The 135561-nt window shown below is 34.4% G+C and overlaps 2 protein-coding genes across 2 annotated transcripts in view; one reads left to right on the forward strand and one right to left on the reverse strand.

Moving 5' to 3' along the window:
• LOC111050219 overlaps positions 1 to 38282 on the reverse strand; it is a 112114-nt gene extending 73832 nt beyond the window's left edge. The window contains 12 exon segments of the mRNA XM_039435273.1: positions 2606 to 2760; positions 3748 to 3838; positions 4913 to 5239; positions 7751 to 7965; positions 10109 to 10355; positions 15036 to 16085; positions 20201 to 20395; positions 23166 to 23282; positions 32224 to 32373; positions 33901 to 34011; positions 36053 to 36169; positions 38062 to 38282. Of these exon segments, the coding sequence (XP_039291207.1) occupies positions 2606 to 2760; positions 3748 to 3838; positions 4913 to 5239; positions 7751 to 7965; positions 10109 to 10355; positions 15036 to 16085; positions 20201 to 20395; positions 23166 to 23282; positions 32224 to 32373; positions 33901 to 34011; positions 36053 to 36112 (2718 nt within the window). The 5' untranslated portion in view covers positions 36113 to 36169; positions 38062 to 38282.
• Positions 38283 to 52501: 14219 nt separating this feature from the next.
• LOC120352930 (sodium channel protein Nach-like) lies at positions 52502 to 113580 on the forward strand. Its single transcript, XM_039435274.1, has 12 exons — positions 52502 to 52552; positions 53517 to 53593; positions 54064 to 54270; positions 59925 to 60078; positions 63050 to 63186; positions 63700 to 63823; positions 86121 to 86277; positions 87944 to 88066; positions 96669 to 96722; positions 100209 to 100404; positions 112616 to 112722; positions 112917 to 113580. The coding sequence occupies exons 1-12, from the start codon at positions 52502 to 52504 to the stop codon at positions 113069 to 113071; spliced, it is 1542 nt and encodes a 513-aa protein (XP_039291208.1). The 3' UTR covers positions 113072 to 113580.
• The last annotated feature ends 21981 nt before the right edge of the window (positions 113581 to 135561 follow it).

Here is a 135561-nt window from a genome sequence, read left to right on the forward strand (position 1 = left end):
GAGAAGCCTAGCAATGGTTTACAAAACATCCCACGGCGTGGGTTGCTTTTCGTGGATTAGCGCGGGCCATAGTCTCTCATACTTTGTTGTTCCTACACTCTCATCCAGCCAAATCAGCTAAAAATTTGAAACATAAACGATCTATGCCATGAGATACCAAAGTTATTAGACAGTTTACCAACATTGATGAGATACCATTTATGCCATCTTTTCTCTATGCTACAACTATTATATAATTGGATAGTATAGCCTATAGCCTATTTTAATATAATAGAATATAGTATAAAAATAACGCCCGATTTGAGAATCAATATGGCCAAAATCAATATTAGTGTCGAGACATCCATGTTATGACTCCACAATGTTATTACTGTAATGCTTTCCCCAGGCAGGATGACTCGCTCAAAATGTCACCAATAATCAGTCAGCTGTTCTATTGGAAGCAGTGAGAGGTCAATACGAATAAAAATAGTGAGTTCCAATTTATAATGACAGTGGAGAAAGATAGGAGAACAACATTGTCGATTTTCTGCCATGCCAATGTCTTCTCTAGAGAATAGCTGATACCGTAATATTGTAGTTCTTTTAGAATAGTATATTTTCAATTATACTGTATTGTATGTGTGCCATTTATTGTATATTGTGCCGAACGTAAATGCTTCTGAGGACCTAAGAAGCGGTTACAATAAAACTTATTCTATTCTATTTTATGAAATATTACCTTTTTTATTCTTGTTTAATAGTTATTTGTATATCTAGAGTGAAAAGTGCTGTTTTTTCTCCCTGAGGGAGAAAAAACATTTTTCACTCGTGATATACACAACATTTTTCCTCCACCTATATTTTTATAAAAACTGCAAATAAAATAATTTTTAAAAACGTACGTGACCAAACAATGTATTACAACATAATCTAAAAAGTAAACAGAAACAGCTGGCTTGTAATCACAGTTCTCCGCCGACAGCGCTATTTGTCGGAAAAAGTTGTTACAACAATGGCCGCCACAACTACTGCTATGATGAAGTTCCCGTTTCAAATTCGATTAGTTAATAAGGAATATTCGTTGGCTGGTATTTTGAATAGCATGGAATATAAAAAATATTTATACATTTTTTAGTATAGTGATATTAAGTTTGTAAACAATGAAGACATCGTGCGGTCGATAAAAGCTGGCAGAATAAGATGGATGAGGCATATGTTGAGAATGGGAGATGGAAGAGTGGTGAAATGTATATGGAAGGAGATAATATATAACAGAAGAAGAAAAGGTCGACCAAGAAATAGATGGACGGATGATGTGGAACGCGATCTAAGGACGCTTGGAGTTCGTAACTGGAGGAGGCAGGCCGAGGATCGAGACAGATGGAGAGGCTATGTGAGAGAGGCCAAGGGTTTTAAAGACCTGTAGAGCTGAGGAGTAAGTAAGTATATGAAGTTTGTAATAATTTTAGCATAGAAACATATATTTCATATGTTGATCAAATCTGGTTGAGGTATTGAATTTAGTTGGCTCAATGAATGACTACTCTATATGCTTCCTCATCTGAGCTTAGACCTTCTTACCTATTACAATGTAAGTTTTTAAAATAGAGATGCTTCCCATGTTACTTAAATGGAGTCACTTTTCCTCCCTAGGGAGTTTTTCTGTTTTTTACTACCGAGAGCGAAAAAGTGACACTTTAGTATTATGTTTCAGGGAGTAAAGTAAGTACTTTAGACAATAGGTGGAGGGAAAAATTATATTTCAGGTGACAAGAGAAAATATTTTCAAAGTTTTAATTTATACATTCTCATAATTGAGAATTTATATTTTTCAACTAGTTATACTTTTACATTGTTAGAAAACAATCTAGCAACAGGTTCCTTCTTGTCAAAAATAATCAATTGTATACTTTTCACCATGAAATATTTTTTCGAAGATATAACATGAAATTTCACAATATGAATATTTTGTAAATTAATATTCCTACATTGTTGAAAACAATCTGACAACGTTGTAGAGCTAGAGTGGGATAGCGCTATCTGCTTTGTTGAATTATATATAAATACAAAGATGGAAACTCTATTGTTAATCAAATACTGCCATTATAACGTGGACCTTACTATAGTTCTAATTGCAATGAGTTTGTAATCCGGACTATTATCTTTTAGAACAAGCATCAATGTTTAACGTTTGTTATAAAGATAATAGCAAGGATTGAGAACTCATTTAATGTTTGTTATAAAGATAATAGACTGGATTAGAAAATCATTGCAACTTGAACTATCAAGAGTTCCACGTTATAACTGCGGTATTTGATAAAAAAATAGTGTTGCTTCCTTGTCTGTAATTCAACAAAGCAAATATCAGATGTTTATATTTTCATTTATTTGATTTTCAATTTTGTTAGAATTATAGAGAAGCTAAAAACGATACACAAAATACTTTTAAAAAGTCTAAATTATTGTCTAAAATCTTGAAGAATTTGAGTCTAAACATCCAGGGCCCTAATATTATAGTAATTTCCTATACTAATATCCAGCAGATACAAATACAGTATTATTAGTTTGTATTTCCTCATGCAATAGGACCCACATGTTGCATGGCAACATCCATCATACTTACAATGTTGGCAATGGGCTCAGACGTAGTCTGCGCATGCGCAGGAGACCCATTCACCGACTGAATGCCAGAGTCAGGTGACACCTGACAGTATCCCCCTCCTCCACCTCCTCCTTCTTCTCCGCCACCCCCCTCCATCTCAACAACATCCGTACCTCCTGTCAATGAAACACAACAATTATTATTAATATCAATAATAATTCTGATAAATCTATCTCAATCTATTACTAGTAGTTCTGTGAACAGTAGACCTCGAGCAGTTATAAACTACAGCCTCCTCTTATACTGTCATCAGAGTGCATCCTGTCTGTATGTCGTGTCGGCGAGATATGAAAACGGCTAATGGCTGTTGGGATTAGTGTATCAAGAATGCTAACATTAAAGGCTGAACTCCTTTAAGACAAACTGGCAACAGGTCAGCCCGAGTTGAAAGCAGAGAAATGTCGAGAGAAAATACTATAGCTGCGTTTACACCAAAGTTATTAACAAAATGATTAAAACATTGGATAGAATCTATACAATAAGAGAGAATAGGGTTGTATTTCGTTTGTTCGCATCGAAACATGTCAACTTGTGGATTGCATACCGGAAAAACGGGAATGGTTTAGATCTCCAATTTTTTCACATAGATTCTAAAATTATCAATCTCGTCATTCATCGGATATGAATATCATAATTGAAATGTGCATGCCATATGTTAATATAGAACTCTAAAGAGACTACCTCTTCGTAACAGATGGTTAAAATTGGCGACTAAATTAATCGCCAGTCCAATTTTGTCAGGTTGGCATTAAGTTGAGGAAGGTTTCTAAACAAGATTTGAGTTTTGTCACTTTACTAGGTTAGCACCAAGTTGAAGAACTTTTCTATACTACAATGAAGGAAAGAACTGGCTTATACACGTACGGAATAAGAAAGCTTGACGCATCATCACGTCTAAACTACTGGGCTGAAATTAACTTGAAATTTTTAGATAGATTCTTGATTAACCGAGGATGGTTCTAGGCCTACTTCAAACTCTTCACGATTCCACTCGGTCAAGTTACTAATACAACAGAGGATTTCCATTCAGAAAACACAGGTACATTCTAGTGGGGATCAATAGAGAAGTTACAAAGAAGAAGAAAAAATCAAATATTTTTTACCTCTCCTAGTTGTCAGGTCGGCATTGATAGAGCTCAGCTGCTCAGTCTGTTGGTTGAAACGCTGCAACAGCTTGGAAGAATAGCCACCCACCTGAAACAAGTTCCATTAAGGGGCGTGTACATTAGTCAAGTTTACTTGAATCAAGTTTTATATAAAATGAATTAAATTAATTTTTTCTTGCAACTCTGTATCGAAATCATATATCAAATTTGAAAAATGAATTTGTAAAACTATAATTTACAGTACCATATTATGTTTTGGTATTATGATATGTTATTAATGTTTTATTCAGCTATCAAGTTGGTGAAATGTAACTATTTCTGTACTAGAAAATCATGCAGGCCATTCAAGGCCATAAATTGATAAAACGCAATAGATCTAGAACCAGTGGGTAACCTGGAACTCACCCCTACACACAGACGTATAGTCTTGTAGGGGTATTCTAGTAATAATAATACTATCAATTTTATTGTATAGTGCATTTTAAAGAATAAAGAATTTTGATTGATTGATTCATTCATATGATGGACAAAGCAACAGAGTCATTTTTAAGAGTAATTTTTCATTTCAAATGTGATCCCCAAAAAAATCTACTGACAAAATACTATTGTCTAAGGAATATTTAGCTGTTTCCATAATTTTCATTAACTCTGTATAATTAGAAGTTACATGTTACAAAGATTAATATACAACAGATCATGAGCGAGTTCTCAATAACACAGGAGGTCACTATAGTGAGATCCACGTTATAATGGCAGTGTTTGATTAGCAATGGTATTGCTATCCTTGTCTATCATTCAATAAAGGGGATATCGATATCTCTTTCTCGCTTTGCTCTGTTGCCAAATCATCTTTCAACAATGTAGAATCAATAATTAACCATCAAAATATTTCATCTTAATCGTGAAATCAATGAAAATCAAAATAAATTTTCATATATAAGATGAAATATTTTTCTAACAAATTATTAATTCTACCTTGTTAAAAGACGATCTGGCAACAGAGAAAAGCAAGAAAGAGATAGCGCTATCCGCTTTGTTAAATGATAGACAAGGATAGGAATACCATTGCTAATCAAACACTGCCATTATAACGTGGACCTCACTGTAGTTCATACGGTATTCATATTTTAAATGTAAAACTATAGAAGGATAGTGGACTTACCTCATCCACTTCACTGTCGGCGTCATCGTCAGCATGATCATCATCATCATCTCCATCATCAGCCGCCATCTTGCTGACGTCATGATCCGACTGATCCGACGTGATCTGATTGATGACGTCAGACACGTCCGGAAGCGTCTCATTGTCGGACGATGATGTCGACGAATCTCCTCCTCCACCGCTCTCCACCGCTCTCCCTCCCCCTTCTCCTTTGCTTCTCCTTCTTCCCCCTCCACCTACTCCTCCTCCTCCTGACGCCCCCTTCCCCAAAAACTCATTGCCGCCAACGTCCGGCAAAATGGCCGCCAAATCTTCTTGGTTGATCACCTGCACACAAAATGACAGCAACTTTCAATTTCGAAAAAATAACACACAACTGGGTCATTTTCTTCCCTTCCCTTAATTTTCTGCGGGTTGTCACAGGACTCAATACTGGTATTTAGGATGCAGAAGAGTTGTTTGGATAATTTTGAAGAAATCTCCAAGAAACTCTTGTAGGGGTTCATTTAATAGTTACAGGGTCGGTTTCCGAGCTCGGGATTCGGCTAAGTTCTAGACTTCAAACAGTCAGAAAATTGTCTCTCCGAAACGAGGCGTAGTAGACGTTTAGTCCACGTTTAAATTAAATTTCGAAAAACTAGAAAATTGAACACTAAATAAAATGAAGAGAAAAAAGTGTGAAGTTTAAGCTATTTTGAATTATTCAGGAATGTTTAATTTCGTCAAGGATAACAGTTTCCAATTATACAATATGCAGGATCGCAAAAGAATTGGCAATACATGTCTATAAAACTTTTTAATACTCTCCCTAATGAGATAAAGAGTAAATGACTATGAGAGTTTTAAACGGGTTTTGGAGAATTTGCTCGTTGGAAAATGTTTATATAAGGTAGATGAGTTTTTCGAAATTCAATTTTTAAAGTTGTGAACACATTTGTGTGAATGTTTGTTTTTGACTTGAGAGTGCAATTGATTTTGAAAATAAAATAGATTAAAATAATGAAAATAAAATGTGATATTTAATGTGATATTGCTGTAAGCTGATGACGTTGTTATGAAATTTTTATGTTTTTGACAATAAATTATTTATTTATTTTTATTTATTATAGAAATGATAAAATAAAGATTATCATAAAAAGTGTGACTATGCCCCATTTCGGAGAATCAATTTCTGACTACAGCTGTTTAAAGTCTAGATCTTAGAGCCTGTTCACATGACAGTGATTTACGCCACTACCTCCGTAAACAAAGCTGTAGTGCATTCGTGTGACGTCAGCACAGATAGGGCTCCTACACCAATAAAAATTCGTTGATTTCAGCTGATCAATATCAGTGTTTTTATTGGTGTAGGAGCCCTACCTGTGCTGACGTTACACGAATGCACTACAGCTTTGTTTACGGATGTAGTGTTTACGCTTGGTTGTCGCGCGGTTGACCAACCGAGCGGTTGCCAGGTATAGGGAAACACATGGTGCCGTACACATCCATCGCTCGGTTTTAGTAGTCGCCGGCGAATCGCGGCGGTTGTAGTCTCCAGTCCAACCGCTCGGTTGTCGGGCGGCTCGATATACTAGAGCAGGCATGAGCATGAGAGCGTACACATGTATTCAGTCAACCGAGCGGTTTCGAGCAGAGCAGTCCAAATAGTGCACATTCTATTACAATTTCAGTTCAATTGAAATTTATTCTATTAAAATTTTCAGTTTAGTTAGTTAGTTCATTTTAAGACATCCCTTGCCCAGATTGGGATATTGAATTAGAAATAAGCAAATCGTTATTTTTGTTAATTTATTAAAAACATATTTGAACTTACATTATAAAAATTAATAGTATAAATACTTATTTTCATTACTTGTGTTTATTATACAAGAATCAAAACATTACTAATAATATAATCATATTGACATTTGAAAGTATAAACTCAATCTTCCCCATTAAAGCATAATTTAACATAATCTTTTATGTTATTTAGGTACATAATGAGTTCTTTTTGGTCATTTTTAGTAAATTGAATAGCTTTCTCAAAAATTGATATTTTCAGAAATTTTTTGTTTCATTCAATCAACAATACCATGAATGATTTATCTTTCAAATCTCATGGATTTATCTCTTACCGTATTTGAAATGTTCTGTTCCAAATATTTAAACTTTAGGCGCTTATATCTCAAAAAGTAATGATCGGAAAAGTGTTTTTCTGAGAAAACTTATCCACATTGATAGCTTGATGATATACAAATCTAAAAACTTAGAAGAATATCACCAGTGTTTGGGAATATGTTGTATGAATTGAGTGATTAAATTTTTGACCGAGCGAAGTGAGGTCTAAGATTCAAGTCGACGGTTTGGAATTTCTCTTAATGTTTAAATGTTTATATGTTTTTATGTTGCGCATTTACGGCGAAACGCGGTAATAGATTTTCATGAAATTTTACAAGTATGCTCCTTTTTTAATTGCGCGTCCTCGTATATACAAGGTTTTTGGAAATTTTGCATTTGAAGGATAATATAAAAGGAAAAAGGAGCCTCCTTTATACGTCAATATTTGAGTAAAAATCAGACTATGGAATTATTCATCATAAGTCAGCTGACAAGTGATTACACAGATGTGTGGAAAAGCCAGTCTATTGCTGTATTTCCGAAAGGTTCTATAGTTTCAATCAGGTACTTGTGCATGAGAATACTGCGTGAGGTTTACTATTCACAGAACTACTAGTAATTTGAAGTTTACATTGATCTTTTAGAACCACAATTTTTAATATGGTCAACTGCTTCTGCTCACATAACAATTCTCAATTCATTAAAATGTAACAAAATAAATTGAATTTTTATTTTTTTTACCTGGAGATGTTCAGATATGGACAATGTTGATGATGGTCTATCAAGTTGTGTCATTTCATCCTTTTCCAATTCTCTGTCCGATTTCTCTTTCTCTTCTTCCTGATCCTCCTCCTCTTCTTCTTCTACGTCATCACCCTCCTCATCATTTGAAGACGATTCTGTTACTTGTGTTGCAACAGACGCCGCCTGTACACAAAAAACATCATAAATTAAAACTCATTTATTTTTAAAACTTCAACTGAGTTGTGGTCGATGTTGTAGAAACGTTCCATGATGAAATAAAAACACATAGATGTTGTCAGTTTTCTACACTTTAATTTGGTACACGACCATGGTTTCGTCAGCTTGAAAATGTGACCTGTGTGGTCACGAAACCATGGTCGTGTACCAAATTAAAGTGTAGAAAACTGACAACATCTATGTGTTTTTATTTCATCATTCATTTTTCTAAGGGCCGGTTTCCGAGCTCGAGATTTATCCAAGTTCTAGACTTTATGCAGCTGGAGTCAGAAAATTTGCTTTCCGAAACGGGCGTAGTCCTAGGCCACGTTCAAATTGAATTTCGTAAAAGTAGAAAATTGAACACACAAAATAAGAGAAAATAATGTAAAGTTTCAACTATTTTTAATTATTTAGGAATGTTTCATTTCGTCAAGAGAAAAACGTTTTCAATTATAGAAATGAGAAAATGAAGATTTATTTTGCTGCAACTATTTACTGCGACTACGCCCCCGTTTTGGAGAGCCAATTTTCTGAATCCAGCTGTTTGAAGTGTAGATCTTAGAGCCTGTTCACATGACAGTGATTTACGCCACTACCTCCGTAAACAAAGCTGTAGTGCATTCGTGTGACGTCAGCACAGATAGGGCTCCTACACCAATAAAAATTCGTTGATTTCAGCTGATCAATATCAGTGTTTTTATTGGTGTAGGAGCCCTACCTGTGCTGACGTTACACGAATGCACTACAGCTTTGTTTACGGATGTAGTGTTTACGCTTGGTTGTCGCGCGGTTGACCAACCGAGCGGTTGCCAGGTATAGGGAAACACATGGTGCCGTACACATCCATCGCTCGGTTTTAGTAGTCGCCGGCGAATCGCGGCGGTTGTAGTCTCCAGTCCAACCGCTCGGTTGTCGGGCGGCTCGATATACTAGAGCAGGCATGAGCATGAGAGCGTACACATGTATTCAGTCAACCGAGCGGTTTCGAGCAGAGCAGTCCAAATAGTGCACATTCTATTACAATTTCAGTTCAATTGAAATTTATTCTATTAAAATTTTCAGTTTAGTTAGTTAGTTCATTTTAAGACATCCCTTGCCCAGATTGGGATATTGAATTAGAAATAAGCAAATCGTTATTTTTGTTAATTTATTAAAAACATATTTGAACTTACATTATAAAAATTAATAGTATAAATACTTATTTTCATTACTTGTGTTTATTATACAAGAATCAAAACATTACTAATAATATAATCATATTGACATTTGAAAGTATAAACTCAATCTTCCCCATTAAAGCATAATTTAACATAATCTTTTATGTTATTTAGGTACATAATGAGTTCTTTTTGGTCATTTTTAGTAAATTGAATAGCTTTCTCAAAAATTGATATTTTCAGAAATTTTTTGTTTCATTCAATCAACAATACCATGAATGATTTATCTTTCAAATCTCATGGATTTATCTCTTACCGTATTTGAAATGTTCTGTTCCAAATATTTAAACTTTAGGCGCTTATATCTCAAAAAGTAATGATCGGAAAAGTGTTTTTCTGAGAAAACTTATCCACATTGATAGCTTGATGATATACAAATCTAAAAACTTAGAAGAATATCACCAGTGTTTGGGAATATGTTGTATGAATTGAGTGATTAAATTTTTGACCGAGCGAAGTGAGGTCTAAGATTCAAGTCGACGGTTTGGAATTTCTCTTAATGTTTAAATGTTTATATGTTTTTATGTTGCGCATTTACGGCGAAACGCGGTAATAGATTTTCATGAAATTTTACAAGTATGCTCCTTTTTTAATTGCGCGTCCTCGTATATACAAGGTTTTTGGAAATTTTGCATTTGAAGGATAATATAAAAGGAAAAAGGAGCCTCCTTTATACGTCAATATTTGAGTAAAAATCAGACTATGGAATTATTCATCATAAGTCAGCTGACAAGTGATTACACAGATGTGTGGAAAAGCCAGTCTATTGCTGTATTTCCGAAAGGTTCTATAGTTTCAATCAGGTACTTGTGCATGAGAATACTGCGTGAGGTTTACTATTCACAGAACTACTAGTAATTTGAAGTTTACATTGATCTTTTAGAACCACAATTTTTAATATGGTCAACTGCTTCTGCTCACATAACAATTCTCAATTCATTAAAATGTAACAAAATAAATTGAATTTTTATTTTTTTTACCTGGAGATGTTCAGATATGGACAATGTTGATGATGGTCTATCAAGTTGTGTCATTTCATCCTTTTCCAATTCTCTGTCCGATTTCTCTTTCTCTTCTTCCTGATCCTCCTCCTCTTCTTCTTCTACGTCATCACCCTCCTCATCATTTGAAGACGATTCTGTTACTTGTGTTGCAACAGACGCCGCCTGTACACAAAAAACATCATAAATTAAAACTCATTTATTTTTAAAACTTCAACTGAGTTGTGGTCGATGTTGTAGAAACGTTCCATGATGAAATCAAAGAAGTTCAGAAACGTATCACTGCAGCCAACCACACATTTTTCTCTCTTATACGCATATTTAAAGCTAGGAATGTACACCGTGAATGCAAGATAAAACTATAATATCGGGGCACCGAGCTTCGCTCGTTATTTTCATCTATTGATAAACAGAGCACAATTCTCTGAAATGATCGTGTTTATATTTCACAGCTGGCTATAATATGTCATCTTATGAATTTCGGGGATGAGATATTTTGATTTTTCACGTACTCACTCACTTTTTTACTATACACAGCTGTTTCAGCCAAGGATGAATTATCCTTTTAATTTCGTTCAGCGAGTTTTCCCAAGGATGAGACCTAGTGCAATCGAATTTTTATATCATAAACCTACTATGTTCCAAATTTCGTGAAAATCGTTAGAGCCGTTTTCGAGATCCGTTGAACATAAATAATAACCAGATATAAAAATATATAAATACAGAAATTGCTCACTTAATATAATAGGATAAAAGCATTATAAGGACAGTTGTGTGCTACGGGATAAGGACAGTTGTGTGCTACGGAAGTGAGACATGGACAATGACAGCCAGAACAGCCTTGAATGTATTTGAGAGAAAGATGCTGCGAAGAATATATAGACCGGTGTGTGAGGCAGGACAGTGGCGTATCCGTACTAATGCAGAGTTAAGTTAGGCGCACACAGATCGTCATCGGACGGACGGCACGCATCGGACGATTAGATTTAATGCATTGTTTTCAATTGGATCGGACGATGCGGACGTATAGGTATTGAAAACCGTATATGCCAATTGAAAACAATGCATTAAATCTAATCGTCCGATCCGTCCGATGCGTGCAGTCCGTCCGATGACGATCTGTGTGCGCCTACTTTTAGCAACACTCTATAGAGAGAGAACCCCCACTATCGGCCCACATAAGATTGATGCGGCTCCGATGAGCAGGACATTTGCAACGGATGCCAAGGAAGGTATTCGTGGGACAGCCTGGAGGAAGGAGACCTGTTGGAAGACCAAGAGAGCGATGGGAGGATAGAGTGGCAAATGACCCTAGGGGAATGCTACGTGTGAGGAGATGGAAAGGTGCAGTAATGGATAAAGATGGCTGGAGGCAAATTTTAATTGAGGCCAAAGCCCGATTTGGGCTGTAGTGCCATTGGAGAGAGAGAGAGAGAGAGAGAGAGAGAGAGAGAGAGGAGAGAGAGAGAGAGAGATCATAAAAACTACTACTACGCACCGTAACGGAAAGCCAATTTTCTGACTCCGGCTGTCTTGGCTAAATCCCGACCTCGGAAACCGGCTCTAAATTTACAATATTATGAAAACGTTGATGAAATATGATTCTTAGATAATATCTCACATGCTGCTTACATAAATTTGTGAAAATGATAAGACGGCATAGTTGTCACGTTTCTTATTCTACCGTCTTCTAGAGCAGATAGCGGTGATACAAGTTATCAAGGTATGTATATCTGATGTGATATTGATTGTAGATTTTTGTTGATGATAATCAATTCTCAAATCTCAAATATACTTTAATCGTTAAAGAAATCTATTTTTTCATGATTTAATAATAGCTTTTTCATAATAAGTTATTGATGTTGAATGTTTTTTTAGATAAAAAACAGATTTTTTAATGTTTTTATTACAAGAATATAATTAATTGTGGATTTAAGTGAAATTTTCAATATTTTTGACGATTGTGAAAGAAGATAATTGTTTGGATTTGTATTTTGAAATTAATTAATCTGATAAATTCAAAATTGTAGTAGATACATTTTTTGGACTCAAAATAGTGTGTGAATTAAGTTATCATTTTTACATAACCTCTAGACTGTGCATTCAAAATTAAGGTTTAGAGCAGTTTTGGGCGAATGCCTGTTGTTTTTACCTGGATTGTATTTGTATATGAGAGAATAAATAATAAGAAATGTTTACACAGTCTACAGACGAACTGGCAACGGAGCGGAGTTGGAGAAGGTTATCTATCCAACGTTGACTAATTCTATTAGGCTAACGATTTGGGATTAGCCAGCTTAGAGCCAATTTAAACCGAGCTGGTGCATTTGGGCCTAGAATTATTATTATTTTTATTATTATTATATTTTTGTTGTGTGAAGCCACAAATTCTGAGCGGTGCTCAAGTGGCATACAACATGTCATTTTTAGAATGGAGTCACATGAATGCTCTAAAACACTCCTCAATGGTATAAGGACAAGCCTCTACCAGTGTCCTAATTATCTTTGAAAACAAATAACTTATAGCTGCTACACAGCCTTATATCCTCGGGAATGCAATTAAAACACTTGAGTCCTGAATAATACGGTCCCTTTACGAGAAGAGTCAGTCTATGGATAGGGAACTGGAGTAATCCTGTATTTTTACCTCGTGTTTCATAAGTATGACAAATTCGGTTAGCATTAAAAATATTTTTGTTTTTGAACACAAACGAAACAACTTCAAGGAAGTATATCGCTGGAACTGTAAGTAGTCGGAGTGCCTTGAATATGGTCTTACAGGAGAAAGATGGACCCACTCCCCCAAAATCCGAAGTGCTTTTTTCTGCATTTTTAAGTTTGTGTTCAAATGAATTCTTCCAGCCCCCCAAAACAAAATACTAAATCTGAGAAAAGATAATATAAAAGATAATATATATTTAACACCTACTAACCTTTCCCTCTACCTATGAGGTGATTATGCATGTTAAAAGAAATACTAGAAATGCTGATTCGCATGGATACAATACAAGAAATAGAGGAGACTATGCTTCACTGTATCACAGAACAGCTCTTTTTGAGAAAAAAAACAACATATATGGGCCATTAATTTTTTAGAAGGCTTCCTACTCATTTGAAAAATTGTGAAGATATGAACGTTTTTGAGGTTGACAAATTCTCTACACTTTTTGTTCAGTGGAATTTTGTGATATTCCCAACAGTTCCCGAGATATTCGCTCTTGAATGTGTGTAATTGTTAAAATAACAGGTTTTTATCCAATGTTTTGCTCTTTAAGGGCTTTTAACTCTTCAACAATGCATCGTGAAAATAATTACTCATCGTAGGTTTGTAACATTGAATTCTCTTTGAAATGATGTATTATTTTACTATTCCAAGTTTTCCTTTGATTGTTATTGAAGCTTCAATGCAGGGGGTGAAAATTTTTATTGCTGCAACAAGTGTCAGTCAACTCAGCGGTTCCACACCTTCAACAGAGGAGATAAAGATGCGCATTTTTTCTATGTTCACCTAGTAACTAGTCCAAATCTAGCTGCAGAGTAAAAAATTGTGTCACAGACACCCCATTCAAATGTCATTGTCAAACGATCAATTGTTGCAGCAATTAAAATTTCACCCCCTGCATTGAAGCTTCTATAACAAAGGAAGGAAAACTTGGAATAGTAAAATAATACATCATTTCAAAGAGAATTCAATGCTCTACAAACCTACGATGAGTAATTATTTTCACGATGCATTGTTGAAGAGTAAAAAGCCCTGAAAGAGCAAAACATTGGATAAAAACCTGTTATTTTAACAATTACACACCTTCTAGAGCGAATATATCGGGAAGTGTTGGGAATATCACAAAATTCGACTGAACAAAAAGTGTAGAGAATTTATCAAGCTTCATTTTTGAATCGTTAGTTATGTCGGTTGAACGCATTGTTCTCAAGATATTAGCGTGGGAGCAAAACGCTGAAAAATGAAACTTTCAAACCACCCTCATCCCCCTAGCACATGAGTTAGGAATGAGGACTTTTGGTATGTTCTCCTCCCAACTAGTAAAGCTGCAACAAAGCTGCAAAGTCAAAAATTCTGTTTAAAACATTCCCTCTAAATTCCTTTGTCAATTGGTCTATTGTTGCAATAATGGAGATTTCACACTCAACACTAAAGCTGCTGCAAAAGGTGTAGGAAAATTCGTAAAGGTGTGAAATTATACATGAAATATAAGAGAATTCAATGCTCTATAAGCTCATAATCGATATTGATTTTTCCCATCGATTTTTAAAAAGTTATGAGAGCAAAAATAGAAGAAAATTGGTGGCAAACGTGTTTTTTTTCAAAAATTTCACACCTTCAAGAGCGGATATCTCGAAAACTAGAGGATATATATAAAAAGTTGTAGATTGAATATTGTAGTAAATTATGTAAGCTTTAATTTGTTATATGACAGTCAAGTTCTTAAGATTCATGGTTTTTGAGTTTAATGCGAGAAACCAAAAAATGGTACCTTCAAGCCAATGTACCTTAGCACATGGGGTAGGGGGTGGGAACTTTTGATATGTTTACCTCCTTACTACCCTAAACAGAACTGCGGGGTCAAAAATTGTCTTCTCAGCTTTTCCCTCTATAACCTTTCCTTGACTGGACTATTAGTATTGTTGTATGTATGTTTGAATAGCTTATGCTTGTAAACTACAGCAGTGGAAAGTCAACTTTTTCTTTCTTGTATTGTGTCTATTGTTGTAATGACTCCTCTAAACACGGACTTGTTCCATATTAGAGGGAGTAATTTTCAGGGAATATATTGTAAAATGTACTTTGTGGAAATAAAATGAATTTGAATATTGAAGAGTACTCACATTACGCTGCTTGGCTCCAGAAATTGTCGATGTGAGCGTTTCAGTAGGCTGTCTACGGGAGCTGCGCAGTCTTATACTAGACGAAATAGTTTCCTTCCTTGTCGGCGTCACAGTTCTGCCATTCGTCTCTCTCTCTCCCTCTGCCTCTCTCACAATCTTGCGTCTCACTGCCCGCGTCGAATCAGTACCGTTCATGTTCTTAAATACTCCTCCACAATCATCATATTTACTCCTGGATCTCGAAGTAACCGTTCTCGAGTCACCGTTACTACCACACTTATCCTCTACTTTCCTTGCGAAATCTAGGTGAGAACTGGTTCTTGAAGTAACAGTTCTCGAGTCACTGTTACTAACCTTCCTAATATTCATATCTTGGGGGGAATCACGATTTGATCTAGATGTAACAGTTCTCGAGTCACTGTTACTACTACACTTTGCACTGTTCAACGAATTTAACCCTTCCATTTTGCTCGGTGAATCACGGTGAGAACTGGTTCTAGATGTAACAGTTCTCAAGTCACTGTTACTAACCTTTCCACTATTCATATCATTGGGGGAATCACGGTGAGAACTGGTTCTGGAAGTAACAGTTCTCGAGTCACTGTTACTAATCTTTCTACTATTCATATCTTGGGGGGAATCACGGTGAGAACTTGTTCTGGAAGTAACAGTTCTCGAGTCACTGTTACTACTACACTTTGCACTGTTCAACAACTTTAACTCTTCCATTTTGCTCGGTGAATCACGGTGAGAACTGGTTCTAGAAGTAACAGTTCTCGAGTCACCGCTACCAGATGTAACAGTTCTCGAATCACCGCTACTACAACTTGAAACTTCTTCAGTTCTATTGAAGCCACAGGCAGTCCTAGTTTTGAATGGTGATTCACGACGACGGGAGGTAACAGTTCTACCAGAAACACTATTACTGCTGCCTTGGTAACTGTTCCGGTTACTGCGATGGAACGCAGCCGCTGCCGAGCGGAGCGAGTCCCTGTCGCTTTGCAGTGTGTCTATGGCACTGGATAGTCTAACGGGTGACACATTTTCCAACTGCAAAGCAAACGAGATTCTATCAATTCCGGAAGATTAGTTAAAACATATTCAAATATTTATAAAATAGAAATATAGTACCCTTTATTTTGAAATTGATAAAATAATAGATTAGAAATACGAATTATATTATTATTTTATTAACTTCCGGACGTCGCGCTGTTGTAAAAAGTACAACAGTGTCAGTTTTTTGCTGCCAAAACTATTGAATGGGGTGGTGTCAGTGAATGAGTCACCTATGCATTCCAAAACTTTCCCCCATCACTCCACTGAGTTGCAGTATCAACTGAGCAATGGTTCAGTCTTTAGGTGCCATTTAGTCGCGACAGTGCATAAGATAGGGAAAGACTGTATACGGGGACTGTAAACTAACCAATAACACAGAATTGATGGGTTTGCTTGGTGTAACTTATTGGGCTATGAAATGGTAATCATTCAAATGTTCATAGGCGTGAAATAATCCAAGAAGATGGAAAAAGTAATTACACAATTAATAAATATGTTTTGACAGTAAACAGAGTACATACAGTAACACTTGGAAAATTGGATTACAAAACATCCCACGGCGTGGATTGCTATTCGTGGATTAGCGTGGGTCTACTTTGCGGCGGGCCTTAAGGCGTTGCACCCTTCATTCTGCTAGTGCTACCTGGTCGCATCGAATAGGCATGAACGTTTGATCATCTCATAATTCACCCTCGCACTTCCCATTGCCCACGCACAAGCAAAAAGCTCATGTGGGCATCATCCTCAATAAAGAATAGTAATGAAAAATAAATGACTGCAGTGAATGTAACCCATTGAAATGAAAAAATATGTTTTTAATACATCTCAGTTCAAAATGGATCAGGACATCATCGTTGCTAAAATGTATTTGAATTCAATGAAAATGTACTGATAAACTAAGCTGTCTCAACATTGATGAACGTTAAATTAAATCAATCATTAATTAACCTTCCGGGACGTGCACCGTTGTAAAAAGTACAACAGTCAGAAAGTTTTTCGTTTTAATTGAGAAATTCACATCCGTGAGGTGAATACCTTCAAGTATTCCTCCGCGACATCTAGCTCCGCCCATAGACAGAAATATTGTATTACAATCAATCACTGGTCATACCCTATTCAGTGTTGAAGAGACCGGTGTCAGAAGTGTTGTACTTTTTACATCGCGCGCGTCCTAGCTTAGTGTAAAGTTTGAAGTCTAGTGGTCCATTTTTCGAAAGTGAGTGTGATTCTACCGTTAGTTTCAGATGAGTTATTATTAATTTTGTTAATTATAAACAGTTTTGACAATTTTCGCGATGTCAAATGTTCTAAGATGGAATAGACCGACTCCTCAATAAAAGTAGTTCAGAAGATGAGCAAAACATTGACTTTTCAGATGACAGTGAGGAAGTGATAGAATACAACGAATTTTCGGATGATAGTGAATTAGAAGGTGACAATGGAAGTGAATGAGAAAACAGTAATTTTGTTGATGAAAATTCTCCCGAACATGATGATACTGTATTGAGTTTATTCTTGGGAAGGATAACCATTTGGTGTACGTCTGAAGTAGCAACAACCAGCAAGACTGAGAATAAAAATATTATAAAAACTCTCCCTGGTACAAAGAAGGTGGCTAAGAATGCAAAAGATAAAGAGTTGAAGCATTTTTATCAGTTATCAGCCTTGATATAATTGATGAGATTTTATATTGCACTAACCAGCATATTGTATCTTTAGTACCTCAATTCAAAAGAGAGCGAGATTGTTTACAATCGAATAGAACTGAAGTGGCCTGAACAAACAAAAATTGAGAAATAAAAAAGAAATTCAAACATTGAATGAAAGGTATGTTTCTGTACGGAGTTTTTACTATGTGTATTAAAAGTTTTCTAACATAACCATTATTTCTTTACAGTTCCCTCTAATAATTATTAAAAATCCAAAACATACTGAAAATATCATACTAACATTCAAAAATAGTCTTGTAATGAAAATAATGGTAAAAGTTGCACATATAAATTGATATAGTAGCTATTTTAATGAAGGACCCAAGTGTTGTATAAAGTACAACGCGCGCGTCCCGGAAGGTTAAAAAATAACTATGGGTCGGATAAAAATGATTCAAATTATGAAATAGGAGTAAGGTGCCAGCATAATACCGGGTGATTTGTTATTCTCTGTATTAAACTTGTATGTGTGTGAAAAAATAAAATTTGAAATTGAAATTGATTCAAAAAGGACTTTACAACTTTGAACATTCATATAAATTTTATCAAACAGAGCTGGATTTGGTGTTGTTTTAAAGGAAATCACTCCAAGTTTTGACTCTTGTAGTCCGCTAGTGCCTGGTCGCGCCACACAAGCGCTAGCGGCAGTTACGTCAAAGATGGCTGCCTTCACTGGACCCGAGCGTGCTTGCTGTGTGTTTTGGTTTGAGGAATCGAAGTTTGCGACAACAGTTCACCGTAATTTTCGTATAAACTACACTAAAGATCCTCCTAGTCAAATTCAAATTCATTTATTTGCCATAAAATAATACAGATTGATAAAATAAATATTCTAACTTACAAAATGGCACTACCGGCAAAGAAAACTTGTGCGCCGGCAGTGAGTTCGAACAACTAGGTACAGCAAACATGTCAATAGAAAGAAAAAGAGCTTATTCAAACCACTAGAATAACACAAATTATGGAAACCAGGTCACATCTCAAAACTTACAAACGATAAGATAAGATAAAGTAACAAAATCACAAGCAAATGACAAACTTGAAAAGACCAATTCAAGGAAGCCATGACAATTTTTTGTTTTAATTTATAACACAAGAATGAAACACTACATAATGGATATAGATAATTTAAAATAAACATTTATCCTAATCCAATCCAGTATAAGATTCATTATGGATTTTTTAATTCTATTAATAATGAATTCAGTTGGGACTTTATTTATAAACAAGTAACACTGATATTCAAACTGACTTCTACATACACGTAAGCTGGTAAAGTCAATATCAAATTGTAATCGATTGGAGGGACGCAAATTATATGGATTATTCCTTAAGTTGAATGTGTCACTATTTTTATTAATGAATAAAATGATTCTTTTAACATATGTTTGCCTCACTGTGAGCACCTGGAATTCTTGAAAAAGCAGTCTACTAGGGTACAATCTTGGCCTGCATAATGCAGCTCTGATAAGGTGTTTCTGTAATGTGAATAATTTGTTCATATGGATATCATAAGCAGCCCCCCATATCTCAATTCCATATTGGAAAAGTGATTGCGCATAAGCATAATAAATCTTTTTCATTATTACCAAATCAGCTATTTGATTTAGTTTATAAAACTTATAAATTCGATATTTAAGCCGTCTGCACATATATTCAATATGGTAGACAATGTATAGTTCAATATAGTAGGCCTACAATTTATGAGTGGCAAAAATGTTTTGTAGAAACAGGGTGTTCAGTAAAACATACAAAATCCTCATAAGAAGTCGTTGAGTGAAATCGACTGTCGATGAGATGTCTGCAGGATAACCAACGGGAGTCACATAGAACATCTTTAGTTAAAGGTGAAGAAACTTGAAGTGTTTTTCTTTGAAACAACACCAAAACCAGCTCTGTACCTTGTTTAATAAGATTTAAATGAATTTTCAAAGTTGTAAAGTCCTTTTTCAATCACCCGGTATATTATGGGAGAAGATAGAGTGTATAAATAACATGAGATAGAAGTTAATAGAAATGTACAAACAGCGTTGATTACAAAAAGATGACAACTTGGAAATTAGAAATTGCATTTGTTTAAATTCTAATTAATTAATTAATAATAATTATTATTAAACGAAAATCCTAATTAAATTCTGTACTTCAGATACTGTTGCTGATGAGATGTTGTTATATTTATCCATAATGAATACTATATCTAACACTAATGAAAAAATATCAATAATTATTTTATAATGACAACAGCCCAGTGTTTTCATCAAATGCTGTAAATCACCCAGAAGACTTCTGCTACTTATTACCTACCTCTGCAAGCAGTAGACGAAGTCTTCGAGTAATTTACAGCATTTAATTAGAATTTTCATTTAATGATAGATTAGTGATTATTGGGACACCACTTACAGAGCAACTGGGCTTTTGTGCAGATCTCTTTCTCTCTTTTTGACACTCCTCCTCCTCCACTTCTCTCGAGCTCTCTTCGTCGGATGAGTGTGATGATGCTTTGCGATCAGTAGACTTGTGCTTCATGGCCGATATTTTCACCTTCATTGGATTGGAGGGATCCGGTTGCCGAGATCGGTAGTAGTTTTCACTAACCTACAACCATAATAAACGTTGAATTTGAATCTATTTTTAATTTCCTTGCCCTATTACCATAGGTAAGGAGAGTATTTCTCTCCGAAAAAATTAAGGTACCCCAATTTCTACATTTCTATACGTTTCAAGGTCCCCTGAGTCCAAAAAAGTGGTTTTTGGGTATTGGTCTGTATGTATATGTGTGTGTGTGTGTGTATATATATATATATGTATGTGCGTCTGTGTACACGATATCTCATCTCCCAATCAACGGAATGACTTGAAATTTGGAACGTAAGGTCCTTTCACTATAAGGATCCGACACGAACAATTTCGATCAAATGCAATTCAAGATGGCGGCTAAAATGTTGTCAAAAACAGGATTTTTCGCGATTTTCTCGGAAACGGCTCTAACGATTTCGATCAAATTTATACCTAAAATAGACATTGATAAGCTCTATCAACTGTCACAAGCCTCATATCTGTTGAAATTACAGGAGCTATACCCCATCTATGCAAAGTTCGATTTTGGGTTCCCAATTATCAGACTTCAAATACAATTTAAACAAAAAAATTTAAATGGAAAAGATTGATCATGCAAATCTCTACAATTAATGTTCAGTAACATGTTCACCTAAAATTGAAAATAAGCTTGAAATTAGAGAAAATGTTATTATTTCAATTGCAAACTGGTGGCAACAGAACTGTTAATTCTATTAAATCATTCACTATGAAGAGATAGCAGACTTCGTGTGTCTGCAGCGCTATTGTTCTGTCACCAGCTGTCTCAGATCTTAGAATAGTAGATTTGATATGCGCGGGAACACTAGCGTCAGGTGATCAATTTTCATAACGGCAAGGAAAGTTGTGTGAGTGCGCCACACCAGATTTTTTTTAAATAACACAGCTGACCCTCGAATGACAGATAAACAAGAACAAGAGATGAGCTAATAGTTCCGTGAATGCTTTAGCTTACTATAGTGAGGTCCACGTTATAAAATGGGAGTGTTTCATTAGCAATTGTATTGCTATCCTTGTCTATCATTCAAGAAAGCGGATAGCGCTATCTCTTCCTCGCTTTTTTCTGTTGCCAGATCATCTTTTAACAATGTAGAAATATAATTAATTAACAAAATATTCAATCTTGATTATGAAATTATTGAAAAATATAATTTCTTGCTTAATAGAATATAATGGATTATTTTAAACGATAATGAACAGTTAATATTACATCGATAAACCGGTATCAGCTACCCTCCATAGAAGGGTTTTCTAGCTTTAAACAGCTGGAGTCAGAAAATTGGCTTTCCAAAACGGGTGTAGTCGTAGTTTTTATGATAATTTTCATTTTATCATTTATACAGGGACCGGCATATTAATCTGACGATTTTGTAGTAATTGTTATGTTGGTACCACTGTCACTGAAAAGGCGGGAATGTTGTACATCGACAGGTCTATTCGTGCCATTTCAGTAGCCAGTATGTCGTGGTCAAGTGAACATCGAGCGTTTGTGATGGAAACTTAATTCAAGAGAAGTTCGGTTATTTTAACACAGCGTTCATTTCGCAGACAATTAAATTTAAATCGACACGCGCCTGTTCCCAGCAGGAATACGATCTTGTTGTGAGTAAAGAATTTTAGAAACTCGTCTGCTCAAGAAACGAAACCAACAGGACGAAAATGGACTGTGAGACCACCTTAAAACATAAACGCGGTGAGAGTAGCTGTTACACGGTCTCCACGACGTTCAGCAGCGAAACATGCTGTTGCGCTAGCCATTTCTGATCGAAGTGTACGACGAATTCTTCATTCCGACCTGAAATTCCATCCGTATAAGATAATGTTAGTGCAACAACTTAATGCAAATGATTGGGAACATCGCACAGCCGCTTACGAGATAATTCTCGAAAATGTCCACCAGGATGCCGTTATTCTTTCGAGTGACGAGGCACATTTTCATTTGTCGAGATTTGTGAACAAACAAAATTACTTTATTGGGCAGCCAATAAAGAAAATACAGAACTAAAGGAAGTCATTCAAAGAGAAATTTAAGTAATTCCACAAGTGATGATTGAGCGAGCAATGGCAAATTTTAGAATTGGGTTGAGTGAGTGTGTGAAAAGTAACGGAAAACATTTGGATGACATAATCTTCAAATGAAAATACATTGTGAGTAATCTATGTAATTCACTGTAAATTGCAAAATTTGATCTTTAATTTGATATATTACATGTTTCAATTGAACGAAACATACTTTAATTATTATCCATCAAAAATCTTCAGGTTTTTATTTCGGACTCTGTATAACTGGAAACGTTTTTCATGGACGAAATGAAACATTCCTAAATAATTAAAATAGCTGTGACTTTACACTATTTTCTCTTCATTTTATTTTGTGTTCAATTTTCTAGTTTTTCGAAATTTAATTTAAACTTTGACTACGACTACGCCCCGTTTTGGAAAGCCAATTTTCTGACTCCAGCTGTTCAAAGTCTAGAACTTGGCTAGATCCCGATCTCGGAAACCGGCCCTAAACTGTTTGAGATGAAATTTTAACTCAGAACCGACGTTAACTACAGTTCCACCTAGCACGTCAGGCGTACCAACTTCATAATGAGGATCTTAAAATAGTCAGGCGTACTAACTTTATAATGAGGATCTTAAAATAGTCAGTCAGGCGTGCCAACTTTATAATGAGGATCTTAAAATAGTCAGGCGTACCAACTTTATAATGAGGATATTAAAATAGTGTGCGATTTACCAGATCGCTTCGCCACTTCATTGCTCCTACCTTCTTCTCCTCTTCCTCTGAGGAGGAGCTGCTTCTCCTCCTCCTCGTCCCCGCCCCATCCTCCTCCTCACTGGCTGACTCCGATTCGCTCTCACTCCACGTGTCTCGAGATCCCTCCTCAAACGAAAATAAATCACAGTTTCAATTCAATTTATTCACAACACACAAAAATACAATAATTAGAAAAAAACAATCTATACTATAATAGAGGAAAGAACTGGCTTATACGGACATACACAACTAGCGCCCAGCGGTCAAATGGGAGTGATACATGGCTCCGATACACACTTACACTGTTTACGTCGTGACGTCATCACTGCCAGTCACATCTCACTCACTCTCTCTCTCTCTTCAACTCTCTCTGGAAGTGATAACGGTATATAAACTTTCCGACAACCATCTGCTTTATAACGACCATTCGACTCCAAAAGTGTTCCATTAATTTATCTCGACTTGTGACGAATTTTGAAATCATGAATACATCGAATTTCCAGCTCTGACAGTATGTTGAAAAAGTTGACGACCGGGAATCCCCCGGTTTGTCAAAACCACACCACCCCATCAACTTTTAGATAATTAGCACAAATTGACTCTTACAGGCTGTCACCATGAGTGAGAAAATGAACAGTGTTTATATGTTTGCTACGCTGAGTGACAAAGGTTCGAAGTTATTGGTGTTTGAAGGTTTCAAGTATTCAAAAAATATATCTTTATCTATCACCCACATTGTCTTTGTCATTAAAACAAAATTCAGAAATGAAAAGTGAAAACATTAGAATAAATGATTGAGACGATGTGTCTGCTAGAACCAATTTGACGGAGATTATTTATTCAAGATGACTATCTTAATGAATGATTGTTCGTACAATCATGGTTCTAGCCCAATCTTTCAATATCAATTAGAATGTAATTATAAGATAGAAATATGTATCTCATTAACTAGGCAAATATGTTGTCATAATACAGTAGTGTTTTGCTTGAAGCTTCCTTAGGATACTGTAGTGAATTTGAATTTCGCTCCTTCAGTCGGGGAACGTAATGTCGGCTGCTAGTGAGAGCGAAATGGCATCACTCGTGATGACGTCACGGACGTTCACTTTGCTACGTTCAATCTGTGAGTGCCCAAGCACATTCTGACCGCTGAGCACAAGTTGCAGATTCCCGCTTATATACGTAAGGGATAGGAAAATTATGTTTGACGCATCATCACGTCTCAACTACTCAACTGATTAACTTGAAATTTTGCATATAGACTCTTAATTAACCGAGGATGGTTATAGGTCTATTTTCAACTCTTCAAGAATCCATCACGTCAAGTTGTAAAATAGACCCTTGCAAAGCAAGCTGTACCTGCTACAGTGAGGTTCACGTTATAATGGCAGTGAAGAATGATACCAGAACAACGTTGCCGATCCTCGGTCTTGTCAATGCCTTCTATAGACTGTAGCTGATACAGGTTTATTGATATAATATTAACTGTTCATTCTCGTTTAAAATAATCAATTATATTTTATTAAGCAGGAAATTATATATTTCAATCATAACAACACAAAACAACAGTCAACGTTCTCGTAAAAAGTCGATAGTCGAGGTCGAACCTGTCGACAACGAACTGTCATCGACGGGTACTAATCGAGTTGACTCAGTCGACAGTGAGCTTCAAAAACAGTCGAACTCTGAAGATGGCGGGAGTGTTTCGGATTTGAACTTGCAGCATGGTTTTGAAACAAAGACAGAACTACACAACACCTGGTCTAGTATTGTAAAAAAATCGAAAAAACTCCAGTTAGAGATCATGCCAAAAATAATTTTACTGCTTTGAATGACATTCATGGTAATAAATGCACATCATACAGTGGGGTGGCTTCTGCTAATGATGTTGTGAGCGGGCGATCTGTGAAGACTTTCTTGAGGACGGTGGAAAAGAGAAAGTCATTATTCGTTTCTCGTCCCCATCCAGAAGTTTGTGAGGTGGACTTGGTGTCTTATCTAAATGCTTCGGGTATTGACATGTCAGACTTTGAATGTGTGAAGCTGAAATCCAGGTATGACTCATACTCTTCTTTTAAAATTGTTATTGCTGAACGTTATCATGCATGTATTTTGAACTCTGATTTCTGGAATGATGGTGTACTGGTGAAGAACTTTGTCCCTGATAGAGAAGTAATGATACTAAATATCCTAAAACAACAAGGCCTTTTTTAGGCAAGCCGAAACGGTTGACTTAAATGCATGTGATTTAGATAGCATGAACAACCGGAGTAGGCCTCTTAAAATGTGGATACAAATTCTTTTCTACAACATTCCGTGCTTGAGCAACAAGATTTATGAGATTGAAGCGATAGACAATTTTGATGAATATAATATTTTGTGCTTCTGTGAACACTGGCAGAGGAGTGAGAACCTGCAACAAATAAGTATAAAAGGTTTTGAACTTGTGGCTGAATTTTCACGTAAAGAGCACCGTAATGGTGGTGTGGCAATCTTTGTTAATGACAAGGTAATCTTTATAGATGTTGGCAGATTTTGCTTAGAGGGTAAGCATGAGTTTGCATGCATTGCATTGCTACATGAACAGGTTTTCATTATTGTGGTATATCGACCTCCTCATAGTGAATTGGACAGTTTCTTCCAGGTGCTTGAGGTTTTGCTTGACCGCCTTGAATCCCTGCACCCAGGCTTTGCATGTGTGTTGGGTGGAGATTTCAACATTAATGTACTTGTTGATGATAACAAAACTAAGATCTTTGTTAACCTGTTGAAGTCCTGAAATTTGTATTCGACAGTTTATCAACCTACAAGACTGGAAGCTTGCCTAGATAATGTTGCTACAAGTATGAGGCTGAATGTTGATGTTTGGTCTGATGTCATGCACTATTCACTCAGTGATCATGAGGTCATAAGATGTAGAGTGGTCCCCCCTCCAGTGGTGGGCTCCTGCAAGGTGGACAGTTACCACTTGAACAGTCTGTGACCAGGGTTATTTCGAGGAGTGCTCTTGAGAGGTTTTGCTGCGCTATTGTTCATGTGAACTGGATCTTCCTGCTCCATCATCGCGATGCCCGGATTGTGTTCTCAGCTTTCTTTAACTATCTCCTGTTTGAATTTAACAAAGCATTCCCACTAAGGACTCTGAAACACACTGTGAAGAGTCATTCATCACCCTGGATTAGCCATGACTTGCTAAATCTGAGGGACCTGGTTTTAATAGCTTATGAAAGATTTCGGCAAGATGGTTCTGGTGACTCAAAGGCAGTTTACTTGAGACTGAGAGATGATTACCGTCATGAGGTTGCAAGGGCACGGCTTGCATACAATGCTGGCATTATCGGTGGGGCACCAAACAAGTGTTTGGCAGCATGGAAGGTGATTCGGAGTGAAACAAGATCATCTGCTCCTGCACGTGTTCCACTATCATTGGAGGAGCTGAACAATCACTGGGTGGACTCCATCCAGCAGATTCGATAGCAGATTGCGGCATCACCAGAGGCATCAAAAACACCAATGGAGCTGCTGGAAGACATCAGGCGACCACCAGCGGCAGCCTTTGCTTGGCGTGGAGTGACCTGTGAAGACATCCTCAGGATCTCAAGCAGAATGAAGACCTCAACCAGCAAGGACTTTTACTTTATGTCGAGTGGTTTCTTAAAAAGTATAATTGAGCTCATAATTGTCCCACTCACATATTGTATTAACGTCTATCTGTCTATGTGAGTCTATCTGTCTATCGTCTATATGTCTGTCTCAATCTATATTTCCAGACCAGCTTAAATTGGCAAAAGTAATACCTGTGTTCAAGAAGGGTGATAGGGGTGACCCCAATAATTATAGGCCCATTTCAATTTTGCCTATTTTGTCCAAAATATTTGAAATGGTGATAGCTGAGCAACTCTATGAATTTTGTGAGTTGAATAATCTGTTTTCAGGTACACAGTTTGGCTTCAGAGTGGGGAAGTCGACAGTGGAGGCTGTTGAACATATTGTTCTCAAGGTCCATGCAAGTTTTGAGAAGGGAGGCCTTGCTGGGCTCACACTGTATGACCTTAGCAAGGCATTTGACACCCTGGACCATGCAAGCTCGCTTCCTATGGAATTGGTGACAGCCCTCTGATACTTCTCCGTTCCTACCTGGAAGGACGTGGGCAGATAGTGCTGGCGAATGGTGTGAGGTCTCAAGTCAGATCAGTGAGCTGTGGGGTCCCCCAGGGCTCTGTACTGGGGCCTTTCCTGTTTCTCATCATGATTAATGATGTTGCCCTTTTCAGAGACAGGACTGTGGTGTGTTATGCTGATGACACCTCAATGCTGGATGACACCTCATGTCACCACTGGATATCAGTGGTGACATGACTGACCTGGGCAGAAAGATGTGTGCTTCTGAGAGGGCTGTTGCGGACTGGTTTCGGGCAAATCTCTTCCTTCTCAATAGTGAGAAGACCCAGAGAATTGTGTTTGGCCTCAGGAATGGAGTACTATATGATTTCCCTCCAGTGAAGCTCCTTGGCTTCACTCTGGACCGTAAGCTTTCATGGAGCGGGCACATTCAGGTAGTCTGTGGCAGGTTGAGCAGGGTGCTGTTTTTGCTCAGGAGCCAGAAAAGATGTGTACCAGAGGCCCATCTCCGCATGTGTTACTTTGCCTTCTTCCAGAGTGTGATGGCATATGGCATCACCTTGTGGGATGGTGCCTCTGAGGTAAAAGATATACTGCTGGTGCAGAAGAAGGCCATCCGGATTCTTTGTGGGGCTGAATTTTCAACGCATTGTAAGCCTCTTTTTGTGAGTGAAAAGATTCTCACTGTATTCAATTTTTACATTTACAGGTCAGCTATAAAGGCATTCCACAGTGTCCGTACTTTGCCTACCAGGGGTGATGTGCATGATCATGACACCAGAGGCAGGCTGAGGCTGGACCTGCCATATTGTAGATTGGGGAGGACCCAGAGAGCAGCCTCATCTACCAGCCAGCTAAAATTTTGAACAAGCTGCCAGTTTCAGCCAGGACTCTGCCAGAGACAGTCTTGAAGAGGAGACTTATTATTATTATTATTATTATTATTATTATTATCATTTCATAAAGAATTTTCATGATTAAGATGAAATATTTTGTTAATTGATTATCAATTCTATTATATATTAAATATTTCTATTGAATATTTCAATAAACATAGAAGTTCATTTTCAAGAATCAATGTAACTCATAGAACAAGATACAATCTACATAGATATGTTACTTATGATTCTAATTTAACGGTCATTCGGAAGCAGCTGGTATACATCGCTCCAAAGATTGTGAACTGCATCCCGAACGAGCTCATCGGTGTACCTATTAAGTTTGTTCCAACAAATATTAAAAACTGGATACTTCACAACTATTACTTCCATCTTAATATTTTATGAGTTTTTATTTTAAATTATTAGTTTAAAATTTAGAAACAGTTAAGTCTCTACACCTACTGGCGAACAAATGTTTCACTTATGCCAGTAGTTCTTCACCTCCAGCCGTATTTTTCAGATAGTTGATATAGATATTTAGAATGATAATTATTGTTCTTTTTTTCTCTGATTGTCACATCTTTGTACTGTTTTCTGTTTTGGTGAAATAAATTGAATTGAATTGAATTCTACATTGTTAGAAGACGATCTGGCAAAAGAGCAAAGCAAGAAAGAGATAGATTTGTTGAATGATAGACAAGGATAGCAATACCATTGCTAATCAAACACTGTTATTATAACTTGGACCTCACTATAGTATAAAATAAAGCAATTACAATGACAGTAACAATGAATATGAGACAATAAGAAATACCAGACAATATTGCTGAATATATGTGGTAGTGTGCTGGAAGAAAGAGTGGGAAAATACTTTGCCAACTATGGTTTCCCATGTAATAGGCAGGTAAGGTTCAAGTGAAAACGCTTTTCTCTCGTATTGAGGGTATTAACATGACTTGAATAAACTGGCTCGAATCTATGGTATTAATTAGCATAATTGACCGAGCGAAGTGAGGTCTAAGATTCAAGTCGACGGTTTGGCATTTCTCTTAATGTTTAAATGTTTAAATGTTTGAATGTTTGAATGTTTATATGTTTATATGTTGCGCATTTACAGCGAAACGCGGTAATAGATTTTCATGAAATTTGACAGGTATGTTCCTTTTTAAATTGCGCGTCGACGTATATCATAGCCACCTCTAATACAAGGCCCCGGCTTACGATATTGCAACGCCGCAGTGTAGGCCTAGAATCTAATACATGATTGGTGACAAAAATCAGCTGATATTATTTTTAAATCTTTTTCACCAATCATGTATTAGATTCTAGGCCTACACTGCGACGTTGCAATATCGTAGGCCGGGGCCTTGTATTAGAGGTGGCTTTGCGTATATACAAGGTTTTTGGAAATTTTGCATTTCAAGGATGATATAAAAGGAAAAAGGAGCCTCCTCCATACGTCAATATTAGAGTGAAAATCAGACTATAGAATTATTCATAATAAATCAGCTGTCGTGTTGACTATAAATTGCATGCCATGACACATGCAATTCAATATCTCAATGTAACTTGATGAAAAATCCACAGCTGTGTAGACTATAAATTGCATGCCTCATTGAATGCAATTTTTATGCACTATCAAATAGGATGCAAAGAACTTATAACAGCTTGTCTGGGCGCCTAGATGTTTTCTGGTTCTCTGGCGCTAAATTCCGGAGAGCGTTATTATGATAATAATTAAATCAAAATAATAAAAAATCTGGTGTGGCGCACTCACACAACTTTCCTTGCCGTTATGAAAATTGATCACCTGACGCTAGTGTTCCCGCGCATCTCAAGTCTACTATTCAAAGATTTGAGCCAGCTGGTGACAGGGAAATAACGCTGGAGACATACATGAGGTCTGCTATCTCTTCATAGTGAATGATTCAATAGAATCAACAATAATTTGCAATTGAATAATCACATTTTCTCGAATTTAAAGCTTATTTTCAATTTTAGGTGAAAATATGTCTGAACATAAATTGTAGAGATTTTCATGCTTGATCTATTCCACTTGATTTTTTTTGTATAAATTGTATCTAAAGCCTGATAATTGGGAATCTAAAATCGAACTTTGCATTGATGGGGCAGAGCTCCTGAAATTTTTACAGATATGGGACTTGTGGCAGTTGATAGAGCTTATCGATTACTATTCTAGGTATGAATTTGATCAAAATCGTTGGAGCCGTTTTCGAGAAAATCACGATAAACCCTGTTTTTGACAACATTTTCGCCATTTTAGCCGCCATTTTGAATTGCATCAGATCGAAATTGTTCGTGTCGGATACTTATATCGTAAGGACCTCAAGTTCCAAATTTCAAGTCATTCCGTTAATTGGGAGATACGATATCATGTACACAGACGCACATACACTCATACACACACACACACACACACACACATACAGACCAATACCCAAAAAACATTTTTTTGGACTCAGGGGACCATGAAACGTATAGAAATTTAGAAATTGGGGTACCTTAATTTTTTCGGAAAGCAATACTTTCCTTACGTATGGTAATAGGGCAAGGAAAGTAAAAATTAGCAGCTGTGTAGACTATAAATTGCATGCCTCATTGAATGCAATTTTTATGCACTATTAAATAGGATGCAAAGAACTTAAAACAGCTCGTCTGGGCGCCTAGATGTCTTCTGGTTTCCTCGCGCTAAATTCCGGAAAGTGTTATATGATAATTAAATCTTGTGTAAGCATGATCTGATCAAATAAATAGTGTATCAGTGTGGATGTTCTTATGGTTTAGGACGTCGTTATAACTGCTCGAGGTCTACTTTTCACAGAACTACTAGTTATTTAGATATAAGAAAATTTTGTAGGGATGTATGTATATCACACAGATTCGGTGACCCACTTTTCAAAGTAACAATGAATGGAAGAATATCAGAATGAGCTGGCTTTATTAGTGATAGACACTGGGAAAAAACAGAGACTGAAGATTACGATGAGACAATAAGGATGAATGAGAGGTAGTAAAAGGTTTTCAACGTATCAAATGGCAGGTGAGGAAGAGGGAAAAGGTGTAAAAGTTAAAGAAGGTTGATTAGATAGGCAGGGTTGAGGAACCACGCACCGCAAGGGTCTGTGGAAAACACAAATGAATTGAATTATATATATATATATATTACATTTATATAATATATAAATATTATAATATTATATTATATAATGTCTATTATATATTATATATATAAATATAATTATATTTATATATATATTATATATAGATACTCACCTTGAGACACAATATAACTTGTCTGTAGTGAGGTCCACGTTATAATGGCAATGTTTGATTAGCAATGGTATTGCTATCCTTGTCTATCGTTCAACAAAGCGGTTAGCGCTATCTCTTTCTCGCTTTTCTCTGTTGCCAGATCGTCTTTAACAATTTAAAATTTATTTATTTATTAGTTTAGCACAAACAATACAATGATCGGAAAAGAAAAAACAGGCTATTGCCCAAAACTTTTTCAATTTCCTAATTTAGTTTCAAATTGTCCAAATATTATTCATAGGTTATGTCCATTTCAATTTCTACACCAAATCTTCAATCTGAGAATAGGCTATAGATTAGAATAAAACAAAAAAATTTTAATGTGGATAGATTAATAATTTAGAATTGAATAAAAATTAAATTTAAAATTATTTTTTTAGAATTAGTAATTAACAAAATGTTTCATATTAATTATGAAATTATTGAAAAATAAAATTTATTGCTCAATAAAATATACTTGATTATTTTAAACGAGAATAAACAGTTGATATTACATCAATAAACCTGTATTAGCTACGGTATATAGGAGGCATTGACAAAACAGAGGATCAGCAACGTTGTTCTCCTATCTTTCTCCACTGCCATTATAACGTGGACCTCACTATAGTACCCTATCTCACTGAATTTTAGTTTTACAGTTCCAAAGCTGATGTATTATATGACTGACTTAAAAACAATGGAAAACTAAATGAATCCATTGCATTGAGAACTCGCTTCGCTCGCTGACTCACCTCTTCCCCCTCTTCTTCGCTGTCAGTGTCCGACTCAGAGTCCGAGTCCGGATCATCCGAGGTCGATTCAGAATCCGGATCATCCGAGACATCGTAGTTCTCATTGGTGCCGCCAGGGGTGCAAGGGGCTGGCAGAGGGGTGGCCGGCTCCTGAAATCAATCATTATTTATTGCTGTCTTACATGCATTTAAAAGTTGAAAATAGATATTAACTAATACTAAAAAAATCTGGTGTGGTACACTCACACAACTTTCCTTGCTCATTGAACTGTAAGCCTCATTCTTAAACGAGAATATTTAGGGGAATAACATAATGACGATTGGCGTTAACATATTTGAAACTAGAATGCGGTTACCTTATAGCTGCCATTTTGATTTTTCACTTAGGAATTTCTATCTCAAGAACGAAATGTTGTATTGATCTGAAATTTGGCATGAATATTTATGCTATAAAGACTCAACTTCAAAAGATAAAATGAAGAATTTTCTATGTAAATTTTCAAAATGACGGCCATTTTAAATTGTTGATGGCATATTCCACAAAAACCGTTTACTTTACAGCAAATTAACAAGAGACAAAGAAGTTAGCAAATTTTATCAAGATTTCAATTATACTTTATTTATTAAGATTGATTAGAGAATAACAGAAAAATCAATTATTTTCGTACAACATGCATAACCATGTACAGACAAGATCATCTGAAAAACATTGTAAAATCAGCTGGATGGCCATATGGAGCAAAACCGAGTTTCAAAGCTTCATCTTTAAATACAATTGGAATTAAAAATGTAATATTGATGTTTAGATGGTGAAAAGTGGTCATGCATGCAGTAGGTACGATAAGAATTGATTTCTCTGTTATTCTCCAATCAATCTTAATAAATAAGGTAAGGGTGTGACTAGACTGGTCCATATTCGATACACGCATGTTCGGGGCAGTTTCCGGGAGGCACCAATCATATGACAAGGAAAGTACTTGATATGGAGGCAGACCTCCTCTCACATGGCTAGGTTTAGTTCATAAAAATACTAGTAGTTCTGTGAACAGTAGACCTCATGCAGTATTCTCATCCACAAGTACCTGATTGTAACTATAGACCTTATGGAAATACAGCAATGGACTGGCTTCTCCACACATCTGTGTAATCACTTGTCAGCTGATTTATGATGAATAATTCTATAGTCTGATTTTTACTCTAATATTGGCGTATGAAGGAGGCTCCTTTTTCCTTTTATATTATCCTTGAAATGCAAAATTTTCAAAAACCTTTAATATACGTCGACGCGCAATTAAAAAAGGAACATACCTGTCAAATTTCATGAAAATCTATTACCGCGTTTCGCCATAAATGCGCAACATATAAACATTCAAACATTAAGAGAAATGCCAAACCGTCGACTTGAATCTTAGACCACACTTCACTCGGTTAATGAAGCAGTTGGACCTGACAAATCAGACGACCCAGGATCGTTCCAACTGGAGATTTAGATCAAGGAGAGCCGACCCCAAATGATGGGAAAAAGGCAAAGAGGAAGAAGATTGTTGAAAGACGATCTGGCAACAGAGCTAAGCGAGAAAGAGATAGCGCTATCCGCTTTTTTGAATGATAGACAAGGATAGCAATACCATTGCTAATCAAACACTGCCATTATAACGTGGACCTCACTATAGTTACCTTGATGGCGTCAATGTCAACCGTGGAAGGCAGCTCATCTGGCTCAGAGTCTTCAGCCGGGTGATGGATCACGGCACTCCAAGCGGCACTCGACAGAATGTCACTCTTGTACTGCAACAATCAATCAATCAATCAATCAATCAATCAATCAAAATTATACTATCAATACGTATAACAATAGCATAAAATCTGGTGTGGTACACTCACACAACTTTCCTTGCTCATTGATCTATAAGCCTCATTCTTAAACGAGAATAATTTTGGGGAATAACATAATGCCGATTGGCGGCTGAATATTATTTGAAACTACGATCATAGGCCTACTATTGTATTTATATTATTGTTCTCAGAGTACATTTTCCTTTGAGTAAATAATTGTGAAATTTGATGATTTTTTAAAAGTCGTCAAAACAGCTGTTCTATCAATCAAACTAAACTTTCCAGATTTCGTTCTCTTTCCAGATTATAAAACGGTTTCCAATATATTATTGGAACTTCTCTTAAAAATTCAATAAATGTATCTTTCTAAACTAAAACATTTTATTCCCCATATCGGCATATCGTTCATAAATAAAAAAGTAACATTTTTTGTAATTAGATAACTTGTTTATTTTGGCATTAATTGCGAAAAAAACGCATATTAGAACAAAGCCATTGATATTCTGAATGTAGGCTATTAAGAAAAACTCCAATTGAAAATTCTAAACCGTTTATGATCTGGGAAGAAAACCACTTGAAAATTTTAGTTGCCACTTTTTCTCACTCTCATAATGATCTTAACAATTATACGGTATTGAAAAAGATTATCCAATTTAAATAAAACTAAAAAGGTGTACCGAACCGCCTTAAGAGGATAGGCCTAGCACACATTTTCTTGTGGTATAAATTTGACAAATCCATACACCCCTATTGTAGGAGGTCAGCAGATGAAATGAAATTAAAAAGTGACTAGCTTGTCATTAGTTCTAGGTATTCTGATAACATTACTCAGCTCACTCATTTGCTTGAAAATGAATTATTAGCATTTTGTAGCTTACATTTAATCAACCTAACGGCTGCACCGTCATGCTGAACAAGATGAACAAGTGTCCTTTTACTTTCAGCATGACGGTGAACCAGCTCATTCGAAAAGTTTGTGATTTTCTGGACAATTGCTTTCAACTTCGCTGGATTTACCATGCAGTGCAAATTACATGGCCACCTCGCTCACCGGATTTAACACCGATGGATTTCCTCCAGTGGGGTTTCATTAAGGATAAGGTTCATGTTCCGCGTCTACCAGACAATCTTGATGTCCTCCGAAATCGGATCACATTCAGATCGCTGCGGTTGCACAAGTTACGCCTGATATGCTGGTACGAGTGTGGCAAGAAATCGACTGTCGGTGGAATGTATGTCGCATTACCAACGCCTGTCACATCGAATCAAAATAACACTCACACCTTAGACTTTAAGTGTTATGTAACAAAATGATACCTTTCTCAATTCTGTATGTAATTTCAATAAATATTTACATGCTTTCAAAGTTGTAAAGTCCTTTTATAATCATCCTGTATATACGTCGACGCGCAATTCAAGAAGGAACATACCTGTCAAATTTCAAATAAATCTATTGCAGTGTTTCGCCGTAAATATGAACATAAATACATAGAGAGAAATGCAAAACCGTCGACTTGAATCTTGGACCTCTCTTCGCTCGGTTGATTAATAAGCTGTCGAGTGGATTACTAATAGTTCTGTAAACAGTAGACCTCGCGTAGTCCATCACAGTAAAATCAATTCTTTCCAGAAGGCGAGATATCGAAAGCTTTCTCTACATGACTATGTTTGTCAAGTTTTCCAATAGCCTACTCTAAAATAATAATAATGAGGGTGATGCTCACACAAGCTCTTAGGCTTGTGCGTGGGTAATGAGTGAGATGGATGAAGACTACTATTTAGGTAGTCGGGACCGAAGATTTATCGTCTCCACCGCAAGACTCTAACTGCAATAATATGTGAATGTGTAAACAACAAATAGCTGAATGCTTAGTATAAATTAGAATTGGAACCGTTTTGGGCGTAAGCCTGTGGTACTTTTCTGTAAGTTGTGTAATTCTGAATGACTAAGAGATTATTATTCGCGTTAATATTATGTTGTGCTTGCACTCACCTGAGTGACATCACTGAGCTCTGATTGGTCGAGCAGATGAACACGAGGAGACGCCGGCATGCTATTGTACAAATCCATCTGCGCATGCGCAGTGATCCACACATTTGCTCATCGCCCCTGTTCAATTGAATCAAATCAAAATCTTTATTATAGGAAGCAATGAACAATTTTATATTGAGCGAGGTCCACGTTATAATGGCAGTGGAGAAAGTTAGGAGAACAACGTTGCGTATACTCTGTCTTGGCAATGCCTTTTATAACGCTGTAGGTAGATATATATATTAGACCAATAGATATATATACCTTCAGGTATGTGATACTGGTTTATTTCTGTAGCCTAATATTAACGGTTCATTCTCGTTTAAAATAATAAATTATATTTTATTAAGCAATAAATTATATTTTTCAATAATTTCATAATGAATTTTCATAATTAGGATGAAATATTTTGTTAATTATTGATTATACATTGTTAAAAGACGATCTGGCAACAGAGCAAAGCGAGAAAGAGATAGAGCTATCCGCTTTGTTGAATGATAGACAAGAATACCATTGCTGATCAATCACTGCCATTATAACGTGGACCTCACTACAGTGAGGTTCACGTTATGAAGGCAGTATTTGATTATACCATTGGTGTTGCTATCCTTGTTCAGGATAACTGAATGGATCGCTTTTTAGTCCTCAAATATTATAATACATAAATAATATGTATCATTCATTATAATCAATTATCATAAATAATGACAAAGCATATGGTATATAAACTGTTTACCTAATAAAGTAGATCTCTTCTATTCTATATTTCAACAAAGAAAATAGCGCAATCCTTTTCTAGCTACACAACGTTGCCAGATCGTTTTTTAGAAATAGAATAAATTTAATCAACAATATATTTAGTATCAATGATGAAAATATATTATTTAACCGTTGAAAAATATATTTTCCTGACGAATAAAATCTAATAAACAAAATATAACGGTATCAGCTGGCCTCTATAGAAGGCAGTGGCAAGGCAGAGAACAATGTTGATACTGTTCTCCTATCTTTCTGTTAGGCAATTATAACGTGAGCCTAACTGTAGCAAAGTCAAAAACTATTAAATACAAGCTAAAGCATTCAAATACTTCAAATCAAAGTGGAACCGTTATACAATTTGTCACACTGGAACGTACACAAGCATACATTTATATCTATTAGAATGATGTTGCTATCTTTGTCTGGTATTAGACAAGCAGACAGCTACTTCTTCATTGATAATCTAGCATTTCATGGTAGTTCAAATCTATCAATTTTATGGTGTTTTGATAAATGGGAGTAACTATAATAAACTTTATCCTTTTTATAATTAAGTGTGTTTGATGATGAATAAATGCATAAAAACATAAAACAACTAATAAATTCGAAATCAAGAAGTTGGATTATTAACCATAACCTACCTTACCAATGTTGAACAAAAATAATAAATCAGTTAGGCTAGACCTACAGGTTATAACTCAACATTCAAAATAATATCTTACTCAAAATTTCTTACGTTCCAAAAAAACAAACTAATATTATGTTAATTGCAGAAAAAATACAATGATGATTGACAACAAGAATTACAAAAATTCTAATGAATAAAGAAGTTGAGTTCAAGAACAAGACATCTGCTAACAGATTTCCCACAAAAAATAAATCCTTGAATCAATCAGAATTTTTAGAATGAGAAATTTGAAGAATAGATTGATAAGGACATAAACATATAATAATTATACAGAGACATCAAGTAAGGAAAATATTGTTGGAAGAGTACAAAGAATATTATTTCTTTGAAGGTTTGAAGTACCGTAGGCTACCTATGGTATGCTTAATTTGTTGTTCTGTTCTACGTTCAATTTTTTTAAATCCTGCCTTAGATAACAGTCAACCTTATAAATGACATGTGTATTTTGAAATAATAATAAATAATTTTAAAAATCATGTGCAATTTTAATTGAAAGTATTAATTAAAAAGTAACATTGTTTACCTGTGCACTCGGCTATCTATAAACACTGAGCTGATTAAACAAAATGGCGTTGGCGAATGATGTTAAAATTTTTACATTAATAACTTCATTTATCACAAATAAGTTGAATAAAAAGATGTAGAACAGAAGCACATTTAAGTAGTTTAGAGGCACGACAAATTTTAAAAACAAATCTCACTAAAATTATCTCATAAAGCGAGTAAAAATGCGTGCTGAACAAAATCGAATTCACTGAGCGCAGAACTAGCTTATCTTGGACTCCAGATACTATGATCAGTCAATGCCACGTGAATGCATCTCACACTTTGGTGCAGAACAAGCTTTATGGACATACGATACTTCTGCACTGTGAATTCAACGGTATATGTGGAATATTCTTGAGATCAGTATAAGCTTTCTGGACATAAGATAGTTCTTCTCCAATCGAAATGAGAATGTGGACTTGAGCTTGTACTGTTTCAATGGAATTAAAGGGATTTGGGTAACGTTGGACTTACAATACTTCTGCACCAGGGAAATGAACCAAACTACAATCGATTCCACCAATAACCCAAAAAATGAAAAAAATGGACTTAAGATAGTTCTGCTCCAAGCCAGCGAAGTGTCCTTTTACTTTCAGCATGACGGTGAACCAGCTCATTCGAAAAGTTTGTGATTTTCTAGACAATTGCATCCAACTTCGCTGGATTTACCAAGCAGTGCAAATTACATGGCCACCTCGCTCACCGGATTTAACACCGATGGATTTCCTCCAGTGGGGTTTCATTAAGGATAAGGTTTATGTTCCGCCTCTACCAGACAATCTTGATGTCCTCCGAAATCGGATCACATTCGGATCGCTGCGGTGGTACAAGTTATGCCTGATATGCTGGTACGAGTGTGGCAAGAAATCGACTGTCGGTGGGATGTATGTCGCATTACCAACAGCTGTCACATCCAAGCAAAATAACACTCACACCTTAGACTTGAAGAGTTATGTAACAAAATGACACCTTTCTCAATTCTGTAAGTAATTTCAATAAATATTTACATGCTTTCAAAGTTGTAAAGTCCTTTTATAATCATCCTGTATATACGTCGACGCGCAATTCAAGAAGGAACATACCTGTCAAATTTCAAATAAATCTATTGCAGTGTTTCACCGTAAATATAAACATTAATACATAGAGAGAAATGCAAAACCGACGACTTGGATCTTGGACCTCACTTCGCTCGGTTAATTAATAAGCTGTCGAGTGGATTACTAATAGTTCTGTAAACAGTAGACCTAGCCTAGTCCATCAGAGTAAAATCCGTTTTTTCCAGAAGGCGAGAAATCGAAAGCTTTCTCTACATGGCTCTATGTTTTTCAAGTTTTCCAATAGCCTACTCTAAAATAATAATAATGAGGGTGATGCCCACACAAGCTCTTAACCTAGCTCCGCAGTGCAGGCTGCATGCTTGTCTGACTCGGACTAGGCGCTGAGACAGCAAATAATAGCAGCGTTGGTGGGAATGCGAGCGGCCGCAGTAACATCTTCCACCCAGCAATGGTCGTCGTAGTTCCGCCTAGCGGACAGACGAAAGATCAATCCTGTCGGTTATTTGATCCCTCCAGCCAGGCTCAGCCAAGCAGCCGAGACAATAGAACAATGAAGTGGCGGTCTTATTCGCGTTCATCAGCAGTTTTCTTTCTCACGATTATTTTGATTTTTGTGTTACCTATAATCAATAATAACTCCAGTCACCAGTAAAAAGTTTCCAGAAACGTGGTGTACTACCATATTAATGACTTTTCATGATGATTTTTAATTATTTAAAAACATTGTTGACATTCTGAGCCTTCAGGCTAAACTTGGGGTCGCTGAGAACGAATCTGCATTCAGAATTTCTCTATCACGAAAAATAACGAAAAAAGCCCAGCTGTTGATCTTCCGGCAACCGTTAACAGTCATCCTGCAATGCGGCCGAAACACTTCCAAGCCAGACACCCATCTCAAATGACAACAACGCCAAGCTGTGAGAAACCATCCTGCACTGCGGCGCTAAGTTTAGGCTTGTGCGTGAGTAATGAGTGAGGTGGATGAAGACTACTATTTAGGTAGTCGGGACCGACGGTTTATCGTCTCCTCCGCAAGACTCTAACTGCAATAATATGTGAATGTGTAAACAACAAATAGCTGAATGCTTAGTATAAATTTGAATTGGAACCGTTTTGGGCGAGAGACTGTGGTACTTTTCTGTAAGTTGTGTAATTCTGAATGACTAAGAGATTATTATTCGCGTTAATATTATGTTGTGCTTGCACTCACCTGAGTGACATCACTGAGCTCTGATTGGTCGAGCAGATGAACACGAGGAGACGCCGGCATGCTATTGTACAAATCCATCTGCGCATGCGCAGTGCTCCACACATTTGCTCATCGCCCCTGTTCAATTGAATCAAATCAAAATCTTTATTATAGGAAGCATTCAACAATGATATATTAAGCGAGGTCCACGTTACAATGGCAGTGGAGAATGATAGGAGAACAACGTTGCCGATACTCTGTCTTGGCAATGCCTTTTATAACGCTATATATATATATATATATATATATATATATATATATATATATATATATATATATATATATATATATAGCTACCTTCAGGTATGTGATACTGGTTTATTGATGTAATATTAACGGTTCATTCTCGTTTAAAATAATAAATTATATTTTTCAATAATTTCATAATGAATTTTCAAATTAGGATGAAATATTTTGTTAATTATTAATTATACATTGTTAAAAGACGATCTGGCAACAGAGCAAAGCGAGAAAGAGATAGAGCTATCCGCTTTGTTGAATGATAGACAAGAATAGCATTGCTGATCAATCACTGCCATTATAACGTGGACCTCACTACAGTGAGGTTCACGTAATGAAGGCAGTATTTGATTATAACATTGGTGTTGCTATCCTTGTCCAGGATAACTGAATGGATCGCTTTTTAGTCCTCAAATATTATAATACATAAATAATATGTATCATTCATTATAATCAATTATCATAAATAATGACAAAGCATATGGTGTATAAACTGTTTACCTAATAAAGTAGATCTCTTCTATTCTATATTTCAACAAAGAAAATAGCGCAATCCTTTTCTAGCTACACAACGTTGCCAGATCGTTTTTTAGAAATAGAATAAATTTAATCAACAATATATTTAGTATCAATGATGAAAATATATTATTTAACCGTTGAAAAATATATTTTCCTGACGAATAAAATCTAATAAACAAAATATAACGGTATCAGCTGGCCTCTATAGAAGGCAGTGGCAAGGCAGAGAACAATGTTGATACTGTTCTCCTATCTTTCTGTTAGGCAATTATAACGTGAGCCTAACTGTAGCAAAGTCAAAAACTATTAAATACAAGCTAAAGCATTCAAATACTTCAAATCAAAGTGGAACCGTTATACAATTTGTCACACTGGAACGTACACAAGCATACATTTATATCTATTAGAATGATGTTGCTATCTTTGTCTGGTATTAGACAAGCAGACAGCTACTTCTTCATTGATAATCTAGCATTTCATGGTAGTTCAAATCTATCAATTTTATGGTGTTTTGATAAATGGGAGTAACTATAATAAACTTTATCCTTTTTATAATTAAGTGTGTTTGATGATGAATAAATGCATAAAAACATAAAACAACTAATAAATTCGAAATCAAGAAGTTGGTTTATTAACCATAACCTACCTTACCAATGTTGAACAAAAATAATAAATCAGTTAGGCTAGACCTTACAGGTTATAACCCAACATTCAAAATAATATCTTACTCAAAATTTATCTTACGTTCCAAAAAAACAAACTAATATTATGTTAATTGCAGAAAAAATACAAGGATGATTGACAACAAGAATTACAAAAATTCTAATGAATAAAGAAGTTGAGTTCAAGAACAAGACATCTGCTAACAGATTTCCCACAAAAAATAAATCCTTGAATCAATCAGAATTTTTAGAATGAGAAATTTGAAGAATAGATTGATAAGGACATAAACATATAATAATTATACAGAGACATCAAGTAAGGAAAATATTGTTGGAAGAGTACAAAGAATATTATTTCTTTGAAGGTTTGAAGTACCGTAGGCTACCTATGGTATGCTTAATTTGTTGTTCTGTTCTACGTTCAATTTTTTTAAATCCTGCCTTAGATAACAGTCAACCTTATAAATGACATGTGTATTTTGAAATAATAATAAATAATTTTAAAAATCATGTGCAATTTTAATTGAAAGTATTAATTAAAAAGTAACATTGTTTACCTGTGCACTCGGCTATCTATAAACACTGAGCTGATTAAACAAAATGGCGTTGGCGAATGATGTTAAAATTTTTACATTAATAACTTCATTTATCACAAATAAGTTGAATAAAAAGATGTAGAACAGAAGCACATTTAAGTAGTTTAGAGGCACGACAAATTTTAAAAACAAATCTCACTAAAATTATCTCATAAAGCGAGTAAAAATGCGTGCTGAACAAACACAACACCACACAACAGACGGGAGGTTCGTTAATTTCCTAACGGCGAAAAGTGGAACTAAAAAGCCAGGTGTTCAGTACAGTCCGGTCAACAGACATTGGCGGCAACATTTTTGAAAATGCTAATTAGGTACTGTACAGCATGGTATATTAATAGATAAGACGACGGTAGGTGTCACTGTTCAGATTTTTCATCTAAATATCGTGCTGTACAGCAATTATTATTACTATTCAGTACTGTAATCTATATAAATCTATTCTTCTATAATAATAATAAAGGAATTAATATCACAGATAAGAAAATTACGAAGTAAAGCCACAATATACGTATTTGTTGATTTTAAGAAAGCCTACGATTCAATCCACAGACCAACACTATTTAAAATTCTTGAAGAGAAAGGCCTGGATCAGAAAACTCGAAAAATCATAGAACAAACATTGACAAACACAACATCAAAAATAAAATTTATGGGAGAACTTTCGAAGCCTTTTGAGATAAAGACTGGTGTTAGGCAAGGTGATGGATTATCACCACTGCTCTTCAACATAGTTCTTGATAGAGTAATGGAAGAATGGGAAAAGAAACTGAAGGAGGTGAACCACTGGAAGCCAATCTCGCTGGGAACCAAGAAAAATAATCTTCAAATTCCATACTTAGCTTTTGCAGACGACCTTGCTATAATGTCAGATTCATTGGAAAGTGCAATAAAACAAATAGAAATTTTAAAAGAATGTGCTGAACAAGTAGGCTTACAAATATCATTTGAAAAAACTGTTTTCACAACATCAAATATAGAAGTTACTAAATTACAAACAAAATATGGAACAATTAAGAAGGTACCATACTTTAAATATCTTGGGGAAATTATATCAGAAAAACATGCACAAAATGAAAGGATACAGAAAGCTCGTAAAGGCCTAGGGCTAGTGCAATATATTTATAATAAGAGATGTATGTCTATCAATACCAAAATCAAACATTATAACGCAGTAATCAAGCCAACAATGTTGTATGCCAGCGAGACCCTAACACTTAGCAGAAAAACAGATACTGAAAATTTGAAAAAAGAAGAAAGGAAGATAATTAGAAAAATACTTGGACCAAGAAAGACCGAAGATGGTTATAGACTACAGAAAACAGCCAAAGTTGAAGAATACTCTAACATAGAAGCAGACATCAGGAAAAGGCGCCTTAAATTTTATGGTCACATAATGAGGCTTCCAGATCACAGACTTACAAAAAGAATAGTAACATATGTAGCAACCCTTAGTAATGGAGGTGCATGGATGAAAAACGTCAAGAAGGACTTAATACTTGCTAACATTAACAATGATGAAATATACAACAGGAACAGTTTCAGAGAAAGGGTTGAAAAATGGGAAGTTAAACCAGAGATGACTGTGCCAAGAGTGGGAACAAAATGGAGTGAAGCAAGGAAAGCGGAGTTCTCACTGAAAATGAAAAACTGGTGGATTGATAAAAAGAACAAGAAAAACAAAAAATGAACCAAATTTTGCTCAGCGTCTTCCATCTGGGAGCTTGACGGCTAATAATAATAATAATAATAAAGGAATTAATTGGCTTTTACATGCTTTTTAGGACTTGTTAAGAGGTGAACTTATTGAAAATCACCATCCCTTCTCCTGGTGCTACAGGGACTGACATGACTAACTATTTGAAAATGAAGCTTGATAAATTTCCTACAAGTTTTGTTTAGTAGAGTTGAGTGATAATAGATGAAGATATTATCTTCAATGGTTTTCGCGATATATGCTTATTAAAGTGTGAAATTATCAAAGTTTCCGGTTTTCATCCATCGTTTTGGAGCTACAGGGCTTATCACTCTGCAACAATGCATTGACATAATAAACACTAATCGTAGGATTCAAGTGCATTAAATTCTCTTCAATTTGATGCATCATTTCTTCATTTCATGCTTCCCCCAATTTTTATAGCAGCTTTTGTGTCGGGGGTAAAATCTTCAATTCAGCAACAATAATAGAACATTAATTTTATCAAAAAAAATTAAGAGTGTCTGACAGTACTGAATAAGAGTGTCTGGAACCCAAAATTTTGACTCTACAGTTCAATTGGGACTGGTTTTATGCATCAATGTTTGCATCATCTCTTTATTTCATGCTTCCCCCAATGTTTATAGCAGCTTTTGTGTCGGGGGTAAAATCTTCAATTCAGCAACAATAATAGATCATTAATTTTATCAAAAAAGAGTGTCTGGAACCCAAAATTTTGACTCTACAGTTCAATTGGGACTGGTTTTACGCATCAATTTTATGCATCATTTCTTTATTTCATGCTTCCCCCAATGTTTATAGCAGCTTTTGTGTCGGGGGTAAAATCTTCAATTATTCAGCAACAATAATAGATCATTAATTTTATAAAAAAAAAATTAAGAGTGTCTGGAACCCAAAATTTTGACTCTACAGTTCAATTGGGACTGGTTGAGGGGTGAACTTGTCAAAAATGCCAATCTCTAACCTCACTACTAAAGGAGTTAGTGATACCTCTAAGTTGACATTTAATTTGTTGCAAAATTGAAGAATTCATCCCCGACATTGGAGCTGCTATAATAATAATAATATATTATAGGAGGCAGTGGCGGATCTAGAATTTTATTTTGGGGGGGGCTGAACAGGGGAAAATTTTGTGAAAGGGCTTACATTTAATGAAGTTAATTGTTGAAGTTTTATGGAGTAAAAACGTGTGTTTCACAGTAAAAGTTTTCAGGATGTTTTGTTTATTTATTTAATAATGAAATACATTAAAGTTAATAAAAGACAGATTAAAAATATGAAAAGGATTTATTTTTAAGTACATAGTACATTTAATATTTCGAAATAGTTCTACTGCCTGGAGATGAATAAATAATGATGGGGACACAGTTGGAACTTTTGTTTGGAGACTTGAAGTGATGGTCTGAGAATTAATACTGTCATTCATCGCTAGTCGCTGTACAGGAACTGTAAACGCCTTGTGTGCTTTTGAGCAAACTTTTCAAATACCTGTGGAAAGCATACGCCAGTTAATCACTCGATCAAGGACTGGATGATAAAAAACAAAAAAAAAGATCCAAACTGGAGGGGAAGGATGATAGGACTCCAAAGTCCTATCCTTCTTCCCTCCCTACCGCTTGCAATAAATCTATGATAAACATTGCAAAAATCTCATAATAACAAAAAAAAAAATCTTCTGCGTTGATATTTAAAAGCTTCATCACATGTACTAATGGTGAATAAATTAAAATATTGATACGAGCATAAGGAACTTTGAATTATTTACATTATAGAAAAAAAGAAAAGCCAAAAAAAGAGCAAATATTCTATGACTGTGAGTTTATGCTTAAACATTAAACTCAAATAAAAATTAATATTCATATGGTTCAAATCAATTTGTTTAAAAATGTAAGTTTACATTCAGCTTAAAATTCACATTAAAATGGATGTACAGTTTAATTTAAATTTAAGAAAATAGAGCTATATTTGTATAAAATTTACATTCTTACAAAAAAAAAATTTAGGCGTTTTGGGGGGGGCTTGAGCCCGAAAGCCCCCCCGTAGATCCGCCACTGATAGGAGGGAAGTAGAGAATAATACATCAAATCGGAGAGAATTCACTGCTCTCACAATTCACTATTAGTATTCAATTTCTCGTTCCATTGTTGGAGAGTTAAAAAGCCCTGGGTCAAAGATTGACTCCAAACTTTCCTCTCTATAAGCTGGGTTTACACGCTCAAGCCATTTGCGCAAACTGGCTTGCGCAAGCGAAATTTGCGCAAACGAGCGAAATAAAATTCTTCTGTTCACACGCTCAGTTCAGTTTGTGCAATTTGGCTTGTGAATTTCACTGATACTAACCTAAAAACCAGCTAAACTGCTATCAGTAGCAGTTATCTATGGAAGCAGTAGCTATCCAAATCAGTTTTGATCTATATCAGATTGTTATCCAGACCACTTATAGTATCCATATATCACTCCACAGTCTCCCTGTCAGCTTCTTGGTCGAATGATCGCATTTTTTCTATTAGGGAATCATAAGCATGAGATTTAGCCTAGCGATCACTGAATTCTTTAGACTAAATTTGCCATAGACAAGGTAAAGGTTTATAAACTTCTATTAAATCACTCTGGAAATCTTTTTAATTTGCCATATTTATTCATTATTATGATATACTAATATTATAGACACTATTAATTATGAAACACTTGAGAACTAAACACTAATATATTTAGCATGAAAACTTGAATAGGTAATAATTAATAAAAATTACGAGACAGACAAACTAGAGGTTCAGTTGTGGTTAGGATTCGCATGCGCATGCGCGAAAACGTACTTTTGGCCTGCCAGTTTGCGCAAATGGCTTGAGCAGTGTTTAAACGCTCATTCCAATACTCCAACCGCAAGCCGATTTTCTGTCAGAACTGAATTTGCTCAAGCCAGATTTTTTGGCTTGCGCAAGCCTCAAGCCACCGTTCACACGCACAAATGGCTTGAGCGTCTAAACCCGGCTTAACACTCTTACTGGAGTAGCCTATATTATATAGTGCCGGTTGCACAAAAGCCGGTTAAATTTTATCCGTGATTAATATCAGGAGAAGTAATCAGAGAAGACGTCATTTCTTAAAGGCTTTCTTGATTGGTTCTCGTGAAATTAATCACGGTTAAAATTTAACCGGCTTTTGTGCAACCGGATCTAAGCTTGATAAAACGCAATAGTTTTGAGCTTAGCAGCAAAGAATTAAGAATCCCTTTCACTTCTGTAGCTTAGTCTACTTTTTGTGAAATTGCTTGATTCATTTAGCCATTTACTTTTAGCAAAAAAGTATACAAAATATTGTCCTTTTTACTTTCCTTGCCCTATTACCATAGGTAAGGAAAGTATTGCTTTCCGAAAAAATTAAGGTACCTCAATTTCTTAATTTCTATACGTTTCAAGGTCCCCTGAGTCCAAAAAAGTGGTTTTTGGGTATTGGTCTGTATGTGTGTGTGTGTGTGTGTGTGTGTGTTGTGTGTGTTGTGTGTGTGTGTGTGGTGTGTGGTGTGGTGTGTGTGTGTGTGTGTGTGTGTGTGGTGTGTGTGTGTGTGTGTGGTGTGTGGGTGTGTGTGTGTGTGGTGTGTGTGTGTGTGTGTGGTGTGTGTGTGTGTGTGTGTGTGTGTGTGTGTGTGTGTGTGTGTGTGTGGGTGTGTTGTGTGTGTGTGGTGTGTGTGGTGTGTGGTGTGTGTGGTGTGTGTGTGTTGTGTGTGTGTGTGTGTGTGTGTGTGTGTGTGTGTGTGTGTGTGTGTGTGTGTGGTGTGTGTGTGTGTGTGTGTGTGTGTGTGTGTGTTGTGTGTGTGTGTGTGTGTGTGTGTGTGTGTTGTGTGTGTGTGGTGTGTGGTGTGTGTGTGTGTGTGTGTGTGGTGTGTGTGTGTGTGTGTGTGGTGTGTGTGTGTGTGTGTGTGTGTGTGTGTGTGTGTGTGTGTGTGTTGTGTGTGTGTGGTGTGTGTGTGTGTGTGTGTGTGTGTGTGTGTGTTGTGTGTGTGGTGTGTGTGGTGTGTGTGGTGTGTGTGTGTGTGTGTGTGTGTGTGGTGTGTGTGTGTGTGTGTGTGTGTGTGTGTGTGTGTGTGTGTGTGTGTGTGGTGTGTGTGTGTGTGTGTATGAGTGTATGTGTGTCTGTGTACACGATATCTCATGTCTCAATTAACGGAATGACTTGAAATTATGAACTTAAGGTCCTTACAGTATAAGGATCCGACACTAACGATTTCGATCGAATGCAATTCAAGATGGCGGCTAAAATGGCAAAAATGTTGTCAAAAACAGGGTTTTTCGCGATTTTCTCAAAAAAAGCTCAAACGATTTTGATCAAATTTATACCTAAAATAGGCATTGATAAGCTCTATCAACTGCCACAAGTCCCATACCTGTAAACATTTCAGGAGCTCCGTCTCATCTATGCAAAGTTTGATTTTAGATTCTCAATTATCAGGCTTCAGATACATTTGAAACAAGAAATTTCAGGTGGAAAAGATTGAGCATAAGAATCTCTACAATTAATGTTCAGTAACATTTTCACCTAAAATTGAAAATAAGCTCGAAATTCGAGAAAATGTGATTATCCAATATTGCAAACTGTTGGCAACTGTTGATTCTATTAAATGATCCACTATGAAGAGATAGCAGACCTTGTGTGTCTCCAGAGTTATTGCCCTGTCACCAGCTGGCTCAAATCTTTGAATAGTAGACTTGTGATGCGCGGGAACACTAGCGTAACGTGATCAATTTTCATAACAGCAAGGAAAGTTGTGTGAGTGCGCCACACCAGATTTTTTCTTTATGATTTGAAACTAATCCGATTTCATTGTAAACATCAATAATTGATTAATTATTCCTTGTACCAGGAATGAGCGCAATTCAAAGAAAAATGTAGGTACACAGGAACTTGGAGATTTTTGTTCGATTTTCTGTGTTGTAAAGATGAAATTCTGGGGAATATCCATATTAAATGAATACGACTTGATGTCAAAAAATGTTTTCAAACATAATGGTTCATTAAAACAAGACCTTATTCAATAGTTGTTCAAATGATCAAGTGATGATTTTGACATATAAAATCATTTCATTTTATGTTTATCAGATTGATGTTGTTTCCCATCACGGAACACTCTATTTTTGAAAAGTGTTCATAAAAAACTCATTTCTCAACAAAAATTGTAATTGAGTGTATTTTGAATAGGGTATCTACTTTTTGAAACACAGTGTTACTACGAAAGGGTTTATTGGATGTTGGAGATTGAAATGACCTTGATTTTTTAAACGTGTACGATTTTTTAAATAGACTATAGTGAGGTCCACGTTATAATGACAGTGTTTGATTAGCAATGGTATTGCTATCCTTGTCTATCATTCAACAAAGCTGGTAGCGCTATCTCTTTCTCGCTTTGCTCTGTTGCCAGATCATCTTTTAACAATGTAGGTAGTATTAATAATTGATTAACAAAATATTTCATCTCAATAATTATGAAATTATTGAAAATTATAATTTTTTGTTTCATGAAATAAAATTTATCATTTGAAACTAGAATGAACAGTATTGATATTACATCAATAAACCTATATCAGCTACCGTCTATAGAAGGCATTGACAAGACAGAGGATCGGCAACGTTGTTCTCCTATCTTCCTCTACTGCCATTATAACGTGGACCTCACTATAGTCTATTGATTATAATCTTAGAGAAACAATAACTTATGCCATCGTTCCTCTATGTTATAATATAATTATTTGAAACTAGCTTATCCAGCGAACTTCGTACCGCCAAAAAGTCAATGTATCTCATGTCACACTTGACTTTATTTGGTGAATCATGAAATTTATCTGACAATCAATATTTTCATTCACATCTCAATACGGACTTCCTATGTGCTTAGTCATGCAGCATTTATAATCCCGAAAACATATTCTTCTCAATCAATTGGTAGTGATATATCTATCAGTAAAGTGTTGAATTGAAAAAAAATGATAGGTTAAATCAGTGTTTCAAAGGTGAATTTAATGTTTTTCATAGTAGTTGATTGTCAATAGATGATCCAGGAATTATGCGATGTACGATGAATCACACAGAATTTAATATTCTTTTTCCATCATTTTAGGATGAGTATAGACTAAGCTAAGCTAAATTAAAAAAAGTAAATTATTCTGTCATTCTCCAGTAATTAATGAATGCAATATGAACAACTCCATAAATTTCATGATTCACCAAATGAAGTCAAGTGTGACATGAGATACATTGACTTTTTGGGGTACGAAGTTCGCCGGGTAAGCTAGTTTCAAAAAAATATATTATAGTCAATAGACTATGATGAGGTCCACGTTATAGTGGCAGTGGAGGAAGATAGGAGAACAACGTTGCTGATGAATAATTATTATTAGCCCCCCTATTACAATTTATGTTCATAAACCATCCCCAATATTCACACAACATATTCCCAAAGTTTCATGCCTTTCTGTCAAGTAGTTCTCAAGTCTATAGGGAACAAACAAACATACAAACACACAAACATACATTCATTTTTATATACAGAGTGTTTCAGATGTGGTTTCGAACATTTTAGGATATTGTTCCTGGATGATAGGAGACTACAAATGTCGTATTTCAAGTAGTGTCCAAAACTCAGCGGTTATCCTTATAGCTGCCATTTTGTTTTTTCACATAGGAATTCTTATCTCAAGAACGGAATGTTGTATTGGTATGAAATTTGGCATGAATATTTATGCTATAAAGACTCAATTAAAAAAAAAATGAAAAATTTTCTATGTAAATTTTTAAAATGGTGGTCATTTTTAAGGCAAATTTCTCGAAAACCGTTCTCTTTACAAAAAATTTACAGGAGACAAAAAAGTTAGCAAATCTTATCAAGATTTCTAGGATATCTCATTTATTGAGATTGGTCGAAGAATAACAGAGTAATTAATTCTCGCGTGCATGACCACTTTTTACAATTATTTAAACATCAATATTGAATGTTCAATTTCAATTGTATTTGAGATGAAGCTTTGAAACTCGGTAAGGCTCCATATGGCCGTCCAGCTGATTTAACAATGTTTTTCAGATGATCTGTTTTGTTCATGCATGCAGTACGAAAATAATATTAATTTCTCTGTTATTCTCCAATCAATCTTGATGAATAAGATCCTTGAAATCTTGATAAAATTTGCTAACTTTTTTGTCTCTTGTAAATTTTCTGTAAAGTTAACGGTTTTTGTGAAATTCGCCATCAAAAATTTAAAATGGCCGTCATTTTGAAAATGTACAACGAAATTTTTTTTAATTCTATTTTTTAAAGTTGAGTCTTTATATCATAAATTTTCATGCTAAATTTCAGATTATACAACATTCCGTTCATAAGATAAAAATTCCCAAGTGAAAAAAACAAAATGGCAGCTATAACCGCTGTGTTTTGGACACTTATTAAAATACGACATTTGTAATCTCCTATCTTCCAGGAACAATACCCTAAAATGTTCGCCACTATTTCTGGAGCATTCTGTATATAGATTGTGGATTGATATCTCAGGTTTCAAACTATTTCTAAGGATATGCTACTGTCCAGCTGGGTCAATATTGATAAGGTCTTACAGTATATTGATTTGAATATTTTTGCCACTTCTAATAATGCAGCGTACAAAACTCCCCCTCCAAAGAAAAACACGTATGTATTGAATAAGGGAGTGTACCCTACTTGGAAAGATAACATTCTGTGTTAAAGACTGAATATTGATTTTGAGAAACTTCTCCATAATTGAAGGGACTTGAGATGTTGTCAAAATAAAATGGACCTATTTTAATTTAAGATATTTGACAATATCTTCAATTCTGTCTCTTCAATTATGTTTTATACTTGTATACTGACATGCTCACAATCAAGTAATCTTTATCACTGATCAAGTAGGCTAATCTTGATTAGATTAATACAATCAAGATTGTATTATACTTCATAAAGTCAAGTAATCTTGAAACGATTGAAAATAACTCATGAATTTTATGAAGTAGGTAGCCTATGAGGCTTCACATTCATATTCTTGTGTATTAACATAGGAGAGATATTTGAACACCCCACACAATTTTTGGCCACATATTCATATTACAGTTACAATGGTGAACTTATTTGGGGACTATAGCATTCAATTACAAACATTCAAATTAAAAATCATTTATTTGACATAAAAATAATGTGCAAATTGATACAATAAATATGTCGATATGATATAATTTTATAATATAATATTAATTTATAACAATAAATGGATATCAACAGGTACACGTTGACTAAAGACTTAAATTAATCATATCCGTTAATTTCCGAATAAATACCTGGTAACTGACTGATAGAATCAGCACCAATTTATTTAGGTCACAATGGCTTCTGGAAAAAAGAGAACTTCGAAAAAAAACAAATTTAATGTCAGTGTGAGTATATTAGTGATATTAGTACATAATTATAAATTATGGTTTTTTAATAAATAACTTACTTTTTAAAAACAGTTTTATTTACTACAAAACATTACAAAGTATTTTATGAGGTCCGTTCGCTATGTACGCTAGCGAGGAACTGAGCTCTGAATACAATATTGTCTACCACTACGACTATGCTGACTAAACAAGTTAACAGTGATTGTATGCCGTTTTCACTCATATAAACTAGTTGTTCTGTGAACAGTAGACCTCACGCGGTATTCTCATCCACAAGTACCTGATTAAAACTATATAGACCTTATGGAAATACAGCAATAGACTGGCTTCTCCACACATCTGTGTAATCACTTGTCAGCTGATTTATGATGAATAATTCTATAGTCTGATTTTTACTCTAATATTGACGTATGAAGGAGGCTCCTTTTTCCTTTTATATTATCATTGAAATGCAAAATTTCCAAAAACCTTGTATATACGTCGACGCGCAATTTAAAAAGGAACATACCTGTCAAATTTCATGAAAATCTATTACCGCGTTTCGCCGTAAATGCGCAACATATAAACATATGAACATTTAAACATTATTTTAAACATTTATAAACATTCAAACATTCAAACATTAAGAGAAATGCCAAACTGTCGACTTGAATCTTAGACCTCACTTCGCTCGGTCAATTATTATATACATACGGTATTATTCGATATGTTTATACTGTATAGTAATTATCTAAAAAATCCAATTAAGTTGAATCTATTTAAATATAACCAAGAACTTCTGCTACTGCCAATATTCACCAAAGAACTGAATAGCAGAAGGAATAAATTTGATGAATGTGTTACTATTCATAGGTACTTTACTATACTTGTCTGTCATTCAAGATTTTATAAAATATGAAGTTAACTTTAATCATACATCACAGCATTTTAGAATTCAATTTTTGAATATATTTGTTTGCAGTTACAAGAATTCAGTCGATACACATCTATACCTTGGCTCAAATTCTTTTTTGATACAAGATTATCCAATATTGAAAGGTAATTAGAGTATTACTATAATAATAATGACTAGTGGTAGTAAGAGTAGCAGAGTATTGTTAAACTTGAATTTTAAAAAAACACTTTTGAAGTGAAAATACACTTACTTTTGTAGTGACGATCGTTTCGACCTGTTGTTGGTCATCATCAGACTGTGAGTCAAGTTTAATTTTAACAGTGAAAAAGTATGGATATACAACAGGGAGTAGTGTTGTACATTTCGATGATGATTATTATAATTATTTCACTCTTGAATCTTTCAGCCTCATACAGCACCAACCTATTGTAATGAAAAAATTGATTTATCTTATTTTTATAGTTGAAATTACTTTCGTTCATTTCATGTTGATTTTTTAGGCTATGGTACTAATGGTAAGTTCATTTTATACTACATGAGTGTTTTAGAATTCATTTTTATCAACAGTATGAATATGCAACAAATTATTCATATTTTGTCATTAAATTGACAGGACACTCATCGCAGCAGTATTGACAGTGGCATCAGTCTACATGTTTTCAATGGTGTATGCGGTCTGCAGAAATGTATTCAGTTACCCACTCATAACAAACATAGAGTCTCTGCAGTTTCCCGCCTGGTATCAACCGTTTCCATCTATTCTCATCTGTCCCCGGAATAGATTCAGTAAAGATGGTATTGTTAAACAGGTGGACAAGTGGTTTGTACAATTCTTCAATTACTCAGTTTTCTTATCTATTTTATTCCCTGAATAGAGATTATTTAAAATGGAAATTACTAAGATATTGCATTTATTCTCAAATGCTATGAGTTCATGCATCCCCGCAACGTAGACTAGTGGGATGCTAGACGATAGTTCAAGGAAAATAATCCAAGTATAAAGGACTATCTATCATATATTGCCAATGTTTTTCATGTTTAATAAATACATCTGACATGGATTACCATAAATGACAGAGAAAATCCTATAACATCAAGCGAGCAATCTCTGTACGTCTGTTTATATTTTTATATCTGGTTATTTATGTTCAAGGGATCTCGAAAACGGCTTCAACGATTTTCTCGAAATTTGGATCATAGTAGGTTTATGATAAATGAAAGTTCGATTGCACTAGGTCTCATCCCTGGGAAAACTCGCTGAAGGACAATAAAAGTATAAAAATTATTCATCCTTGGAAAAACAGATGATAATTTCGTCGTCTGTCGAAACAGAAGATGTGTGTGTGGGAGAGAAACAGATTTATTTCCAGCTGTGTAATCAATCAGCGAGAAATATTATCTAGCTGGTCAATTTAATCGACATGATCAAATTAATCTGATTTGTTGACATGACATGATAATTATTCTGAACTAGAGTATATCATAATTTTCAAAGTTGATCATTATTTGACAATTCGAAGTGGTTAGTGAGTGTTATTTTGTCATTCAATTTGGTGTGTAAATAATCTAAATTAGAACTTTTTTGTTTTCAAATTTTTGAACTGGAAATTGAACCTGAATTCAAGTGTATCGAACATAACCTACTTTCTGGACTATTTATAGTGTTATATCGGGGGACCGAGCTTCGCTCTGGAGTGTAAATCATAGAGAATTTGTAACAATAAAAGATTGAATTTATAGTTTATATTCATTTATTCACTTTCTCAGTCCTACTATTATTTTCACAGTTAAATATGAGGAGGCACAACTGGCTTATGCCCAAAACTGTCCCTTTTCAAATCCAAAATACAGTTTAATTAAAAATCTAGGTTAAGCTACTATCGCTCATCAAACTAACAATTTATTCACACTTCAAAAAACAAACACATCATCAATTATTACAAATAGATAGACTATGCATTCGATTTATAATGATATACTATGTTTGCTACAATATTTGTTAATATACCATGTACTATTCCACACTAACAGAATCTAGTTACTATCTTGAACTTTCTAGAGTAAACATGTTTTCTAAAAAAAAGTAAAATAAACGAAAATAAGTTTTTCTTGCTGAATTTTTCTTCTCGTGAGATCAGCTGAATGATCCCACACATGCACTCATTCACTCAATATTCCATTACGGTATCGTCAGACGACAAAATTTCCAGCTGTTTTTCCAAGGACGTATTTATCCTTTTAATGTCCTTCAGCAAGTTATCCCGGGGTTGAGACCTAGAGTGCAATCAAATTTCATATCATAAACCTACTTTTGTTCCAAATTTCGTAAGAATCCTTAAAGACATACAGATTTATAAACATATAAACATCTGAAAATCTAAACATATAAACAGAAATTGATGGTTTAATAGTATAGGATAAATCAAAATTTGGGGAAGAAACAGTTCTGGGCTGTGCCTGTTAGTCCTTCCCCAATCATTTTTGAGTATTGTGTTGAGTTTATCAATAGTCAATAAATAAAAAACGAGCGAAGCTCGGTGCCCTGATATTTATCATATTATATTAAGCGAGCAATTTCTGTATGTCTGTTTATATTTTTATATCTGGTTATTTTTATATCTGACTATTTTTATATCTGGCTATTATTATATCTGGCTATTTTTATATCTGGTTATTTATGATCAACGGATCTCGAAAATGACTCTTACCATTTTTCACGAAATTTGGAACATAGTAGGTTTATGATATAAAAATTCGATTGCACTATGTCTCATCCCTGGGAAAACTCTCTGAAGGACATTAGAAGGATAATTCATCCTTGGAAGAACAGATGTCTGTCTTGGACTGAAAATTTGACTTAAATTCATAATTTTATGCAACATAACCAACAGTTTTGGGCTGTGCCTGTTAGTCCTTCCCCAATCATTTAAAAGAATTGTGTTCTGTGTATCAATAAATAAATAAATATAAACCATGCTGTATTCCAGAGTGAAGCTCGGTGCCCCTATATTTATTATTCATTTATCTATTTATCTATTCCATTGGAATTACAGATCATAATTATAATAAATATAATATGATTGGGAGAAGACAACAGGCATAGCCCAAAACTGTCTTCTCCCAAATTTTTACAAATAAAAGTTTCAAAAAAAGAATAAGGTTAAGATTTCACTTTCACTTTAAAAAGTCCAATTTCCACTTCAAAACTAATGACTAAACCAAAAATTTTGAATTTTGATTTTTAAAAACTGATTAAAAACAAAATATTTCACTAAAATCTCTACAGATTGGAAATTTTTGAGTAATTTTGCAAAATTTTGAGCCAGAAAAGAAACACAACACTTCACTATTAGCACAGCTGATATATCCAACTCCAAAAAAATGAAAAAAAATATATTATTAAAAAAATAGAAAAAATTATATTAACCTATTTCTTGCTGATTGATTACACAGCTGAAAATAATTCTGCTTCTCTCCCATACATGCATATCTTCTGTTTTGACAAACAACAAAATTATCGTCTGTTTTTCCAAGGATGAATAATTTTTATACTTTTCATGTCCTTCAGCGAGTTTTCCCAGGGATGAGACCTAGTGCAATCGAATTTTTATATCATAAACCCACTATGATCCAAATTTCGAGAAAATCGTTGAAGCCGTTTTCGAGATCCCTTGAACATAAATAACCAGATATAAATAAATAATATCTGGGCACCGAGCTTCACTCTGGAGTAAAGCATGTTTTATATTTATTTATTTATTGATACACAGAACATAATTCTTTTAAATGATTGAGGAAGGACTAACAGGCACAGCCCAAAACTGTTGGCTATGATGCATAAAATTACGAATTTAAGTCAGTTCTCAGTCAAAACATTTTTAAACAGAAAAGTTCAAATTGAGATTCTTTACAAACCACTCACTAATCATTCAAAACTGTGAAATAATTATCAACTTTAAACATTTTGATATACTGTAGGTAATTTGATGTAGGATGATATATTATGTTTGCTACAATATTTGTTAATATAAATAAATTAAAAACAATTGTTCTTGAATAAAATCATGTCTTTGCGCATGTCAACAAATCAGATAATATGTTGATCAAGTCGATTATTTTCTTTCCAGACTTCTTGTGAGATCAACAGCTGAACATGATAATTCTGTCTCACTCTCACACAGGCACTTGCATCTTCAATTATCGACATACAAAGAAATTATCATCTGCTTTTCCAAGGATGAATAATTATTTCCATGTCCTTCTGTGAGTTATCCCAGGGAATTTGCATTCGAATTTTTATATCAAGAGCCTACTATATTGCAAATTTCATCAAAATCTTAAGAGCCGTCTATACGAGATCTGTTTGACATACATAAATACATGAACAAATACACAAATATATATATATAAATTAATACATACATCAATACATAAATACAGAAATTGCTCACTCAATCAAAAATAGATAACCAAATAGAAAGAATATAAACAGATGATTTACAGAAATTGCTCACTTAATATGTTAATATGATAGGATAATTATTATATTTCCACCAAGTAGCTACTACAATATTATTATTACCATATGTGTGGCCAATGGAACTACGTTTCCTGCCGCCACCATTAAGATTCCCTCTGTTTAAATTTTATAATGGAGCATAGGCTATGATATAGATCATGAGATTAGTCAAGTTATTTAAGTTTATGAGATTAAGTGGAACCGCTCGAGCGGTTCCTCAATAAACTTGATGTCTATTAGTCCAGGCGATGAATGCTCAGTAATAGGTACAGAGGGAAAAGTTTGGAATACAAATTTTGACCCCGCAGCTCTCTTGAGGATAGTAAGGGGATAAACATATCAAAAGGCCTCACTCCTACCTACTATGCTAAGGGGGTAGGGGTGGTTTGGAAGTACCATATTTTGTTTTTTTGCACATATCTCGAACAATATGCGCCTTTCGAAAATTTTATTAAAATACAAAATTTAAGCTCATGAATAAGCCGACAAGTTTTATCCGTAACATTTCTCCATATCCCTCATAGTTTTCTAAATATAAGCTCTCGAAGGTGTCAAATTTTTTAAGAAAACCATTCCGGCTCCGATTTTTTCAGTTTCTGAGTAATAAACCCTTAAAGTGCAAAAAGTTGGAAGAGAAACTGTTTTTTTTTCAAAGATTTCACATATTTAAGTTTGTCAGGTCCCTGAAATGCATTGTTCTCAAGATACATGCGTGAGCCAGAATTGAAAAAACAGAACTTTCAAACCTCCCTCAAACCACATGATGGAAATATCTCAGTTACTATTTCTCAAACATTGGTCTAGATACAATGTCACATCAGTAAACACTTATCTGCACTATAAAAGAGTACACCATGACAGTATACGATTGACAATACTGTTGCTGTCCTTTTCTATCATACAACAAAACAGATAGCACTATCTCTCTCTAGCTTTGCAATGTTGTCCATTTGCCAGAATATTATATTTTTACTTTTGACAGTGACTGTACAAAAGTACGGTAGACAGACAATTCTCAGCCGCCATTTTTTTCATCATTCTATCAAAATACTTTAGTACACAAGTTGTACAATTGATTTAAAATGTATTTTTTTTGAAATAATGAATCAAATTTCAGACATTAACGTATGTGGAAAACAAATTAAAATAACTGAAATGACATTCTAAAATTTGATAACTAACCATCCCACACTTCATCCATGCTTCAGTTAGCCTACATGTATAGGTTAGACCTACTTGTACCGGTATAAATAATATTGAAAGGTTATTTCAGAATTATTTCCATTGAAATTACTTATTTTAAATGAGATTTCTATTTTTCTATTATTTTTAAAAGAAATTGGAATAGAATACCTACCAAATAACTTAATTTCTGTTGTTTTGAAATCAAGATTAGTGTACTGTAACACAGCTTTTTAGATTAGCCACCATTTCAGGTTTGTATAAAAATAAAAATCTGATATAAATCTTCCATAGAAGCAATTTTTTCAATCAAATTGGAAAAAATAGATTTTCTTGATTAATTTGACATTAAATTGATTATTTTATCAAGGAAATTATTATTATTATTGGATCAAATTTAATGGAATGAATATTGAGTAACAGCTGTGTGCACTCAGTGGAAAAATGGAGAGACTTGGCAACGTTTTCTCCTATCTTTCTTTACTGCCATTATAACGTGGACCTCACTATAGCTACAAAATATTGTTCAGATTACTGTACTTATATTTCTATATTATGTTCATTATTTCGGGGAGTGGGGGAATCGCGGGCTACCTACCACCGCCCCCCCCTTATACTCACCACAGATAAAGTTTACAACAGAACAGCATGTAACAACGTGTCAACTGACTTATGGGTAACTCTGTATTAATATCCTAACAATTTGTATACTTCAATTATTTCTAATGAATCTTCCATTATCAATCATTGTATATTATCAAAAATGCTGTCAGGATCCTTCCCAAGAATATCAGCAAGAAGGAAATGCTGGACAAATTGAGGTCACTACCCAGTGCGGCTTATAAATTGAAGTTAATCGATGATCATGAAATTATCGAGGAGGTGATGACAATTAACAAAGTATCTATGAATCACCTACTCGAACAGGTAAATGTTATACAACAAGAAGTGTTTCTTGTTGTTGTTGTTGTTGTTGTTGTTGTTGTTGTTCTTCTTCTTCTTCTTCTTCTTCTTCTTCTCCTTCTTCTTCTTCTCCTTCTTCTTCTTCTACTACTACTACTACTAGAGCCACCACCACGCAGCCACCGATTGACTCATCACTCCAGTTCACTCATGAGTCATGATCAGTTGAAGAATGGACGTGGAAGAAGCAGGACTATTGGCATTATGTTGAATAATAGAATGAATAATGCTCAAGAAAAGTGGTTATATAACTCACCAAATTCATTTTGTTCATTTTCTGTGAGGCTATATTTTTCAATTAAAAGATTTACCAGCTCCCTTCAAGAATTTTTCTTCACATCCTGGTCATATAATTTTGAAGACATGTTCCATACAGCTGGTCTGCTTTCAACTTCAAGAATGCACCTTTCTGTATCAAATTGTTCACTATTCATTACGACTACTGAACTGGATATGATTTTCTGGTGGCTGGTAGCTGGTGGCTCTAGAAGTGTCCATTGACAGATAATACTCAATGGTATGATGTGGTGGCGCGACAGTCTGGTGGCGACACAAAATTGGCGGCTCGAGCAACCACATTCCTGGAAGCTCGGCTGGTGGCTGGTGGCTTTACTGTGCAGTGACATAAGAGTCAATGCTACCACATGGTGGCGCTTCCGTGGAAGCGCTTTCATGGTGGCCAAGTGTGCAAAGGGCTAGTGTGCAGTGACAGATAAGAGACCATGATACCACATGGTGGCGCTTCTGTGGAAGTGCTTCCATGGTGGCCCAGTGTGCAAAGGACTATAGTTGACCAAGCGAAAATGGGTCTCTCAAGGCCACTGCAATGTTGCCACTGGTGGCCACCCCTCACTCTAGTCTATATACATTGACTATATTTCTACACCCTGAACATTGCTCTTTCCCTCTCATACCTTCCCTCTTCCTCTTTTCCGTCAGTACCTGTCACAAATTCTTTTGAGCACGTCAGGTTCAAAAGTTCTATTGTGTCATTCTTTGAAGTTAGAACAATATCATCCCCCATTACCTCCTCCCATTATCCGGTATATTCTTCAACATCATGGAATGAAGGAAAGAATATTGTTATGTATAATGTATAACTCTTTCTTGAGTCATGACATCAAGAAATCCAATTTTATAATGATGATTAGATTTTTTTTTATAAATGCAACTATTTATAAACTGAGCTATTACTTCATAAAATTTACTTGAAGACTTTTATAATTATCAATTGGAAGTGATTTGGATTTAATTTTATTTATTTTAGTCAATATTCTTGTAGTGCCCACTTCACTCAGCATTTTTCAATTTGCATGAATTCTCATTTGATTCCCATCACACTTCATCCAGGCTTTGGACAGAGAAGACAAACAATACTCCCCACAATAACAATACTTCACTATCACACCCTCTCTCACACACACACATTCACTTTCTCTCTTACTAGCCATCCTTAGTACAAAGTGGCAACAGTGTTGGTAGAGACGGGTGGTGGTGTCAAGAGCAAGCTTTGACCTTGAGGGACCCATTTTCGTTTGGCCAACTATAGTGTGCAGTGACAGATAAGAGACATTTCTACCACATGGTGGCGCTTCCGTGGAAGCGCTTCCATGGTGGCCCAGTTTGCAAAGGGCTAGTGTGCAGTGACAGATAAGAGACAATGCTACCACGTGGTGGCGCTTTCGTGGAAGCGCTTCCATGGTGGCCCAGTGTGCAAAGGACTAGTATGGAGTGACAGATAAGAGACAATGCTACCACATGATGGCGCCTCTGTGGAAGCGCTTCCATGGTAGCCCAGTTTAGGGTTTAGGTCCTTTGCACACTGTGCCACCATGGAAGCGCTTCCACGAAAGCGCCACCATGTGGTAGCATTGTCTCTTATCTGTCACTGCACACTAGTCCTTTGCACACTGGACTCACTGATGAATCGTCTTATGCTAAATAACTTCTTATTATTATAAGAGACATCATGTACATACATTGTCATATAGGATATTATGACTGTCAATAACTTGAAAAATTGATAATCACCCGATTTGCCAAACAATCAATTATCTACTACCATGAGAAAACTGTACAATCAATATTTCATTTACCGCGAGTATGCAGCTGATCAATGAAATAAAATTAGACATAATTCACCTACCTAAAGATATTCAATATTATGGAGTTAATAACATAATTTAATAACTTATCTACTTGCGCAAGTTATTTACATTCTTCTATATACATTATATTGTCACATAACAAAATGCCACGTGTAGGCCTGAACATTGCATCAGGAAAACAAAGTTTCAAAACTATGTTTTTTCCAAACAGCTGTTTTTGAGATAATCTCTTTGATGCAGCTGTTTCACATCCACCATATTATTATACAGAGTTTGTGAAAATGTAAATATTTATTGATTATCAGAACAATACTATTATTATATTCATAATAAAAATATTATCATTATCATTAAAAATATTTATCAATTATCAAAAATATATCATAGAGGCTAAGTGGCATCAGGTTGTGAGCAATAATATAAAAAGATGTAGGCCTACCTTTTTTAATTTCGACCATCATGATTTGGCAATTTTTTTTATGAAATTGTATGTACCATCAATGGAATTTGAACATCAATTCTAAAAATGTTTAAGGAAAATTGAAATTCGGGCTTCCAGGTGCACGAGAATGATATTTTTAGAATCTATGTGCAAAATTTGGAGATCTAAATCATTCCCGTTTTTCCGGTATGCAATCCATACCTAACCTAACCAAGTTGACATGTTTTGATGCAAACAAACAAATACACGAACAAATGAAAAAACACAACCCTACTCTCTTATTATATAGAAAGAAAAAGATAACTTTATTCATTTGAAAATGATATATTTCTATTGTTTTTTGTAGATCACTCTTCCTTGCAAAAAACCTGTTGATGTGTTTCAGATTACTCTTCCTTGTGATAAAATAATTGGCTTATGCAAGTGGAATTCAGTGGAAACTGATTGTGGAGAAATTTTTGAAAAAGTTATAACACCAGAAGGTCATTGTTGCACGTTCAATTATCACATTCATACAAAGCAGTGAGTACATACAGAGGGTCTCCGAACTCCCTACCAATATTCATTATAGTACTTTTATTTGGCTGTTACATGTCATGTATTCTACAAAGGGATACGTTCACTTGCTCCCGCCATAAAAAAAAACTAAAATTCAATCACACCACATTTTTGTACCTTTTTGAACTTAAAAATAGTTGTACCACTTGCCAAACCGAGATAAAATCATATTCAAGGGTGGGGAGCAAGTGAGCGAGGGTTTGATGGCGGGGAGGGAGTGTCCACTGGCTCCCCGCCCTCAAATATATGTTATTATCTCGGTTTGAGAGGTGGTAAAAAAATTTCTTGGTGTCTCATAAAGGTACAATAATGGTACAAAGATATGGTTCGATTGAAGGAAAAGAAGAAGAAGAAGAAGAAGAAGAAGAAAAAGGAGAAGAAGAAGAAGGAGTAAAAGAAGAAGTAGTAGAAATAATTGAATTTTAATTTTGTTGAAGGCGGGGAGCAATTCTGATTCTTATCTTTTGTGTTTTCCAGAGAGCTTGAAAAAAGTGACATGAGAACAATATCTGGCTCAGGTATCACTACTGGTCTAAAACTGACTCTGTTCAGCAACTTCTCGGATGCTTTCAATAGTATTTCATCTTCTCAAGGATATGCTGTGAGTAGATTCTTTTCTTCTTCTTCTTCAGTGGTTCCCTCTAGAAAAAAACAGCTGGAGCAGTGGTTTATGATGTATGAACTACTAACTAATATTAATAGACAGACACATTCATCAACCAAGCACGGGCATGAAGCTAATATAAGCTAGTAGTTCTGTGAACAGTAGACCTCGTGCAATTATAAACCACAGCATCCTTCAATACTGTCGGTAAGAGTAAATAATTATGCCCTGTCCTGTCATGTCAGCGAGATATTGGTGTGTTCAACTAATGGCAGTTTGGTTTGTTGTATCGACAATGCTAATAATTTGTTGTGAACAACTATGCTACTAAAGTAGTTATGCATCTAAAGCTTACCAAGTTGTAAGCAGAGAAAAGTCAAGAAAATACTATGCTACTTCGAGTTATCAATTGCATGCCTCATTGAATGCGATTCGTAACTCACAATAATATAATATTATCACAATCACTGAAATAAGCTGCCAGCATTTGTATCAAAACTCCTGTATCAAAAAATGAGCTTTCTGTATCGAAACATGAGCTTCCTGTATCAAAACACATATTGCTACACATTGCTACCAGTGTATCAATTTCTCTATGAGCTTCCTTTATACAAACACATTCTACAACAATGTAGGTATGCCGTATGATGTTCCATGAATGAAATTAGAACATTATTTCTGAAAAATCTAGGAAAAAAATGAAAAATGAAATTTGGGCTTTGAGGTGCACAAAATTGATATTTTCAGAATCTATCTGCAAAATTTGGAGATCTGAATCATTCCCGTTTTTTTCAGTACCGTATGCAATACACAAGTTGTGAAGTTGACATGTTTTGATGGGAACAAACACAACCCTATACTCACTCTTATTATAGAGATAGGCCTACCACTTATGTACAGTATTTCATTTTTTTTTCAATATATGAACTAAAGTCATAATATATCAATGAAAAAAATAGATAAATAAAAATCCTGAGACAGAAAAATCGTTAGAAGCCTAGGAAGCAATAGTAGAAATTCCCAAAAGAATGTAAAAAAATAATTCATGTGAAAAAGAACTCCTCAATCTCATCAAAATCAAAATTGAATAAAAAGTGCTTCAATTTCTTCAAAAATGTTATCAGTGAGCCTGTGGATGTAATATGTAGAGGTAACTTATTAAAGGAATTTGGAGCACTGTAATCGTAAAACCGTTTAAAGGCTTCACATGAAGGGTTTGCAAGAACAACCAAATTTCTGTCTCTCAATCTGTTTGAGAAAACTAAGGCATTCCCTGTAATCTGACCACTTCTTAAAAAGAATATTCTCAAGACCCTGAAAATATATAAATGCCTTAAAGGCAATATATCCAAGGCCTGGAAGTAGGGAAATGAATGAGCTCTCCTATGTAATGATGTCATCATTCTAATCAATCTTTTTTGTGCAATAAGTATAGAGTTTAAATTAGTTTTATATGCACCCCCCCAACAGCTTAGCCCATATTGAAGCTTGCTATTTGCAATAGCGAAATAAACAGATCTCAGAATTTTTCTAGGGCAAATGAATTTCAATAAATAAAATTTACGAAGCATCATATTCATGTGCTTTTTGAGTGATTGGATGTGAACCTTCCAATTGCAGTTCTCATCAAGCTCTAAACCAAGATATTTGATATTTTGCACTTGATCTATCTTTACACAAGATGTACAGAATTCATTAAGATTAGATAGGCAGACACCACACTTGAATAGTAAGGGAACCTGCAAGATGGGCTTTGATCTCAAAGAGAAACGAACAAATTTGGTCTTAGTACTCAGAGCCAACCTATGCACTGAGAACCAAATTTTTATCCAATCTAAGTCACTTTGCATCTTAGAAGTTGCCGTATCAATTTCTTTTTCACAATATAGCAGAGCCGTATCATCCGCAAAACAAGTAACTGTTCCACTCAGATTACTTGCGCATAATTTATTTATATACACCAGGAATAAAATTGGTCCTAATACCGAGCCCTGGGGTACCCCACATGAGATTGTCAAATAAGAGCTCAGAACATTCTTAACCCGAACACACTGGCTTCTGCCCACCAAGAAACTTTTGAACCAGTTTAAAGCAATGCCTCTTATTCCAGCCTCCCTCAATCTATGCAAAAGAATGTTATGGTCCACAGAGTCAAAAGCTTTGGTTATATCAATGAACAGGCCCAAGACATTTAAGTTTTTGTTTAGCCCATTGAAAATTCCTGAACAGAAAGATAATAATGCATCCTCTGTACATTTCTTCTCAATAAAGCCATATTGGTTCTCACTCAGAAAATTATTTAAATTGAAGAATTTTTGAATTCTTGATTTAACTATTTTTTCTATAATTTTCGAGAACACAGATAATAGTGAAATAGGCCTATAATTATTCAAATCCATGCAATCACCTTTTTTAAATAATGGGATGACTACCGCCCTCTTCAAGCATGCGGGAAATTCACCACTTTCAAAACTTAGATTGATCAAATGAGCTAGCACAGGACTTATGAATTCACTGGAAAGTTTAACGATAAACGCTGATATACCATCAATTCCAGATGCTTTATTTTGATTCAATTGAGAAATTATACGTTTTACCTCATCTACACAAGTTGGGAAAAAGAAAAAGGAGTTTTGCACAGAAAGTGGAGGAAACATTTTATTAAAATCAGAAGGGTTCATATTGCTAGAGTCATCGATTTGATCGATAAGCTTTTCTACAATTGTGACGAAAAATTTATTAAACTCCTCAGCCACTTCAAGCGGTTGCTGAACAGTCAAATGTGGATTGTCAAATGTCCTAATTGAATCAAGGGCATTTTTCTTATTATTCGCTGTACCCAAAACTTTATTAATTGTATCCCATTGTTTTCGTGGGTTATTTTTATTCATATCAAACAAATTATGGTAGTATTGGTTCTTCCTACTTGCCATATCCTGTTTCAATTTAAATGCAAAAATGTCAAATTCTCTTTTCAATCTAAAATTTAGTGGATTTTTCTTTACTTTTTTATACAACCGATTTCTATGATGCTGTCTCTTACATAGCTCAACCGTCATCCAGGGTTTCAAAATCTTGACATTATTTATTTTATTTAATTTACTACTCTCAATGGTGGCTTTATTTACTATTTCGTGAAAAGTTTTTAAAAATATATCAAATCCATCAGACACATTCATTGTATTGAAAACTTCAGTCCAAACTGCATTTCTCAACAGATTAGAAAGCAAAGTCCTATCAATAGTTTTAGTTTTCTGATTTTTATAATAAAACGGTTTGACATTTGATAGAAAATAACTTGAATCCAAAAGGCAGATAGTTGCATCATGATCACTACGACCAGAAGATAATACATGGGCCTCAGATAATATATTGTCTCTTGACCTGAGATATATATGATCTATACATCGATTACCACGTGTGGGAGAATTTAATAGTTGCGTGAAGCCGTGGCTACTCATTAAAGTCTGGTATTCGTCTACAATTCGCGAAGATTCAAGTAAGCATAAATTTATATCGCCTATTAGCATTAAATTTCTATCATTGAATGAAGGTAAAATATCGTTAAGCTGCTCAATAAAAGTTGACACAGATACTGAATGAAGACGATAAACAGCGATAACAGAGAATTTGCGACCAGAGGCGAGATCAAGAGTAACCTTGATTGCATCGGCTGCTATCATATCTAACGGTATTGAAGTAACCGAATACTTTTTCGAAACAAACACTAATACACCACCTGATCTGTACGTATTATTGCATTTCGTATACTGATTGTAACTGTCCAACTGATAGGACTCCGCTTCAAAATCCGATATCCAAATCTCTGATAAAACAATGACAGCTGGTTTAGTTATTAAAGAGTGTAAGTAGATGGAAAATCGATCAAAGTTTTCACGTAAACTTCTAATATTTTGATGGAAAATGCTAATTTTGTTCGGAACCTCCAACAGATCATTAAACTCTACAAAAGAATCATCACTCATCGATTATAATAACATTTGAAATAATGCATAATATGATTAAGCAGTAATTAAAAAATAAAGTAATTGTTCAACAAAAAGTTCTCGACACTATAACAAAAATCTGTAAATAAGAAAAACAAAAACAAAAACGAAAAACATACCAGGAAACAAAAGCAATGAAACAAGAAATAAAGCTGTTATCAGTTCTTTTATAAGTCGGTCTCAAAGGGAATTTAGAGTGTCCATAGATGTTATTCTTTTCACCTGTGATCCCTGCTCCTTTCTCATAAGGATGTGACCATTCTGCACCCAGAGATATGCGTATCCTTTATCCTTCTTCATCTGTCGCGCCGCTGTGTAAAGCTTCTTGTTACCTGGACTCAAACACTCGTTTATATAAACTGGCTGTTCTGGAACCTTGAGACCCAAGTGACGAGTAGAGAAATTTCTTTTCACTTTTCTCTTGTGAATTAAGTTCATTTTATCCTCTCTCCTAACAAATTTCACTATGATACCAGCCGGACGATTACTGCCTTGCATCTTTTTCAGGCGATGACAGACATCAATGTTCTCTCGTTTTATTTCTAAATCTAGAGCAGTACACACACTTCTCACAACTTCATAGGTGTCTTCTCCGGTCGTTTCAGGAACACCAAAAATTTCAACAGTGTTCATTCGCGTATACTGTTCGACGTGATCAACCCTATCCTCTAAATCCTTGACCTTTTTTTTTAAATTCACATTTTCCTGCGTGAGACTTTCAATAACCTTCAAATACTCAGCAAGTTTACTCGATTGTTCCACAATCAATTTATTTTGGTCCTCAATTTTATTATGAGCGAACTCGAAAGATTTGTTAAACTGTTCTTCCATCCTCTTACGATCTTCTCGAGCCTCCTCCAGCATAAAAATGACCTGGGAGTGGTTAGCTTTGCCATCCTCAGCCGCCGATACTGCCGCCATGCTTTTCCTCCTAGATTCCGAGCATGTTGGGCAACGCCAAATTTGTTTTTGGGCTGATACATACTCGATATCCGCTTTGGACATATTTACACAGTTTCCATGACACGGTTTATTACAATCACTGCAAATAATTTTAGCATTACGTGTTGATACTGAATTTTTACAAACAGTGCACTCAGACATACTGATAACTTGGGAAAGCAAACTGAACGGGGGAAAATATCCACGTATTTCACAGAAAGATGTTTTGTCGAAAAAATTCACGCATTTCACTGAATTTACACCGGATTTCACTGAAAGATGTTTTGTCGAAGCGAGTCACCAGAAATAAACACTCCGATTGATTTGAACACGAAGTGACAAAGTTCAACTATTGATAAGGGAGCAACTGCTGTGCTACCAATTTCTCCTAAATCGGTTGGATAGCATTTTCCATCTATTAACCTAAGGAAAGTTATCGGCTCCAACGTAATAGATTCTTGATAAACTATGAATGGATCTATTGCCTATGAATGAGAAGTCCAGTTTTCAGAGCAAACCAACTTATAATCTTCAGAAGAATTTTGGCAATATATAACACAAATCCACAAAGAACAATACCTTACACACTTAAGCATCTAAAATCATTACGACCTAAATAATTATCCACTTATGTAGTTGAAAAAACAATGGCTATAGGCTTGTAAACACAAGAAATAATCATAGACAAAAATTAGAACACTATAAACTTTTCAAAACTCAATTTAAAACATTAAAATTTCAATTAAATAGAAAAATATTCAGAGAGCACAAAACACTTTTCAGTAGCCAGCCACCATTTTTTTAGAGAAGAAGGAAGCCTACCAGTAAAGAGCAAAGACAACTCAAAACAGTGACGACTTCACGGACACGTCACCAAAAAATTATGAATTACAAGTTTAGAATTCACATTTTACATTTGTTCTCAATAAAACTTTATTTCGAAATTGTTATTTTAAATTTATATGTCATCTATATGATCTGTTAATTCTGTTAACTCTGTTTACAGAGTTTGTTTTTTTGGTGATACCATGGAACAAGCAACACAATTATATATAATAAATTCTCAGTCAAAAAGTTGTCTGTATATCGATTACTCTGATATTTACTATAAAGTTTTATAGATCTCGAATTAAAGATTCGATTCCAATCGAGAAAAAATGTAATATTACACAACGTGTAGCAATATATGTGTTTCAATACAGGAGTTCTGATACAAATGCTGGCAGCTTATTATAGGAAATGTGATATATACTATTGTGAGTTGTCAAGCTTCAACCTATTGATTCAAGCTGATTTTTGTCATCTTTAAATACAATATTAAACAATATTAAATACAATATTAAAATACAATATTAATCATTCACCATAAAACACTACCGGCGCCGGTAGGAGAGATGAGTTAAAAATTATGTTATAAAAGTATGTAAGAGTTTTTATTTCAAATGAAATAAATACAATAATATAGCCAATCAGCCAACATACAATTTTGTTCCACTGACTAATTCCTAAATCATTGAAATATTGACAACTTTTTCTTAACATAAGAGATTTATTTCAAGTATGATGAAGGTTAGGTTGGTACCATATGTACTGAAATCCATGTATCAGAACTGAAAATTTCTTGAATTCAAAGAGCTTCATTATTCAGCTTCTTGAACAAACATTCAAAATAAATTAATAAAATTGATGAATATTGTTATGAATTATCAGACAGAATCTGAAAATCGAATCTTTTTTAAATGAAATCCCACACAGCACACTGATGTTTATAAAACGTTTAATAAACGTTACCTCTTGAACATTTGAAACGTTTAGACAATGTTGTATGTTGTTGACCATAACGTTTTGTAAACGTTTATTCAACCCTTAGTTTGGTAATGACCTCTTTACGTTTAATAAACATTTATTTAAACATTGTATTCAACATTTCGATAAACGTTACCTATATCAACGTTTTGATAAACATTATAGTCAATTTTCAATAAACGATATATCAACGTTCTGATAAACTTTATAATCAACCATTAGTTAAGCATTCGATTCTTTCCCAGGTAGCACAGAAACGTTGAAATAACATTAGAAACACGTAATACCTTAACGTTGAAAAGACATTGAAATTCAACGTTGAAAACACGAAAAAATGTCCGCCGTTTCCACATTATTTTCAATGTTGAATAATAGTTGAAAAAACATCGTGGTAACCATTATTTTCAACTATTAACAGACGTTGAGAGCACGTCGTGACAACCATTATTTTCAACTATAAATAGACGTTGAAAGCACGTCGTGACAACCATTATTTTCAACTATAAATAGACGTTGAATATAGCCATACTTTTGAACCGGTACCTTATCAATTACATGGTAATATTTCTAAAATCATTTGGAAAGAGATGAAAATACGAAATCATATTTCCATTTATTTACATATGATTTCATATAACAGAAATATTACCGTGCAATGCGGTACATTGGTAAGGTGACATTAAAAACACACAATAAAAACGATCTCTTCTCTATATCTATAAAAGCCCCCACAGACTGAAATGAGTGAAATCACACCACAGCCCAAACTACTGAACCTACAAATTTGAAATTTTGCACAATTGTTTATGATAGCCTCAAAACATCCACTAAGAGATGATTTTCAGAAATTTGCTCCCCTGAGGGAGCTGGGGCCCCCAAAAAATGTTTTACTCTTTAACCGCTCATTGCACAGCAAAGTCATGAGGAACTTTTTTGTTCAGCTACGAAAAAAAAAATAGATCTATGCAGAAAAAATCCGATCAGGAGCAGAGAGGGGTCCAGGAGAGGGCATTTTTTGAAAATTTTCATGTAAAATCACACTACAGCTCAAACTAATTGGCCTACAGACTTACAACTCTGCACAAATATTCTTCAAACATGCTAGATGCACACTAAGAACGGAATTTCAGATATTTTGACTCTAAGGGTTTCAAAGGATGAAAAAGGATCCTATTTAGTAAGGTTATGAACATGGTAAGGTGAATTCCATATGGAACTGAGATAATTGACACATAATATTCTAACATATGTTGTAATCATTGGAAAGCTTAAAATAATTCTATCAATCAGCTGATCAAATTTTATTTTCTTTGGATCGAAAGCGTGAGCTTGCCACGTGTTTGTTCCATTGTTACAATTGTTCAATTAGAACAGAGCACAGAGATTTTCTTTGGTTAGGAGTTGTTTGATAATTCTTTTTTCAAATTCAAATTTTATTGCAAACAAAAAAAAAAACATTGAAGAATTTCTTAATAGACAACAAGATTACAAAAACAAGATGTCAAACATAAACTTACATTTATTTGTAGCATGGCCAGAAAAAGACAAACTTGAGTAATACTAGCCATAATATAACTTATATTTTTGTGGTAATATTTTGTGAACAAAAAGTACGAGTTGATGAAAGATGTGAGTTATCTCCTATTATATTTGATCTAAATGGTTATTCATATTGTAGTAGTCAGGGTCACTTCAATCAAAGTCTTTTTATTTTGTAGCTAATGAATTTCATATGTATTGATTGTCCATAATGTATCCAGTGTCCATAATGGAAGTGATTGATCTACTCAAAATTAATGGCTTAATGGTCTTTGATAGAATTTATAGTATTCCTGGTGATTGAGCCTGTCTTTTTTCAGCGTTGACTATTAATAATAAAGCTTCATTTACAACTAGCTTACCTGGCGAACTTTGTACTGCCTAAAAGTCAATGTATCTCATGTCACACTTTACTTTATTTGGTGAATCATGGAATTTATCTGACAATCAATATTTTCATTTACATCTGAATACGGACTTCCTATGTGCTCAGTCATGCAGCATTCATTATTCCCAAAACATATTCTTCTCAATCAATTGGTAGTAATATCTAACAGTAAAGATAATTTCTCTGTTTTTCTCGACCTCCATCACGGTCTTTGGAGAATCGAAACCAATTTCGGATTATTATCTGGATTTCTTCATTTGGGGCACTGGGAGTAGACTTGATGTTCCACACTGCACCTGAAAACAAAAATTTATAACCCACTGTAAAAAACAATAATTTTAAAATTGAAACCTGCCATGTAATTTTCATATATTTTTCCAGAAGAAAAATTAAGTGGGATTGAAGTTAGTAGAGATATGATTCAGATAAGTTTGAGATTGGATATTATATATGAATATATACAGTGTGAGTCATATGTATTGGGAACCCTTCAATAACTTAGAGACTATTGTGGATATTACTGTAACTTTCAGGATACTCTGTACTCTACCTTTAGAAAATTCATTTTGGATGAAAGTATCATAGAGCATTCCTATTGATGTCATCTTTCTTGTTTTAAAAAGGCTTTAAAAATGATGTATCACACAATGTGTGTCAAAATTAAAAATATTTGAGTTACAACCCCTCATTTCCTTAAAAACTAAAACTTAAATCAGCTGCCATTTTAGATACAAGTATTTGTTTCTGAGCTCAAGATCTATATAAGTTCTGAAAATGAGGTTAGTTTTTACACATAATTATGATAGAGATTTATTTTAAAATGAACTTGCAAACTATAAATTATAATTTTCTATGGATTAATCCAAATAATTTGAGTATTCTATGACATCTATTTGGATATTTATCTGCTCCAAAACAATAACATGTTTGCTTAGTCTAGAAGTCAATTTTCCCACTGTAGTCCAGGGTTTAAAATCATACTGTTTTAAGTTCTGGAATTAATCATTATTGATAAATCCTTGACTCAGAAAGAGGCAAGAATCAAATTCAAGTCCTGGACTTATAAGCCCTTCACTCAGAAAACGAAATTATCAACTCCAGAGTCTATTTATGTATTTATTTATTTATTAGATAGAGCGAACAATACAATAGTTGGAAAAGAAAAAACAGGCTATTGCGCAAAATTTCTTCAATTTCCTGATTTTGTCACAAATCGTCCAAATATTATGAAGGTTATGTTCACTTCAATTTCAACACCAAATCCTCAATCTGAAACTATGAATCAGAATAAAACAAAGAATTTCAAATTTAGATAGATTGATAATGAAACTTCCTTAAAACATAAACCAAACTTCAAATATTCACAAAATAAAATCATAGAATAAAAATATAAAATAAAAATATAGAATAAAATCACTTAAATTTTGAGCTCAAAAATATCACTTTCACCATAGCTAATGTAATCTCTAATCATATCCTGGCTGCTAGTTCTACATTCTTTCATGAATTAAAAACAATAAGTCAGAAAAAAAGTCTAAAAAACAAAAATTTCTAGCTAAGCTTAGGCTATTTCAAGTTTGAATTTACAAAGATTTAAGTACGCCCAGTACGCCTCTGGCAGTTGAATGAGTAACATCGATTGTTAACAGCTCCGTGTTATTAACCAGTTTTTTATCAATTTAAATCATTATGCAGTGTTCAAAATGTGACAGTGATGTTCCGGAACAGGACCTTATTTTTTGTTGTGTTTGTAAAAAATATTTACATTTCGTGTGTGAACTTATTAACGAAAAAAACTTTCGTAAAATGTCAAATGACACTAGAAGTAAATGAAAATGTATAGTGTGTAAGTCGGTGGCAGTAGCGGGTAAACAGCAGAAGCAGATAAGCAGTGCAGACGGCGTCAGTGCGGGTGACAAAGCGGCATTGTCTACTGTGGTTGAGGCGGGGGTCGCGGTGTCAACACAGAGTGCCGCCGCTCCGTCTACCTTCACTTCTACTAGTAGTAGGCCTACAACTACTCTCTCACAGGCTGACCTTCAAGCGATCGGCCAAGTTGTTAAACAGCTGATTCAATCGGAGTTGCCGCCAGATTTCAAAACTGACTTCGCTGAGTTTAAAAAATCGATTCAATTCATTTCGGAGGAATTTGAAAGTTTCAAAAATGATTTAACATCCATCAAGCTGGAGAATGAAAAAATTAAAAAGGACAATGAAAAATTGAAAAGTGATAATGAAAAACTGAAAACAGATATTGCGGACCTACAATCTTACAGTCGTAGAGATAATATTGTGGTTACCGGAATAACAGAAACAAATAACGAATGTGTCAATGAGGTTTTTAATATGCTTTCAAAAACGATTGGAAGTGAGTTAACTGCTAGAGACATAAGTGTTGCTCATCGCCTTCCCAGTAAGAAGAAAGAAAGCATCAAACCGATAGTAATTAAACTCGTACGTCGTCAAGATAAGATGTCATGGATGGGTCATTTTCGTCTAGCATCTTCGCAGGACAATAGTGGGGCTGGTATATCGGCGAAAAAACATTTCAGCTGTTCTACCTGAAACAAGGGTGATGGCTTACGAACATTTGATACCTTCAACGCTTGAACTGCTAAATACGACCAGAACAATCGCTCGGGAGAAAGGATATCGCTTTGTGTGGGTACGTGATGGTAATATTCTTGTCAAAAAAGACGAAACCAGTAAGAATGTTTTACATATTAAAAGTGATGTGGACCTTTCTAAGATGTAAGTACTAAAGACTTGTTTAACAATGAACAGTAAAATAATTTTATTATGGACATTTTTGAAAATTTAGATGAATTCGATGAAGTTGAGACATTATGTTTGAATAACTCTAATGATTATTACAATATTATTTCTAATCAACCCAGTGTAAATTTTGATATAATATCAGATTCATTGGGAAGAATTTAGACGAGTTCTGTTTAGAATTTGCTAATGTATTGCCATTTATAGACATGATTGTATTATCTGAGACGGGTCACCAAGGTGTTAGGCCCATAGGGTGTGATATACCTGGTTTTAATCAGTACTATTCAATGAATCACACAAATAGAAATGGGGGTGTAGTAGTTTACTTGAAAAAAGATTATGATCATGTTCATGTGCGGGAATGCACAATAGTTGGGGCTAGTTGTCTCGTGATAGAGCTGAAAATTTTTGAGGAGGAGTGGGTTATTGTTTGTGCTTACAGATCACCTAATGATAATTGCCAGGACTTTGTTAACTCTTTAGCTGAGCTGCTTTCGAATTTAAATTTAGGAAAAAATATTATATTTGTAGGAGATATAAATATTGATATCTTGAATAATAGAAATAACATCCACACTGAATCTTATTTGAATTTATTGAACGAAAATGGGCTTATATCTTATGTGAATTGTTTTACAAGGGTTCCATTTCAGGGAACACCTTCGTGTTTAGATCATTATTTCGGTAATGTTCACACTAATAAGCACATTGAACCCATGGTATTGAAGACTTGTATTACTGATCACTATGTTACTTCTCTTAGGGTTCGTTGTGAAATAGACTTGACTAACAATGCTGCTCAGTTGCCACTTGTTGCCACCAGGCTCGATTATGATAGGCTTTTGTCTCTTATCCAGTCTGAGGGCTGGCAGTCTGTATTTTCTAGTAGGGATGTTAATGTTTCAACAGATAACTTTGTAGCAACTCTACAAAGCTATATTGAAAAATCCACTATAAATGTAGCCAAATCTAGTTCGAGGTTTAAAAAAATCAAGCCATGGATTACTCAAGGTTTAGTATTTTCTATTAGAAGAAAGCAAGCTCTATTTAACAAATGTAAAAAGGAACCATTCAATTTAAATCTGAGAAATTATTTTAGAAGTTATCGAAATAGATTGACAGTCCTTATTAGAGAAGCTAAACGATTGTATTATAGCAGAAAAATTGAGGAGGCTGGAAATGATGTAAAACGGACTTGGAATGTAGTTAGGGAGGTAGCTGGTTGTAAAATAAGGAAGGAGTGTTTGGAAGAAATTGAAATTGATGGTAATGTCTATAGTGCTAGGGATAATCCCAATATATGTGCTAATGCTTTTAACGATTTTTTCATCTCTATAGGAGAGAAAATGGTACAAAATATTCCTAGTGAGCCTGGTGATGATTTGCAACCAGACAATCCCCACAATCCGCAAGATTATTTTACTTTTCAATATGTATCAGAGACTGAGGTTGTGGAGGCGATCGAGAGTCTTAGAGGTGCATCTGGGCCTGGTCATGATGGCATTACTGTATCTGTTTTAAAATCTGTTAAAAGTATTGTTGCCTCTCCACTCAAACACATTATTAATGTAAGTTTTGAACAAGGTATTTTTCCAGATTCTTTTAAAACAACTGTAGTAAAACCAATATTCAAATCACAAGACAAAAGGAAAATTACCAACTATAGACCTATAAGTTTACTTTCGTATTTGGCTAAAATAATTGAAAAATGTGTAAAGAGACAGCTACATAAATTTTTGGAAGTGAATAATATTCTGTCAAAAAATCAATTTGGTTTTAGAGAGGGGATGGGAACACAGGAAGCAATTGCTGCTTTTGTTCAAGAAACAATCTTAAACTTGGATGTAGGTAGGAGACAAATAGCTATTTTTCTTGATCTTGCAAAAGCCTTTGATACAGTTTGCCATGATCGTCTACTTGATTGTCTCCGTAGCCTTGGTCTTGAGGATGTGGCACTGGGATGGTTTTGCAGTTATTTAAAGAATAGGCAACAATGTGTTAGAGTCAATAACACTGTTAGTGAATATAAATCTGTTAAAATGGGAATCCCGCAGGGAACAGTGATTGGACCTTGCCTCTTCCTGATCTATATTAATGACTTTTGTAACCTTAATTTAATCAATGGGAAAATATTGTCATTTGCAGACGATGCAGTTTTAATTTTTCATGAAGAAAACTGGGCTAGCACATATGACTCAGCTGCTAGGGGACTGGGAGAAGTAAAAAAATGGCTTGATAGAAGAAAACTGACTCTGAATTTGTCCAAAACAAAATACATCTCTTTTTCCTTGAATATACAGAATCAGCCAGTTAATATGTCACTTGTTTTGCATTCTCCAAATTGTCTTAGTCATGTAGATTTAGGGTGTTCAGTTAATTGTAATGAAATAGAGAAGGTTAGCAGTATCAGATATCTTGGAGTAATGGTTGATCAGCATTTAAAGTGGGATGTACATTTGTCGCAGCTTACTACACGATCTAGAAAACTTATTTATTTATTTGTGAAATTACGTTCTGTTTTGCCTATGAAAGTCATGAAGATAGTGTATTATGCACTGGCACAGTCATTGCTCCAATATGGTATTGTGGGTTGGGGTGGTGCATATACAAATGTTCTAAAACCAGTAAAAACAATACAAAATTTAATATTAAAAATTATTCTGAAAAAGAATAGAATGTATTCAACAAGATTGGCTTTTTTGGAATTTTCAGTTCTACCGATTAGACAGATATACCTGAAACACATCATATTATATTATAAGAAGCTATCACTTTTTCATTTCATTAATAGAACGGATTGTGCTATTACAAGACGGGAGGAGTCAGGTCTGGTTACTGTTCCTAGATTATTGACTACTGCTGGTCAGCGTAGCTTCATATATTTATCTCCATTATTTTTTAATATTCTTCCAAGTAATTTGAGAGGTTTACTCGCCCAAAAAACTTTGGACTACATTTGAAAAAGTATCTGGTTAGCTCTCATGGCTGGGATAGTGCCGAGAATTTCTGGATTACATTAGTATAGTAATTATTCCAATTGAATAGATTTCATTTTGTACCACATCTTATATCATGTTATACACTGGGCTAGGCAATATCAGGTCATTATTATAATTTATTATAATTTACAAATTTTGTTGCATTCTAACACATATTGTATGTAAATATATTGATCTATTATAGCATCACTGATTTATCTTGTTTATTGAAAGGATTTGATTTTAGTTGTTAATGTATATACTGTAATGTTAATTAATAATAAGTAAGTAGTCAAAGTACGGCTGCTCCTTCCCCAAGCTCGAGCTTGCTCTTTTGGGGAAGTAGTTCCTTATGTTTATTTGTATTCCCTATTGATTCATTTTGTTGTTATATTTCTAAATTGTGAATTATTGTAATGCTTTTTCAAGGAATAAATAAATAAATAAAAAAAAAATAAATAAATAACAGTCTTCGACATTTTTGGCTCTGGGCCACCTATCTAACCTAGTCTATAAATCAAGAATTCACAGATCTTTGAATTACTAAACTCAGTGATGTGAGTAACTCAAGATGGATTTTAGTTATTCTTTTAGAATAATAGAGCAATAGAAGTGTGTACTGCATTATATTTTCAGAATTTTCTTGTCAGAAATTGAATAAGAATACAGAAGCATATGTGCCCACTTTGGAAACAACCAATTTGAAGCAACCAACAACCAACTAGGCAGGTTTTTGGTTACTTAGCTCAAGTTAGGCTGGTTTAGTAAAGTTTAGCTTGAGAGTTTGTCATTGATGACTACTAATCAAAGCATAGTCTATTTTTGAGATTGAAATATAGGCCTATTAAATTTATTTATTTATTTATAGATGGCTTTCATTGGCAGGGAGATCCTTTTGGATGTTCTGCCTCGCCGTATTACCTTTGACTATAGAAAGAATTCTTTCTATAGTCAAAGGTATTAGGTACCCAATGTCATTTCCCATCAACTCTCAAGTTTATATGTTATATAATATTGAGTTCTTCATGTTTTTAATATATTTAATAAGATGATATAAAAGATGGTAATATAATATGGTTTATTTTTTCAACTTTACAAATAAATAATAGAGACACCAGAAAACGTTTTCAGCATAGGTTAATTTTATGCTTGCCTAACACAATCACAGAAAACTATAAAGGTAACAATCTGAAGAGTAGGCTATATTAGTAAAAATTGTTTGATGTATCATATACATGAATACATAATATAATAAATAATTTGTAAATGTGTAACTTACCTTTTAATCATTCAAGGGATAGAAGATCACAAAAATTACATGACAAACAGTCGAACACATCACAACCACCCACAGCTATAAAAATGAGGTTATTTTCTTCGAGTTTAGTAGTTTCATTGTGCATGCTTGAATACAATTTTGTGCGATATTTGAATATTGCAGAATTCATAGATTCCATGTTTTTAGAATAATTTACATATATATCAAGCATAATTAAGTGAAGCCACATGGGTGGCTTGTGATTGACACTTGAAATTGTTGGAATCAATATAATGAAAGTGGTTATCATATATATTTCAAATTGAAAACTTGAAAATTATTTCAAAGTCTTGGTGTGTTATTTTATAAATGACATTCTTTCAAGCATAAACTGGAATTTAATTTGAAAAATGATATGAATTATTCAATTTTGGATAGAATCATTTGAGATTCTAGGACAATGTTGATGATATAAACAGAAACGTTCATGATTTTTTTCAGAATTTTTCATCATCAATTACCATTTATTTAAAATTTTAAATGTCAGTAGCCCATTTGACAGGATTTTTGCACACAGAAAAAGTGCTGGAAATTCACTTCCTCAGCTGAATTAGTCATAAAAGACTACTTTTTTGAACATTTTTGGGAAACTTGAAAATCAGTCAAATTTATTTCTAAGTCCCTATCTGGATTAAAATTAGTGCAAAAGGTCTATTATATCATCAACAGCACATTGTAGACAATTTTTGCAAGAAACAAAAAGTGTTTGAAATTCATTTCTGCATCCGATTTATTGATCAGAAATACAATTTTTGACTTTTTTGGGAAACTTAAACATCTGGCAAATTTATTCAAAGTCCCTCTGGATTTAGCATAAAAGGTCTATTATTTCGTTAATGGTGCATTGTAGACGACTTTTACAAGGAACTAAAAGTGCTGGAAATTCACTTCTACAGCCGAATTAGTCACAAAAAACTGTTTTTTTTTTGGACATTTTTGGGAACTTGAAAATCAGTCAAATTTATTTCAAAGTCCCTATCTGGATTAAAATTAGGGCAAAAGGTCTATTATATCGTTAACAGTGCGTTATAAGCGATTTTTGCAGTAGACAAAAAGTGTTTGAATTGCAATTCTGCACCCGAATTGATCAACAAAAAGCCTGCAGTAAGACTTTTTGGAAAACTCAAAAAAATTTCAGTCTTAATTGATGCAAAACATTATTTTTATCTTGATAACGGTGTGTTTGAGATGATTCTTGAAGAAGATAGAAAGGGGTTGAAATTCAATTCCACTTGAGAATTTTTGGTCAGAAAGCCTAAATTGAGACATTTTTAGGGATTAAGTTACACATGTGTGGGGGGGGGGAGGAGACACCTTCTGAAAAAAATGTTTGATTTTCACTTTTAACATTTTCACTTAGTGTTGACTGGGTAGGTACTGTAAAAATTCCATACTGTACCAGCCTTTCTAACGTTTATTTTAGTGAACATTTCTAACCTTTATCAAACATTGTTTTCATAACGTTTATCAGCATTATACATTCTAGACGTTTATTAAACGTTTATAGAGTAAACGTCTATTTTAGTAAACTTCTCTAATGTTTATTAAATGTTGTTTTCATAATGTTTATCAGATTTATACATTTTAAACATTTATTTAACGTTTTTTAAACTTTTTGTGCTGTGTGGGATATACCACATTTATTTTCATTCTTATCACTGAGAAGATAGGTGATGATAATGCGATGGAGGTTATAATATTGTTACAAGACATTCATTCCCAAGCACAGTCGTGACATATTGGTAAAGCACTCGGCTTTGAAGCGAAAAGTACTTGGTTGGAATCCAGAAACTTCTAATATTTTTTGTTCTTAATTTTTCTCCCCAAATGCATTATTATTAATAATTTTTGAAGGAAATTCTTTTTATCACAATTGAACTTTGATTTTATCAAATAATTATTCAATGTGAAATTTTGCAATTAAGTTAATTAATTAATTATCTATATTTATATAATAATGAATGTATGTGTGTTAGTTTGTTCGTTTGTTCCCTATAGACTTAAAAACTACTCGACAGAATGGCATGAAACTTTGGGGGATATGTTGTGTGAATATTGGGGATGGTCTCTGACTAGAAAATTTAATATGGGGGCAAATAATTATTAGATATTAGTCCATTTTACAGACCTATGTTTTCGAAATTGTCAGCCAAGTGGCTACCAGAGAATGGGAAGATGATAATGATTCAAGATCATGTTGTGATAATATGACTAAGCATCTAAAGTTACCAGCTGTAATGAACAGATAAATTGTGTACTGGTAATTATACGGTATTTTGGAGTTTGAGTTTAGTTGATTAGTACCAGCTGTAGATAATGATTAGTTATACAAATAATTATCACTCCCGTATTATTGAGAAACTGGAAAATGTTGAAAAAAGATGATTCACTCAGTGGCAGCTGGAGATTGAAAATACTGGGGGTTGCTTTTTACAATATAATCTTCAATAACTGGTAACTTAATTATTCACATGCGTCTGATGTGTGAGGAGGGGGGTAAGAGTTTAACTTAATGATTAAAACAAATATTTATTCAATTTCTGATTCTATCTTTACACAGCAATAAAAGCAGTAGCGGCTCGTGATCTTTTAACTTGGGGGTTCAACCTCATGATCTATTGGGGAGAAAGGTCAAGAGGACAATTATAGAGTATTGAGCATAATCAAGTGTGAAGGTAATCAATAATAATTTTAAGGAATTACCCCCCAAAGATTAAGCATATTTTCTACAAATATAGATTTTTTGTCCTGTTCATATTTTTCTTGTTTAATTTTTACTTTGGGAGTTAATCTACCAATCCTATCCTCAATATAAATTATGTTTGTCTTTAACAAATACTGAACCTTATTCATATTTCTTCATCAAAATGCTGTTACGGTACCTAACACAATAAATTATATTCACACTCTCACTAAAACAAAATGGACATACTAGAAATACTAACGAATACACGTAACACACTAGAAATTACCAGTCCATATTCTTCAACACTCAAAACAAATTTATATAACAAAAAATGCAGTGAAATCTATCACAACTTTAAACAGTAAGATACCCGAAATCGTACCGTATAACCTCAAAACTGTCATGCTAAACGCTTTCTTCTTCTTGTTTACTGCTTTTTTACTGTTTACTGCCTCCAAATTTGAATTTATTGGTTATAATCAAGATGGCACTGCTACTGAATACGTATCACGAATACTCACGATTCCTTCCGTGGTTTACCGAATGCTTCACTTGCCTCGGCTAGGTTCGGCTACTCTCGGATGAACTCGTGGAAACGTGGTTCAAACAGGATTGTGAACCAAATCCGTGCTAGCAAACCGATTCCCCTCCTCTGTTCCACTACCTCACCCAGCCATGTTTTTGGGTTCACATCGGGGAATGAACACTGCTTTTAACCACCACCCGTTCCGTCATGCCATTCGGTGCTGTTTCAAGCAAGCCACTCTGGCACCGGCCGCAAAACATCGACGTTAAGTTTACGTAGATAAACATTTTGTGATGTAATTTCATGAGTATAGAATAAAAATAAAATTATATGAGTAGAATTCATCATTCTATAGGAGTTGGTTCAATTCTGGGTGTTCAATGAACCATTGAACACATAGGACGAGCCGCCACTGAATAAAAGCCCATCCAAACAAAGCATTCTCTAAGTGAAACCATGGCGTAATTGACAGCTGAGAATTTTCAACTCTGATAAAGATAAACAATGTAGTTTATTACAAAATGATGAATAATTATTCTATATTTCATGTTTCCTGGACAAATTGAGATTGCATATTATGACACAAAAATAATCCATTTTTTATTGGACCTACTTGTTTCGTTTCGAAAATATTAAAACAATTGAACATGATATTTATTATAATGTTATTTTATCATGATGATAAATTATTATGTCATGCTATTGATGCTGTTATAGTATTACAATATAGCCCCATCAAAAGATTATACTCATGGGAGAGCAGATAGCAGACTTTCACATTCATCAGAATCTGGTACGGGGTAATTTCAAATCTAGTGTGGTATGGACTGCTAGCGCCTCAAGCGGATGGTTGCAGAAAAATTGCCACCACATTGGTGTTATGGGCTCGAGTAGAAAAATATATCACACTACTGATATACATAGCAATAGTGCGCGAACATGAGTTTGGTTGCAGGAGGATTGCATCCTCCAATGCTATATTCAATATTCAGTTCCACCACAGCGTCTGATTTCGCGTGAAATGCGTGCACGTTCTACAGTTTGCTGCTCTTATTATAGGATTATGATGAAATTCTGAAGCTAATATCAGTAATTGAGATAATAATAAAGCTCACTTATGAATGCAGTCACTTCATTTACTCCTAAAAAATAATTCATTTATTATCATCAAAATGAAGGGGGTTGTGCAACCATGCAACCTTAACATGAGCCGCCACTGGATTCACCTCATGAAAGAGAGTTGTTCATATTGTATTCATTAATTACTGAAGAATAACATAATACATTGAATTGTTTTTTAATTTAGCTTAGCTTATATTCATCCTAAAATGGAAGATGGAAAGAATACCTATGGAATTCTGTGCGATTCATCATTATATTGCATGTTTCCTGGACCATCTATTTCCTGAAATCATATTATTTCCTTGGACCAGCATAATTCCAGGACAATCAACAACTATGAACGCATTTAATCCATCTTTTAAACACTGATTTAACCTATGTATTTTTTTTAATTCAACACTCCACTGATAAATATTAGTACCAATTGATTGAGAAGAATATGTTTTCTCAGAATAATTAATGCTGCATAACTAAGCACATAGGAAGTCTGTATTGAGATGTAAATGAGAATATTGATTGTCAGATAAATTTCATGATTCACAAAATAAAGTTAAGTGTGGCATGAGATACATTTACTTTTTGGAGGTTCGAGGTTTTCTGGGCATGCTAGTTGATTAATAATGTGAATATCTTTAAAATGGTTTGAGATATCGATGTGTGGTTTGCACTATTAATTTTTTCTTGAAGTTCCGTATCCAAGACATGTATTGCATGACCACCTTCCTATTCAAAAAAAGTTGCATTCAAAATGGTGGATCCAAGATGACGGACAAGATTTTTAAAGTCATAGTAAAGTAGTATTCCAAATTTGAGTAGGATCTCCAATCACACCCACCGTTCTCGGACTTTTCACCCACCCTGTCTATCCATTGATGTGGATCTCAAAAAGGAACATACCTGTCAAACTTCATGAAAATCTATTGCTGCATTTCGCCGTAAATGCGCTACATAAACATAAACATAGAATAGAATAGAATAAATGCCCCAATTTTTGACCTAGGAGAGCGAGGTTAGGGCGCAGTCGGCCCTCCCTTCACACTTATAACCCTCCAATACAATAAAAAATTATTGACCAAGCGAAGTGAAGTCTAAGATTCAAGTCGACGGTTTTCCATATCTCTTTATGTTTATATATTTTTTGTTTATATTTATGTTCCACATTTACTGTAAAACGCAGCAATAGATTTTCATGAAATTTGACAGATATGTTCCTTTTTCAATTTTGCGTCGATGTATACATACAGTTTTTTTGGAATTTTGCATTTCAAGGATAATATGAAAGAAAAAGGGGTCTCCTATGAACGCCAATATTACCATAAAAATCAGACTTCAGAATTATTCATCATAAATCAGCGGTCTAGTGGACTATAATACTACCCATTCAAAAACATCGGACATCTTGAAAATGTATCTTTCCATCTACATTTGTAGACATTTGTCTACTAACTTTGTCTTTCCATAAGCTGAGGCCATGATTCTAGTTTGGAGTTATTGATAGAGAACATTTTTTTACATTTTTATTTTTTAATCTGATGATTGAAATTGCAGCAAATATTATTGAAAAGAAATTGATTTCTAAAACCATGAAAAGTGAGAAATGAAGTCTGTAGGGAATCAGCATTATGGTACTTCATTTTGTTAATTTCAACACACCGATTTCTCACCAACACGACAACACAGAATGTTCTCTGATGGGTTGACTGGATTGGCATATCAACGGCAGCCAGACCTGATAACAGCACTCACACTCATATTTTTCTTATTATTATCAATAATATTATAACTATGTTTTCCTTTTTTTTCAATCTCAATATTGTATTGTACAAATATGTAAAGGAGACAGATTTGGGGTGACCCCCGTTGTCTCCATTTATGAATGAATAAATAAATAAATAAATTCTGGGACAACATGTCACGGTATGATAAGACAGAAAACTCTATGTTTATTTAGGATTTTTCTAGATACTTTAAATTGATAAATTATTTATTATTTTTTGAGAAAACATAACAAAAGGTCAATGTAACTTACTGAGATCGAGGTCCACTGTTCACAGAGCTACTAGTAATTTAACAACGATACTCAGTATCAAGGTGTAAACATAAACATAAACATAAAGAGAAATGCAAAACCGTCGACTTGAATCTTAGACCTCACTTCAATCGGTCAGAAATGTTAGAGTAACTAATCAATTTATTTGTTGCAGATCTATGCAGGGCCGTCTGGTAGTTATTTAGACAGAAGTGCTTCTGGAAGTGGAATACTTCGCAGAAAATCAGCCAATTTTCTCAGTTTCACATCGACACGAATTGAACACACTGAAGCTGTGAAACAACTCCCTGTACATGATAGACCTTGTTCAGGTGAAGTGATTTATCCCAGTACACATTTAGTGCCAAGCCACATGAAGCACGTTTTTGCACTGACGGCGGATGAGTTGGCTGGGCAAGAAGCTCTCCGATTGGCTGATAGATTTGGCGTTCGGAAATCTGCTATAGTAAATGCAAATTGGAGAGGCCAAGGTCTATAAATACAGGTCATGACACAATCCCGTGATGCATTGCAAAATCGCCATTTTATGGGGTTCTAGTTCACCAATTTTCAAATTTATCAGCTGTTATCATTATAGATTGAACAACATGATGTGTTATTTTGTTCAAGTGATATTGCTTGGCTTTTAATTATAAAATAAATTATTCTGACAGAATAATAATATTTAGATTCCAACTAGGAACTGAATTGTTCATTCTTAGATTGAGAACTTCAAACTGTTTTTGAGGTTAGCCTTTTGTCCCAATGCCTTATGAATCATATCAAGTTACAAGAATATGAACAATTTTCGATAATAAGAAGATGAATAATTAAACTATTCATTATTGAAATTTCATTATTAGAAAATAGAAAACCTGAATTTACATATTATCTGAACCAGAATATTGTTTTTAAAAAGCATAATGCATTGATTTTTTATGATCAGATTGGAATTTCAAATGTACCGCCTTGAAGACCCCACATAATGGCCGCTCCATAAGGAACACGAGTGTCATGACATGTATTTATAGACCTTGGAAGAGGCGGGTGATGGTGGCACCATCTCTGAGTGAAATGAGTAAATCTCGAGCTTTAAATTGCATAATATGTTATTAAAATATTGGGGATGTGTCAATCAAATGACAATATTTTAAAATCAGGTCTAAGTTGTGTTCTGGAGCAAAACAAACAAATACTTGTCACTACTTCTACAACTGAATCGGTTCAGTGAAGGCTTAAATTGATGCTTGGAATGTTGATGTCCATTCTAAATTATTCAGTTAGAATAAAATGTATCACTGAATTTGGAAAACTTGAATAAAAATATTTTTAATGTGAAGTCAGGTTATGATGACATTACAAGTAAAAAAAAAAACACAAAGCAGATGAACACTGTTTGAACTGCTAGAAATTTACCAATTTCACTCATAGATGGAGCCACCTCTCCTATTTGCGTTTACTTTAATGGGGGCATATTCATAGTTTTTATGATAATCTTTATTCCTTGTTCAATCTATTGTACCGGTAATCGTTTTTCCTTGGCAAAATGAGACATTCTGTGAATAATTAAAAATAGCTGAAACTTTACACTATTTTCTGTTCACTTTATCTTGTGTTCAATTTTCTAGAGGTTTTTAAAATTAATTTTAAACGTGGCCCACAACTACACCCCGTTTTGGAAAGCAAATTTTTTTACTCCAGCTGCTAGAACTTATCTGAATCTCGAGCTCACAAACCAGCCCCAAATTTCGATGACAAATGGAATATAATTATTGATCATTTCAAACAGGAATTAACATATTTTATTACCATCAGATATACCAGTAACCTCTATAGAAGGCAGTGGAAATGCAGAGTATTGGCAACCCTGTTCTCCTATCTTTCTCCACTGTCATAAAAATGTAAACTTTATTATAATTATTAAGTTTTACTGGATCTCATTGTAAATCTCAAATTCCCAAGTTTTCTATAGTTGCAATTGTCTCCATTTTATTTCAGGGCCGGAGCATAAACTGTCAGCTTTCAAATTTTATTCCATTGACAATTGTAAAATAGAATGCATCATGAGTATGTGTTTGAAATACTGTGGATGTATCCCCATCATTTACCCCAAATATTCAGGTAAGATCATCTTGAATCTGTATGATAATTTAGCAAAAAATGGATATTCACCTTAAAATATCATAAAATAAGCCTAAAGCTTCATTCACACCAAAGTTACTAACAACATGTCCCAGGATGCCCCTTATAAAGGTCACGCCGCTCAGTCCAACATCAAGGTCAACCTTTCCAAGGTCATTCCAAGGTTGAAAAAAACACTTGGAAAAAATACGAGAAAAAACTTAAGAAGAGAGAAAAAAATTGGGAGAAAGAATAAAAAAAACACCTCGAAAAAAAACTTAGGAAAGGAAAAAAATGTAAGTATATATATAGTGCAGACACTTGTGTAGCGCCATTAGTGTTCAGACAAGAGCCATAAGACACAAGATTCAAGATTCTTTATTGCCAGAACAACTTTATATTGTATAAGCACGTCAAAATGATAAAAAAAAATATATAACACTTGTGAAAAAAGAGAAATAGATAAGCATATAAAATATCATATGAAATAAGTATGTAATAATGGACATAATTTAATATATGAAAATGTTCAAAACATTCCAAACATGCTGACAGAATCCAAGGTCAGGGCAGTGGACTGTGAATGATAGTTGGTATTAATACCTACAAATAAATCTTTGAATTCTGTGCATAAAAATACTGATAGCTTGAAGTGTGGTAAGTACGCCAATAAAAGACTAAATGAATCAACAAGATAAGATTTAATAACAATAAAATAATAATAGGCAGATGGCCACATACAAAAACAATTGTAAGTAGGTTGAGTCAAATATCTTGGGATAATTACAACATGATAAAACGTTGGAGAAATACAAAATTTAAATGAAATTAGATCAATGACATTAATGACCATTGAAGCCTGACAATAATCGAAAAGGTAATATTAATGATACCTGAATTGAATATAAATTGAGTGCTATAATGAAAGTTATTGCTGTAAGGTTCAATATTAATGATTAAAAAATGACAATAAGCTGTAAATAATGCTCAACAAGTAAAATACATAAAAATATATGCGGCATAGGCCTTCAGTGATTTGAATGTCAAGATAGACATCAATCGTACGATAATTAGGCGTCAGTGGCCTTAGAAAATCACTTGTAAAGCCAAGGGTAGCTGTCAAATCCAATGAAATAGTTGCTACTATTGAATACAATTATATAGGCGTCAGTGGCCTCAGAAAATCACTTGTAAAGCCAAGGGTAGCTGTTAAATACAATGAATTAATAGGCGTCAGTGGCCTTAGTGAATCACTTGTAAAGCCAAGGGTAGCTGTCAAATCCAATGAATTAATAGGCGTCGGTGGCCTCAGTGAATTGAATGTCAAGATAGACATTAATAAAACAAATTAATAGGCGTCACTGGCCTTAAAATATCACTTAAGAGCTAAGGGTAGCTAATAAATACAATGTGAAGATTGTCCAGATTAAATATAGGCGACATGGGCCTTCAATGAATTGAGTGTCAAGATAGACATTAATAAAACAAATTAATAGGCGTCACTGGCCTTAAAATATCACTTAAGAGCTAAGGGTAGCTAATAAATACAATGTGAAGATTATCCAGGTTAAATATAGGCGACATGGGCCTTCAATGAATTGAGTGTCAAGATAGACATCAATTAGAACAATTAATAGGCGACAGTGGCCTCAGAAAATCACTTGTAAAGCCAAGGGTAGCTGTCAAATCCAATGAATTAATAGGCGTTGGTGGCCTTAGTGAATTGAATGCCAAGATAGACATTAATAAAATGATAAATAGGCGTCAGTGGCCTTAGATTGACACTTAAGAGCTAAGGGTAGCTAACAATATAATGCAAAGATTGTCCAGGTTAAATACAGGCGACATGGGCCTTCAATGAATTGAATGTCAAGACAGACATCAATTAGAACGATTAATAGGCGACAGTAGCCTCAGAAAATCACTTGTAAAGCCAAGGGTAGCTGTCAAATCCAATGAATTAATAGGCGTCGGTGGCCTTAGAAAATCACTTGTGAAGCCAAGGGTAGCTGTCAAATACAATGAATTAATAGGCGTCGGTGGCCTCAGTGAATTGTATGTCAAGATAGACATTAATAAATCAATTAATAGGTGTCAGTGGCCTCAGTGAATCACTTGTGAAGCCAAGGGTAGCTGTCAAATCCAATGAATTAATAGGCGTTGGTGGCCTTAGTGAATTGAATGTCAAGATAGACATTAATAAAACAATTATGATACATACATAAATGAAAATTGAATAGAATGATTTATGTAATCTGAATAAAATTTTGAAGAGGAGATGCAGCCAGGCAGACAGGCAATGACTCCGCAATACCCACAGGAACAGGACATCAGTAAGCGATGATGTGATCTGGCCATGCGATGACAAGCGTGGAAGCGTCCATCACAGCAGGCAAATCCCCCAGTGGAAATGAGAACAGGAGCAAGTAGAATTCCAAACGAATAATCCGACCTTCAAGTTGTGGAATTTTTAGATTGATTTCCAAACGGTAGAGATGATGAACTTGAAAGTTTGAGTTTCACGAGGTGAAGCCAATTGTAGAAGAATGGCAATTGAAGCCTACACGAGGTTGTAATTTTTGACAAAGTTTATCAAAGGTTTATCAGAGTAAATATGCGAAGCAATCGATGAATAATTGAATCACAATTGAAGAATAGAACAAACGAATTAATTTGAAGAATAACTCACTTTTAAAAACGTTTCGTAGGTCCGATGAAAATGGATAAAAGGTTTAGACCGAAGGCGTGAATGCACCATCGACTAAGAACCATTGCAAAAGACACGGAAACCGCTAATGCTGGTCAGAAAAAGAAAGATGCCGGATGTGTTTGAAACGTAGGTAAAACGTTTGCAAACGTTTGGTGAAAAAGTAACAAATATGTAGAAAGTAAGATGCCTAAAGACCAAATAAATTCCAAAAAATCGAATAGTACAAATATTGAAATTGCAATGGCAAATAATCCGACGAAAAAATACGAATAAAAGTATAGAAAACCAACTTGACTAAAGCAGTGTCGTAGAACCGACTGTGACGTCACTGGTCAGCGCGGACGGACAAAATGACGACATGATGTCTACGTAGTAGTGGAACGAGTAACAAGTGGAACCGTTCCAATAAATGCTTTGTCAGATTTTACACATGCTACCACAATCACATTTTGTCTTAGTCTTAGAAACAAACTACAATTCATATTAATAATTAATAAGTTATAGAAGTAATTTATTTAGTTTATTGTTACCAAAAGTTAAATGGTAGGCTACATGTTGAATCATGAGCATTTATTATATTGGAGACTGAAGATACTCATCCACCGAATAGTACACCCTCTCTGTCAATTTTTTTCACGATTTTTTTGAATTCATAGATCGGCAGCTCTCTTTTTTCTAAGAAAAGATTGTTATAAATTTTTGCTTGTTGAGAAAATATGGCTATCTCTTGTCTTGAAGAGTCTCATTTGAGGCAGTGATAGATCATTGCCACGTCGGGTAGAATAAAAATGATTGGCTTCCAGATGCGGAAAAGATTCTATATCCATTTTAACATTCAGCAAGGTATGAAGAAGAAGAGAGAAGGAAACGTTAGAATTTCCAGGCTTCGGAAACTTTCTTTACAAGACTCTCTGTTTTTCAAGTTATTCAATACTCTCACTGCCCTTTTTGTCAAATAAAAACTTTTGTTGCATGACAAGAGTTTCCCCAAAAACAAATTCCATAGAAGATGGATTGGAAAAGTCCATAATACACAAGTAACAAAGATTCAGCATTCAAAGATAACTTGAGGCTCCTAAGAAGAAAAACAACTCTGGAGAGTCTCCTGCACAAACTCAAAACATGAGGCTCCCAACCCATTCTTCTCTCTAATGCAGGGTTTCCCAACAAAATTTTCTCAAGGACCCCTCATTATATTTATGCGGACCCCCACTACTTCTTAGATACCACACTCTTAGTAGCTAATGGTAATAAGTATAGCAGCCAATCTGATGATATAAAAGAGTAAAAAACTTATATGCCTTGTATCTATCATCTTTTTAATAGGTTGTCAGAATATTTAAACTTCATAGTGCAATCGGGAAGAGCCAGTTTAATATTATTTTCGATTGCTTCAGACTCTGTTGAAAATTCATAGAAGTTCTTAACTCAATTCTATAACGAGAAGAAGTTGAAATTTCAAGAAAAATGTAGGTAGTTTTTTAAATAATTGATTATCATTATTTAAATCACGCTACATTTGAATAATATTGAAACTTGAAATTAATAACTTTTTTTGTGCATCCATCATGATAATTTTCGTATTATTATTACTGTAGAATTATTGTTATTGTGAAATCAGTATGGAAATTGTTTCACTAACTTTGATATTGGTTTTGATATGGAGAATACGATTCTTGTATGGTAACTCAGCTCAAAGCGGAAATGAAGACTAGGTCCACTGTTCCTAATAATTATTATCACTATATGTTCAATGAGATGAGTTGAATTTTTTTAAGGCTGTGCAAAGGCTAAGAATAAACTTTCTACTGGTGATATTTTTCAAAGTTTCTCTATTTTTAAACTATGAAGCTATCAAAATGGAAAAGTTTTCTCAAGAAAACATTTTTTTCCGATCATTACTTTTTGAGATATGAGCGTCTAAATTTTAAATTTTCAGGACAGAACATTTCTAATTCAGTAAGAGATAAATCTATGAGATTAAGAGGATAGATTCTCCATGGTATTGTTGATCTAATAAAACAAAAATTCTCTGAAAATATCAATTTTTGAGAAAGTTATACAATTCACTGAAAATTACCAAAAATAACTTTTAGTTGAGTTAATTTCGGTAAATTTATCAACTTTTTCAGAAATTGATATATCAGAAAAGTTTTGTCTTACTAGATCAACAATACCATGAAGAATCTATCCTCTGAATCTCATGGATTTATCTCTTACCGAATTTGAAATGTTCTGTCCCAAAAATTTTAACTTTAGGCGCACATATCTCAGAAAGTAATGATCAAAGAAAAATGTTTTCCTGAGAAAAACTTTTCCATTTTGATAGCTTAATATTATACGAATCAAAAAACTTCAAAAAATATCACTAGTAGAAAGTTTATTTTTAGCTTTTGCATTGCCTCAAAGTTCATGATTCCTGATGAGATATCAGCCTCCATATTTGACACATTCACTCTAAAATCTGACCTCATGTCAGGTCGATTTCTAAACTTGTTTTCCATAAAGCACATTGTCACATTGATAAAAATGCTTGTTCACAAAGGTAAGTCGTTGCAAAGGGAAGGATTAACCTCAATGCCTTTTTTCCAAGCTCTTCATAGTTCTTTCGTGTTGTTAACCAAAAGTCTACCAAAATCGAGTTACTATCGAATTGATTTTTTCATTTCACTACAGCTGGATAAATCCACAAGTTGATCTTGTTCCTTTTCTGTGATCCCACGTATCTCATCTATATCTTGCCAGCAGAAGGGATTCTTAGCCCAATTATCATCTGGGTCAGTTTCAGGAAAATATTCCCTGAAAATGATTGCTAAGCAGCATAAATGTTCTGTTATTTTGCTCTTTATTTGATCGGGTGAATTTCCCTCAGAAGCCTCCTCGAATTGCTTTGAAGTAGATGAATTCGTGAATGATTTATTTTCTAGCCGCGTTGCCCACATTCAGCACATTTCACCATAGCACTAATTTCATCTTCTACTTTAAATATATCAACAATTTCTCCCTGCAAACTTTGATTCAGCCCATTCAAATGTTCAAAAACATCAGCTAGATAAGCAGATGAGCAGAGCCAGGATGAGTCTGTGAGAAAATCTCCATACTCAGTATCAATGAGGAAAATACATACCCTACCTAATTTCAAGTCTTGTTACCTAAATTTTTGGTTTATATGTCGCAGACCCCCACAACATGCTCTGCGGACCACCAGTTGGGAACCACTGCTCTAATGTGAATCCCAGCAGTTTGACATTATTCTTGACACTAGTGTCCTTGAGGGGACCCCTGAAGGAGAAGCATATTATATATTCAGTCTTACTCTCATTAATGACTAGATGATTTGATTTGAACCACAATTTTGCAGAGTTTCCAACACCTTAGATTCAACTTTTTCATAATTTTGGTCCGAAGATATCAAAGTTGTGTCATCAGCATATGAAACATACAACATTGGAATGTTACAATACAGATAATTAACAAAAATAAGAAAAAGAAAAGGACCCCAAACAGAACCTTGTGGGACACCTGCCACAACATCTCTAAAGCCAGAACATTTACTATTAATAACAACCCTTTGCTTCCGATCATATAGGTATGATTTTATCAGCTTCAGCTCATTCTCTCTCACTCCATAGAAGTAGAGCTTGTCATAAAGGATATCGGAGGGTAAACAATTGAAAGCTTTGATGATATCAATTAATAAGGCTGCTGCTACTATGTTTTTATTCTCAAAGTTTTGGAGGACAAAATCAACAATTTTTTCAATAGCCATGACAGTACTGTGGTTGGGACAGAAGTCATATTGATGTTCATACAATGAGTCATTATTTACAAAGTATTTGCATAATTGCAAGACAAGACATGATTCAATAACTTTCCCAAGAATAAGGACAATAACAATGGGTCTGAAATTTTCTTTTTGAAAATTGGATTGATATTTGTGTATTTAAAGCATTTGGGAAAAAACACTGTCATTAAGCACTCTGTTTATTATGAAAGTCATTGGATCTATCAAACTTGGATCTATCTGACTGCTTTTATTATGAAATTAGAGAGACCAAAGACATATTCACTTTTCGAGAGGCTGAGATTGGCAATAACCTGCTTCACCTGTTTACAATTGACTTACACATATATTGGCCTGTCCAAATATTATTGTCATAGAATCCAATGTTTTAGACAGTGTGGTGCTAGCCAACATTATTTTAGCACACAGACATTGCCACACCACTGTCGCTCATAATTTTCAATGTATATCTGGAGTTGATGAAATGTGGTGGGGAGCGTCTGGCATATATCAGGGAGCTGCTAAGCCAGGAGAGATAATTGTGAACCTGTCACAGTGTAGTTGGATTTCAGTGTGAAACAATGAAAAATAGAATGAAACAAAAATTCACCTCCCTTAACTAACCTAACCTAATCCAATTCAACCGAACCTTACCCTAACAAGGATGGCGTGAATACCAGCTTATTACAGTTAGTGACCTGTCACTGTAGGTCAAGTGGGTTGCTCCCATATCACTCTATCTCAAGTGAGCAGCTTCAATGGAGGCTTCAGTGGTGGCTTCCATAGGGGACCTATCACTCTAGATTAAGATGGTCATGGGGAACGGTCTCTCTGGATTAAGATGGTCGTGCAGCACCTATCACTCTAGATTAAGATGGTCGTGATAAACCTATCACTCTAGATTAAGATGGTCGTGGGAGACCTGTCACTATAGACTGAGATGGTCATTGAAGTCTTGTCACTCTAGATGACTATGACCAATTTCTAACACAATTTCTATAACACAAAACAGATATCCACTGTGGTGAGATGGTTAGCATGTATGCTTTCCAATACAAGGTTTCCAGGTTCGAATCTCAAGGTGAAAGGTGAGTATCAATACCTTATATTAATCCCCTTGATAGGGTTCCATCACACCACAAAGGATATGTTTTTTATCTTGAAATCTCACATTGAATCCTCCCTCAGCATGTCCATGAGATATCACAGTAAGTGAATGACACTTATCCTTGGATTTGAGTATAATGAGAATCATATAGGTGAGGAATCATTTTGCTATGCATTCAACATATACATTTTCAATGACCCCTAGTCCACCTCCTCCTGTCACATAGCTTATGACCATGCTCACCAGTCTTTATCAGTATCCAACACGTTTGAATGGTAAGGTTGGGTCGTCAACTCATGGACCACTCAGCTCCACTCGGGGGCACTCAGTTTTCACTCAGTGTACACCCAGTGATCACTAGTGCCCAGTGTACACTCAGTGTTCACTCAGTGGCACCCAGTGTACACTCAGTGTACATCCGGTGATACCCAGTGTACACTCAGTGGCTCAGTATGCCTGCTGCATATTCTATTTTTCCATAAGCTTGACAGAAATCTTATAATTATTCACTAGAAAAGATGTAATATATGTTAATATTTCAAATATGGGAACAATATATTAGGAAGATACCACCTTGAGAGACATTGATAAGTCTTTTGTCCTGGAAACAAGATCTCTAGAACTTTCAATGGGAAAAATAATGGATGACATGGCTTAATCTTCACAATATACTGTACTTTCTTGATGGTCCTCCTCATTAATTTGGAAGTTGTAATCATGAGCGAGGTCTACTGTTTGCAAAACTACTAGTATAATAGAATATATGATCAATTATTTTGATGGAGAATGAACAATCAATATTACATCAATAAACCATATCAGCTACCATCTATAGAAAGTATTGACAAGACAGAGGATCGGCAACATTTTTCTCCTTTCTTCTTCCCCTGCAATATAACGTGAACCTTACTATAGCTATATGCTCGTTTGGTTGAAATCCGCAGCCTTATATGGTTTTGAGAATGTTATATTATGGCTATATTTTCTGATATGATTTCAGATAATCAACGATTTTGCGAATTCTCAGATTTGAAATGTTTGAATACTATTCGAGGCAAGTACATATAATATGATCATATTAAAAAATACATACTATCAATAATTATATCTATACTTGAAAAGATCGTAGCCCACTCACTGATCACGATTTCTGAAAAAATCATTCAATTTTGAATAATATTATTAAGCAGAAATCCTGGTTAAATTCTTTCAATCACCCCGAAGACTTCCCATAGTGTAAATTTTCAGAAGTCTTTGGGGTGGTTTACAGCATTTAATTAGGATTTTCGATTAATAATAAATATCAGGGCACCAAGCTTTACTCGTTATTTATTTATTGATGAACAGAACACGATTCTTGAAAATTTATTAGGGAAGGACTAACAGGTAGGCCTACAGCCCAAAACTGTTTCCCCCCGAATTTTGATTTATACACTAATAAATGCTCCAAAAGTAGGGTATGTTCCATACACTTGAATTCAGGTCCAATTTTCAGTCCAAATATTTGAAAACAGAAAATTTCTAATTTAGATTGCTTACAAACTAAATTAAATAACACTCACTAATCACTTAAAACTGTAAAATAATGAATTATTTTTAATATTATGATATATATACCATCTCATGTCAACAAATCAGATTATTTTGATCGAGTCAATTAAAATTTCTAGATTTCTCACAAGATACGGTAAGCTGTTTGATTGATTACACAGCTGATCTCTCACACAGGCACACGCATCTACTGTTATCGACAGTCGACGAAATTATCATCTGTTTTTCCAAGGATGGATACTTATTATCCTTTTCATGTCCTTCAGACAGTTTTCCCAAGGATGAGACCTAGTGCAATCTAATTTTTATATCACAAACCTACTATGTTCCAAATTTCATGGAAATCGTTAGAGCCGTTTTCGAGATCCGTTGAACATAAATAGGCTAACCAGATATAAAAATCTGGTGTGGCGCACTCACACAACTTTCCTTGCCGTTATGGAAATTGATCAACTGACGGCCTGACGCTAGTGTTTCCGAGCATTTCAAGTCTACTATTCAAAGATTTGAGCCAGCTGGTGACAGACAATAACACTGGAGACACACGATGTCTGCTGTCTCTTCGTAGTGAATGATTTAATAGAATCAACAGTTGCCAACAGTTTGCAATATTGATATAATCACAATTTCTCGAATTTCGAGCTTATTTTCAATTTTAGGTGAACATGTTACTTAACATTAATTGTAGAGATTTTCATGTTCAATCATTTCCGCAAAAAATTTTTTGTTTAATTCGTATCTGAAGCCTGATAATTGGGATTCTAGAATCGAACTTTGCATAGATGGGGCGGAGATCCTGAAATTTTTACAGGTATGGGACTTGTGGCAATTGATTGAGCTTATCAATGACTATTTGAGGTATGAATTTGATCGAAATCGTTGGAGCCGTTTTTGAGAAAATCGCGAAAAACACTGTTTTTGACAACATTTTCGCCAACACACACACACACACACACCACACACACACACACACACACATACAGACCAATACCGAAAAACCACTTTTTTGGACTCAGGGGACCTTGAAACGTATAGAAATTTGGAAATTGGGGAACCTTAATTTTTTTCGGAAAGCAATACTTTCCTTACCTATGGTAATAGGGCAAGGAAAGTAAAAATATAATATAGGGTCACCGAGCTTCGCTCTTTATTTATTTAAATATCGGAGCACCGAGCTTCGCGCGTTATTTATTTATTGATAAACAGGACATATTTCTTTTAAATGATTGGAGAAGAACTAACAGTCACAGCCCAAAACTGTCTCTTCCCCGATATTGTTAGATCTATTGGATACATACCCATATTACCATATAACCACATAACCGGAAAACCAGACCATTAAAATATAATATATACATATACAGAAATTGCTCGCTTAATATAATAGGATGGATAATCACCTATTTGTATTATTTTAGTATTAACATAGAGAAAAAATAGCACACGAAGATATTCCATGGTATAGGGCGTTTATGTTTCAATTTTCAATGTCAACTCAAGCTGATAACCCTAGAACTTCTTTTTTGTAAAGCTATGTGATTCTGGTAGTCTCTCATACTGCCGTTCTCACACTCTCACCCCAACAAAACAGTATTGATATTTTAAGGTCCACGTTATAATGGAAATGTTTCATTGGCAATGGTATTGCTATCCTTGTCTATCAATCAACAAAGCGGATAGCGCTATCTCTTTCTCGCTTTGCTCTGTTGCCAGATCGTCCATTAACAAAATTAATAATCAATTAACAAAACATTCCATCATAATTATAGAAATTCATTATTGGAAAATATAATTTCTCGCTTAATAAAATATCATTCATTATTTTAAACGAGAATGGACAGTTAATATAACATTAATAAACCTTTATCAGCTACCATCTATAGAAGACATTGACAAGACAGAGGATCGGCAACGTTGTTCTCTTATCTTTCTCCACTGTCATCATAACGTGGTCCTCACTATGATAGTCGACATTAATCAGCTTGAGTTCACAAAAATTGGCTTGGAATTTGGAACATAAACTAATCATACCTTGGGATATAATCTACTTATGCTATCATTTCTGTATGGTATAACGTTCCAGGGAGTCAAGTAAGTACTTTTAACAGTGGGTGGAGGAAACGTAGTCGGCCTACTTTGCGCACTAGTGTGGGAACGTGATTCTTTGCAATCTGTTATCAGTGCAGAAATTGTCACTTTTCAGTGTAACTGTAGGAAAAAATCTGGTATGGCGCACTCACACAACTTTCCTTGCTGTTATGAAAATTTCGGCAAAAACTGCCCTGTGTGTCTCTGGCTTAAAGCCTAGTTTATACTATGCCAATTGGCGAGACAGTTGTCTTTGGACAATATTGTCATCACGTGGCTGCAGATTGTCGGAGGCCAGGTCAGGTAAACGAGAAGATGTTTATACGCGGTCACCTATTGGCACGTCAGTTGACAGCTAAACATGTTCGAGTTCTTGTCATCTGTTGTGACTAAATAGTTGAACTGGCAAAACCAAGACAGCGCTATACTGGCCTACACCGTTCACATGGCGCCAATTTGTCGAGACAACTGAGATTCTTCCGAGTGGTGGGGGGCTCACTGGGCCCAATTGACTGTCCATATGTGATTAATAAGCATTGTAAAGAATGTAATAAGTAAATAAATTAATTAATTAGTATGCTAATTCCGGTCTACTCCTGGAGAATTTCGGGCCAATTGTCGGTACAGTTGGCAAGACAATTGGTCTGTAGTGTTTATAAGAAGACAATAATTTCATGCCAGTCAGTTGCCTTATGACAATTGTCTCGCCAATTGGCATTGTATAAACTAGGCTTGAGAGTCGAGTTTTCGTAAATATAATTCAAAATCGATCATCTGACAAAATCAATCCTGCTATCTCTTCTAGTGAATGATTCAATAGAATCAAAAGCTGCCTCTCTCATTGAGTTAACATTTGAATAATCACATTTTCTCGAATTCCTAAAAATTATTTCTGCCGCAGATACTTTGAAACGTATTAACTCAGGCTCGGATCTGACTGAGTACATGGACAATGAGCTGGAAATGAAGAGGACACCCTCCTGTGGCTGCCTTCCATCATGTGACACCCACTACATCTACGAAGTGGCCGCCTCTTCTACCCACATCAATGACGACTTCATCCAACAATCTCTGCCATCCACCATCCCACCAAATTTGTGAGAAAATCATTCTTCTCCACTACTATAGAGAGGTCCACGTTATAATGGCAGTATTTGATTAGCAATGGTATTGCTATCCTTGTCTATCATTCAACAAAGTAGATAGTGCCATCTCTTTCTCGCTTTGCACTGTTGCCAGATCGTCTTCTAACAATGTAGAATGGTGAAATTGTTTAACAAAATATTTCATCTTGATTATGGAAATTGATTATGAAATTATTGAAGAATATAATTTCTTGCTTAATCAAATATAATGGATTATTTTAAACGAGAATGGACAGTTAATATTAGGCTACATCAGTTTGTGTTTCTTCAATGGTTCCAATTTTTTTAAAATAACTCGATAGTATTAGTTTCAAGTGGTAATTCAGTGGAATATTACTTATCAATTTATTAATTCAAGTCATCTAAATTCAAAATTTATAGTTTTCATGTTATGAAATGGTATTTTTTATATATACCAGTGTAGCTGTTAAAATCCCTAGCCTGCAAATAAATTTGCAAAAAGTTAAGGCCGTCCGGCTCGCAAATATACTGGGGTCTGACCACAGCTCTAGCTCAGTAGTATATGTATGAATACTCTCAATGTAATGAACCACCATGGGTCTCAATAACTGATGATTAACAATTCTTACCGCTGCTCTTCTGAAGATATTGAAGATTACCAATAAGGAAATCAAAAAGATAGTTAGTGACTGATTATCAGCAGTAACCATATATTCAATCGAGAATAATGAAAATCAATGCACATGTGAAATTCTAACCTTATCTTGGACTTTGTCACCTATTAATTTGGAAGAAAAATAGCACAAGGACTACCTTATTATTTTATCTTCTATAATGTTATTGCATTAGTGTCATTTGCATTCTAAATGAAATGAAATGAATAAACCTGTATCAGCTACCGTCTATAGAAGACTTTGGCAAGACAGAGGTTATGCAAAATTGTCCTCATATCTTCCTCCACTGCCATTATAATGTGGACATCACTATCGTCATTATCATTATCATTATTGTGGACATCATGATCATTATCGAGGTTCTACAATCGATATCTTGTCGAATCTCGATATATTAGTTGAATTATCGAGATAAAACCTGATTGCTTGCTTCATCTTGTGATTTTGTTGTCGGAAAACTTCGCATTAGAAAACTTATTTCTAAAAGACTTATGATATCAGAGAGCACATTTTAAGTTGGCCTTTTTATTATATTTCAATTGGTATATCCATAATATCCATAGTTAAACTGGTTAGGGTCCTGTTACTAGTGAAATACAATGAGGTTATTTTTAGGTTAAACTTGGGGTGACTTTGTCCCAGTATAAAAATTGTTATGATATTCAGGATGCAAATACAATTCAAAATATCATGTATTCCACCCAATAAAACTAAATATTCACCTTGCTTAAAATCAATATGTTCTCAATATTCATTTTTTACTGATTCTGCAGTTGGAGCCATCATGCCATAATATTTTTAGGCAGCAGAAATTGACATATTTTTAATAAATAATTTGAGATTTTTTTGAATTTGTAATATTACATTTTCTTCTCACATTGAAATCGAATCTTCAATTCGAGATCTATGGAACTTTATAGTAAATCTCAGAGTCATCAATAGACGGACAAACTTTTCGACGGAGAATTTTTTATCGTAAATGATTGTTGCATTGTTCCATGGTGTCACCGGGGCTGAGAAACAGAATAAATAGTTTATTTAAATAGAGAATATATATGAAAGTTTAAAATAACAGTTTCAAAATAAAGTTTTATTGAGAACAGATGTAGAATGTGAATTCTAAACTTGTAAGTTATAGGTAATTTTTTGGTGACGTGTCTGTAAAATCTATACCGAACAAGGCGTTGGCTTTGTGACTTGTAACTTAGGTTTTCCCTGTTCTGCTTCTCTAGAAAAATGGCTGGCTACGTGTGTTGTTGTAAAATTTTGCTCTGAATCATTTTCGTTTATTAATGTTTTAAATTGAGTTTTGAACAGTTTATTGTGTTCTATTTTGTTAATAAATAGCTATTTGTGTATTCAAGCCAATAGCCATTGTTTTTCAACTGTAAACTAGATAAGTATTTTAGTTCGTAGTTACTCTAAAAAATTTAGGCTTAAGATATAGTTCTTTGTGTATTTGTATAAATTCATCTGAAGATTATAAGTTAATTTGCTCTGAAAACTGGACTTCTCATTCATAGGCGATAGATCCATTCACAATTTATCAAGAATCTATTTCATTGGAGCCGACAACTATCCTTAGGTTAATAGGTGTTAAATGCTATTCCAACCGATTAAGGAAAAATTGGTAGCACGGCAAATGTTACCCCTGTGGTGGGACAGAATTACAAAATAAATATGTCCCAAATGGTACACCATGAAATCCCTGGTTATGAAAAATTATTAGTAGGATAGATATCTTGATAGGTTATGAATGGTTTACTGCTGAGTGGGAAATCGGTTCAAGGTAGATCAAGTTTTAATGAATCAGTGCATATTACAAAATGGCAAACATTAAAAATGATCTGAATCTTATAGCATTCTTAACACAAAGGTTTGATAAGCTAGATGCTAGATTTGATGAGTTAAATGCTAAATTTGATAAGCAAAATGCTAAGTTAGACCAAATATTTAAAAATCAAAATGCAAGTTTTGATGATATGAAGCAAGAATGTACTAGCATTAGACTAGAGCAGGTTAGTATAAACCTTCTATTGAAAAATGCACATGAAACATTGAGTGATAATCATGAAGATGAAAACAAATTGAAGCAGGATAATAGTAGTGTTAAGTTACAAGATCAACTCATTCAAGTTTCTGACAATGTAGGCCTAGTTACTGTTGTTGAAAAAGTCAACCTTAATGAGATAGTAGAATTGAGTAAAGAAGTAGGTAGGGAGTTGTCTTCACTGAAAGTCAACTATCATGAAAGTAATATTGCTACATTGAAGGTTAGGAAAACTATGAACAAAGTGAATGATTACATGAGACAGGTTTCTGTGGAGGTTAGGAACAATGTAAACAAAATGAATGTTGCTTTGAGTCAAGTTGATGAGTTCAACTTTCAACTGAGAATTGAAAAGGTATATGCAATGCATTCTCAAGTGAACATGACTAACTTTTGCAAGCAAAATGGCTTTGTTGAAACAAATGAACCCATGAATAAAATCATGTTCTTGAAGAAAACAAAGCACAAAGTTTCCATTGATGTATTAGTATTCAAAGGTTGTTTCAAGTTGCTTACTTACAAAATGATGACAGTGAATCACATGATGAAAGGGTATTCCCCAACACACAATGATTAGGAATCCTGTGTTATGCCGGGATTCAGAATAGCATAATCGCTACACAGTGTATGGTAAGAGTCCATAATTGTGTCTTTTTTCTTTCCTGTAGCCTATTTTTCTTGGCCCTTAATCTTTTCAATTTTCGATTCTTTCCTGTCTTTGTGTAATATTCAGTAAATTTCTTCTATGATGCATATCTTAACCAATCTTGTCCATAGTCATTTAAATTTGTATTCTTCTGAAATAATATTAGAAGTTAAAATAGTAGCTTATTTTCCTAATCTTTAAATTGTTGATAAAACTTAACTTTTCCAAAATCTATCCATTGTAGTGTAAATAATTGTTTGCTTGTGGTATATTTTTTCATCATGTATTACATATTTTAATCATGTCTATTTTTTTTCAGGTATTATATTAGGTAATTAGGTTTTTCAGAGCAATTTTGTCCCATGTTCTCATCTTTCATTGCATATCGTGCCATAAGCCATATGTAATTAGGTTATAGTTTTCTTCTGGGCTTTTAACCCATTTTGCATTTTATTTTTTCTTTGCTGTCCAATACTTTGGATTTTTGGTAGACAAGTAGGTGTGATTCTTTTAGAGGTGTGGGCGTGAACCACATACGGCTGGACTCGATTATCTGACCTACTTGTTTGCGATAAAAAAACCTTAAGACTGCAACATCAAATGTTTGTAAAACCTTTTGCATACTTTTGTTTTTGTGGTCCAATACTAGAGTCTGCTATCACATTGCCTTACAGACATCTAGGAACTATCCACCCAGTCACAATAGTCAACATTTTTTCCTTGACCAGTTGTTTTTGTGAGAGTGATAGCTCACAATTATAACAAATTAGAGTCATACTTGGAATTTACAAAATTCCATAGTAGTATATTTTATTAAATATACTTCCTCATGAAAGTTCAGTACTGACATGTAGGATAGGCTCTAATTAATCTTTCTCTTCTTTGTATTGTTTTAGGGAATTATTTACCCAGTTTTCTTTTTCTCTTTTTGTATTTTTTAGGGAACTTATTTACCCATTATTCATCTTGATCATCTTTGTATTATAATCTTGAAATGTTTGTACTTATTATACAGTCTTTAAATTATAAATTATGTTATTATAATAAATAAACTTCAAAATTTGAAAGTATTAATGAATTCTGTAGCCATATATATGTGAGGTATTAATGAAAGTTAGCTTGAATAATAATGTTTTCATTGAATAAAAACGTTGTGTTATATTATCAATTGAAATGAGTTAAAGGCTAAAATTTTCTAAAGTGTTTTATAATATATTTTTTTTTAAATTTTAAAACTGTTTGTTCTATAAATTTTGATATGATTGATTATCGTTTGAAATGGATGCTGGAGTGTATGTAGAATTTTTAGTGGGGTTTGTTGATTAGAATTTTGCTGGTATGTGATTGTTTTTTGAGATGGAAACCCATTATTGCCTAAAGAAGGAATAACAGAGGTTATGACTTAGAGAGGCAGTAATGAGATAATATTTTTGTGTTGATTAATAATTTTGATTGCCATAGATGCAAAAATAATGATTAATAATGTTGATTGCCATAGATGCAAAATGATGATTAATTATGAATATTGATTGCCTTTGAAGCAAAATATTATTGATGTTTTGAATGATTTCTTGTTTAATGATTGATAGTAAAGTTTTGTCATGAAATGTAGTTTGTGTTTAGAACATTGAAGAGTCGAAATAAACTATAGTATCCAACAAATGATGATTAACAATATTAAATAATTTGCTTTTCATACAAATTTTGAACAAAATTAAAACTAAATAATTTCGAAACCCTGAATGATAAATCATAAATGTGAAATGAACTTGCTATAAATGCTATAAATGAAATGTTATACTAAATGATAATGAAATGCAGATATATTATGAAATGATTGTGAATAGAAGATCAATTGTCTGAAATTATTGAAATATATATTGGAATTAATTTTTGTTGTGATGATCTGATGTTTTTTACAATTTTGATAATGATACAGGGTGTTATGAAATTCTATTTCTATTTTGAAGAATGGATTAAATTTTGATAATTGAACAGTGAATAGATGAAAATGAATTTTTTTTTAAATTTATCATTGATGTGTCCATATTTCACAATTTATGTATTGCTGACTGTATAATAAGATGTAACAAATTTCAATTTCATATATATTTAAAAATAATTTTCATGTGTATTAGATTGTATTGATAGCCTAATCAAGATTTTCTTCTTAGTTTATAAGCATTTTAAGATAACAGGTACAGCACAGACATTAACATTTAAATAGTTATCATGTGAATCTCGAAATCAGCAACAAGTGAACGCCATGAAGAGTGTTAAGAACATTTGGGTGATTTTCGAACTAGTGTGACATAACTACGCCAATATCTACGCCAATATCTACACCAATAACTACGCCAAAATCTATGCTGATGCCTACACTAATAACTACGCCAATGTCAACGCCAATAACTACGCCAAAATGCCAAAATCTACGCCGATGCCTGTGCTGATGCCAATGCCTGCGCCAATGCCAATAGCTACGCCAATGCCTGCACCAATGCCAAAACCTGCGCCAATGCTGATGCCAACGCCAATAACTATGCCAATGTCAACACCAATATCTACACCAATAACTAAGCCAATATCTACACCAATAACTGCGCCAATGCCAATATCTACGCTGATGCATGCGCCAATGCCAATGCCTGCGCCAATGCCAAAATCAACGCCGATGCCTGCGCCAATGCCAATATCTACGCCAAAATCTACGCTGCGGCCTACACCAATAACTATGCCAATGTCAATGCTGCGGCCTACACCAATAACTACACCAATGTCAACACCAATATCAACACCAATAACTACGCCAAAATCTACGCTGATGCCTGTGCTGATGCCAACGCCAATATCTACACTGATGCCTGCGCCAATGCTGATGCCAAAATCTGCGCCAATGCTGATGCCAACGCCAATAACTATGCCAATGTCAACACCAATATCTACACCAATAACTAAGCCAATATCTACACCAATAACTGCGCCAATGCCAATATCTACGCCGATGCCTGCGCCAATGCCAATGCCTGCGCCAATGCCAAAATCAACGCCGATGCCTGCGCCAATGCCAATATCTACGCCGATGCCTGCGCCAATGCCAATGCCTGCGCCAATGCCAATGCCTGCGTCAATGCCAATGCCAATATCAACGCCGATGCCAAAGCTGACACCAAAGCATACGCCAATAGCAATGCCAATGCTTATTGCTGACTTTGTATCTCAAACTTCAACACTACTGCATTACCTGGAGGTAATTGTCATCCATGTTCACATTCGCAACTTTGAATTCAGAAGAACAGTCACAGTATCATGAAAGAATTGATTCAAAAAATCCTCTCCTAAATTATTCCTGTATGCAGAACTCTAAACCTTGAAAGCTGAAAATATCAAAAAACCAAACCTTACCTAAATTAATCCTCACCTAAATTAATCCTGTATGCAGCGTCTATCTCTTTTCCAAAAAACGAATTACATTGTCATTTCAAGCCTGAAATGTACATTGTATAATTACAAATATGATACAAAAATTACGTGACTCTGTATTGAATTTGGAATGCAGCCGTCTACTACAAGCATGAAGCAATGCTAACTGAGATGTCACCTGTATCGAGTTTGGTATGCAGCCGTCTACTACAAGCATGAGGCAATGCTAACTGAGATGTCACCTGTATCGAGTTTGATATGCATCAGTCGACTACAAGTATCAGCCCAACACTACGTGCATCCAGATCAGCCCAACACTAACGTCATCACATTGGAGTCACACTTAACTGAAAATCATACTGAGTGCCTTAACGGACTGTTTTCCAAAATGTGCATCAATAAAATCAACCGCGTCAATAGTGAAAGAAATGAACATTTTTTAATTTATTGAAATTTTATGTGAAAATTAAATGTAACAATTCATCAATTCATTTAAAAAAAAAATATATATATATAAATAATAATAATAAATTTTTTTTCATTCAACATACTAATTTTTTTTGCAATAAAAAAAAAAAAAAAAAATTTGAATTTTTCTATCTATTAAATTTATGTGCAATTTCAAAAAACTATTCTTTACATATTAAACTTTCTGTTGAGATATTTTCCTTTAAATTATAAAGCTAAATCAAAAGTAATATTGATATTCTATATTTTGAAATATTGTTTGGAAACATATAACAAACGCTATTGATGAATTTTTATAATAATTTTCAATATTATTGGATGACATGTAATGTTTTTCTAGAAAAAATTGTTACTGTTCTCGAATTTAAATTTCAACAATTTTCATTAGGGTCAATGTAAATTTTTTTTCTTTAAATTTTCAAACAGTAAAATTTTTTTATGTCAAGAGGGGGGTATTTGTAATATTACATTTTCTTCTCACATTGAAATCGAATCTTCAATTCGAGATCTATGGAACTTTATAGTAAATATCAGAGTCATCAATAGACGGACAAACTTTTCGACGGAGAATTTTTTATCGTAAATGATTGTTGCATTGTTCCATGGTGTCACCGGGGCTGAGAAACAGAATAAATAGTTTATTTAAATAGAGAATATATATGAAAGTTTAAAATAACAGTTTCAAAATAAAGTTTTATTGAGAACAGATGTAGAATGTGAATTCTAAACTTGTAAGTTATAATTTTTTGGTGACGTGTCTGTAAAATCTATACCAAACAAGGCGTTGGCTTTGTGACTTGTAACTTAGGTTTTTCCTGTTCTGCTTCTCTAGAAAAATGGCTGGCTACGTGTGTTGTTGTAAAATTTTGCTCTGAATCATTTTCGTTTATTAATGTTTTAAATTGAGTTTTGAACAGTTTATTGTGTTCTATTTTGTTAATAAATAGCTATTTGTGTATTCAAGCCAATAGCCATTCTTTTTCAACTGTAAACTAGATAAGTATTTTAGTTCGTAGTTACTCTAAAAAATTCAGGCTTAAGATATAGTTCTTTGTGTATTTGTATAAATTCATCTGAAGATTATAAGTTGATTTGCTCTGAAAACTGGACTTCTCATTCATAGGCGATAGATCCATTCACAATTTATCAAGAATCTATTTCATTGGAGCCGACAACTATCCTTAGGTTAATAGGTGTTAAATGCTATTCCAACCGATTAAGGAAAAATTGGTAGCATGGCAAAGTGGATTTCATTTGTTTTTTATGTCATTGTTCATTTTAAAGGTTAACAGTTGGTTTCACTTCGTCTAACTCTTGAAAATTATCTTTTTTCCATATATTTTCCAAAGTGGAACAAAGTCACCCCAACCCCTGATTGACATTGTCTCTTATTTTCAAAAAAATATATCTCTGTTGAAGTTGAGAAAAATACTAACTTTTTAAAATGAAAAATACTCTTAAAACATTGCAGAGTGCAATAAAAAATATTGCAAGAGATTTGTTGCAACTTAAGTATTGATTGCAAGTTGTTTAAAATGTCAACTCCCCAAAATTGGGACAAAGTCACCCCGGTTTACTGGTACCTTATCTTCCCAACTGGAACTGTTATTCTCACTGTAGCCGAGCATCTGGTTGGAATCCCTCTTGGACCCGGTGCTGGAAGGTGAGGAGACTGCTTGCTGCTTGCAAGGATGCTGTAGTTCAGTCTTTTTTCTGGCGAGGATAACACTAGGGGCCGGTTTCCGAGCTCGGGATTTAGCCAAGTTCTAGACTTTGAACAGCTGGAGTAAGAAAATTGGCTTTCCAAAACGGGGTGTAGTCGTAGTCATAGTCAAAGTCACATTTAAATTAAATTTCGAAAAACTAGAAAATTGAACCCTAAAGAGAATATAGTGTAAAGCTTCAACTATTTTGAATTATTTAGGAATGTTTCATTTCGTCTGGAAGAAACGTTTCCAATAATTATAGATATCAGAAAATAAAAATTTATTTTGCTGCAATTATTTTTACTGTGACTACGCCCGTTCTGGAAAGCCAATTTTCTTACTCGAGCTGTTTAAAGTCTAGAACTTGGCTAAATCCCGAGCTCGGAAAGCGGCCCTAGATGAATGTTCTCGCATTTATGTGAATGTACTGAAATGATACACTCCCGAATATTCAATCTGACTGTTTGATGTCGATCAATTACCTAGTTGATCCATATTGACAATATTGCCGATTGATTGACAAGTTGAAAGCCTGTCAGCTAATCCAAGTGCGGGAAAATTCTCAAATTAAAATTCTCGATACGATTTCCAAAAACCAGTAAGCTGGTGCTTACACTGATCATAAGTAATTTATTTCAGTAGGAACTCATCATTTATATCGTTGGGAAATACGAAGCAGTAATGAATATAATATACAATCATAATAATAAAATAATGAATAAAAAAAAATTATCAGAGAGAATCTTTTCTCCAGGTTAAAATTAATCCCCCCCAAAAATTTATATGATGCCGTTGGCGTCATGTCCCCCCCACCTGTAGGCACCCCTGGGCAAGTAGGAATTTTGATCCTTGATGAGGTGTCCTTATGCGCACCTCTCCACTAAATTGAGAGCCTCTAATGGGTGATTCTCATAGAACATGATCTCATAAACTCGTCGATCTTACAAATCCTAGATTGGTTGGAGAATAGCAGAGAAATAATTAATCATTTTCACAATGCATGCATGACCACTTTTCAAAATTTTAACATCAATATTACATTTTCAATTCAATTGTATTTAAGATGAAGCTTTGGAGCTCTGGCTCCATATATGGCCATCCAGCTGATTTTACAATGTTTTTCAAATGATCGTTTTTGTTCAAGATCATGCATATAGTACGAAAATAATTCATTTCTTTGTTATTCTGTGATCGATCTTGATAAATGAAGTATCCTTGAAATCTTGATAGAATTTTCCAACTTTTTTGTGTCTTGTAAATTTTCTGTAAAGTGGACGGTTTTTGTGCAATTTGCAATAAAAAAATTAATGGCCGCCATTTTGAAAAATCACATCGAATTTTTTTCATTTCATTTATCAAAGTTGAGTCTTTATAGCATAAATATTCATGTCAAATTTCAGATAAATACAACATTTCGTTCTTGAGATAAAAATTCCCAAGTAAAAAAAAAACAAAAAAATAGCAGCTAGAAGGATAATATAACCGCTGAGTTTTGGACACTTAAAATACGACATTATTGTAGTAGACTTCTATCGTCCAGGAACTTCTTCTTCTTCTTCTTCTTCTTCTTCTTCTTCTTCTTCTTCTTCTTCTTCTTCTTCTTCTTCTTCTTCTTCTCTTTCTTCTTCTCTTCTTCTCTTCTTCTTCTTCTTCTTCTTCTTCTTCTTCTTCTTCTTCCTTCTTCTTCTTCTTCTTCTTCTTCTTCTCTTCTTCTTCTCTTCTTCTTTGGCTGTGCCTTATCCCATTTAAATGGGGTCGGCATTCCTTCCTCTTAGTCTGCATCTCCACAAAGCCCTATCCAATGCTTCCTCTCTCCTCCAACCACTCTCCCGCAAGTCAGCCGCTATTCTATCTCCCCACCTCATCCTAGGTCTACCTCGTCCTCTCACACCATCCAAAACCAAATCCTGCACTTTTCGTCCAACATAATCCTCCTCCCGTCGCTGTACATGCCCAAACCACCTCATCCTTGTTTCCTGCATTTTCTTTCCCAGTGGTCCAACTTTTACAGTGCCTCTGATCAATTCATTTCTTATCTTATCTCTTCTTGTAACCCCACACATCCATCTTAGCATTCTCATCTTAGTCACTTCCATCTTTCGTTCCTGTTTCTTTGAAATGGGCCATGTTTCTGTTCCATACAGCATAGCTGGCCTCACAACTGATCTATACACTTTTCCCTTCATTTGACAATTCACTCTCTTATCACAAAGAACACCACTCATTTTTCTCCAGTTCATCCATCCACAATTTATTCTATGCTGTATTTCCACATCAAACCCTCCATCTCTCTGTACACTTGAACCCAGGTACTTAAAACTTGCAACTGGTTGGAGTTGGCTTCCTTCAAGCTGTAAGGGTAGCTCATCATTGTTTCCCAATACCATGTACTCTGTTTTTGATCAGCTAATTTTCAGTCCCCTTTCCTCCAAAGTCTTCCTCCTTCTTCCAACTGATCTTTGGTAGGTTCACAGAGCACGATGTCATCTGCAAATAGCATGCACCATGGTGCTGGCCATCATCCAGGAACAATACCCTAAAATTTCCGACACTACTATCTGAAACACTCTGTATATATCTGATGTAATATTAACTGTTCATTCTTGTTGGAAATGATCTTCAATACATATTCTTTTTGTCAAGAGTAAATATTCTCCATGATTGAGTATTTTGTTAACAAATTATATTTCTTCATCGTAAAAAAACGTTGCGTAGCTAGATTGCTATCTGCTTTGTAGAATGATAGACAAGGATAGCAACACAATGTCAATCAAATGCTGCCATATTTACATGGACCTCACTATTGAGATTTTTCTAAACAATTCTAAAGCTGCGTTCACACCAAAGTTGTTAACAAAATGTTAATAACTTAATCCGTATAGTTTCTATTAGATTGAACATAACTTATCATACACATGATGAACATATGTGTTTGTCAAGTTCTGTTCAATCTAATAGAATCTATTAGAGTTAAGTTATTAACATTTTGTTAATAACTTTGATGTAAACCCAGCTTTAGGTGGCTATGTTATATTTATTGCATGCTAATAAAACAATATAAAAATCTTGAAACACCCTTTATTTTTGAAAAACTTTAAAATATTTTGTTCAATTATTTTAAAGTTTTTTTTAAAAATAAAGGGTGTTTCAAGATTTTCATATTGTTTTATTAATTCAAAAAGTATCCCATGTGATGTTATCCCATTTTTATTGCATGTTATATGTATGTTTACAGGCCGTATGAAAACATGAATTTTTTCTGTGATGTGTACGTATACAGTCAAGGGAACTTGTTGACAAAGATAATCACAGATATAAAGTATGATTTCACCAATTTATTGGGTGAGTTAGCCTTTTTTTGAAGAATTTATATCTTGAATACTGTACTGTAATATTATTTGTAATAAATATAGATCATGGAATATGGAATATAATTGGTTTCTTAGTGGATATAGTGCTTGACTTTACCTCTAGATTATTCATACGGTTTAGAGTTCAAACATCCAGAAAAATCTGATTCTTTACATTATTTTCAGGTTCCATCGGAACTATTGCGTCGTTCATTATGGGGTGGAGTATAATTAGTGTGATAGAGATATTACATTTTCTAATACAAGAAGGATTGAAGTATTCTATCAATACAATAAAATATGCAAGAGGTGTAATCCAAAATAAACTACAAGGTACATGAAAGTAGGAATACCCTGCATTAAATAAATGTTTATTTCCCCAAAAAACTAAAACTACTACATCAATAACAGAAAATATTAGATAGTTTATAATTACATACAGTAGTTAGTGTCAGAAATGTCTTATAATGTTTCGTCTACATGTTGAGTGTTTTCTGTGTGGAAATTGAAATATTTCATCCAATGAAATTCTTCTTTTTCAAGAAGATCTGATGTAGGCCTAAACTGAAGACGTGATGTGTGAAAAAATAATGCACGATTTGACTGTATTTATACTGCTATTCTGGGATATCAAACTACTATTGTAAACTTTCAATATTTATCACTCTGTAGAATATATATAATGCATAGCACATTGCATGATTAATTTTTGTGAAATATATCAATCAGAATTGGGGAAAAGAGCTGCATTCTATACTAGCAGGTAACCTGTGCTTCGCAAGGGACTATTTTAAAACTTGACATAATGAAACCTTGAAGAATTAAAAATTGGCTGATAACCATCCTCGGTTAATTAAGAATCTAAGATGTAGAATTTCAAGTTAATCAGTCCAGGTATTTAGATGAAAACGGTAGAGGCCACAAAATGTGTGCGCAGTGGCTAGCCAGCTAGATTGCGTCATCGCCACCAACCGAGGTTTTTAACATCTATTGGCAATTTATGAAACTCATTTGTTAGTAACAGATGATTGGATATAAAATGACGTCAGCTACACCGGACATTTAGCACAAATATGCGCGTGGCACCTAACGTCTTCTTCCATATACCGTGGTTCAGACGTGATGATACGTCAAACATAATTGTCCTATCCCGTACGTGTACAAGCCAGTTCTTTACTTTATTATAGTATAAATAATTTATAAAGATGTGGAAGATTATCCTGATCAGGAATTTTAGTTTTCAATTTGTAGGATATCGATTGCTTCATGCATCAAGTTTTAATAATTAATAGTACTTTGATTGTTGTAATATGTGTGTGTTTATTGATTATGGAAATAAATAAATTTAACTCACTAAATTCTGAACAAATTCTTCATAATCAACCCAGCGATGTGCAAGGCTTCAGCAAGGGTGTAAAGCAAAATGTCGGCAACACATGAATAATCAGAGAATAATCAACCACATAGAAAATAATAATATTGTTTATTAGCTTTTCATATCAAGTATAGATGGATATTCTTGAAAAATTCCTTACCAGAGAATACAATTATAATCGCAAAAATCTGGTGTGGCGCACTCACACAACTTTCCTTGCCGTTATGAAAATTTATCACCCTACGCGTGTTCCCGCGCATCTCAAGTCCACTATTTAAAGATTGTAATATTACATTTTTTCTCGATTGGAATTGAATCTTCAATTCGAGATCTATAAAACTTATAGTAAATATCAGAGTCATCGATTACGGACAACTTTTTGACTGAGAATTTATCGTAAATGATTGTGTTGCATATTCCATGGTGTCACCGAGGCTGGGTTGACAGAATTAACAGATAAATGGTTTATTTAAATAGAGATGATATATAAAAATTTAAAATAACAGTTTCAAAATAAAGTTTTATTGAGAACAAATATAAAATGTGAATTCTAAACTTGTAATTTATAATTTTTGTGGTGACGTGTCTGTAACATCGACACTGAAGAAGCTTTGCTCTGTTCCTGGTAGCTAGGTTTTTCCTGTTCCCTCTCTCTGAAACTTATGGCTGGCTATGTGTGTTGTAATTAGTGCTCTCTGAATATTTTTCTGTTTAAGTGAATTTATTAATGTTTTAAATTGAGTTTTAAACAGTTTATAGTGTTCTATTTTGTCTATATATTGTTTATTGTGTATACAAGCCAATAGCCACTGTTTTTCAACTATATAAACTGGATAAGTATTTAGCTCGTAGTGACTTTAGATGCTTAGGCTTGTAAGATATTGTTCTTTGTGTATTTGTGTAGTATATTGCCAAAATTCTTCTGAAGATTATAAGTTCATTTGCTCTGAAAACTGGATTTTTCATTCATAGGCGATAGATCCATTCATAGTTTACCAAGAATCTATTACGTTGGAGCCGATAACTATCCTTAGGTTAATAGGTGTGAAATGCTATCCAACCGATTTAGGAAAAATTGGTAGCACGGCAAATGTTACCCCTGTGGTGGGACCGAATTACAAAATAATATGTCCCAAATGTTACACTATGAAATCCCTGGTTATAAAAAATTATTGGTAGGATAGATGTCTTGATGGGTTATGAATGGTATACTGCTGAAGGGGAAATTGGTTCAAGAGAGATCAAGTCCTAATGAATATATTATCTGTGCAGACTAGCAAAATGGCAAACATTAAAAATGATCTGAATCTTATAGCATTCTTAACACAAAAGTTTGATGAGCAAAATGCTAAGTTTGATAAGCAAAATGCTAAGATTGATGATTTGAAACAAGATCAAAGTGCTAGGTTTGATGATATGAAGCAAGAATTTGCTAGCATAAGACTAGAGCAGGTTAGTATAAACCTTCTATTGAAAGATGCACATGAAACATTGAGTGATAATCATGAAGATGAAACAAATTGAAGCAGGATGATAGTAGTGTTGAGATACAAGATCAACCCCACTGAGAGCCAAAAGTTTTTTAAACAGATCACTCCCGTGTTATCGGATGGGCACGTTAAACTGTCGGTCCCGGCTGAAGTATGACAGTCGTAAGGCCCATTGACGGCTTAAATTATATATTCAGGCGGTGGAACATTCCCGCAAGGAACTCCCCACCAACAAAAGCCATACGAATTTTTTTTTTACAAGATCAATTAGTTCAAGTTTCAGATAATGTAGGCCTAGTTAATGTTTTGAAAAAGTAAATCCTAATGAGATAGTATTGTATTGTAATAGTATTGAGTAATGTAGTAGGTAGGGAGTTGTCTTTATTGAAAGTCAACAGTAAAGAAAGTAGTATTGCGAAATTGATAGTTAGGAAAACAGTAAGTAAAGTGAATGTTTACATGAGACAGGTTTCTGTAGAGGTTAGGAACAATGTAAACAAAATGAATCTTGCTTTGAATCAAGTTGATGAATTCAACTTTCAACTGAAAATTGAGAAGGTGTATGCAAAGCATTATTTAGTGAACATGACTGATCTTTGTAAGCAAAATGGCTTTGTTAAAACAAATGAACCCATGAATAAAACTATGTTCTTGAAGAAAACAAAGCACAAAGTCACCATTGATGTGTTAGTATTCAAAGGTTGTTTCAAGTTGCTTACTTACAAGATGATGACTCGATGACTGTGGATCACATGATGAAAGGGTATTCCCCAGCACTATGTTATGATTAGGAATCCTGTGTCATGCCGGGAGTCAGAATAGCAATGACCGTAAATACTACGTATGGTAAGAGTCCATAATTGTATATTTTTTCTTTCCTGTAGCCTATTTTTCTTGGCCCTTAATCTTTTCAAATTTCGATTCTTTCCTGTCTTTGTGTAATGTTCAGTAAAATTATTCTATGATGCATATCTTAACCAATCTTGTCCATAGTCATTTAAATTTGTATTTTTCTGAAATAATTTTGGAAGTTAAAATAGTAGCTTATTTTCCTAATCTTTAAATTGTTGATAAAACTTAACTTTTCTAAAATCTATCCATTGTAGTGTAAATAATGTTTGCTTGCGGTATATTTTTTCATCATGTATTACATATTTTAATTATGTCTATTTTTCTTGTCAAGTATCATATTAGGTAATTAGGTTTTTCAGAGCAAATTATGTCCCATTTTCTCATTTCAGTATATTTTTATTAAATATACTTCCTTATGAAAGTTAGAACTGACATGTAGGATAGGCTCCAATTAATCTTTCTCTCCTTGTATTATTTAGGAAATTTATTTACCCAATTTTCTTTTTCTCTTGTTTGTATTTTTTAGGGAACTTATTTACCCATTATCCATCTTGATCATCTTTGTATTGTAATCTCGAAATGTTTATATTTATTATACAGTCTTCAATTATGAATTATTTAAAAAATAAATGGTTCAATTAGAACATGCCGAAATCTATTCTTATGTATAAATTCTTTTGTTATAATAAATAAACTTTACAAATTGAAAGTATTAATGAATTGTGTAGCCATATATATGAGATGTATTAATGAAAGTTAACTTGAAGAATAATGTTTTCATTGAATAAAAATGTCTTGTTATATTATTAATTGAAATGAGTTAAAGGTTAAAATTTCTCTAAAGTTTTTGTAATTGATGTCTTTTTCAAAATTTTAAAACTGTTTGTTCTATAAATTTTGATATGATTGATTATCGTTTGAAATGGATGCTGGAGTGTATGTAGAATTTTTAGTGGGGTTTGTTGATAGAATTTTGCTGGTATGTGATTCTTTTTTGAGATGGAACCATTATTGCCTAAAGAAGAAATGACCAGAAGGTTATGACTTAGAGAGGCAGTAATGAGATAATATTTTTGTGTTGATTAATAATGTTGATTGCCATAGATGCAAAATAATGATTAATAATGTTGATTGCCATAGATGCAGATTACTTATGAATATTGATTGCCTTTGAAGCAAAATATTATTGATGTTTTGAATGATTTCTTGTTTAATGATTGATAGTAAAGTTTTGTCATGAAAATATGTAGTTTGTGTTTAGAACATTGAAAAGTCGAAATAAACTATAGTATCCAACAAACGATGATTAATAATATTGAATAATTTGCTCTTTATAAAATATTTGAACAGTGAATAAATGGAAATGAAATTATTTTTTTTATTGAAATTTTATGATTGATATCTCTATATTTCACAATTTATGTATTGCTGACTGTATAATAAGATGTTAACAAATTTCAATTTATATTGATTATATACTTAAAAATAATTTTCATGTGTATTAGATTGTATTGATAGCCTAATCAAAATTTTCTTTTTAGTTTATAAGCATTTTAAGATAACAGGTACAGCACAGACATTAACATTGAAATAATTATCATGTGAATCTCGAAATCGGCAACAAGTGAACGCCATGAAGAGTGTTAAGAACATTTGGGTGATTTTCGAACTAGTGTGACTCATCTACACCAATATCTACGCTGATGTCTACACCAATATCTATGCTGATGCCTACAACAATATCAACGCCAATATCTACACTAATATCTACACCACTAACTATGCCAATATCTGCTCTGATGTCAATATCTACACCAATAACTAGACCAATATCTACACCAATATCTACGCTGATGCCTACACTAATAACTATGCCAATATCTACACCAATATCTATGCTGATGCCTACACTAATATCTACACTAATATCTACACCAATAACTACGCCAATATCTACACTAATATCTACACCAATAACTACGCCAATATCTACACTGATGTCGATATCTACGCAAAACTACGCGCGATGCCTGTGCTGATGCCAATGCCAATATCTACGCCGATGCCAATGCCTGCGCCAATGCTGATGCCTATGCCAATATCAAGCCAATGCCAATGCCGACACCAAAGCATACGCCAATGACAACGCCAATGCTTATTGCTGACCTTGTATCTCAAACTTCAACACTACTACATTACCTGGAGGTAATTGCCATCCATGTTCACGTTCGCAACTTTGAATTCAGAATAACAGTCACAGTATCATGAAAGAATTGATTCAAAAATCCTCTCCTAAATTATTCCTGTATGCAGAACTCTAAACCTTGAAAGCTGGAAATATCAAAAACCAAACCTTACCTAAATTAATCCTCACCTAAATTAATCCTGTATGCAGCGTCTATCTCTTTTCCAAAAAACGAATTACATTGTCATTTCAAGCCTGAAATGTACATTGTATAATTACAAATATGATACAAAGTTTACGTGACTCTGTATCGAATTTGGTATGCAGCCGTCTACTACAAGCATGAGGCAATGCTAACTGAGATGTCACCTGTATCTAGTTTGATATGCATCAGTCGACTACAAGTATCAGCCCAACACTACAAGTATTGGATCAGCCCAACACTAACGTCATCACACTGGAGTCACACTTAACTGAAAATCATACTGAGTGCCTTAACGGACTGTTTTCCAAAATGTGCATCAATAAAATCAACCGCGTCAATAGTGAAAGAAATGAACATTTTTTGATTTATTGAAATTTTGTGTGAATATTAAATGTAACAATTCATCAATTCATTTAAAAAAAAAAAATAATAATAATAATTTTTTTTATTCAACATACTAAATTTTTTTATGCAATAAAAAATTGAATTTCTCTATCTATTAAATTTATGTGCAATTTCAAAAAACTATTCTTTTTATATTAAACTTTCTGTCGAGATATTTTCCTTTAAATTATAAAGCTAAATCAAAAGTAATTTTGATACTTTGAAATATTGTTTGGAAACATATAACAAATGCTATTGATGAATTTTTATAATAATTTTCAATTATAGTTGACATGTAATGTTTTTATAAAAAAAATTGTTACTGTTCTCGAATTACAATTCAAAATTTTCCATTAGGGTCAATGTAATTTTTTCTTTAAATTTTCAAACATTAAAATTTTTTATGTCAAGAGGGGGGTATTTGTAATATTACATTTTTTCTCAATTGGAATCGAATCTTCAATTCGAGATCTATAAAACTTTATAGTAAATATCAGCGTCATCGATTACGGACAACTTTTTGACTGAGAATTTATCGTAAATGATTGTGTTGCATATTCCATGGTGTCATCGAGGCTGGGTTGACAGAATTAAAAGATAAATGGTTATTTAAATAGAGATGATATATAAAAATTTAAAATAACAGTTTCAAAATAAAGTTTTATGAGAACAAATATAAAATGTGAATTCTAAACTTGTATTTATAATTTTTGTGGTGACGTGTCTGTAACATTGACACTGAAGAAGCTTTGCTCTGTTCCTGGTAGCTAGGTTTTTCCTGTTCCCTCTCTCTGAAACTTATGGCTGGCTATGTGTGTTGTAATTAGTGCTCTCTGAATATTTTTCTGTTTAAGTGAATTTATTAATGTTTTAAATTGAGTTTTAAACAGTTTATAGTGTTCTATTTTGACTATATATTGTTTATTGTGTATACAAGCCAATAGCCACTGTTTTTCAACTATATAAACTGGATAAGTATTTAGCTCGTAGTGACTTTAGATGCTTAGGCTTGTAAGATATTGTTCTTTGTGTATTTGTGTAGTATATTGCCAAAATTCTTCTGAAGATTATAAGTTCATTTGCTCTGAAAACTGGATTTTTCATTCATAGGCGATAGATCCATTCATAGTTTACCAAGAATCTATTACGTTGGAGCCGAAAACTATCCTTAGGTTAATAGGTGTGAAATGCTATCCAACCGATTTAGGGAAATTGGTAGCACGGCAAGATCCAAGCCAGCTGGTGACAGGACAATAAGGCTGGAGACACACAAAGTTTGCTATTTCTTTATAGTGAATGATTTAATAGAATCAACAGTTGCAAACAGTTTGTAATTGAAATAATAACATTTTCTCGAATTTCGAGCTTATTTTAAATTTAGGTGAAAATATTACTGAACATCAATTGAAGAGATTTTCATGCTCAATCTTTACCACTTGGAATTTTTTGTTTAAATTGTACCTAAAGCCTGATAATTGGGAATCTGAAATCAACTTTGCATAGATGGGGCAGAGCTCCTGAATTTTTACAGTTATGGGACTTGTGGAAGTTGATAGAGTTTATCAATGAATTTTTTAGGTATCAATTTGATCAAAATCGTTGAGCCGTTTTCAAGAAAATTGGGAAAACCCCTGTTTTTGATAACATTTTCGCCGCAATCTTGAATCACATTTTATCGAAATTGTTCGTGTCGGATCCTCATACTGTAAAAGAACCTTAAGTTCCAAATTTCAAGTCATTTCGTTAATTGGGAGATAAGATATCGTGTACACAGACGCACATGCACTCATACACACACACACCCCCACACACATACTGGAACAAGGTAACAAACGGGGAGGTGAGAAATGAACATACATTGCGGGGAGGCTGATTTACACACATTTACACACATGTTGGAGACTTAATTTTTGTTTTAGAAAGTATATTAAATGTGTTCAATACAGTTGTAACTTTTTTTTCTGTTAACTTGAAAAAAAATTACGCATTAAACCTACAAAAAGGGGAGAAATGTGTGTACACTTTCACTGACAAACCGAGGAGAAATGTGTGTACACTTCCACTGCACAAGCAGGAGAAATGGTGTGTACACTTCAAACCCACTTCCGGGGAGGAATTGTGTGTTTAGTTTAACTTACAAAGCGGGGACAAAACCGGTTCTTAACACAAGTTCTGGCTGCAACACTTATTTCGATATTTACTATTCTATTTGATCATAGAATACAATATCGTATGGGTCTTCGAAAGCCAGTTACATGCACGTTGATTTTTGTACGATTGTTTTTTTGCCATCCTTATGAATTCGAATAAGTGCAACTTGTCAAACATCATCTGTTTGATCTAATAATTTTATAAGGACGGTAAAAAATCGATGTGTATGTAACTGGCTTTTACTAAACAGGCTTCACGAATTACAATACGATAATAGGATAGTTGATACAATACATGGTTTTAATTCAGATTCATTCATTGATAGAAATAAAAGGAGATTCCGGTGTCGATAGCATCGAAGTCGCCAGGCTGGTCTGGATCATTTATGAATTTCTCAGTATGCAGTATCCACTCAGCAGCTCTTATACAAACACAAACATTAGTTTCGTTTTACTTGGAATAGTAAGACATTATTTCATTATGTCCATTATTACAATAGATCAATTCAGATCCAGTTAGCTGTTAGAGTAATATAATGTAATTACATTCTATACTCACTGTTCAGATCACAATGTTTATAGCCTACTGTATGCAGTGAGTATAGAATGTTACATTCTATACTCACTGACTGCATATTTATACTGTGTAATAGATTTTATTGATTGTTGCAAAGATTTTAAGTCAATGATTCAACAGGAAATCCATGGTAATATTCAACGATATCAACCTAATGAATTAGATTGTTGTATGACAAAATTGAAATCCCGACAACGTAAATAATTCAGTGAAGTTATTTGTACAAGGTTACTTTTTCTCGTATTTTATTGAGTGATAATGGGAGATGATTTCTGATTCCATATTTGGATTCAATCTTTAGAAGTTTGAAACTTTCAAAGCTGGATTTTTTTTTTTTTAACTAGAACTTTTAGGGCCGGTTTCTGAGCTCAGGATTTAGGGTGCGTACACAAAGAAAGCTGGTTGCCGGCGCCGGAAAACCAGCAGCTTGCTCCTCGAGCTTAATAAGCGCGGTAAAAGCTTGAAGCCGTACATAAAGAAAGCTGGTAACAAGCGCGACAAGTCAGTTCACTTTGAGCAGTGTCAAAGATGTCTTCGTCTAGTGATATTTTTGAAGTAAGAGTTATCCATATTTATAAGGTGGATAACTTGTCACTTTTGATTTCTGAAGTCTTCTAGGGATGTCAATGTGTGGATGTTCGCGTGCAACTTCTCCTGTTTATCCCAAATCGCCTTCTTTGAAAAACTTTTGGAAATTAAATCATCTGTATCAACTATCTTTAAAACTACTGCACAGTACACACTACGCTAACCAACTGCAGTACAGAGACCACTCGCAGACTGAGCCAGTTGCTGGAAACCGGCTACAAGAATGTTCTCTTCATACTTGTTTGCCGGTTGACGCCGGCAGCTCGCGCTTGTTGCGCTTGTTGAGCCGGCACGGCGTTTACTGTGTACGGGCACACTTGAAACCATGTTAAGTTCTTCTGAAGCCGGGACGCGCTTACAGCGGCTGGTTTTCCGGCGCCGGCAACCACTTTCTTTGTGTACGCACCCTTAGCTAAGTCCCAGACTCTAAACAGCAATAGTCAGAAAATTGGCTTTCCGAAAGGTCAGCTTTTATAATAGAAGTCTTAGTTTTTATTTTCTGGAAAATAAAAATGGAAACCCTGCCTTATAGAAATATACACAGCTAGACATCTGTGTAATGCATGCAATTAATAATCCACTTGTCAGCGGATTGATTATGATAATTCTATAGTCTGATTAATCCTATCTTCAAATTTGATGAATTTATAATAGTGATATCAGAGTATGGAGGAATTCCTTTTCTTCTCATTTATTATCCTTAAAATGCAAAATTTCAAAAAACCTTGGTATACATCGACGCGCAGTTGAAAAAGGAGTATTCCTGCCAAATCTCATATGATTCTATCAACGCGTTTGGCCGTAATCGCGTTACATACGGACTACAGACAGACAAAAGCCAATCGAGTTGAAACATAGACCTCACTACGTTTGGTCAATGAATAGCGCATTAGCATTTTTCTCATGTTATCTCAATCAGTGTCGTCGGTATGCTCTTCAGCCTACCCGCAAGTGGCACTAGATTATACCTCGTTCCAGACAATTAATGCATTATCAATGATTCTCAAATGACATAATTGGAAATGATAGTCTATCATATCCAATCTCTCCTTGGAACCAATCCTTTAATTGAGAAACAGACTCTATTCTGGCCTGGATTGAATCAAGGTTTTGAAATGCCAAGTAATAAACCTAAACTGCCTGACAGGTATTTAATATATAATACAATATTCCACTTACAGTTTCCTACCAATTCTACTACTGATATTTTAACATCCAAATAACATTCCAAGTATGGATATAGGCTAATTAGTACTGGGATTCGAGAAAGTACGTTTCACAGTGCCTCCCAACTGTAAATTCCGATGTGGTCCTCGACATTATTGCTTGTAGGTGAGGGAGTACATAGAAACATTTTTTTGGGAGCCCCTGGTCTACATTGGCGTTTTCGCTATTGTGCTTATTTAAAAAATAGAGATTCCGAACTGCTATACCATGAGCTTCCTGGTAGTGATAGAGTACCGTACTCCATTTTATGTTGCATTGTTGAGAAACTTTCAGCTACCCAAATTAGATTATTTAATAATATGAACTGGAAGACTCACTACTCACACAACTCTGATTCCTCATTCTTTATCTTATCCAAGATACCCTATACTATCAACCCTCACCTCATCTGATAAGTACAACCTTTCCAACATTATTAGGTTAGAATAAAGACTCCCACCAGCGAGCAAGTTTTACTTTTGCTGGTGGTGCCATGGCGAATATTTTTTTGTTAAGGAAAAAATTTCTTATTCATAATAATCACTTGTTAAGAATTTTTAACGAAATTGTATTTGTTTTTTTATGGCAATAAATTTGAAATTTGAACTGTATTTGAGAAAGTATTAATTGAGAATAGTCATTAGTATTTGAAAAACGTCAGATGTAATGAGAATAGTCAATTGCATTGAGAAGTCATCACTTGTAGTTGAGAATAGTGAATTTTATCTTAGAAAGTATCATTTTAACTTGAGAACAATAATTGAATAGAATAGAACAGAACTTTATTTGCACTTCTTTCAACATTACAGAAAATGAAAATAATACATCCAATTCAATTCAAACTCAACTAAATTTTACAAATAAATTGAACAAGCATTCTTTTCATCATAAATAAAAGTTCTTTAGGCTTAGCCGAGGCCGTCAGCCGAGTAGATAGATTTCTTTATTATACATTATACCAATATTGAATAATTATTATTGTTCTTGTGATTACATAATTCACTCAATAATTATTTCTCCCTATCATTCCTATCCAATTCCTCCTTCTTCTCAACCTAACTAATTTCTCGTAATTATCATAACTAAACATTGTAACTCAACTTTAAAAAAGCAATTCACACTCTTAAAATTCACCCTTAAGGGACCTTGTATGCGTCAATGTGGCTGGACTTATAAAATATACAAACAACATAATTATTAACTTCACGAACAAAAAACCAAACTTTGAAATTCAAATAGAGTCACCTCTTACTTTGTACTCTACAAAAAAAAATTGAATTAAAATACAGTCAACTTTCAATTAATTCATCAGTAATCTAAAAAAGAGAAATAATATACAGAAACAAAAGAGAGAAAGAATAAATAGTAAAAAAAAACCTCTTAAAAATCTTAGAATAATCAATCAATTAAGTCATCTGCATAGATCAAAGCACTACTTAATAATACATAAAGTCTTGCGGCTTCTCATGTTTATGATAAAATACTACTTTTATAGCTAATAACTCTAATAATAATCTAAAAAAAGGATTACTATCACTAAGTATACTATATAATTTGGCGTATTACACGGTAGTCCAAATATTTTCTTGACAAACAACCTCAGAAATTTTTCTAGTTCTTCTCTCTCCGCATATCCCATACCTGTGCTGCATATGTACAACTGCTTTACTTATCGATCGAATCAAAATTCCTCATTTCATTGACAGAGGTCCTTCATCATTCAAAATGAGTCTTCGCCATACACTATTAATCCCAAATCTGGCAGCTGTTATCTTACATTAAAATGTGCGGTTAGGGCAAGTCTTGATGAAAAACAACTCGCAGGTATCTGTACTCATTCACTGTTTCAATAACTTCATTTCCATAGTACACTTCTCTCTTTCTCCCAATCGTCCTCCTCTTCTGAAAACTACAATCTTGGATTTAGCCATGTTCACTGTGAGATTCCACCTTATGCAATATCCCTTTAACTTATTTATCATTGACTGCAGATGTCGAGGATTCTCAGACAAAATACCACGTCATCAGAATATAACAGCGAATTATCAGCCTCTGCCCAACATAATATACCTCCACCAATAACATCACTCAAATCATTCAAAAAAGTGTGAATAGCAACGGGGAGAATACGCATCCCTGTTTTAATCCTTTCTGGTTTCAAAGTATTCTGTTAAGTTACCCTCCACGCCATGCCATACAGGAGACTTCGTATTTCTATATAGACTCCTCAACATCGCAATAAATTTAGTCGACACTCCCAATTCACTCAGTTTAAAAAATAAAAGCCTCTCTGTCCACACTATCGTAGCCCAAAAAGAAACAGTACAACTTCTTTGTAGGTCTATTCAACGTTTTCATTACTATATTGAATAGAACAAAAATATTATCAGTAGCCGAATAACCTCTCCGAAAGCTGATTCTCTTTAATAATCTTTTCTCTTTCCTCCCACAACTGCAACCTTCTCAGTAAAATAAATGAAAATACTTTAGCGACAGCATTTATAAAAGATATGGCTCTATAATTATTCACTTCATTAGTATCACCTTTTTATGCAATGGAAATATATTGAACGTGGAAACCCTGTTGGTATCTGTCCACCTCTGACGATGGCATTGGAAAAAGTCAAAATAATCTCTTTGTAATTTTTTGACGCATTCTTGTAAAACTCAGCAGGAACTCTGTTATCACCTGGAGCCTTATTGTTGCGCATTGTCTTGAAGGCACTTTCCAATCATTCATATCTATGTCTTTGTCAAGAGTTTGATCTTCAACATTCCTCGCCGCATAATATGTGACTACCCGCAAACTGATCCAAACACTCGTCTGAAGTGTTCAACCCAATCCTCAGCACTCACAGTTCCCGAAATCTTGAACTCTCTACACTTGAATTTCTCTATCAGAGCCCACAAATCACTGGAATCCTTGACTCTTCTGAATTGTTCTTTTATATCGCTGTAATACGCTTGCCTTTTACTCTTACATAGCAGTTTGTATTCCTTTACTACTTCATATAATTTTCTCTCACCTGCTCCGAATTTGATTTTCTAAACACATTCAATAGGCTGAACACTCGCTTTCTCATAACCGCACACTCTTTGTCGAACCACTTTTCTCTCCATCCTTCTCTCTTTCTATCAGGTTGGGCACATAATTTGCAGCTCTATATACAAGATTATTAATACTTCATAAGTCTCCTCACTACTCTCGGGAAGACCATTTATTTCTCTACAAGCATTGGTGAGTTTAGATATATATTCATTCTTCCTCGCTTCCTTCCATTTCAACTTCGGTAAGAGTGGTAAATTGTGCTCTCTCTTCTAGAGTATCAACCGTGATTAGCGTAGCTTCAATTGGGAAATGATCAGATAAAAATTCTGGCACAATAGAAAATTTTCCAACTATTTGCGCTAATTCGACAGCCATGCAACATAGATCTATTACGGAAGCCCCTCTGCCTATAAAAGTAAAGTCTCCCCACCTATCTCCACTTATCCTTCTATTCATAATGATGAAATTAAAAACCTCACAGAACTCCAAAATATTTCTTACCTTCATATTAATCACCTCATCCTTTGACTCTTGCTTATTACTCAGTGCATTTCCCAATTCTATTACATCTGTTAATTCCGACATGTCCTGTCCATTTCCTATTCTACCGTTAAAATCTCCAATTAAAATCATATTATTTCTATTATGCTCTTGCACTATCATAAACTCCCATAATGTATTGAATTCTCTCTCCATTCCATGTCTCCTCCACCACTCAGGTAAATTGGAACTATATAATATTCATCCCGTTGTCCTGCATTCATGTGAATAACTTTCCTCTCAAGCGCATCGATTACCTTACAAAAACTCTCTATTCTTTTACTAATTTCTATTAACTTTCCTCCCTTTGCTCTACCTCAGTTTGATTCTCCAACTGCGAATTCCCAGTATAAATTGTAATCTGGGAAAACAGTTTTCAAAATACATTGCTTTCCTCTTTCAACAAACGTCTCCAATAGTACAAAAACATCATAATTACAAATAAAATTATATACTTGAACAATCTTACCACTTAATCCAGCCACATTGTACGCTACTATACTCAACTGTCCCTTCTCACACGGACTGACGGCGTTATCTCAGCGGTTGCGGTCTTCGTCCTCGCCGCCTCGCTCCTCCTCATCACACATGCTCCCGCTCACGGCCCGCATCACACTCTCATCGAACATGCTCCCGATCTTCTGCAGCCTCCTCTCCCTCCGAGACCAGTCCATTTCCTCATCCAGCGTGAAAACCCGACTATTCACGATTTAAACGATCCACTTCAACCGATACTCTCCTCTCACTCCCGGAACTTGTTTCTTCAACTCGCAAGCACCCGGAAAAGCTTTGATCGTCGTTTTCTTGTGTCGAAAGCAAAGTCTTATGAATCACAAACTGTGTACCCTTCAGCTTCCTACTGTTTCTCGTGATGAAATGGATGTCCTGATCGTCCGGAAAATGCGCAATGATTGGCCCGTTATCTATTTTCTTGCCCAATGCATGTGCTCGATTAACCCAGGTACCTGCTCGTGCCCCCAAATGACTCACACAAAAGTCTTTGACAGTTCTCACGTAATCCACTGTTGCACATTCATATTTCAGCCCGCGAAAAATTATATTGTTCCTTCTCGATCTATTTTCAAAATTTCCATCTTCCTGATTATGAGATTATTCTGAATTTTTTGAGCAACAATTTGATTTCTTACTGTTAATTCTCGACAGAGAGTTTATTCACTTTTTCAATTAGACCATTTAAATCCACCTTTGTAGCTAGCAGCGCGAGTTTTTCATCCATAGCCTTACTAAACCGCTTTTCAAAACGGTCAAATAGTGATTCAATAAAGTCTGAGTTCACATTACCGGAAGCTTTAACACTTGGGTCTGGAGCACGCTTTTTCTGTTCCATCTCTTCGAGCTCAGGCGAACTTTTAGCACGAGGACTCTTTTAGCACTATCGTCCGGTGAAAAGTATTGTTAGATACTGTTTTATTCATTCAGCTTCGAATATTTCGATTCACTGAGAACAATTTCACAAATAAAAAACAAATTGATAATTCAATTTATTACGAAAGAACTTTTAGCTCTAGGTCTCTTTTTAGCACTACCGTCTGGTGGGTATTGTTGGATACTGTTTTATTATTAATTAAACTTTGAATATTTCGATTCACTTGAAAACAATTCACAAATAAATAACAAATTGATAATTCAATTTATTACGAAAGAACGTTTTAGGTTAAACATGCACTAAATGAACCGATTAAGCACGACCCGTCCGGAAACTTGAGATAAGAGAGCAAAACAATTCTGCGACCGCTCCGTTCAACAGCTCACTATCAACTCCTAATTTGAGAACATACGATTTGAAATCGAAAAGTTGTCAGTTGTAATTGGGGAATGATTTTAAAAAACCAATACTTTTATTTTCCATAACTGTACTCATAAAAATAATATGATAATATATTTTATATTCAAATGAAACGTTTAGTTTTTAAATAAAAAATATTTTTGAGCCCCAAAATCCATTGGAGAGTTACCGAATTGCTTGATCAAGAGATTCAATTGATGATGATAAAGTTCAATTGCGCCGTGAACATAGAGATTTGATCTTCATCAAGTTCAAATGTTTGGAGACAAAAGTCGTGTTGCCAATACATACATAGAAATGATTCTCATTAATCATTCGTGAACAGTACAGGGGAAATAATATTTCACAATTGAAAATAATAATTTCACACATACAAAGCCTATGGAATACTGTGTACGTAGTACAGTATCCTTTCTGCTCAAATCAAACCTGTACTGTAGGCTACAGAAGAGTCACGACATGTCAATTGGAAAATTTTCTCATTTTCAAATGTCTGCTCATGATATGATATCTTCTCATTTACATTTGACGATTTCTCAAATACAATTCACTACTCTCAATTACATGTGTGATGACTTCCTAAATACAATTGACTATTCTCATTTAGGCTACATCTGACATTCTCTCAATTACAAGTGACTATTCTCAAATACAATTGATACTTTCTCAAATTAACTTTTTACTTTCTCAATAAAATTGAAAAGGGTTTTTGTACTATGTTTTTTTTTTTTTTTTTTGAGCAGGGTATGATTACTAAATCTTTTCTCCGGAACAACGTCTTTTCACAAAAAGTGAGCATGCCGTACACAAGTAAAATATTCAATCCAAGGTTTACAAGAGAGTTTTTGCAAGGATTGACAGACACAGAAGAAAATGTCAATATGGAGAGAAACTTATCATATTTATTTATCCTGATCTTGAGATACAATGTTAGGTTTGCAAAGTTTGAGGCATCCGCTTCTCTAAAACAGTAAGTGAATTCTCAGTGAAGCCTGTTCAAGAATATAAACTTATGCTATTCTTGAATCTTAACAAGCCTCCCATTCGCATCATTCTAGCAATAACCCAAATTCAATGCGGAAAATTCTCGGGAAATTGTGTTACCAAGTCACCATTGATTGTGATGAACCTAATTTGGCGTTGAATTGTAGAGGATTTTATTCTCTTGGAAACAGTTCTGGATTTTTTCACTATGAAAGGTTTTTGAGTTATATGGAGAAAAAAAACAGGTATTTTTAACACTGTAAGGTTAGCAGAGGGTATTTTTTGTGAAGAATCATTTTCAGACATTTGTACCAAATAACTAAAAAATCAGTACCACAATACATTCTGGCAGCATGTTTCCTCGCTCCCTTCTCATGTCTCAAGTGAATGAACAGAAAAATAAACTATGAATTCGCTAAGCTGTGACTCAATGAGTCTGAACGAAAAAGGAGATAAGTTGCTGATTCATAAATTCACGGCAAGCCCATAGCAAACCAGTTACTTCGAACAGTGAAGGAGACAATGGAGATATGCAGGGATATGCAAGTACCCCGCATGTATGCTCAATCCGTAAATGAGTTTTGTGTAAGTGTGTATTAGCGATCGTAGCACAACGTGGTGGCAATTTTGGAAACTGGAGTGTATCCCAATTAGGTGGAGTACTAACAAAATGGGGAGATTTTTTTTTATTACGTTTTTACATGGTTTTAAGCATGTAGAAGTGATTTTTACTAAAATTGAGCAGTGACACTACGGGGTCTCCCTTAGTGTCACCTCCCCTTAATGTGCTGTGTATACTTGATTGTCTCCCCGTATTATACCTTGTTCCAACACACACACACACACACACCACACACACACACACAAACATCATGTTTTGGACCCAGGGACCTTGAAACGTATAAAAACTTGAAATTAGGGTACCTAATTTTTTTTGGAAAGCAATACTTTCCTCACCTATGGTGATAGGGCAAAGAAAGTAAAAAGGAGCCACCTTTATGCCAATATCAGAGTAAAAAAATCAGACTATAGAATTATTCATAATAAATAGCTGTCGAGTTGATTATAAATCGCATGCCATGAACGCATGCAATTCAATATCTCAATGTACTTGAAAAATCCGCAGCTGTGTAGACTTTAAATTGCATGCTCATTGAATACAATTTTTATGCACATCAAATAGGATGCAAAGAACTTATAACAGCTTGTTGGGACCTAGATGTTTTAGTTTTCTCGCGCTAAATTCCGGAAAGCATTATTATGATAATAATAAATCTTGTGTAAGCATGATCTGATCGAATAAATAGTTGGTGTATCAGTGTGAATGTGCATATTATGGTTTGGGACGTTGTTCAGCTATAAATGTTATTTTCTATTGATAAAATTTTTGTTCATTGTTTATAATAATTATATTCTTTAATTTCATAATTTTGAATTTTGAATTCTCAATTTGTTTTATTTTACTTTTCCATAAGTATTTGAAATCTTTGTATTTTTCATTTTTGAATTAGGTGGTATTTTCGTTGTTTGTATTATTTATTATTGCATAATTTTGTATTATTCCTTTTTCATTTGTAACTGTATAATTTTTATTGTTAAGGAGACATATTGGGGAAACCCGTTGTCTCCATTGTGAATGAATAAATAAATAAACTATTGATTGCATGCAATAGCGCATGCAATTAATAACTAAAATAACATAGTATTGTCTCTTTCTCTGCTTTGAAGTCAGGCTGTCCTGTTGACAGTATGTCTGAAGGATATTAGCTTTTGATGTATCATTTTTGATACACCAACCCCAACAGCCATTAGCCGTTCTCACACCGATATCTCGCCAACACGACATACAGACAGGATTTACTCTGATGGACAGTATAAGATGAGGCTGCGGTTTAGAACTGCGCGAGTTCCACTGTTCACAGAACTACTAGTATTTAACAGGTTGTACATTTCCATTAATGAATTATTTTAACAATAAAAAAAATATTTTTATTATGAAACTCTCATCCTCATTACAATAATTGTTGGTTTTTAGAAGTAATTATATCATCGTTTTGAAACGAAAGTTCAGTAGTACAAATAATTCATTTTGACTAATTTCTTGACTGCATTCAAAACAGCTGTTCACTAACGTAAACAAAGTCGTTGTAACCTCCAAATTTGATGGTTGACTATAAACAATTTACAAATTATTTGCAATAAATGATAATTTTCAATAAATAATACTCCCAAAATATGCCATATAGAACGGTGCTCTTATCTCAGTCCAAGCTGTTGATAAATATAATCTTCATTGCTAGCAGGTAACAGTACATTTTGATACTCTTCCTAGCCTTTGACAATAATATATCTTTTATTCCTTCGATTTATTTTATTTCATGGTCTCAATAATTTTAAGATGTCACACAAAGTATGGTGATATACCATACATATAGTATTATCTGATTTTTCATCTCATTTATCTAATAATAATCTGGTAATCCTGTCCTGTCCCCAAACCTATGAATTGAGGTACAGTTAAGATTTAATTCAGGAAAACGTCGACAGCCCCAAAAGTAAGTCTTTAATTTGCACTAACCTTGGAACTGGCGAGGAAGTGGACTGTATCTCGTGTGTAGAAGTTACTGCTGACGATATCCTGTCTTTATGCATAGGCCTATATGATATTGTACATATATCATGAAACGAAACGAGGTAATTGCGTTCAGCTCGAACGCCACAGAAACAGGAGACACAGAACGAAACGATGTTGACTTCTCGAGCACGCTTCTTGAAGTGCTGGGTTGAAAGATAAATGGGGAGGATGAAGGAGGTGTGAGGGAGAGAGGTTATCTTGCCTCTTTGGGAGAGGGGGAAGGGGAGGAAAGCACAAACTAATCAACCCACAATCAAGGCTGCCGATCCTCCATGAATCCACCAATAATCTGATGCTACAGTATATATCTATCGGATAGGTGGAAATGTCCACTTTGATGATAATGTGAGGGTCTCCCACGCCACAATGGAATGCAAAAATTCGTGGTCTGGAGGTTTATCTGTGGGTTGATCTCGTGAATCTGCAACTTGCGCCCAGCGGTCAGAATATGTTTGGGCACTCACAGATTGAACGTAACAAAGTTAACGTCCGTGACGTCATCACGAGTGATGCCATTTTGCTCTCACTAGCAGCCGACATTACGTACCCCGACTGAAGGAGCGAAATTCAAATTCACTACAGTATCTAAGGATGCTTTAAGTAAAACACTACAATACATTGTATTATGTCAACGTATTAGCCTACTTAATGAGATACAGATTTGTAACCTGTAATTCCATTCGAGTTGATAATAAAAGATTGAGCTAGAACAATGATTGTACGATCAATTATCCATTAAGAATCATCTTCAATGAATGATCACTGTCAAATTGGTTGAAGCAACATATTGTCTTAATCATTCATTCTAATGTTCTGATTTTTCATTCCATTTGTCTTTATGACAGAGACAGTGTGAAAAAAATCTATTTTTACAATTATACAGATTGGTTTGTTGTTCAAAAAAATTGTCTCACTCCTTCATATTTTTTTAGAAAATTGCAGAAAGAACTAGACTCCATTACAAATATTATCATGATATCTTCTTAATCATGGTGTTTTATCACTCTATTTTCTATTCATTTTTTTAAAAAGAATTGTCTCACTTTTTTTTAGAAAATTATAGAAAGAACTCGATTACAAAAATTATCATGATATCTCAATCATGGTGTTATATCACTCCATTTTATAAAAAAAGGAGATTACGCAACCGAATGCTGCACAATTCAAATCAACCGCCGATTTAATCAAGCCTTAAAGTATCTAATGAAAAATGAAGGCGAGCGAAGAAAGCCTGCTGGTCTTATTTCTTGATGATTTAGCAAGAGGTCTAGGTTGAACGGCTAAGGCTTGGAGAAAATTGAGGTTCCAAGGATTCAAGACTGAAACATTAACAATTTTGAATTTGTTAAAAGTTGAATAGGGTCTGACTGCTCCCCTGAATGATTTTTTTCTGGCATGTCATGGTCTCTCTCGTGCCTGCTAGGGCTCCTGAAGATTCATTGATCAGCATCGACAGACTATCTAATTTAGTTTGGAATTTACAAATCTTCAATTTTCAAAAATCGATTTCTCCTCCAAAACCATTCAAAATGTTTTCACTCATAACAACTATTGTGAAGGAGTTGAACAAGCGTTCTTGCTTCTTTTTTTTTGATTCGAGAAAGATGAAGAATAATATGAATAGAAAATTACATTTTCCTACAGTTACCTTGAAAAGTGGCCATTGCTGCACTGATTACAGAACGCAAAGAATCACTTTTCCGCTCCAGTGCGGGAAAAATTTTTCCTGCACTCCAGATTTGCAACATGGCAACGCAAAATACTTAGTAGGTTATATGGAGCACCAGTGCAGCAAAATCAAAATGAAGTTGGTAACAGGGACTGGGCTCCTATAGTGAGCAGAGGTGCAACGAAGCACAACGAGCAAATTATTAAGTAGTTATTATAACCAAGGACAACGAGGACTTTAGGATTTTAGGATTAAGGTTTTTATCAATAATAAAATTACACAGAACAACATTTGATGGATTTCAGGCAATTTTACCCATAATTACCCACTTCTCATATTCAATGGTAACTGTAGGAAAAATTTAATGTGAAATACGTGCGCAAAGTTCCTCTGCTCCACTCAACAAACCATTCCGCCCTCGCCTACGGCTCGGGCGTAAACGTTTCTTCCAGTGCAGCAAACTGTTACTTTGCGCACTAGTTGCACAAATAACTATTTTATGCTGAGAGACGATTTTCTTATCTATTGAAGTAAAATAACAAGAATTGAGAAGTGTTGAACCACTCTACAATTGTATCAATTTCAATTGAAGAGAACCCATATGATAGTTGGAATAATTCGATTTCTGTATCTCATATCAGTTTACATGGTATGTACTTGTCAAGAAGTGAAGTTGATTGATCGAAAAAAAAGACGGGAGAGAAAAGATTGAAGAGCAAAGATCTGATAAATAAAATGAGAATATGGGAAATAATATGAACGTGAAATGACATTTCCATACTCAGATGTTTTTTTCACCTATTGAATTTGGAAAAAACAAGAACTGAGAAGTGTTGAACAAGTTGACAAGTGTATCAATTTCAATTGTTATCTCAATTAGACAGAACCAATAAGATAGCTGGAAAAGTGCAATTATCAAGTCTCAGATCAGTTTACATAGTATGTACAAGTCAAGAAGTGGAGTTGATTGATCAACAAGAAAGAAGAATCGGCAGAGAAGATCGATGAGTAGAAAAACTGATCGTCTGATAGTTATATTCATTCAGTTCCTATTTGACTAGTAATATCATTGTGACTTACTGGATAACAATAGTTTTACCACAAGTGGAGGATGATGAGCTATAGGATACAAGTG

The sequence above is a fragment of the Nilaparvata lugens genome, chromosome 9 (assembly GCF_014356525.2).
Source record: "Nilaparvata lugens isolate BPH chromosome 9, ASM1435652v1, whole genome shotgun sequence".
In the NCBI taxonomy this organism is placed as follows: Eukaryota; Metazoa; Arthropoda; class Insecta; order Hemiptera; family Delphacidae; genus Nilaparvata; species Nilaparvata lugens.

Coding starts and splice junctions, on each gene's coding strand:
- LOC120352930 (XM_039435274.1), top strand. CDS start 52,502: ATGGCTTCTGGAAAAAAGAGAACTTCGAAAAAAAACAAATTTAATGTC. Junction 53,594..54,063: donor AGATTATCCAATATTGAAAG/GTAATTAGAGTA, acceptor TTAAATTGACAG/GACACTCATCGCAGCAGTAT. Junction 96,723..100,208: donor ATGTTTGAATACTATTCGAG/GCAAGTACATAT, acceptor TTTCTGCCGCAG/ATACTTTGAAACGTATTAAC.